The 144,179-nt window shown below is 42.9% G+C and overlaps 1 pseudogene; it reads right to left on the bottom strand.

Annotated features, from left to right (window-relative positions):
- Window positions 1-41,273: 41,273 nt before the first annotated feature.
- Window positions 41,274-122,766, bottom strand: LOC121583480 (annotated as a pseudogene).
- Between the last annotated feature and the right edge of the window lie 21,413 nt (window positions 122,767-144,179).

Raw genomic sequence — 144,179 nt, 5'->3', positions numbered from 1 at the left:
TTCCTCATGTTGTCACACCCCAATAACAACCTCCAAAGGCAATAGCAACGTCTAGAATCATTACTATTCATCAACAGCTCTCCTGCATTCACTAACGACACAAATGAATACACCTGCCTAACGACACACATCTGTGAAGCCAATTTAACAAATACTTGTAGTACCTTAAAATGGGTGGACCATGTACAAAAGGTGCTGTCATTTCTAAACGGTTCATCCGATATGTATGAAAATACCCTCAAATTAAAGCTGACAGTCTGCACTTCACGCTCATTGTCATTGTATCCTTTCAAACTCAAAGTGCTAGAGTACAGAACCAAAATAACAAAACAATGGTCACTGTCCAATGAATTATGGAGCTCACTGTATATATATGTATTCACTAACTGTAAGTCGCTCTGGATAAGAGCGTCTGCTAAATGACTAAAATGTAAATGTAATAAAGAGAGACTTAAGACAACAATACAGCATGGCAGAAACACATGACAACACAGCATGGTAGCAACACAACATGACAACAACACGGTAGCAACACATACAAATTGAAAATATGTAAAGTGGATGTTAAAAAACACTGAGAGAGAGAGAGATGTAGGCATCTGGACACATGTCACACATCAAGCTGAACAACCTCATCAAAACCTATTCTGATCTCACAGAACTGACCAGTCTCTAAAGGGTTCATCACTACAGAGATACCATACTGAAGACCCAAAAGAACAAAGAGTCTGTCTGGCAGCCTGAAGGATGGTGATGGTGAACAGCCCAGGGTCGTCTTCAAACAGACGGGTCAGCATGGAACGTTTTTAAAGGGATGAGAGGAACACGTGTTGTGGCTCCTGCCAGCATGGCTAATGCATGGGCCCATGTAGTTTACACTGTCTAGGGCTTCCCAAACTTTTTCACTCAGGCCCCCTTCCAGCATTGGGGAACATCCCGCCCCCCCTGGGCGTGCGCGTGCCATGTCTATTTCTATGGGCACAAGCACTGTTCATGACACATACTGTTCACACCCCTCTTGTTGGTGGAGAGAACATTTTGCAGGTTTAAACCTTATTTTCTGCAATTCTACACATTTTGTCATGGGGGGCAGGGAAAATTTAGCAGTTTTAAAGCACATTTTCTTGCAATTCTATGCATTTTGTCTTGTCTAATGTGTATTCATGTGATATTTGAGTGACTCGAACATTACTACAAAATCTATGGGCAAAAAACCTAGCTCAAAAACATTAGCTTACATGGGCTAGTTGATCTGGTATTTCTGACAAGTTATAAATAGCTCTCTAAGGTATGCAATGACTGACACAACAAGAGGAACTGATTATGCACTACCCAATTTCAAAATGGCACCTTGTGCATTCTACTATTACAACTTTCAAAGAGAGAGAGAGAGAGTCCAAACCTCAGTTAGCATGCATTAATAAAGCTATGTAAAAAGGTGATCACACTCCACACATAAAATATTTATGCTGCTTTTAGAATCAAAGCAACAACTCTCATTTAAAGGAAATCAACTAGCAGGGAGTTTAGGGGTGGGTGGGTGGGTGGAAGAAGGAGGGTCTACGTCCATATAGGTGGGTCTATGTCCCGATAACATAGCCTTACATCCTAACTTCAAAGTCCTTATCCTTACTGACCTGCAAACCACAAGCATGTTCCCCTTTCTCCTCAGTTTGAGCTGAAATAGGGCAGGTCAGGTACAGTATACCTACTGCACACACTCCAAGGAGAATAGAGTGTTGCACACTGCAGCTATAACTCCTGAAATACCTGCCCTACTTTCACCACACCCAAACAAACACAGGTGATACAGGCTGGACAGAGAGAGAATTGTTTATGTGCATTGATAATATCACAGCTTTGTTTGAAACAGCCATTCCCTTTGTATGAGCTGAAGTGTATATTTTCATTGTGTTCATTCTCCCACTTCAATTTCTCTTGGATCTCATAAACAAAACGTGTTTGTTCAAAATGCGAGTGGGATGTGTGTGTATGTGTGTGAGTGTGCATGCAACTTGTAGAGCCTACAATGTTCTCATGTGTGTCTTTTCTCTCAGCTCCCTGTCACAGTTCAGAGGTGAAGTTCAATTCCAAGGTAAACTGAGGAGACGCAGAGCTTTGCCAAAACAGGGAAACGTGACTTGGAGACACGACTGTACACACCTCAATACACACACCTGCTCCAAGACAGATCTTTCTCCTCTAGAACAGTACCTCTTAAGGTCAGTGCTGTGTGACCCATCTAATGCCTGTTGGTTGTCTCGTGACCCACCAAACTGATAGAACAACGAATTGACACACTCCTCGTCCACTCGACCACTTGACCACTCGATCACAGAGGAGAGAGGATGGAGGAGAGAGGACGGAGGACGGTATTTTGCCCTTGTATGGGGTGAAATAAGACTGGCACCTGGTTTTACCATCTTCATTCACTTTTGTGCAGCCTGGCTGTTTGGCTCAGGGTCGGTTAACTGGATTACACCGCTCCACTCCACACCCTTCTGCTTCACTATGTGTCAATGGAGTAGAAGAGGATGAGTGTGTGTGTGTGTGTGCTAATGTGTGATCCAGTGGGTGTGTGGTGAGTGTGTGAATAGTGTTTGTTTAAGATGGCGGTGTTCTAGGTCTGAGACATATTTTATTATTTTACAACATGATCGTTTGGTTATGTGTATTCAAGTAATTTCATATCGTAATCATAAAATCTAAACGGAAGTTTCACCTTTGCTCTCCATTTTGTTAATAACCCCTTGGTTTGTGGAGTGTGTAACGCGTGCGTGTGTGTGTGTGAGCTATGTGTGGTGTGTGTAGAGGGTGCTACTACAACCGTGTGCATGAGTGATGTGTGTTTTTAGCATGTGTGTGTTATGCTGACACTAGTGATCTGTTCTTTGTTCAATAGCTCTGCAGTCGTCTATGATCATACTGTCCACTCTGGACCTTTGATCAGAAACAGTCATGTGGGCCGCATGTACGGCTGATGCATTAAACAGTAGCCACTCACCATGAGAGACAGTCAGATGCTAGACAACAGTGTTTCTAAGAGAGTGCTGTGAAAGTGAATGGAAAGGCTGTGGCACTAGAGACAGAGGAACAGAGTGGTGTGAAGAGACAAGGATCTGAATAGAAGATGAGAATGTGCGCTGTCTCTACATTTAGTCACATAAATGAACAAGCTAATTGTGTTACAGTTTTCTAGGTGTTATGATGATCATGTCAGGTTATGCTGTAAATTACTGTGTGTGGATGAACTTACTTGGATTTTTCTTTAATTTGAACATAACAGGATTATGTACTCTGCTTGTTTTACCTGTATAGATGATATACATCACAACATGTGACCCCAGTATGGTCACTCACCCTGTGACCAGAGACACCTGTTTTTCTTAGCCTGCTTTAACCTGACAGTGACGAACTGTAGTTCATACCACATGTGGAAGTTCAAGGCAAACGGGTGCGTGGGTATGGTCATGTGTGTGTGCATGCATGTGAGAGTGTGTGTGTGTTCAACGTGTGGCCGTGGGAAGAGCTGATAAATTACCACTGGTCCCGCGGGGCGGCAGGCTGACCTTTCGGCAGTGAGTGGCCACTGTGTATGAACCAGGGGAGGGAAAATGTCAAGGAAACAGCTTGCTGAGATAGATTAACTGAGATCTGCACCAAGGCTGACTGGAACACATGTTCTCCTCTCCCACACACAGCACGCCTAATGACAGCTAACTGTCACTGTGTACAACAGGTGGCTGGCTGAATGGACATCCTATTTAAGGCATGTCAACAATACCCAGAGTAGCAATAGAAAAAGGCAATGGACTCAATAGGTTCAGTAGACCATGATATTATGTAAAACCAAGGGAGGCTCAGTGATGTGGATGAGGAAGTTTGCCCCTCAGCCCTCGCTCACTAAGTGGTTGTGTATTCTAGTATATACATGATACCAGGAACTGGTCCTCGGGGGCACCACAACCCTGCTGGTTATAGTTTCTCCCTGGAGATTCAGTCATCATTACATGTCATTGATTGGACAGATATTTTACGATTCCTGCTTACCCAAGAATAATTCAGTATCTGATTACAAAGCAAGAATAAAAATTAAAACAATTCTCAAGCTCCCCAACCTGTCCCAGCCCTACACACAACACACAACAATAGCCCGGTGAGTCTGTCGCTCAGTGACATAGCCAGGCCCCTCTGGTGAATTTGGTACAATACAACATTGATCTGAAAAGCGCCAATGGATCTTTAATAGAGCCCGGAGGACCAATAGTGAGTATCAGACTCATCCAACCTACTAGTCTGAGTCTCACAGTCTATTTCTGGTTCCGATCGATCAGGTTTGAAAGGCATGGATGGAGCTTCCACTGAGCTCATTAGGACTACTACTGCCCCTGCATTTATATTACCCTCTCAATATACAGCTGATACCTTTCAGCCACATGCACGCTCTATTTTCCCCAGCTCCCACTCTCTCTATTCAGGGCAAGCTATCTAACAATAGGGTGCCTGAGTTTGGAGTCCAGTTGTTGTATTTTAAGCCCAGTGTTGAGGGCTATTCTTACTGCTCCCTGAGAAAGAGAAGACTAGATGAATTGGTTCAATCCAAGCAGTCACGTTTTGACCAGAGGTTGTGTTTGGGTATTATAGTGGGCATGTGGTAAAGGAGAGTGTGTGACAAACACAGACACACAGTCTTGTACAGCTAACCTTGTGGGGACACACAATTCAGTCCCATTCAAAATCCTATTTTCCCTAACCCTAACCTTAACCCAAAAACCTAACCTTAACCCTAAACCTAACCCAGCTCCTAACCCTAAAACTAACCCTAACCCTTAACGTAATTTTAACCCTAACACTAATTCTAACCTTAACCCTAAACACTCTAGAAATAGCATTTGACCTCGTGGGGACTAACAAAATGTCCCTAGTTGGTCAAATGTTTCAATCAATCAATCAATCAATTTTATTTTATATAGCCCTTCTTACATCAGCTAATATCTCGAAGTGCTGTACAGAAACCCAGCCTAAAACCCCAAACAGCTAGTAATGCAGGTGTAGAAGCACGGTGGCTAGGAAAAACTCCCTAGAAAGGCGAAAACCTAGGAAGAAACCTAGAGAGGAACCAGGCTATGAGGGGTGGCCAGTCCTCTTCTGGCTGTGCCGGGTGAAGATTATAACAGAACCATGCCAAGATGTTCAAAAATGTTCATAAGTGACAAGCATGGTCAAATAATAATCAGGAATAAATCTCAGTTGGCTTTTCATAGCCGATCATTAAGAGTTGAAAACAGCAGGTCTGGGACAGGTAGGGGTTCCATAACCGCAGGCAGAACAGTTGAAACTGGAATAGCAGCAAGGCCAGGCGGACTGGGGACAGCAAGGAGTCACCACGGCCGGTAGTCCCGACGTATGGTCCTAGGTGCTCAGGTCTCTCAGTTGGCTTTTCATAGCCGATCATTAAGAGTTGAAAACAGCAGGTCTGGGACAGGTAGGGGTTTCGTAATCGCAGGCAGAACAGTTGAAACTGGAATAGCAGCAAGGCCAGGCGGACTGGGGACAGCAAGGTGTCATCATGCCCGGTAGTCCTGACGTATGGTCCTAGGGCTCAGGTTCTCAGAGAGAAAGAGAGAACGAGAGAATTAGAGAGAGCATACTTAAATTCACACAGGACACTGGATAAGACAGGAGAAGTATTCCAGGTATAACCAACTAACCCCAGCCCCCCGACACATAAACTACTGCAGCATAAATACTGGAGGCTGAGACAGGAGCGGTCCGGAGACACTGTGGCCCCATCCGAAGAAACCCCGGACAGGGCCAAACAGGAAGGATATAACCCCACCCACTCTGCCAAAGCACAGCCCCCGCACCACTAGAGGGATATCCTCAACCACCAACTTACAATTCTGAGACAAGGCCGAGTATAGCCCACAGAGGTCTCCACCACAGCACAAACCAAGGGGGGCGCCAACCCAGACAGGAAGATCACGTCAGTAACTCAACCCACTCAAGTGACGCACCCTCCCAGGGACGGCATGAAAGAGCACCAGCAAGCCAGTGACTCAGCCCCTGCAACAGGGTTAGAGGCAGAGAACCCCAGTGGAGAGGGGAACCGGCCCGGCAGAGACAGCAAGGGCTGTTCGTTGCTCCAGAGCCTTTCCGTTCACCTTCACACTCCTGGGCCAGACTACACTCAATCATATGACCTACTGAAGAGATAAGTCTTCAGTAAAGACTTAAAGGTTGAGACCGAGTCTGCGTCTCTCACATGGGTAGGCAGACTGTTCCATAAAAATGGAGATCTATAGGAGAAAGCCCTGCCTCCCGCTGTTTGCTTAGAAATTCTAGGGACAATTAGGAGGCCTCGTCTTGTGACCGTAGCGTACGTATTGGTATGTACGGCAGGACCAACTCGGAAAGATAGGTAGGAGCAAGCCCATGTAACGCTTTATAGGTTAACAGTAAAACCTTGAAATCAGCCCTTGCCTTAACAGGAAGCCAGTGTAGGGAAGCTAGCACTGGAGTAATATGATCAAATTTCTTGGTTCTAGTCAGGATTCTAGCAGCCGTATTTAGCACTAACTGAAGTTTATTTAGTGCTTTATCCGGGTAGCCGGAAAATAGAGCATTGCAGTAGTCTAACCTAGAAGTAACAAATGCATGGATTAATTTTTCTGCATCATTTTTGGACAGAACATTTCTGATTTTTGCAATGTTACGTAGATGGAAAAAAGCTGTCCTTGAAACAGTCTTGATATGTTCGGTCAAAAGAGAGATCAGGGTCAAGAGTAACGCCGAGGTCCTTCACAGTTTTATTTGAGACGACTTTACAACCATCAAGATGAATTGTCAGATTTAACAGAAGATCTCTTTGTTTCTTGGGACCTAGAACAAGCATCTCTGTTTTGTCCGAGTTTAAAAGTAAAACGTTTTCAGCCATCCACTTCCTTATGTCTGAAACACAGGCTTCTAGCGAGGGCAATTTTGGGGCTTCACCATGTTTCATTGAAATGTACAGCTGTGTGTCATCCGCATAGCAGTGAAAGTTAACATTATGTTTTCGAATAACATCCCCAAGAGGTAAAATATATAGTGAAAACAATAGTGGTCCTAAAACGGAACCTTGAGGAACACCGAAATGTACAGTTGATTTGTCGGAGGACAGACCATTCACAGAGACAAACTGATATCTTTCCGACAGGTAAGATCTAAACCAGGCCAGAACTTGTCCGTGTAGACCAATTTGGGTTTCCAGTCTCTCCAAAAGAATGTGGTGATCGATGGTGTCAAAGGCAGCACTAAGGTCTAGTAGCACGAGGACAGATGCAGAGCCTCGGTCTGACGCCATTAAAAGGTCATTTACCACCTTCACAAGTGCAGTCTCAGTGCTATGATGGGGTCTAAAACCAGACTGAAGCATTTCGTACACATTGTTTGTCTTCAGAAAGGCAGTGAGTTGCTGCGCAACAGCTTTTTTCTAAAATTTTTGAGAGGAATGGAAGATTCGATATAGGCCGATAGTTTTTTATATTTTCCGGGTCAAGGTTTGGCTTTTTCAAGAGAGGCTTTATCACTGCCACTTTTAGTGAGTTTGGTACACATCCGGTGGATAGAGAGCTGTTTATTATGTTCAACATAGGAGGGCCAAGCACAGGAAGCAGCTCCTTCAGCAGTTTAGTAGGAATAGGATCCAGTATGCAGCTTGAAGGTTTAGAGGCCATGATTATTTTCATCATTGTGTCAAGAGATATAGTACTAAAACACTTAAGTGTCTCTCCCGATCCCAGGCCCTCGCAGATCTGGCAGATCCAGGACAGCTAAGCCCTGGAGGAATACGCAGATTCAAAGAGGAGTCCGTAATTTGCTTTCTAATGGTCATGATCTTTTCCTCAAAGAAGTTCATGAATTTATTACTGCTGAAGTGAAAGCCATCCTCTCTTGGGGAATGCTGCTTTTTAGTTAGCTTTGCAACAGTATCAAAAAGAAATTTTGGATTATTCTTATTTTCCTCGATTAAGTTGGAAAAGTAGGATGATCGAGCAGCAGTGAGGGCTCTTCGGTACTGCACGGTACTGTCTTTCCAAGCTAGTCGGAAGACTTCCAGTTTGGTGTGGCGCCATTTCCGTTCCAATTTCCTGGAAGCTTGCTTCAAAGCTCGGGTATTTTCTGTATACCAGGGAGCTAGTTTCTTATGACAAATGTTTTTCATTTTTAGGGGTGCAACTGCATCTAGGGTATTGCGCAAGGTTAAATTGAGTTCCTCAGTTAAGTGGTTAACTGATTTTTGTCCTCTGACGTCCTTGGGTAGGCAGAAGGAGTCTGGAAGGGCATCAAGGAATTTTTGTGTTGTCTGAGAATTTATAGCACGACTTTTGATGCTCCTTGGTTGGGGTCTGAGCAGATTATTTGTTGCGATTGCAAACGTAATAAAATGGTGGTCCGATAGTCCAGGATTTTGTGGAAAAACATTAAGATCTACAACATTTATTCCATGGGACAAAACTAGGTCCAGAGTATGACTGTGGCAGTGAGTAGGTCCAGAGACATGTTGGACAAAACCCACTGAGTCGATGATGGCTCCGAAAGACTTTTGGAGTGGGTCTGTGGACTTCTCCATGTGAATATTAAAATCACCAAAAATTAGAATATGATCTGCTATGACTACAAGGTCTGATAGGAATTCAGGAAACTCAGAGAGGAACGCTGTATATGGCCCAGGAGGCCTGTAAACAGTAGCTATAAAAAGTGATTGAGTAGGCTGCATAGATTTCATGACTAGAAGCTCAAAAGATGAAAACGCCATTTTTTTTTTTGTAAATTGAAATTTTCTGTAAATTGTTTGTTTGTTTACTATTCTTGTGGGGACTTCTGGTCCGCACAAGAATAGTTAAACACGTCCACACACACACACACACACACACACACACACACACACACACACACACACACACACACACACACACACACAATCAGAATGAAAGGGGAGGGCATGTTTGGTAGATCCCGGAAGAGATGGCATATTATAGAGTTTACATCATCATCATCATCATCATCATCATCAGAGAGATCATTATTATCACCGTCGGCAACTGTCTCCCTCCGTAATAGAGTACAGGCAAGCCGTTTGGTGTTATCAATGGAACAGCCGATTTAATGTATTAAACTGTTAAAATAGACGCCCCAATTGGCGTCAGTTGGTATTTTTAAGGCCTGGCTATTCTAGTATTAAAGATGAGGGTGCAAACAAACACACTCTGCAGTCAGTGACTCATTCCAACAGTTTTACTAACCATTGACTTTCATCAGTCTCTTAGCAACAACGGCTTGATCCCCAAGCAGCCAAGGCACTGTATTTCTCTTTTCTTCTGATGTAAAATGTGAAAATAGGATTGAGTGACTGGTACTGTAACTGTTTTAAGCTCCCTGTTGGCTGGATTACAAGACCATAGTCACCATTACGGATTGGACTTCAACGTCTCACAGAAGAAAGTGACTTCCAGGTCGTACCAATCAAACTGCTGTGTTTTTGTTTACAAACTGCTCCCTATACATAAACGCTAATGGAGCGCATCCATATACAGTGGGGAGAACAAGTATTTGATACACTGCCAATTTTGCAGCTTTTCCTACTTACAAAGCATGTAGAGGTCTGTAATTTGTATCATAGGTACACTTCAACTGTGAGAGACGGAATCTAAAACAAAAATCCAGAAAATCACAATGTATGATTTTTAAGTAATTAATTTGCATTTTATTGCATGACAAGTCTTTGATACATCAGAAAAGCAGAACTTAATATTTGGTACAGAAACCTTTGTTTGCAATTACAGAGATCATACGTTTCCTGTAGGTCTTGACCAGGTTTGCACACACTGCAGCAGGGATTTTGGCCCACTCCTCCATACAGACCTTCTCCAGATGCTTCAGGTTTCGGGGCTGTCGCTGGGCAATACGGACTTTCAGCTCCCTCCAAAGACTTTCTATTGGGTTCAGGTCTGGAGACTGGCTAGGCCACTCCAGGACCTTGAGATGCTTCTTACGGAGCCACTCCTTAGTTGCCCTGGCTGTGTGTTTCGGGTCGTTGTCATGCTGGAAGACCCAGCCACGACCCATCTTCAATGCTCTTACTGAGGGAAGGAGGTTGTTGGCCAAGATCTCGCGATACATGGCCCCATCCATCCTCCCCTCAATACGGTGCAGTCATCCTGTCCCCTTTGCAGAAAAGCATCCCCAAATAATTATGTTTCCACCTCCATGCTTCACGGTTGGGATGGTGTTCTTGGGGTTGTACTCATCCTTCTTCTTCCTCCAAACACGGCGAGTGGAGTTTAGACCAAAAAGCTCTATTTTTGTCTCATCAGACCACATGACCTTCTCCCATTCCTCCTCTGGATCATCCAGATGGTCATTGGCAAACTTCAGGCGGGCCTGGACATGCGCTGGCTTGAGCAGGGGGACCTTGCGTGCGCTGCAGGATTTTAATCCATGACGGCGTAGTGTGTTACTAATGGTTTTCTTTGAGACTGTGGTCCCAGCTCTCTTCAGGTCATTGACCAGGTCCTGCCGTGTAGTTCTGGGCTGATCCCTCACCTTCCTCATGATCATTGATGCCCCACGAGGTGAGATCTTGCATGGAGCCCCAGACCGAGGGTGATTGACCGTCATCTTGAACTTCTTCCATTTTCTAATAATTGCGCCAACAGTTGTTGCCTTCTCACCAAGCTGCTTGCCTATTGTCCTGTAGCCCATCCCAGCCTTGTACAGGTCTACAATTTTATCGCTGATGTCCTTACACAGCTCTATGGTCTTAGCCATTGTGGAGAGGTTGGAGTCTGTTTGAGTGTGTGGACAGGTGTCTTTTATACAGGTAACGAGTTCAAACAGGTGCAGTTAATACAGGTAATGAGTGGAGAACAGGAGGGCTTCTTAAAGAAAAACTAACAGGTCTGTGAGAGCCGGAATTCTTACTGGTTGGTAGGTGATCAAATACTTAAGTCATGCAATAAAATGCAAATGAATTACTTAAAAATCATACAATGTGATTTTCTGGATTTTTGTTTTAGATTACGTCTCTCACAGTTGAAGTGTACCTATGATAACAATTACAGACCTCTACATGCTTTGTAAGTAGGAAAACCTGCAAAATCAGCAGTGTATCAAATACTTGTTCTCCCCACTGTACCTGTGAAGGGAATTTAACATTTTAATCGTAACCAAAACCACTCTGGAATTTGAAACTAGGGTTAGGTTTAGGGTCAGGGTAGGGTTGCAAAGGGAGGGTATATTACTGGTAACTTTCAAAGTTTACCAGTAAACTACTAGAATTGTGCTAAATTACATCTAGTGGCCTTTTTGGGGTACATCAGGTTATCACAGTTGTCTGTAATTATCTCTGGCTCTCTGTGTGGCCTTATCACATGTAAAATATATAAAATAATACAAAAAAACTCATATGAATGACAAAGCTTGAAAACATGATCCTAAATACACTATAAACCATCAACTTAGTGAATACCATTGGTGATTAACCCGTGCGGTTACATAAGACAGTACGTCTAGCAACCCAAAGGTTGCGTGTTCGAATCTCATCACGGACAACTTTAGCATTTTAGCTAATTAGCAACTTTGCAACTACTTAGCATGTTAGCTAACCCTTCCCCTAACCCTAACCTTAACCCTTTAACTTAACTCCTAACCTTAACCCTTTAACTTAACTCCTTACCTTAACCCTAACCTTAAATCAATACTGGCACATTTTGGACTTCTAACCCCTTTTAAACATTGTGTGTTTGAGCTACAGACTTATGGTTTGTACCATTGGATTCGTCCATTTCTTCTGCATCCGTATATATCAACCATTAGTCTGATTAACATGGGCTGAGCTATAGCGGTGTTTGTGAGACAAGCGGGGATCCCGAGGGGCCCGGGGCCGGCTCTTTTATAGAAAAACATCTGTAGAGTCCGAATGGTTTGAGCTACATACTATTAAAAGCTATCTATGAAAAGCTGAGACTTTCACGAACACGCACCTGTTTTGCCCTATGACGGTCACAGGCTACACAAGAGTTGTTAGAAGGTAAGGGGTTCTTCTACATAGAAGAAGTCCCAGGACATAGTGTCTACAATACTGTAATAAGCTCACATAGTTGTTGTTACAAATCCAAACTCCACACAGTTGTCACAGTTGGATATTCATTTCTCAGTGAGCAAACAATTTCTGTACTTACAGCATGCATTTTTATCAGATTTTGCTTTGGCAGACCTTATTTTTTTATTGACATTTGTCAATAAAACTCATGAATGCAACAGTTTATGTGAATCTTTTGTGTTATACTTGTAGCCCTGGTTGTCCTGAAAAGAAAATGGTCAAACACCTCATTGTGAAGCTAAATAAAAAGGTTGCAGATAAATGAAAGTCAGATAAATGAAAACATGCTTTTTGCTGGGATCTAGGAACTGATAGGGATAACCCTAACCTTAACCTTAATCCCTAACCCCTAGCCTAGCTAACATTAGGCATCTAGCTAACGTTAGCATTAGCCACATAGCCACCTAGCTAACAATAGCCACAACAAATTGGAATTCGTAACATTTACATTTTATTCATTTAGCAGACGCTCTTATCCAGAGCGTCTTACAGTTAGTGAGTGCATACATTTTCATACTGGCCCCCCGTGGGAAACCAACCCACAACCCTGGAGTTGCAAGCGCCAAGCTCTACCAACTGAGCTACAGGGGACCTATCATGTAACATATCATACGTATTACAAATTCGTAACATATTGTACAAATTGCAATTTGTAACATACCATACGAAATGGACAATGGACATCCACAAATTAATACATACCATACGAAATGTAACGTATCATACTAACTCGAGTGTCTTGGATTTTCGTTTTACTATGTTACATCTACCCCTGAGTCCAGGTTGCACCACTACCTATCAACCAGCATGTGCAATTTTAATTTTCTATTTTCACATGTACAAATTACCCTACTACAAAATGTGTTTCAAGTGACTGGGCTGTGCAATACGAAATGTGATTGTATTGAACTTGATATCTATTTGTTGGATTATGCATTTGTTTGAAATTGTTTGAAGTTCATGTGCTATATGGTCTGTTTTGCAATGGATTGCAGATTTGATGATGATGACACTTGCGATACAATTTAGGTGACCGTTATCTTGTACTGTACATACTGTGTGTTCCCTTCCAGCATTAGCACTGACTGTTTGGTTTGTGGTTTGTTCAGGATATTGGATCCAGCTGTGAGGGTATAGTATTGCGTTTGCTTATTCTCCTCCATTTGCCAGGGCCTGCTGCCTTCTCGAGCGGCCAGAATTACTTTAGTTTTATGGTCTCGCAGGGTAATTGATCATGTCAAAGGCACACTTGGAAATGAAATATACATTTAACTTGCCTAGATCATCAACATAAGGTTCAAATCACTAATACGCTCCCCTGCGCCTGACTGAGATTTTTATTTGCTGTGATTTTGAGTTTTGAAGCTACCATGCTTCCAATTCGGCACTCCCTCAACATTGTAAAACATATTTTGGAAGCTATTGAAATGCATTTATTAATGTCTACATTTGTTTTTGCCATGTGTATTCTATTACAGACACCTTAATGCATACTTTTAAATTATGTTATGCGACCTAAACATAATATATATATATATATATATATATATATATATATATATTTTATTTTTATTTATTTTTCCTTAAAGTTGCATTTTTTGAAAATTATAATGTTACTGTCCCCACTACAACAACAAGAAATACCTACATACAGTGAGGGAAAAAAGTATTTGATCCCCTGCTGATTTTGTACGTTTGCCCACTGACAAAGAAATGATCAGTCTATAATTTTAATGGTAGGTTTATTTGAACAGTGAGAGACAGAATAACAACAAAAATATCCAGAAAAACTCATGTCAAAAATGATATAAATTGATTTGCATTTTAATGAGGGAAATAAGTATTTGACCCCCTCTCAATCAGAAAGATTTCTGGCTCCCAGGTGTCTTTTATACAGGTAACGAGCTGAGATTAGGAGCACACTCTTAAAGGGAGTGCTCCTAATCTCAGCTTGTTACCTGTATAAAAGACACCTGTCCACAGAAGCAATCAATCAATCAGATTCCAAACTCTCCACCATGGCCAAGACCAAAGATCTCTCCAAGGATGTCAGCGACAAGATTGTAGACCTACACAAGGCTGGAATGGGCTACAAGACCATTGCCAAGCAGCTTGGTGAGAAGGTGACAACAGTTGGTGCGATTATTCGCAAATGGAAGAAACACAAAAGACCTGTCAATCTGGGGCTCCATGCAAGAACTCACCTCGTGGAGTTACAATGATCATGAGAACGGTGAGGAATCAGCCCAGAACTACACGGGAGGATCTTGTCAATGATCTCAAGGCAGCTGGGACCATAGTCACCAAGAAAACAATTAGTAACACACTACGCCGTGATGGACTGAAATCCTGCAGCGCCCGCAAGGTCCCCATGCTCAAGAAAGCACATGCAGGGCCGTCTGAAGTTTGCCAATGATCATCTGAATGATTCAGAGGAGAGCTGGGTGAAAGTGTTGTGGTCAAATGAGACCAAAATCAAGCTCTTTGGCATCAACTCAACTCGCCGTGTTTGGAGGAGGAGGAATGCTGCCTATGACCCCAAGAACACCATCCCCACCGTCAAACATGGAGGTGGAAACATTATGCTTTGGGGGTGTTTTTCTGCTAAGGGGACAGGACAACTTCACCGCATCAAAGGGATGATGGACGGGGCCATGTACCGTCAAATCTTGGGTGAGAACCTCCTTCCCTCAGCCAGGGCATTGAAAATGGGTCGTGGATGGGTATTCCAGCATGACAATGACCCAAAACACACGGCCAAGGCAACAAAGGAGTGGCTCAAGAAGAAGCACATTAAGGACCTGGAGTGGCCTAGCCAGTCTCTAGACCTTAATCCCATAGAAAATCTGTGGAGGGAGCTGAAGGTTCGAGTTGCCAAACGTCAGCCTCGAAACCTTAATGACTTGGAGAAGATCTGCAAAGAGGAGTGGGACAGAATCCCTCCTGAGATGTGTGCAAACCTGGTGGCCAACTACAAGAAACGTCTGACCTCTGTGATTGCCAACAAGGGTTTTGCCACCAAGTACTAAGTCATGTTTTGCAGAGGGGTCAAATACTTATTTCCCTCATTAAAATGCAAATCAATTTATAACATTTTTTACATGCGTTTTTCTGGATTTTTTTGTTGTTATTCTGTCTCTCACTGTTCAAATAAACCTACCATTAAAATTATATACTGATCATGTCTTTGTCAGTGGGCAAATGTACAAAATCAGCAGGGGATCAAATACTTTTTACCCTCACTGTACACTGTACACTGTACAATTTAAACATTTAATTGAAATACTGTAGAATTCCATTCATTCCTATGGAGGACTGCTCCTTCTGGTTAGTACCAGTATTGCCGACCTGTGGCTTTAAAGCCTCTCACTGGCCAATACACAGCATCAGCAATCCAGGTTTATATACGTCATTGGTAGTAACTCAACAGTGTATTGTGGTCTGTTTCTTGTTTCTCCTCAAAGGTTCTAGGGTTGCTAGGCTATTAGACATTTTCGGGAAAAATTAAATACACAGAGAGGGTTTTCCCCCTACTGGTTTCCCCCATAGTTATTTTGGTAGTGCACATGGCACTTGCATAAAGGCCTCTCTCTGGGCCTGAGCCAGTCAGAACGCCGTGACTCACCTGCTGTAACCGTCCAGACGTGGTTCTCTCACTCTTCCATGGCACACATTTTCAGAAGTGTGTTTTCATCTTCTTTTTTGACACAGAGAGGGAAAGGGAGAGGGAATGAGAATGAGAATGAGAACAAGAGGGAGATGAAAGACAGAGACAATCACTCTTTTAAACTGCTGCATGTATATTGTCAACAGAGTGTCAAAAACTGTTCTGCACGGCAGATGTATACAGCAAGACATTTATCATAAGAGTGATTGAGTGAATGCACGCTAGAAGCCCTTCACTCCAAAAGTTATTACAGTGTGACAGTGGATGACATTTGATTACACTGCCTCCTCACAGCACTCCTATGCACAGGGGAGAGTGTTGAGTTTTATGCATTTATGCAAAGCATCTTTGTAGCACTTTTTGAAGCTTTGAATTCATATTGAAAAGTATAACTTGATCGCCACAGACCCAGTTGAGGTATTCATGTTCAATAGACATTCTCACCTTTACCGTTAAAGCTGGCATCCTTAATTGGTGAAACTGCCATGTCTGTTTGAGATATTACAACAACAAAGTTACTGCAAACGACGAACACCATTTTCCCCCCTCATTGCATGCGCAAAAGAACAACAGAATATGTACTGCCCTAATGCAGATTCAATCTTTAAGGCGAGGCAGCAGGTTTTACCAAAAAAATACAATCTAGCATCTGGTACTCGGCAAACCATGACACATTTTGTACGTTACACACTGAGTGAAATGTAATGGAGTCTGTTGTACATGTTTGGAATGGTTGTTGTTCATACAACAATATGTGCATAGCTAGACAGAAACACCTTGTTGACCTGATAGCCAGTGAGGTGAGACAGGTAGTCTCACAAACAGCACACATCCATAAACATTCTTGTGTAAGAGAAAGTTGGTTTGATGTTGACACTAACCAGGTTTCCATCCAACCTTTTTATGCGAGTAAAGTACATGTCGGATAAAAAAAATGCCATGACAGGCCTGATGGAAACAGAAAAGGTGGGATCTTTTTGTGTCTGTAAAATTAATTATGCAAGAAATGTCTGTGGAAATGCTTTTATGCGCAAATATTGATATAATAACCATCATATCGAAGTAAACTTAGACATTACGAGACGATATGTTGTGTGACTCACTACGACTCGTCTGGGAAAGCATGCAGTTTATTAGGCTACAGATGAAATAAGTTATAATGAACTTCACAGGGTGGTGAAAGTGCAAGGTGTTAAGCTTAATGCTCCTTTCCAATAAATATCGAGGGTCTTATTCTGGTGACATGATTATCGTTGCTTAGCTGCCATTTTTATGTTCTATGAGCTACATGGTGACATTCAACCATACATGTTTCAACCGGAATATAGCTAAAAGGATTTGAAACAAAGAATTGGATTTAGCTAGAAGCTCAGCTACAGCCGATGCCAGCACCAATAAGGCAGATGACAAATACAAATACCGTGGCTAGCTTGTTGCAAGCCACCTAGCTTGTTAGCTATCTTTAGTTTATCTACTGAAACCCTTATATTGTGTATTGCTGGCAAACATACTACTGTGTTACAGTTGGGGCAGATCAAATAATTGTTCTGTTTGCTAACTTAGGTAGTTAGCTAGGTAGGTAGATAGCTAAGTTAGCTAAACAACGACAGGTAGCCATAACTATGACAGAAGATAGAAGAGGTTTTACAATCTGATATCTACACTGAGTTTACCAAACATTAGGACCCCCTCAGGACCCCCTCATTAGAACCCCCTCAGAACAGCCTCAATCTGTCGGGGTATGGACTCTACAAGGTGTCCAAAGTGTTCCACAGGGATGCTGGCCCATATTGACTACAATGCTTCCCACAGTTTTGTCAAGCTGGCTGGATGTCCTTTGGGAGGTGGACCATTCTTGATACACACAAGAAACTGTTAAGTGTGAAAAAACCACCAGGGTTGCAGTTCTTGACACAAACCGGTGTGCCTGGCACCTACTACCATACCTTGTTCAAAGGCTCTTCCATTTATTGTTTTGCCCATTCACCCTCTGAATGGCACACATACACAATCCATGTCTCAATTGTCTCAAGGCTTAAAAATCCTTCTTTAACCTGTCCCCTTCATCTACACTGATTTAAAGTGGATTTAACAAGTGACAGCAATAAGAGATCATAGTGTTCACCTTGATTCACCTGGTCAGTCTATGTCATGGAAAGAGCAATTTTTTTTAAAATTGTTTTGTATACTCAGTGTACTGTATCTCGATTGTAAAATCTCTTCTCTTTTTAGTTGTAGATATGGCTACTAAACAGCAAGCTAAAATGTTACAACCAGCCACCTAAAGCTAGGTTTACCAGCAAACATTAGCACATGACTGGAGTCGACTAGCTAGTTAGCCTGGCGCCTGCTAACTTGTTATGCGGCACGCCTCATGTTTGTAACTTCTTAGCAAACATGTGTAATATCAGCAATTGTAAATAATTTTACTAGATATGTAAAATAATTGATGAGGGTTGACATTGGTTATGATTATGACAGTGGATGCATTTCAATATCACAGAATTATAAGCATGACGCAAGATAGGATTCCAAACAATTATGGCTATCCACCTACCTAGCTAGCTAAGTTTTTACTAGCTAACAGTGAGGAGAAACAATAATACAGAAATGTACTGTTGTCAATATCAAACTGATAAGCTGGTTTTACTATATGTTATGCTGGCACATTTCAACTGTTGTTCAAACTGTACAATAGAGTATAATCTATATTTTCTTGTTTTATAGACAATACCGTGTGGTGCCTGATCTGTATCCCTCTTGATGGATTGGACATTATGCTGGATTTCAAACAGAAGATGACTAAAGGGGAGCTGAATGGCAGTTTGATCATGACAACACTCCTCCTACAGCTGTACAAGTATTTCCTGAACTGTACTACACTGATCCTACTGTATTTTTTTACTGTATGTTTCTTTGTGAATGACAATTTCATCATGACCACCTCTCCCATTATCTGCTGATCACCAGTTCTCTTAGCTACAGATTGTTACACCAGATAATGTGATTTAACTATAGAGTTTTGGTATCCAGTACTGTGAGTTACAGGATAGGTACTGTTTAGTGTCGCACAGAGAATGTTAGACCAACCTTAGCTTGGCAATTCTGTCTTCGTCCTCAATTTGTGGAAACAGGAGTCTCATAAAATGTCTGTGTCCAATTGCAGTTTGAATTTAGAAGATGCTCCGTTATTAAAATAAATACTATTTTTTGCTCCATGAAGTAATCCAACAATGTGTACGCTATTTCAAGTCTTCTCTCCTTGATCGAGACAGGTGTCTGTCATCATGACATGTGGCACTTTGGGGTGGACACCCACCTGTGAAAAAATATCAGAATTGGGCTGCCTGTGTAAACACTATTCTCTGTGTATATCAATGATGTCGCTCTTGCTGCTGGTGACGCTCGGATCCACCTCTATGCGGACGACACCATTTTGTATACATCTGGCCCTTCATTGGACACTGTGTTAACAAACCTCCAAACGAGCTTCAACGCTCTGGATAAGAGCGTCTGCTAAATTACGTAAATGTAAATGTAATACAACACTCCTTCCGTAGCCTCCAACTGCTCTTAAACACTAGTAAAACTAAATGCATGCTCTTCAACCGAACGCTGCTTGCACCCGCCCACCCGACTAGAATCACTACTCTCGGCGGGTCTGACCTAGAGTATGTGGACAACTACAAATACCTAGGTGTCTGGTTAGACTGTAAACTCTCCTTCCAGACTCACATTAAGCATCTCCAATCAAAAGTTAGATCTAGAATCGGCTTCCTATTTCGCAACAAAGCCTCCTTCACTCATGCTGCCAAACATCCCCTCGTCAAACTGACTATCCTACCAATCCTTGACTTCGGCGATGTCATTTACAAAATAGCCTCCAACAGTCTACTCAGCAAATTGGATGTAGTCTATCACAGTGCCATCCGTTTTGTCACCAAAGCCCCATATACTACTCACCATTGTGACCTGTATGCTCTTGTTGGCTGGCCCTCACTACATATTCGTCGCCAAACCCACTGGCTCCAGGTCATCTATAAATCACTGCTAGGCAAATCCCTGTCTTATCTTAGCTCACTGGTCACCATAGCAACACCCACCCGTAGTCTGCACTCCAGCAGGTATATCTCACTGGTTATCCCCAAAGCCAACACCTCCTTTGGCCGCCATTCCTTCCAGTTCTCTGCTGCTAATGACTGGAACGAACTGCAAAAATCTCTGAAGCTGGAGACTCTTATCTCCCTCACTAACTTTAAGCGTCAGTTGTCAGAGCAGCTTACCGATCACTACACCTGTACACAGCCTTTCTGAAATTAGCCCACCCAACTACCTCATCCCCGTATTGTTATTTATTTTGCTAATTTGCACCCCAGTATCTCTATTTGCACATCATCTTTTGCACATCTATCATTCCAGTGTTAATACGAAATTGTAACTATTTTGCACTATGGCCTATTTATTGCCTTACCTCCATAACTTACTACATTCGCACACACTGTATATATATTTTCTGTTGTATTTTTGACTTTATGTTTTGTTTACCCCATATGTAACTCTGTGTTGTTGTTTTTATCGCACTGCTTTGCTTTATCTTGGCCAGGTCGCAGTTGTACATGAGAACTTGTTCTCAACTGGCTTACCTGGTTAAATAAAGGTGAAATAAAAATAAAAATAAAACACAGCCGTAGTTCTTTATCTGGCTTCGGTACACCGGCAATGGTGTTTGGCATGGTGGGCTGTGGAAGCTGAGACTCTTTGTGCTTGTGGCGAATGGTCTTGTCCTGTCCGCGGTGTATGGCCAGTTGTAGAAGACTGCCGGAAGTGATGTAGGGCTTCTAGACCGTAGCCCATTCCTGCAGTCAAATGACCTAGTGGTCATGGGTGGAATGGTATAAATATTTTTCATAATTAATAAACATATATATTTTTTAAACAGCCAAAAATCCAGTGTTTCTATGTCAAATGGTTTTGTTATATTTCAGTCTTCTGTGATGAATATAAAGTGTAATATTGGGATGCAAACAAAAAATGTTATACATTTCAACTCTATATCTGACATGGTACAGGTGTCTTCTTTTTTCAAGCCCATAACCATGTGTGTGAAGTGTATACGTTTGTTTCAAAGTAGATTTGTTTAAGACTGCCAAGAAACATTCTGTGTGACCCTGATTTAGCCATTTGCTACAGCCTGTCAACTATGCCTCTGCCTATCCCTGTTCTCTCCTCTCTGCACAGGCTACACAAACGCACCACACCGCGTGGCTGCTGCCTCTCTAACCTGGTGGTCCCTGCACGCACCCCACACCTGGAGTTCCAGGTCTCAGGCAGCCTCTGGAACTGCCGTTCTGCTGCCAACAAAGCTGACTTCATCCCAGCCTATGCCAACCTCCAGTCCCTCGACTTCCTGGCGCTGACGGAAACATGGATTACCACTGAAAACACTGCTACTCCTACTATCTTTGGTCACCGTAAGCATAATTCTTGATAGCCGCAAGCCACTGGCAGCATCGGGGTAAATCTCTGGTAGGTAGAATGATGAAAGATAACTAATTTTCTAGCTTGTTTGTAATGAATACAGCCAGACACATAACACAACACGGGCATGATGACAAACGCTAGTGAATAACAAGCGTTTAAAAAATAATCTTGCCTAGAGAAGCATCCAAGTTTGTTGGCACTCCCCATCTACCTAGCGGGCGGTATCTGAATTCGCTATGAATGCTGGACTTTGTGGTTCACCATGTCGAAACTTCTAGATTCTACCAGTGAAATGAAAATGCGCTCATTCTAGCTTGTGGTTTGGATAATTTTTATGTGTATGACAAAAACATAATGTTGTTAATATAGTAACGACTATATGCCGTGGCAAAGCCAGGGTGAAATGTTCCTTTAAGTCCCACACACACACCACAACATCGGCTCTGACCTAAGGTATTGGCTCATGTGTGGGGGGGATTTCTTAAACTAGTTTGATTTCAATTATTATTAAAAGTGACAAGAAATCATTAGATGAAATTATCCCTGGGCTCAGTCTTCATATGGCTCAGCACGCAGCCTGTTTTTTTACACCTATGTAAAAAAAATCTGTCTGGTAACTGGTAACTTTATCTCATATAGTCGATCTCTCTCTCTGGAGAGGAGGCCTAATGTTTTCCAGATGACCACTAGAGTATTTATGAAGGGAGAGAGGCCAGTGTTAGGCTGTAATGTTCCATTGGGCATACATTATCTAACCGTGGCCAGGCTTGTGTGGCTTGGCCGGGAAGGATCTGTGTGTGTGGTGGGATATGTGGCGCGTGTGTATGTGTATGTGTGTGTGTGTGTGCGTGCGTGTGTGTGGAGGGTCTAAGGGGTTGATACTAGCTGCTATTTCAGGACTTTACCTGTTAATCTAAAACTAGGTGTCAGTGGATCTGTTGGGTATAAGACCACTTTTGACTGACTTCCCTACACTAAGGTCATATGGCTCTGATTAGGTACAGTATGTAAGTTAGGTATGTGAGTGACTGAGTAACTGAGTGAGTGTGTGTAGGCTATATGTGTGTGTGTGACACAGATCCTTGCCAATACTGCATCAGTGGAAATGTGACTGGTTTCAGGCTAAATTGTGGATTGGGTTGATTATTGACAACTATGAAGTGGTCAGAAATACAGAGTATTCTGGTCTCTCCAAGATTAGATACTTGAAAAGAAAAACACTGAGGGGACAATCCACCAGCTATGGAGGTGCAACCATTGGAATCATGAAATGTTGACACCAGAACAGGAGTCCTGTATTTACATTGTCCGTTCCCTAATACACCATAAGATGACTGATTAAAACCCTACACAGTTCATATAAAATACAACATCATCTGTGATATTCCAGAAGGATAACATTAACCATCCATTTGCTGATTCATATCCAAGCTAATAGGAGTGGACACATGTGTAGCATACCAAATTACCTATCGTTACCCTGTATCAACAGAGCTCTGGTGCGGATAGAATTCAGATGTTCCATACATACTTTCATATTTTACTTGAGCCTTGAAAATGGGAAAGGCGAGGGAATCGTAATGCACAGCTGTTATACATCCATCTACCGGGTGCAGTTTGATTTGTTAGGGAGAAGCGTAATAGGCTAAAAATAGAGCTGTTAATTCAACCAAGACCTCTGGTAGAGAGAGTCTCTTTGTTTCTCACAAACAAATGCATGTGTGACATTTGGGGGACTCAGTTGTGGCAAACAGATAAACGTCAGATGTGGGCAGTGTGTAATGCCATTGGCTTACCAAGTTTCCCTCTCTTTTGGATTATTGATATGCTTCACACTGGCGGTCCAAGTTTCAGCGCCAAGAAACACCAAGTGGAACAGTAACTGTGAGAACTGTTTCTGGGGAGGAATACATCAACAATTACTGAAAGACTTCCAAAATGTCCACCCCATGTGTTTATTATTACCCCTTCTACATATTTCCAGAATCAGACCTCCTCCAACAATAGTCCCACATCAGTAGCTCCAGCAGAATACTCTCGATTGATTTACAAGTTGCTGTGACAAGGCCAAAAATAACTCTTGACATTCTCTCTCCCTCTCTCATTTTCTCTCACACTTGTTTTTTCTCTCTCTTCTCTCCTCACACACATACAAACTTGCACAAAACTGCTTGACGCACAAAGAGTGTGAAAAAAGAGTGAGTAGCCCCCTTGCAAATGCTCTCCCATTACAATGCAATTAGTTAGGTGAGTATTATGCTGGTGGTAGTGCATGCTTTTGGCCTCAGGTAATTGAATTACTGTTTAGAGAAGGATGAACACCTCCACTCACCACCCACTGGGAAAAAACTGGTTGAATCAACGTTGTTTCCACGTCATAAAAAGATAGTCTATGTGATGAAGTTGAATCAATGTGGAAAACTGATTGGATTTGCAAAAAGTCATCAATGTAGAGGAATTTTGTATTTTTAACCTAAATTCAATGACGTGACATTTATTTCTGATTTCACGTTGAATGCACTTTAGTTGACAACTCAACTAAATGTAAATCAAAACTAGACATTGAAATTACGTCTGAGCCCAGTGAGCAGATTTTCTCCATCTCTCTCAGCAGGTTATTCCCTCTGAACCACCTGAGACGCTATTCTCCTGAATGGCTAATTCTCCTCCGGAAATGGAAAACAGATGCTACTGTTTCTATATTGAAATGTTAGGTTAGGTAGAGTATCTCCCATTGTTTTGGGATGTGTTCAAGAGCGATATTGGGTTGGAACTGAATGTGGTCCACAGGGTCCATTGAATGTACGTTTTATCTCTGGGGTTCATTAAAATTGTTCTTTGGCCTATATTCCGAGTGTTGTTTTAGAGAGAGTGAGAAAGAGAGAAAAAGAGCGAAAGCGGGAAGTTCGAGGTCAATTCCATGAGACTCCTGAAACTGTGGACAGTCTTTGCAGGTCAATTGACCCTGAGTCTGTCTCCCTCTGCGTGCCTCATCATGTGTCTCGTGAATGGACTGAGCAAGTGCCAGCCAGCCCTACTCCCTCCATGTCTTTTGTGCCTGAAATGGGTCATTGCGTTTTAATTGCTGCCACCAATGCGACCCCAGAAATCAGGCTGACCACACAAATCATACTTTCCTGTTTATTAATTTGGCCATATTATTTCATGGCTTTAAACAGGATGAGCTCACTAATTCAACAATGGAGAGTCTTCTAATTGCCCAAAAAAATTTATAATAATCAAAAGCTGTCCAGATTTGGAAGATGACTGGGTTCCATTTCCTTTAGAAAAAGTAAATAAAGGCTTACTCTTCCATTTGGGGTCCAGTGGTCCCTTGACTTGATCCAATGATTTAAGTGGAGTAGTGGAAAAAATATATTTTGGATTGTGTGATTTGTGGGAAAAAAAGGGCTCATAAAAAAGGGTAGTAGGAGCCCTTAACTGCATTCAACTTCCAAGCTCGGACAGAGCCAAAAAATGTATTTGATCCCACAAAATCTTGACAAGAAAAGCATCTGTGTTTTTCTTCAAATATAATGGTACATTCTGTTTACCAAGGCTACCTCGGTGAACGCTAGGCGTCACCTACTTGTTGGCATGTTGTTGTTGTTATTGAATAGAACCACACACGTTGAGCCAAAAGCAGACACTGCCAAGCGGTGACGAGGCATTTAAACTGAAATAACTGATCTGAGCTTGGTCTCACTGTCAGCTGGCTTTGATAAAGAAAGGGAAGTAAATATGTTTGTCATGCGTTTAGAATGCACAGGGTGTGTCATTAAGCAGCATTACAGACTGCAAGGGAAGGATCTATGGCATTAATCAAGTTAATTATCAAATGATTCCACTTCATACCACCAAGGCTGAGCCCCCACAAGGTAGAGTTGGGCTTCTCATTGACAAACCCATGCAGTGCTGCTACCCCTGTTGACGTGGACATACTGTATTGATCTGGTTCAGCTGGATGGTAAACATTGAGAGGCACACACACACACACACACACACACACACATACACCAGAGCATCAATTACACATAAAAAAGTATGGTAAGGGACTGATTAAAATTTACAGAATGGTTACCTGGAGGAAAATGGGGGAGGGTCATGCTTTTTCAATTTCAGTCAAGGGGAGGGTTTGGTATTGTTTTTATCTAGTCCAGGGCAGGGTCATGTAATTTGTAATTGATGAAAGTTCAATATTTCTCAGTGTTTTGAATTAGTTGCTTATTAGCCTATATATCGATGTGTGCCCTCATCTCTGATTCTCCGCTAGTCGCACAATATCAAGTGTGCCTATAAGCTATTTAGTGTGGTCTCAATCAAAAGATCCATAGCCTATAGGCTACGAAGTGCATGCTCGGAGAAGCACAGAGCAAAGTTATATTTCTAAGATAGCTGCTGGGATGGTGTAAATACAACTAGGCTGCATTACACACTGCAATGGATATTCCAATCCTGAGCCCCGGCCTGCTCTGCTCTTGCTGATCAAAACCTTTTTTGTGTGCTGACTGACCAATGGCTGTGCTGTGTAATCCTGAGGTGGCAGTTCAGGAGAGTCAAAGACTTCTTTCAAAAATAATTATTGATTAGATCTAGTCCAAAAAATGCACTATCTTGCGCTCAGACTAGCCTATAGTCTATGTTCTGTTCAGTTTGAGAAGGAGAGTGCGAAGATGAGAAGGAGGACCGGAGGACAACTTTGATAGCTTGCTACTACTATAATTTATTTTATTAAAAACAATATGTTTCTTGCCCATGATATATCTATCAGAGTTATTGACCTCACAATAAGCCAGATCCGAGTAAATTACATTGTGGTGCTGAAACTTGAAGCAGCAGCCGCTGCACAATCAATCGGAAATGAACAGCTCATGGTGCTGAAGGTAGGCAAATTCGACTAGGCATAATTCATTTCAAAAGTCTTTATTTTAATTAGACTTTACTAACAACAAGAGAGCTTTGTGTTGGAGCCTATTTATTCTTATTTAAGAAATAATAGGTAGGCCTACCTGTTTGACAGATGAAATTAGGCTACAGGCTGCTCTATCCATGGAGTTGTCTGTCAATTCCTCCACCCACCATGCACTCTTTAAATAACACCCCTTCACTGACACTGAGGTAGGCTAAGTTAAAACCAAGACTTGAGTTGAGGGGGTATGAGAGGGTATGCCATAGGCCTACCTTTTATTTTAAGAAAATGTCAAAAAGCACATGCCTACCCCTTGTTAGCTTAAGATTTTTAAGAAAATAAAACGGATCTGATTATATAAAGTGATCTATAACAGCACTTTGGTCCGCGATGCTTTATGCTAGAAACAAGCTGTAAAATACCCAGGAAAGACGTGACTCCAATGCATATGGGAAAATCATTGTTTCGTTTCTTTGACATTCAGAGGCTGAGCTAAAACCTTCTATAGCAGAGGAGACAAACAATAGACTTTGCTTGGGAAGTAATCACCTTCTGTACAATAGAAGATGTTTAAACCCAGACAGCTTTTAGGGAAACATTTGGGACCTCCTCTCGTTCGGTTAAGCCACGGAAGAAGAATAGCCAGCAGTTAAAGCTTACATTTTTCTGCGTCGGTAGACCCACTCTGTCTAGGTACGCCTACATTTTTTAAAGTACCATGCTCAGATTCCTAATGACATCTCAGATTTTATTATTTGCAAACCAGGACAGTTTCGTTGCAAACAAGACACACTGATTTGGCATTGGAGAAAAATGATAAGATGAACACATAGGCCTATCTCTCTGTCCATTCTAAGCCTGTCATTTTGGTAATTTGTGTGGTATTAAAAAATATTCTGCTAATATGTAAGATTACGTAGAATTGCATGACATTTTTATAAAAGGCAATTTTTTTCTCTGACCTGCAAATACGGTGATAGATTCAAGCAATGCTTTTACTATAGAGGAGATCTTTCCACCCCTACTCTTGTCTACGGTGGTCTGCGAACCCATAGCCCTATGCGCTATCAAAATTCCTGCATTGCCATGTAATGCTTACAGGACGAAGAACAGTTTCTTAAACTGCATATTGAAGGCTCTCGTCTGTCCACGAAGTGAGGGTAAAGGGTAGACATGTTTTTTTAAGCATTCAGGGAGGGTTTAGGTAAAATATATTTTGCTGAAGGGAAGGCCATCCATTTTCATTTCAGAGAGGTCCGATTTTCTCCATGTAACCCTTATTAAAATTACATTCACTCGCTAAGATTATTTGAGGTGAAAAATTAAGAAACTTCTGCAGTTGATGAAGGATTCATTTTTGACATACTGTATAATCATAATCAATATGAAACTATTTTCTCTACACTACAACTAGAAAGTTGTTGGACATTCCTGGCTTGAGCAGCCGTTTGGACCATCAGGGATGTTGGATTATTGGAGTGCATCACCTGCTCAAGCAAAGAGTTAATTACGCTCTTGTGATCAGCACGCCTCGTTGGCAGGAGTGTTGGAGAAAAGATAGCTTCAGTGACTGGACTCAAAGAAGACGAAAGAGAGTGAGAGGAGAAAAGAGAGAAAATAAGTGGGATTTAAAGATGGATCCGCAGTAGGGGAAACAGCGCCACTGGCCCCCCCACCACTGTTGTTATTGTTTTTGTTGCCGAGCTGAGGAGCGTCGCGCAGCATGGTAAAAACAATTGCAGTACATATTGTGTTCTTCTATCATGCTTGCAATGATGTCCGAGGGCAAAAAACGGTGTCGTTGTTTGCAGTAACGTCTTTGTAGTTGTAATATTGCAAACGGACGTGGCGGTTTCACCATTAAGGGTCCAGCTTTAAGAGATAGTGACGGGTGAGGGGGAGAGAGAGACAGTAGGAGAGAGTAAGAAAGGAAAAGTGAGTGAAGGAGAGGAATTGAAGAGACAGTGCTGAGTGAGGGAGAGCAAGAGAGAGAAATAAAGAGAGAGGGGTAGTGTTAATGCTGATGCAAGGCATTGGCCTGTGGAACGTATTATCTGGGGAGCAGCAGAGGGGATGTGCTTCGGTGCTCTTTGCAGACTATCAAAGGACATGAAAATATGCTACTTTACCTGATGAGCGACCACGGCTGTATTCTGCAGGTTAATGATCTAAAGTACTCAAACCACCCTCTCTTCTCACAGACGGAGCAGAGGGGACTAAAGGATGTGTGTATGTGTGTGATAGAAAGAAAGAAATAAATGTTATGTTTTTAAGTTCATAGTTGTGTTAGGCGGCAAAAGGCTGTGGGGAGGGAAATGTGTAGGGAGTGAGGTTTGTGTGTGTGTGGCTTATGGCGGGGGGGGGTTGTCAGCAGTTGTGAAAGAGGGTACATGCCGTGCAAACAGCGCTATCCCATTGGAGCTCTAATCTGGTGAGGGGTGAGGAGGAGATGGAGAGAAAGAGTGAGAGAGAGTGCGAGAGCGAGAAAAGGATATAACATCTGATGCCCGGTGCCCCCTGGGTCCCCAGCCAGACATCCTATACCCTCACACCACTTATACAACTGCACACACGCACACACACACTGGCATGCACGCACACATGCATCCCATTGACAGATGCCCAGACACAGACATCCCCTTTGTTCAAGTCCACCTCTGTTTTCTTTTGTCTGTTTGGATCCATCGTTGCATTTTTCTCTATTCACATCAGCAGTGTATGGAATTAAACCGCCTTCGCTTTGTATCACCAATGTTTGTCTTGGAAATAAGAAAGCAGCAGCCTTTCTTCGTGTTCTCTTACTTCGATCCTCTAAATCAATGACAAGTCCGCAGAAAACAACCCCCTACATTACTAGGGAAAGAAAGAGTACTTTTCAACTGATGTCCCAAAAGTTGGATTTGTTTGGTGAGGCCTCTCTATCAGAAGTGTGGCCAAGGCATACGATCGCAGACAGGCAAGATGGCTGCTTGCTGCAGATGTTTTGGAGCCTCACAGTGCTGGCGAGATGGGAACACTCACAGTGGACTCACAACAGCATCCAGAAACAAAGGGACAATGATACTTTACAGTCAGGGGTCGGCAACAGGTGGCCCACCAGCCAAAGCCATCCCCCAAGGGATTTTTTGGGGTCCCCCAAAGTTTTTAGTAAAGTATTATTATTTATATATTTTTGTTAACAAAGACTGTAAAATCAGGAGGAATTCAGCTGAAAATGAGTTTACTTTAGGAAATATGTTCCAATATATTCCCACAAAATACAAAACGAGACGTGATCATCTCTCAATGTGATCAAGATATGAAATGGTTGTTATTTTCAAATATAATCTCTTTTTGTGCTTAGATGTGGTCAACTTGCAGTATACAAATTGTAATAGTTATGTTCTGGCCCCCCGTCCATCCGCTCTGACAAAAATAGCCCGAGGCTGAATCTAGTTGCCTACCCTGTTCAGCATGCAGAACCACGTCTCTTGTACATGAATGAATACGTTTATATGGACAGGGGGGCCTGATCCTAGATCAGCAATCCTACACTGAGACGCTTTGTGACTATGGGCACAGTTTCAATTCAAACTCTCAGTTCTACTGGAAGTTGCAAGGAAATTGAGAGGGATGATCAAATATGACATGAAAATCTACAGCAGAGACACGGAACCAAGTGCACTGAGTCACTGTAGAGATGGATTCATGTGTTTACAATAACATATTTCCACAGGGGGAAGGATTTGCCCTTGGTTCTGTCATGGTGTTGGGAGATTACATCAAGATTTATGACATACAATACAGAAGGCTAAAGTGAGATGTGAATTTAAAAGTGAATTATAATTCTGCCATGGGGTGTAAAAAAAAATAAAAATCTCCATCTCTTCACGGTTCCTTCCGGGGTTCAAGCATTTCAAACAGGGCCCCTATAATGACTTTTTCACAGCCCAGCACCTTTGCGGTGTGTATGAATTCAGTGTCTCAGCACAAGCGAGGGACCTTTGCTCTCAACAGCAAAACCACAGCTCGTTGCCAAAGCAGTGCCAAATGAAATGGCCACTGGAGACTGGAATAGCCCATCGCATTCGACCTCGCTCTCGCATTCCTGAGACCCACCATGACATTCTGTCCCTCAGGCCCACTGGCGTGTAACCCACAGCGCTGTGGCAGAGTTATGTCTCATGGCCATACCGTTAGGATTGAGACTTATTCAGACCTTTATGGGGGGCTGTGAGTAAACAAACACCCCATGTGTTTCCTCCACCCCCCTCTTCCTCCTCCTTGCCCACTACGGTATATTTTGGACATTTAAGGTTGGCCCCAAAGCAGTGGCACAGGAGCGTGAAGATGGCGCCAGGGTGTAAGGTTGGCCGGCAAGTGCTGATTCGGGGACTGGAAATTCACTAGCTGAGGCTTAGCTTAGCAGCTGGGATGCTGGGCTAGAGAGGGCGCTGATGGGACTGGGCTGAAAGAGTGTCGTCTTGGTGGAAATACAGTACATCCTCTTCAGGATGATGTTCATCCTTATCAGTGGTGCCCTTTTGACGGACTCTCATCAGTCAAGAACATAATGTTTTATGAAAACGTACACCTGATTACATAAATGTGTTGAGAAACAACAGCAACCTGATTGTCTTCTGACTAATTTCTTTGTGTCTTCTGGAGGCTATTAATTTAAAAATAAAGTGTATTGTGGAAGACTGGACAGACTTACAGACTGTTTGCTGATGGTGTGAATATGTTTTGGTAACACTTTAAACTAAGGTCTAGTAATATTATCAATAAAGCACATTCTATTAATGATTTATTTATACATTTGTATTATACATGAAAACTATGCAAATAGCTTTTTTTATTGTAATTAACTGTGAATAATAATATAGTAAAAATATATGCCAAATAGCCAACGCTTTTATTCAAAGCGACTTATAGTCATGCGTGCATACATTTTACGTACGGGTGGTCCCGGGAATTGAACCCACTATCCTTGTGTTGCAAGTGCCATGCTCTACCAACTGAGTTACAAATGCAAAATGCTGGGGTAAGACAAAAAACTAGCAGTAGCAAAATCTGATTTGCAACATAACCTTTTGCTGTTTTCCTTTTCAATTTGGCAGTTTTCTGAAGAACGATATGAAACTCGTGGGAATTCGGACAAATCAATATATATATACACTGAATCTACAAAATATTAAGGACACCTTCCTAATATTGAGTTGCACCCCCCCTTTTGCCCCCAGAACAGCCTTCATTTGTTGGGGCATGGACTCTACAAGGTGTCAAGCTTTCCACAGGGATGCTGGCCCATGTTGACTCCAATGCTTCCCACAGTTTTTTCAAGTTGGCTGGATGTTCTTTGGGTGGTGGACCATTCTTGATACACACGGGTTACTGTTGAGTGTGAAAAACCCGGCAGCGTTGCAGTTCTTGACACAAACCGGTGCGCCTGGCACCTATCAAAGGCACTGAAATATTTTGTCTTGCCCATTCACCCTCTGAATGGCACACATACATAATCCATGTCTCAATTGTCTCAAGGCAATAAATCCTTATTTAACCTGACTGAAGTGGATTTAACAAGTGGTGTCAATAATGGATAATAGCTTTCACCTGGATTCACCTGGTCAGTCTAAGCCATGGAAAGAACAGGTGTCCTTAATTTTTTGTACACACAGTGTAAGTGATCATGTATAGCTATTGTTAATTTATAAGAGGGAATTCCTTTTCCCAGTTGTGCCAGGTATCATTGGAAGTGAAAGCATGACCACTACAAGTGCAGTACAGACCAGCCTTGTCTTGTTGGCAGGAATTGTTCCTGAAGTGTTTCCGAAGGTCAGAGTCAGACTGTGGTTGCTGAGTGGTTGAAGCATCACGTTCTCTGGGGCTTTTGTGTCAGGTGTGACTTTGGCTTGGCAGGATGTTACATCATAGGATGAGTCAGGCCTGTGTGTTTCTAGCCGTCTGGCCTGTCAAGAGTGCAGTGAATTTCCCATCTCACACACCAGCTGGGAGCATCGTCTTGTGTCACTGTCAGCTTCTATTCTCAGTGACTGTCTGTTTCCATTGCACACTGACTGACATGAACTGTTCTGTAGATACAATCAGAGCTCTTAGCACTACAAAAGGCATGCCACTTAATGCATTGAAGTGCCTGTACTCTCTAAGTCTTTGCATGTGTTATCCATTCCCCTTCTGGTACAGCAAGAAAGTGGTTGGGGGGATAATACCTAAAATATCTAAATAGAACGTACATAGAGTGCAAAGATGATTTAACACAATGTTGAAAGATTGTTTGAGTGAGTGTGTGTGTGTGCTTATGTACGAGAGAGAGAGTATGCAAGAAGGGAGAGTGAAAGAGAGGAGCTCTGTAGGGATTCAACTAATTATCTAATTTGCAGGTTATTCCGGGGACTTGATCTAACATTTGCTGTAAAATTGGGTGTCCTGAAATCAATACCCAAAGCACCGCTGACTGCAGCCTGTGGGACTGGGGAATCTAGGGTCATCTGGATGTCACTTCTTCACAAGGGTATGGTCTTACATAACTGCAAAACCAGGGCTCTGCCAAGTATCCCCCTGAGTACACACTCTAGCAAAGATGAAAAATAGGAATTGTGCCATTCTAAAAACATCTGCTGCCCACTCCTCACTCTTTATAGACGTCCATCCGCTGCTGCAATTAACTAGGCCACCGATAACACCCACTGAGTACCTTCAGAAGTGGTTTGAAGGAGATGTGGCTGAGAGTTTATTTGAGAGGTGATTTCCCGGTGCCTGATTCACTGTGGCCCCTGCTTCCTCTCTAAACAGGGTCAATCTATGACATGCTGATCAGGCTAGCTAATCATGAGTTAGCAAGCCACCAGACAGGCCCAAACAAAAATTAGCTATAGTCATTCAGATACATTAAGCTGCCTGTGTTCTTTTTGGCAACTCACAGGAAGTTTGTCAGCAGTCGGATGACTGAAATCGGTAAGACAAAAAGGGGGTTAAAGGATCCTTTGTATCCAGATGATCCCCATAAACAATAACACTCTTTGATACATCCTCCCTCTCTTCTCCCTCTCTTCTCTCCTTCATTTCCTGGGCCAGTAGTTAACTAGGGGTGAGTTGGATGCAGTATGAGAGATAAAGCATGTAAAATAGAGTGAAAAACAGAGATAAGCAACTGCCAATGAGGCAGTGGGTGTGAGAGACACAAAGGTCTCATTGTTACATTTGATACAAACATTGCCAACTGGGCCTGTACGTGCAGGCTGGACAGAGGGTTATGAAATCTGCCGCTATACCCGCCTTCTGGCATGAAGACAAGCTCCCAAACGTCACTTTCTGCAAGGAAAAAGGAATCATTGTTGTTAGGATCTGGATTGATATACTCAAACCAGAGGTGTGTTTTGGGGTCAGTACAGCAATAGGTCAGAGGTCAAGAAGACACAAATGTCTCTGAAGCCAGTGTGATTGAATATCTATCATCTGAAAGCTATTGCTAGAATTGAGAAAGAGAAGAGAGTAATTTGAAATGGCCGAACTACCCAAGGTGAATTTCAGGCTCCCATCCAACATTATTGTTTACTCAGAGAACTATATACAGTCTTCATCTCATCTCTCCAGGTCTAGGTCTACAATTATGTTTACAATGTTTGGGTTCTCTATTATGTAATATCTGCTCTATTCCCTTTGAACACGTTTGACCTTCACCAAGTCCTGTACAATCACCCTATTTTTCTGTCTGGGAGGTCCTTTAAATTCAAAGCCCACTGTCTGTATTATAGATCTATGATTGCGTTTGAATGATGTGTGAAGTACTGTACACCCTCCATCAGTGCTCAGTTATAACCCTCTGAGACGTTTTGTCAATACATTGAATTTAAATTATTAAGATTGATGGAATTTGTTATTTGTCAACATGTACTGCAATATGATTAAATTATTTATTAAAGGAATGTTGCTGGCCTAAATGATCTTGTAGGAACATATAGGGTGACCACATTTAAAATACCCAAACGCGGTACAACAGGATGCCAAACACACACACACAACAACGACAACAAAAAAACTCCCATTCATGGTGTAGTGCAAATGTTTTAGGTGCCGGAGAGCAATAAAAATGTAAATGACATCATCATTTCTCAACGTTTGTACCAACAGATGTAGCCTATTGAATATCATTATAGAATATGCATAAAATGCATCCTCCAACTGTAACGTCTGTCTATGCCCACACATAATGTCTCAATATTTCTATTTTATTTGTAATACCCTCAAGCACCAAGTTAGACATACCTCATTTCTAAATGGGCCATGGCATCATCATTTTCTCTGTGAAATGTCCTAACTGCATCTGCGTGCCAATAATTTGATCTCAATCAGTTTTATGAGAACATGCATTTAGATCTTCTTGAATTACTGTTTCTTGAGCAAATTAGAACAGATCATGTCAACAAACTAGGCTCTGTAGCCTTCCTGTTTTTGTTTCAATCAAAGCACATTCTGCTTAGTGGTGCACGCTGTTGAGTTTTGGCCACATGATACGTCATAATATCTAATAAGAAATTAGTTGGTGTTTTTGGTGTAACAGTAACGTTATATGCTTTTATATTTGGTTATGTTATGTAGAATACTAATGAATCATTATGTGATATTCCAAGACATTGATTCAGCTTTGATCTAACTTGACTAAATGAGCACCATTGTGAGAAGTGGAGGCTCAGGCAGCAATACACCCCTGCATTCCGTTGAACCCAACAAGCAATTCAAGCACACCTAGCCTACTCTTTTGCCTCGTGCAAAATTTGCTGATGCAGAAACGAGACCACATGTGGCTGTTTTATGAAAATCTCTGAATATTTGGCCAAGGAAACATTTCTGGTTGGTCTCAGGGAATGCAAAAAAGATGAGTTTGGATTGGTCTGCCATGTAGCATGCTTCTGTTTATAATGTGAGCTGCTCAGTATGTGTTGACAGTCCTTTCTACCGCACCGTTTTTGAAATATATAACGTTAGCCATCGGGAACTGCAAAAGTTTTGCTACTTTTCACAACAACATTGATGCCCTGAATTTAGCAGGCGCTGTCGACAGATCAGTTGGTCAGTGTGAACCGGAATGACTTGACATAACGCTGCCAAACTAGGATCTATGGAAAATATATTTAAGGAGACATTGTTTCTCTTACTGGAAATCATATTAGGACTGCACTGAATGGTAGATTAGATATAGAAAATTATTTCATTAAATAAGACACATACAGTATACTTCTGTGTTATAGTATGGCTTTAGGTCGATTGCAAACAGTGCAGAGTCGATCTGTGAGGCAGAAGAGAACATACCTTTTACTCACTTCGGGGAAACGCTTTCCATTCCTGGATATTATACACATATGACGCTCCTGTGGTTAATGTAATGTGCCCTGTAATGATACTAGGGCGCTAGAGAGGATATTGGATGGTCACATGGGCCGCTGTTGTGTCTTTGTGCTAAAGAGAGGAATGCGACCAGGCCGAAGCATATCTAAAAGTTATTTGCAGAACCAAAATGAAGGCTAGAATGAACTGTGATTTTCTCTAGTCTTCAGCAGCCTTACATAACCCCTGACGTGACGCAGACGCGTTCATTACAAAGTCGTAAATTCTGTGTCTCAGAGAGATATTATACAGTTGATGTAATATTGTATGTTCCTAGGGTGACCACATGTCCCAGAATGTTCGGGACAGTCCCGCATTTTGGAGGTTTGTCTCACGTCACACAACCAAACAATCATGTCCTGCATTTGATCAATGAATTCAAACACCGCTAATTTAGAAAAAATTGGTTTTTCCCATATTTCAGTCAGACATCCCAACCTGTCTCTTGAGGTCACGTTGCGCTATATACAGTATAATATATACAGTATATCATAAGGATGTGGTAGCCTAGTCTACTGGTGATGTTAAACACGTCTCCAATGTAGAATACTAATGAATCATTATGTGATATTCCAAGACATTGATTCAGCTTTGATCTAACTTGAGGCTCAGGCAGCAATACACCCCTGCATTCCGTTGAACCCAACAAGCAATTCAAGCACACCTAGCCTACTCTTTTGCCTCGTGCAAAATTGGTCCGTACCACAGCTGGTCTTTGTAGCTAGTAGCTAGCCAGCTACTCGTCGACCACCACCAACATGCAGCACCCACATGGGTAATGCCCTGGCAGCCGCTGGGGCACCGGAGAGCTCACCACACATTGGCAATAGTCTAAAGTAGCCTTGTAGTACTCCCCAGCATCTGCAAACATCCTCTGCCATCTCAGTTGTCCTCTCTTGGCTCTTTCTTCATGCTTCTCCGCTCAACCTCAACCTCAACCTCAACCTCGCATTCAAATAAAAAAAAATCCAGCTAGTCAGTTAGCTATCTAGGCAAACCAACCATCCATCCAACCAACTGACTTGCTTGACAGTTCTGAAACGCTGTGGTGGTTTCAGACAATTATAATAGTTTTGTTAATTCTTAAAACAAAATATAAAAAATAAAATAAAGAAACTACTAAATATGACTCATATTTGCACAATTTACAGAAGCGATTATGTAAAAACCAACACTCGATCCCACTGATGTCAACAACTACAGACCAGTATCCCTTCTTTCTTTTATTTCCAAAACTATTGAGCGTGCCGTCTTTAGCCAACTCTCTTGCTATCTCTCTCAGAATGACCTTCTTGATCCAAACCAGTCAGGTTTCAGGACTGGTCATTCAACTGAGACTGCTCTTCTCTGTGTCACGGAGGCTCTCCGCACTGCTAAAGCTAACTCTCTCTCTCTCCTCTCTCTGCTCTTGTCCTTCTAGACCTGTCTGCTGCCTTTGATACTGTGAACCATCAGATCCTCCTCTCCACCCTCTCCGAGCTGGGCATCTCCGGCGCGGCTCACTCCTGGATTGCGTCCTACCTGACCGGTCGCTCCTACCAAGTGGCGTGGCGAGAAGCTGTCTCCGCACCACGTGCTCTCACCACTGGTGTCCCCCAGGGCTCAGTTCTAGGCCCTCTCCTTTTCTCCCTATACACCAAGTCACTTGGCTCTGTCATATCCTCACATGGCCTCTCCTATCATTGCTACGCTGACGATACACAACTAATCTTCTCCTTTCCCCCTTCTGATAACCAGGTGGCGAATCGCATCTCTGCATGTCTGGCAGACATATCAGTATGGATGACGGATCACCACCTCAAGCTGAACCCTGGCAAGACGGAGCTGCTCTTCCTCCCGGGGAAGGACTGCCCGTTCCATGATCTCGCCATCACGGTTGACAACTCCATTGTGTCCTCCTCCCAGAGTGCAAAGAACCTTGGCGTGACCCTGGACAACACCCTGTCGTTCTCCGCTAACATGAAAGCGGTGACCCGATCCTGCAGGTTCATGCTCTACAACATTCGCAGAGTACGACCCTACCTTACGCAGAAAGCGGCACAGGTCCTAATCCAGGCACTTGTCATCTCCCGTCTGGATTACAGCAACTCGCTGTTGGCTGGGCTCCCTGGCTGTGCCATTAAACCCCTACAACTTATCCAGAAGGCTGCAGCCCATCTGGTGTTCAACCTTCACAAGTTCTCTCATGTCACCCCGCTCCTCCGCACACTCCACTGGCTTCCAGTTGAAGCTTGCATCTACTACAAAACCATGGTGCTTGCCTACGGAGGTGTGAGGGGAACGGTACCTCCTTACCTTCAGGCTCTGATCAGACCCTACACCCAAACGAGGGCATTACATTCATCCACCTCCGGCCTGCTGTCCCCCCTACCTCTACGGAAGCACAGTTCCCGCTCAGCCCATTCAAAACTATTCGCTGCTCTGGCACCCCAATGGTGAAACAAGCTCCCCCACGATGCCAGGGCAGCAGAGTCACTGACCACCTTCCGGAGACACTTGAAACCCTACCTCTTTAAGGAATACCTGGAATAGTATAAAAGTAATCCTTCTAGTGGCTCTGGATAAAAGCGTCTGCTAAATGAATATGAATAAAATCACACTGGTAATAGATAATTTGTTGTATTACTTGTGAGGCACAGCTAAGTGAGCATAATAATTTGCTTCTTAATTTTTTTTACTGGACTGATGGCCTGCATCTGATGGTCAGTCTGAGGGGAGGGAGCGAGCAGCGGTGAGAATGCCTCTCACCCGACTCACCCTCCCTCCCTCCAGTCTTCCAGCTGATCGCGAAACTCAAGTTGCACTGCATTATTTCTACCTCATGCACCAATTCATGTTGTTACTGCTATGACCAGAGAAAGTGAAATATTCCTAGATATTAAAAAAGTTACAAGCCGCTAATAATAACTATGCAAGCTTATTGGAAGGAACAGTTTGCTAAACTCATTCATTGCAGCTGCAGTGCTGGTGGATTATAAAGCATATATGGCTTATGAAGGTGTTGAACAAAGTGTTGACAGCGCTGAATAACAACTTAAACATGAACTTACACATAAAAACAGCAGCTCTTTGCTGTATTTGTTGAGTCTCAGGTCATGGTTTTAAAAGTGTTGAAATCTCACAGTAGCAACTTTTGCTGTGCATTCTAGGCTTCTTTTTACAGTCTATGGCTCGAGGAAACTGTGCAGACACGGTGATCTGAGCTATCTGATTGGCCAGTGGTAGGCCTATAGGTCATTTGCTCTCTGTACCTGCCGGGTAGGCGGATTTCTACCTTCAGACACATGAAATGGTTCAAAATGGGAACACCTTGCCTTCCCGGCGTTAGGGCTGCTGAATCAAGTGCACCTACCGCCAACAGCGTGAAACAAACAAAAAAAAAGTTAGGAACGCAAGGCTTTATCGTTGGGTTTTTTCCAGAAATTTTTGGTGATCGACTAGGAATGCCTTGGAGATCGACCAGTTGATCACGATTGACCGGTTGGTGACCACTGCTCTATGTTAACAGATTAGAGCCTGGCGCTAACGTTTGGCCGATAATCCCCTGTCTCTGGCGTCAGCAGGGAGGTTGGTTTTGGCTCTGTTTAGATTATGATGATGAATTATGGAGGATTTTACACACACAAGATAAAAGGGGGTGATGGCTCTAAATCCCTACATGTCTCTGTGTGTGTCTCTCTGTGTAAGTGTGTGTGTGTGTGTGTGTGCACGTTAGCTCGCAACTTTGCAGATATAATACAAGGGGATTAATAAAATAGAATGTATTTTCTCATGACTATGCATACCCTTGCCTTTGCATAAATATAGAATAATTAGTCAAGTTTAGTATGGCTTAGGGTTTTACCACAAACTATTTTTAATGTTAAGACAATGAAATACATAGTATTGTGCTGTATCATGATCAATCCATAAGAATCAAGAGGATAACACAGTTGTATCTCAATCGAAAACTAACCTACAACGTTAGCAAGGCTAATAAGGAAAAATACAGCCATTACCCTGAATGAAGAGCCGTGTGTCCAGGGATAACTAGATAATGATGACACAGAGCATCATCTGGCCACAGTCACCCAATTACTGATCTGATCCATTCGACCATTTCACACACATCACAAAGGTTGGTCACACTTTATTTGGATAGTCCGGATTGTCCATCTGTAGATGCTCTACAGATGATCATACTATCAACAAACTATCTGTTTATATGCAACTGCTTGCTAAGGTTACGGTTAAGGTTAGGTTTAGAATAAGGGTTAGGGTAAGGGTTAGGGTAAGAGTTAAGTTTAGGGTTAGGATAAGAGTTAATGTTAGGGTTAGGGTTAATAGATAGTTAGTTACTGATCATCTGTAGAGCATCTACAGATGGACTATCGAAATAAAATGTTACCCAAAGGTTTAATCACTCCCTTGGGAATATCAATTATGGAGGCATGCAATATGAAGTCATGATTGACATATGCTCTGACTATATAAAATAAACGGCTGCAGAAAAAACATTACAGTACAGCTATAAAAATTGGATTTAGAGACAATATGTTTATAAGTAGCAACATTATGATACAAAAAAATAATTGAGATGTTTCATCAACAGATATACATGACCACAGTTTTATACAATCGTTATATCCAAGATAACTATGTTTTATACCTCAATAAGTCAGATAATTGATTTCTGAAAATACCAGGTGCAGAAATTAATTCACATTGCTGTAGCATGTTAGTCAAGGCACACTGCACTTCTAAAGAACATGTGTTTGTTTCAGATATACCGTGCCATATGGAAAACAGGGATTTGTTATGCACAAACCGTGCACACACATGCAAGTGGAAGATATTATGGTATTGAGACGAACAAAGGATCCTCGAAGGGCTAGGAGAAATCAGAACGGACGAAGGAAATGAGCTCTGTCGTTTTTATTCCCTTGAGGGAAGTTTAAGGTGTCCCATTGTGACAACACAAAAGGCCACAATCAACCCTTATCCCTGAAACACCCTGGCCCCCGGCATGATGCTGTTTTCTTTTAGAAACATGCACAGCCGAGGGAAGAGGGCATGCATGGTTCGCTTTTGAAAGACTCTCTCTCCAATAACAATTCTTCCCTCTGAATCCACTGATTCAGTCACTCATCTGTAGAATGTTTTTGTAATTCCCCTGCATGCTTGCATTCAGTTCGTTCAGTTTCCCAAATATACAGTACATTTACATGACATTTTAGTCATTTAGCAGACGCTCTTATCCAGAGCGACTTACAGTCAGTGATTACATATCTTTTTTTTTTATACTGGCCCCCCGTGGGAATCGAACCCACAACCCTGGCGTTGCAAACGCCATGCTCTATTAACTGAGCTACATCCCTGCCGGCCATTCCCTCCCCTACCCTGGACGACGCTGGGCTAATTGTGCGCCGCCCATGAGTCTCCCGGTCGCGGCCGGCTGCGACAGAGCCTGGATTCGAACCAGGATCTCTAGTGGCACAGTTAGCACTGCGATGCAGTGCCTTAGACCACTGCGCCACTCAGGAGACGAGTACTGATCGGATTCAAGTCCGGGCTCTGGCTGGGCCACTCAGAGACTTGTCATGAAGCCACTCCTGCATTGTCTTGGCTCTGTGCTTAGGGTTGTTGTCCTATTGGAAGGTGAACCTTCTCCCCAGTTTGAGGTCCGTTCATCTTTGCCTCGATCCTGACTAGTCGCCCAGTCCCTGCTGCTGTACCTGCAAGGAGACACATTTTACTTTCATTACATGTCTCAGAGTTCTGTGCTCAGCTCTTTTGCTGCCAGTTGCTCTCGGTGTATCATACATGCGTCTATATGGCAGAGGGAGACACATTCATAACTAGAGTGCAGAGGCTTGCCCGCCGTCCCGCCATAGATGGAGCCCTATCTGTGCAAAACCCTAAGTCAATATAGCCACGCAGCACACTGAAAATCCCCTGTGCCGTTACGTGCTCTGGAATTGTGAGACAGAACAAAATGTCCTCGTGAATAGCATCCCCCGACATGTATAGCGAACAAAGTTAATGCATCGGCATCTCAGCCCTCACAGTTAACGTCCATTTGGAGAGCATAAGCTGGGGTGTTTTTGAGTCGTTCAGTCAGAGTTTCCTCTTGATTGCTAGCAATAGCATCAATTATTTGTTTAACAGTGTTATCTGACAAAGATATTGATGTGAGTTTATGTGCCTCTGCCTCCTCACACATTGCTTTCACCATATCAATTGGGGCCGGTAATATCAAAGTCTCTGCAATAGAGTGTGGTTTCATACCGTAGTGGGCCTAGCCATTCACGGTGGGAATGATTAAATTGAAATGGTCAAGTGCAGACTTCTCCCATGATGTAAGAGCACTATAAGTTTGAATTTTATCTTTTAGATTTGAATAATTTTCATTTAGATTTTTAAGGTTAACCACATTACAAAGATTTTGAGATACAAAGACAATATTATAATATATATACAGTACCAGTCAAAAGTTTGGACACACCTACTCATTCAAGGGTTTTTCTTTATTTTTACAATGTAGAATAATAGTGAAGACATTAAAACTATGAAATAACACACATGGAATCATGTAGTAACCAAAAAAGTGTTAAACAAATCAAAATATATTTTAGATTTTAGATTCTTCAAAGTAGCCACCCTTTGCCTTCATGACAGCTTTGCACATGCTTGGCATTCTCTCAACTAGCTTCACCTGGAATGCTTTTCCAACAGTCTTGAAGGAGTTCCCACATATAATGAGCACTTGTTGGCTGATTTTCCTTCACTCTGCGGTCCAACTCATTACAAACCATCTCAATTGGGTTGAAGTCGGGTGATTGTGGAGGCCAGGCCATCTGATGCAGCACTCCATCACTCTTCTTCTTGGTCAAATAGCCCTTACACAGCCTGGAGGTGTGTCTTGGGTCATTGTCCTATTGAAAAACAAATGATAGTCCCACAAGGCGCAAACCAGATGGGATGACGTATCGCTGCAGAATGCAGTGGTAGCCATGCTGGTTAAGTGTGCCTTGAATTCTAAATAAATAATTGACAGTGTCACCAGCAAAGCACCATCACACCTCCTCCTCCATGCTTCACGGTGTGAACCACACATGCGGAGATTATCCGTTCACCTACTCTGCGTCTCACAAAGACACGTCGGTTGGAACCAAAAATCTCAAATTTGGACTCATCAGACCAAAGGACAAATTTCCACCGGACTAATGTCCATTGCTTGTGTTTCTTGGCCCAAGAAAGTATCTTCTTCTTATTGGGGTCCTTTAGTAGTGGTTTCATGCAGCAATTTGACCATGAAGGCTTGATTCACACAGTATCCTCTGAACAGTTGATGTTGAGATGTGTCTGTTACTTGAACTCTGTGAATAATTTATTTGGGCTGCAATTTCTAAGGCTGGTAACTCTAATGAACTTATCCTCTGCAGCAGAGGAAACTCTGGGTCTTCCATTCCTGTGGTGGTCCTCATGAGAGCCAGTTTCATCATAGGGCTTGATGGTTTTTGCGACTGCACTTGAAGAAACTTTCAAAGTTCTTGAAATGTTCCGTATTGACTGACCTTCATAATGATGGAATGTCGTTTCTCTTTGCTTATTTGAGCTGTTCTTGACATAATATGGACTTGGTCTTTTTCCAAATAGGGCTATCTTCTGTATACCACCCCTACCTTGTCACAACACAACTGAATGGCTCAAACGCATTAAGAAGGAAAGAAATTCCACAAATTAACTTTTAAGAAGGCACTCCTGCTTGAAAATGCATTCAAGGTGACTATCTCATGAAGCTGGTTGAGAGAATGCCAAGAGTGTGCAAAGCTGTCATCAAGGCAAATGGTGGCTATTTGAAGAATCTCAAATATAAAATATATAAATACATTTATTTAAAACTTTTTTGGTTACTATATGATTCCATATGTGTTATTTCATACTTTTGATGTCTTCACTATTATTATACAATGTAGAAAATAGTAAAAATAAAGAAAAACCCTGTAATGAGTAGGTGTGTCCAAACTTTTGACTGGTACTGTATCTAGGGTGCCTTCGGAAAGTATTCAGACCCCTTGACTTTTTCCACATTTTGTTACGTTATTCTAAAATGTATTAAATTGTTTTTTTCCCCTCATCAATCTGCACACAATACCCCATAATGACGAAGCAAAAACAGGTGTTTAGAAATGTTTGCAAATGTATTACAAAAAACACCCGGAAATATCACATTTACATAAGTATTTAGACCCTTTTCTCAGTACTTTGTTGAAGCACCTTTGGCAGCGATTACAGCATCAAGTCTTCTTGGGTATGACGCTACAAGCTTGGCACACCTGTATTTTGGGAGTTTTTCCCATTCTTCTCTGCAGATACTCTCAAGCTCTGTCAGGTTACAATGGGGAGCGTTGCTGCACAGCTATTTTCAGGTCTCTCCAGAGATGTTCGATCGGATTCAAGTCCGGGCTCTGGCTGGGCCACTCAGAGACTTGTCATGAAGCCACTCCTGCATTGTCTTGGCTCTATGCTTAGGGTTGTTGTCCTATTGGAAGGTGAACCTTCTCCCCAGTTTGAGGTCCGTTCATCTTTGCCTCGATCCTGACTAGTCGCCCAGTCCCTGCTGCTGAAAAACATCCCCACAGCATGATGCTGCCACCACCATGTTTCATAGTAGGGATGATGCCAGGTTTCCTCCAAACGTGGCGCTTGGCATTCAGGTGCTTCTCATGGTTGAGAGTCTTTAGGTGCCTTTTGGCAAACTCCAAGCGGGCTGTTATGTGTCTTTTACTGAGGCTTGGATTCCGTCCAGCCACTCTACCACAAATGCCTGATTGATGGAGTGCTGCAGAGAGTGTTGTCCTTCTGCAAGTTTCTCCCATCTCCACAGAGGAACTCTAGAGCTCTGTCAGAGTGACCTTCAGGTTCTTGGTCACCTCCCTGACCAAGGCCCTTCTCCCCCGATTGCTCAGTTTGGCTGGGCCTGCCAGCTATAGGAAGAGTCTCGGTGGTTACGAACTTCTTCCATTTAAGAATGATGGAGGCCACTGTGTTCTTGGGGACCTTCAATGATGCAGACATTTTTTGGTACCCTTCCCCAGATCAGTGCCTCGACACAATCCTGTCTCAGAGCTCTACGGATAATTCCTTCGACCTCATGCCTTAGTTTTTGTTCTGACATGCACTTTCAACTGTAGGACCTTATTTAGACAGGTGTGTGCCTTTCCAAATCATGTCCAATCCATTGAATATACCACAGGTGGACTCCAATCAAGTTGTAGAAACAACTCAAGGATGATCAATGGAAACAGGATGCACCTAAGCTCAATTTAGAGTCTCATAGCAAAGGGTGTGAATACTTATGTAAATAAGGTATATCTGTTTTTAATACATTTTCAAAAATGTCAAAGAAACTGTTTTCGCTTTTTTATTTTATGTAATCCATTTTAGAATAAGGCTGTAATGTAACAAAATGTGGAAAAAGTCAAGGGGTCTGAATCCCTTCGGAAAGTATTCAGACCCCTTGACTTTTTCCGCATTTTGTTACGTTACAGCCTTATTCTAAAATGTATTAAATAAAATACAATTGCAGGAATCTATACACAATACCCCATAATGCCAAAGTGAAAACAGTTCTCCCGTGACCCCATTTTCATATCAAGCGAGCCACATGGGGTCGCAACCCCTAGTTTGAGAACCGCTGTAGATAGAACAGTGATGAATGCAGTCGTTCCAAAAATGTATTTTTAAACGATCATTTCAACAAGTTTTTTGCCTTCAAACTCTCTTATTGTAGTTGTAAATCTAATGATGTAACGATGGTTATAAAAATTAGAATCTGAAATGACCAAACAGTGTTGATATCGCTGATGTATCTCTGATGTTGCTAACCAAAACGTCAGACTATGTTTCCAAAAATCTTGTCCACCTCTTAGGTAATGTCCTTTTGCAGACATGGCTTCGTGCACTCTCTGATCGACCTGGATTAGGTTTTACTTTGAAAGAAACAAAAAGCTTGAAAAGACCTAGGGAAAAGTTATTTTTTTTATTTCATAAGAGAATTGAAGATTTAATTGAAAATTGCTCATTTCATCAATAGCAGCTGATAAAAGGATTTGCTTGCCTCATAGAACCACTACTGCATACTATCCTTAAATGGCAAAAAACTATTGAAGGAGTAGTGAAGAAAATGTTACATCATCGATATCCAAACATGAACTTTTGTTTTTACTTTTTACAACCTTTTATATTTAGGATGTCGGCTACCATGAGAATGTGGATTTGGCTTCATGCGAAAATATAACTCGGCATGCAATTCCCCAAGTCACCATTATGCAATCACACGTATGATGAAAAAATATGCTTACATATGTGCCTTAAAACCAGGCACGCAAGCAATATGGTTCAGTGGCAGGAGTTGGCCGGTATCTATACTTTTTCTTCCCTCTAGAAAAATCTCTTATGTAGACAGCTTAATAACCTGTTGGAACCATTTTCAGTGGGGAAAGAGGTTAATACATGAGATATGGCTTGCTCCAGGGAAGATTGCACTGTTACACCATGAGAAAACAAGGCCAAATGTGTTCATAGAGACGAAAATAAAATAGGAAATATTACTTAAAGGTAAAATTATGTTATCTCAATATCAAATCATTTCTGGGTAACAATTAAGTACCTTACTGTGACTGTTTTCAATAAAATTGCCAAAAATAAACTAGGACTGCCTGGGAGTGGTCTGAGTGGGGAGGGGAAAACTGAAAACTAGCTATTATTGACAGAGAGGTTTGGAACTCTCTTTCTTATTGGTCTATTTACTAATTTACCGCCTGGTGATGTCACCAGGCAGTCCAAAACTCCATCCCACCAAAACAGTCAAAATTTCAGGTGGTCTTTTCAAACAGCAAATACACTAAAAGGGCATTATCATAATGTTCACAATTTCACAGTATTATTCCAACCTCAGTGTGGAAATATATATAAAACACAGGAAAATCACATTCTTTGATTGCACTGGGCCTTTAAGGGGGAACATGGAGATAACAAGGAAGTAGACAGAAAAAGATCCACCATGATTGGGTATATAGTGATGAGGCTAGCCCATTATAAAAGTACAGTAGTCCTAGGCCAGCTGGCCTGGCCACATCCAAAACAGTCAGAATAAATCAATGTAATCGGTGGGGGGCCTGAGGTAAGGAAAATGTGTTATTACATCAGAATATGACACCCGCAGTCAAAGATTGCGAAATGGCCATCTTCACATGGCCAGAAAGGCTTCTGGGAAAAAAAGCACCACAGGGTGATTATCTCAAACCAGGTAAGCAAGGAGGTGTTGGATGAACCCTGGCACTGGGCAGCTAGCACTTTATAATCCATTTACAAAAACACAAGGCTTCTCAGAGGGATGGAAGCACTATCCCTCACTTTCCCCTTCTCTCTTCACCCCTCACTGTGTCCATTTCGGCTGCTGTGGGCATTAGGCCTCCTCTGTCTGCTGGGAGATAGGAAAGCACGAGGGCCAAGGAAATGGTATGAAAACGGCATGACCACTTGCATCATCAGAGGGACAGAATCTTCTACCTCATGAAGCTCAGTCTTCCAAACAGACGAAACAGAAGAAAGAAAATGGATGAGTGAATGGGATGATTAGGTTCCATTGACCAGTGTTCAGTCAAACGTGGTCAATAGTCTTTGCATCGTGATCGATGAAGCATTAAACCGAGTCTTCATCCTCGATAGCGGTCGTACGGCGTGGTCGACCATGTGTCCAAACAGTCCTATTAACGTGACTAATGAGGGATGAACATGCCTAATTTCAGGAGTAATCTAGACTAGCAGGTATGGTTAGCACTACAAGAGGTGTGTGGACCAGGTCTATGGCCTATCTCATATCCCTAAACTCACTTTACACTAGCCATACCAATGGAGACCTTCAGAGAGCTGAAGGAGTCACTTATGGTCCACATTGCAGTCATATCAAACATAATCTCTGAACCTCTAGGCCCCGTGTAGCTCAGTTGGTAGAGCATGGCGCTTGCAACGCCAGGGTTGTGGGTTCGATTCCCACAGGGGGCCAGTATGAAAAAATTAATAATGTAAGCACTCTGGATAAGAGCATCTGCTAAATGACTGAAAAAATAAATAAATAAACACTGGCCATATTATCGATGGCAGCTTAATGAAATAACAGGATGTATGGTTTTCCCAGCCATTTAAGATAATAATCATATTTTAGTCATTTAGCAGACGCTCTTATCCAGAGTGCATAATATTATACATTTTTTCATACTGGCCCCACGTGGGAATCGAACCCACAACTCTGGCGTTGCAAGCGCCATGCTCTACCAACTGAGCTACACGGGACCATATCCCTGCTGGATTGTAGCCGTACTGTAATACAGCTAATGGTCTGTAATTTGGGGGCTGTAGTGGGTCCTGGTGGTTCACTTTGTCCTTATGATCATGGCTGAGGTTATGTGTGATGAAAGACAATTTGACTACAGCTGCACTCTCCCCAAAACACCCTAAACACACGCCTCCCCCTCAACCTTGACCTCCGTGGCTGATTACCCATCACCCCCTGGGGCGCTGACAGCCAACTCATAACACTGTGGTTTCCTCGCGTCGACCCCTATGCTGTCTCCAAGACGACCAGTTATATACAGTAAACACTGAAGTGTCAAAACATGATTCACTGGGGCTCTGTGAAGAGCAGAGATACAAGGGGTCTGTAACTTCACTAATTGGACCACTTTTAGGTCTAACATGTTTATATATTTTTTTCTGTGGGGGCGTAAGGGAGATTAATCGAACTAGCAAGGGGGAAAGTTATAGCGGAGTAAAAACTGTTAGGATTGAGATGGCGGACTTCCAGTTGGTCGTCTGCCAACCTTCAAAAGTCGGGCTTTTCATTTATGTTTAATTTACGGACTGATTACTCACCGTCTCTCTTTCAACCTTCCATACATATATCTCTGAAAAGAACCCAGTTGGCAACAGTCCATGTATAGTCCTCCTTTACAGTATGGATGTGGATGCTGTTATGCTCTGTGCAACAAAAGCTAATAGCCATTCTTTCATGACAATAACGAGCTAATATGGCTGTAGAACATGAAGTCAAAAACAGAGGAGAGTTTGACTAATTCAAAAACAAGTGAAAGCCCTCTATGACACTGGAGCCATTTTCGAGCGATTGCGAAGCCTAGGTGGAATGCTAAAAATGAAATTCTGACAATTCACTCCAGAACACAATAGCTTATTCTCCAAAGGATGAAAGGCAATATTTTTTTTTAATGAAGCTCAGAACATGTAGGGCAATGCAGCTAACATTTTGGCATTACATGTCATATTGGGATTTTTAACCGACTTGCTTATTGTCTTTCTATAGGCTGGCCCATGACATTTAACTATGGCAGCTGGGGATATTTTTTGTGTGATTTAGGCAGTCTGACAATGTTTACCCCAATACCCTGTAATACTGTTTTTATTGCAAATACAGTGGTACTGCACAGGTACAAGCTAGTTAAATAAGTATAAGTGCAACCATATATATTGTTGATTAACACATTTCCTCTTTCTTTCTTTGCTTTCTTGACTGAACACCTGACTGGGCATTATGCAGGTATGCAACTTTATCTTGCCTCCTGGCCACAGCACTTTGTTGTGTTGTCACTGTGATGATTTCTGTTCTCTATGAACCCTCAACGTAGCCTAACCAGCCTGACCGAAGATGAAGTCATCCCTGACCCCTGTCTTGGCTGACACCACGAAACTAACCCCAAGAAGCCTTTCCAGGTCAGACAGAAACCTGCTTGCCCCTCCATCCGCATCCACATTCCTCAGGGTGTGTTAACTTCACATTCCTGACCAGCCCCTAGATGCCTTAGGAGACCTGCCCCACTGGCCCCCCACCTAGTCATCCCGACACCCGTCCTCTCCCCCTCGTCTCCCATCCGTCTTCTCTGGGCTTGTGGTTAGTGATCCTACATCAGTCTGGTTACATAACCAGCTGTATAAATATTGCAAGTGCTCCAGCTATATCCATATTGTTTTTTCTGGGCTATTAATACTTCAGGGACTGCATGGCTAGAGATGGAGAACAAGGGAAGAGAGGAACAGGGCTTTTATGGAAGACGAGAGTGTACATTGTAACTGTCAAGGAAGAAAAATCAGGGGCAGCTCAATCAAATCTTTCATGACAGCCAACTCAATCTCTGACATCTCATCAGACCCTTGTAGGTTTGTACTGGTAGCCTTATCATGAATGCTACATTTACCGATACTGAGTGCGTTGCATTTCTCTTGAAACCTCAGTGATAATGAAGTTACAGTAAACTTTACAGTTCACCGAGCAAACCACTTAATGCTGACCATATTTAATTGTGGTTAAATATTAACCCCAAGCTTTTGCGTGATCTTCTTTTGTTCACTAGTGCTAAACTTATGTTTTCTTCAAAAAGGAACTTGGTATTTTTATCACGTTTTGTTATCATCCATTTAATCACACACAGACAAATATTTTGAGTCACTGAATTACTGACGTCAGGTAATATTAATTTGGGGGGTGCTTATATTTGTCCTGTTCCACACCAAAAACGTTTTTGTTGCATATCCCAACTCCCTCTGAGACACCCACAGGGAGTGGGGTCACAGTCGCCATTGTACAGCGCCCCTGGAACAATTAGGCTTAAGTGCCTTGCTCAAGGGCACAGCGACAGATGTTTTTCCTTCACCTTGTCAGCTACAGTATTCAAACCAGCAACCTTTCGGTTACTGGCCCAACACTCTAACCTCGAGGCTACGTGTCACCCTGGTTCTAAAAATGTCATGTTTTGGTAATTTGAATCACTTAATAATTGACCAAATGTAGCTATAGTCTTAGGCTATACCCCTGCTAGTAACTCCAACAAGTGTTTTGTGAGTGTGTGCACCTGGACCTGCATGTGTGTTTTGTTGTCTGTATTAATTTGTTGTATTTATTTTTTATTTTTTATTTCCAATTGTACGTTTTATGTGTTTGTTTTTTTACATATACTGTAAGCTTTTTTGAAATGGAACTGTATGTGCTAGGTGTGTTTACCTGTTTGTGGAGTCTCATAACTGCAAGGTGCCATTTGTATGTTTTCTCATGTCTGGCACAAAAATAAAAGCATTGGAAAGAGCCCAATAATAATATTTTTTCTCTGTTGTCCAGACGCTAGATTGGACCAAGAGCAAATGAATAATTCCACTTATTCTCCAGCCTAAGGCTAGACTATATACAGTTCTGTCTGCAGATGATTAGTTATGCCGTTGGAGTGAAAACACACAAAAACCACCCATTTCCACCCACCAAGAAGAGAGAAAAAATAACAACATATTTTCCATTCACACATCAAGGGCTGGACAGCATACGGTGCATTCGGAAAGTATTCAGACCCCTTGACTTTTTCCACATTTTGTTTATTATAATTCTTATTTATTTTTATCCTCAGCAATCTGACAAAGCGAAAACAGGTTTTTAGAAAAAAGAAATACCTTATTTACATAAGTATTCAGACCCTTTGCTATGAGACTCGAAATTTAGCTCAGATGCATCCTGTTTCCATTGATCATCCTTGAGATGTTTCTACAACTTGATTGGAGTCCACCTGTGGTAAATTCAATTGATTGGACATGATTTAGAAAGGCACACACCTTGCACATATAAGGTCCCACAGTTGACATTACATGTCAGAGCAAAAAGCAAGCCATGAGGTCGAAGGAATTGTCCGTAGAGCTCCGAGACAGGATTGTGTCGAGGCACAGATCTGGGGAAGGGTACCAAAAATGTCTGCAGCATTGAAGGTCTCCAAGAACACAGTGGCCTCCATCATTCTTAAATGTAAGAAGTTTGGAACCACCAAAACTCTTCCTAGAGCTGGCCGCCCGGCCAAACTGAGCAATCGGGGGAGAAGGGCCTTGGTCAAGGAGGTGACCAAGAACCCGATGGTCACTCTGACAGAGCTCTAGAGTTCCTCTGTGAAGATGGGAGACATTTCCAGAAGGACAACCATCTATGCAACCCTCCACCAATGTGGCCTTTATGGTAGACTTGCCAGACAGAAGCCACTCCTCAGTAAAAGGCACATGACAGCCCACTTGGAGTTTGCCAAAAGGCACCTAAAGACTCTCAGAGCATGAGAAACAAGATTCTCTGGTCTGATGAAACCAAGATTGAACTCTTTGGCCTGAATGACAAGCGTCACGTCTAGAGGAAACCTGACACCATCCCTACAGTGAAGCGTGGTGGTGGCAGCGTCATGCTGTGGGAATGTTTTTCAGCGGCAAGGACTGGGAGACTAGTCAGGATCGAGGCAAAGATGAACGGAGCAAAGTACAGAGAGATCCTTGATGAAAACCTGCCTCAGAGCGCTCAGGACCGCAGACTTGGGCGAAGGTTCACCTTCCAATAGGACAATGACCCTAAGCACACAGCCAAGATAACGCAGGAGTGGCTTCGGGACAAGTCTCTGAATGTCCTTGAGTGGCCCAGCCAGAGCCCGGACTTGAACCCGATCGAACATCTCTGGAGAGACCTGAAAATAGCTGTGCAGCAACGCTCCCCATCCAACCTGACAGAGCTTGAGAGGATCTGCAGAGAATGGGAGAAACTCCCCAAATACAGGTGTGCCAAGCTTGTAGCGTCATACCCAAGAAGACTCAATGCTGTAATCGCTGCCAAAGGTGCTTCAACAAAGTACTGAGTAAAGGGTCTGAATACTTAAGTAAATGTGATATCTGTTTTTTATTTTTAATAAATTAGGAAACATTTCTGAAAACCTGTTTTTGCTTTGTCGTTATGTGTGTAGATTGATAAGGGAAAAACATCTATTTAATCAATTTTAGAATAAGGTTGTAACGTAACAAAATGTGGAAAAAGTCAACGGGTCTGAATACTTTCCGAAGCCTGAAAGCTACCATTTTTGGGTTTGTTTATTTTGTGGCACCTCTTTACTCAAAAAAAGACTGGGTTAAAAATAAGCCACTTTAAAAAAAAATATTAATCTAGAATCTGATAGAATGCACATATTTCATGTACCAAGGTTCATGTTTGTGTTATTTAAGCCATTGTGTAAAATAGGCCATTTTAACAAGTCAAACCCACCAATCTACATTTTGACAGCACAGGGCCTGAACCATTATGGCCTGTTGTTAGAGATGGAAAATTATTCTGCAAAGCATTCTATTTTCTTCTCCAAGAGCATATGAATGGTCATTTTCTTAGGATTTATCTTCGGCCATTTATGTAAAAAATATTTACTTGTGAAAAGCTCAAAATATGACGTCAATAAAATTCCATCCTGGCCTCCAGGATATGTCTAGAATGTGTCACTGCTTGGATAGTAATTTTATCTCTGCACTTTTTACTATCTTTGACAATTTCTTGGCAAATAATAACTTTTAAATCGATTGAATATGTGAGTCCTTAAACACATTCTCAGAAAATACCAAAATACTACATTAATTGTAAAAAAATAGGCATTTTCAGGAATTTTTAATAGTTAACGGCTTAGTTGTGGGACCTCTCCTTGTGTTGGCCTGGTGTTGGCCTATGGTCGCAGGTCTGTTTTTTCTGTCCTGCCAACTCCTATAGTCATTGTACCGCCATAGGAGTTGGCGAGACATCACAAACAGATCTGGGACCAGGCTAGGTGTTATCCTGCCGCCCCTCTCACATGACTATGGTGACACTATTTACCAGAATGCAGCAGCCACTACACTTAAACCTTTGGATGCAGTCTAGCATAGCGCCCTTCCCTTTATTACATTTGACAGTTTTAATACTTATCACTGCATCCTGTATCAGAAGGTCGGCTGGACCTCACTAAAGTCCCGTAGATCACTTCATTACTCCTTGTTTACAAAGTTCTGCTCCACAAGCTTCCATCTTACCTCACTTCTCTGTTGAAGTATACAAATATAAGAGACCAAACCCGTTCGCAGTGTTGGTTAACTCTTGAGGTCCCGCTTGTCTCCACAAAGGTTGGTAAATCCGCCTTTAGTTTTATTGCACCACAGTTATTGTCACGACTTCCGCCGAGGCTGCCTCCCCTCCTTGTTCGGGCAGGTTTCGGCGTTCGGCGTCACCGCCTTACTAGCTACTGCCGATCCATTTATCATCACTCCATTTGTCTTGTCTTCAATCACACACACCTTGTCCTTATTCCCTCATTAGTCATTGTATAAGTGTTCCTTCTGCTTCCTTGTCTGTGTGGGTGATTGTTTATTGTGGAGGTTAGTGAAGCTCGGTGGAGCTCGTGTATTTTGTATCGACGGGAGTATTTCCCGTGTGCCTTGTATTTTCCAGTGCGCCTGTTTCGTGCCCTGGAATGTGTTTGATGCATTTCTGCGTAAACCTGTATTTTGCGGATTAAAGCCTGTTATTCTGTGATTTACCCTCCTGCGCCTGACTCCTTTAACACCACCTCATCACAGAATCACCCACCCGCTATGGAGTCAGCGGGAGAGATGCGCATGCCTGGAGTCATGGAACGGGTCCAGGAGTATTCAACTATGCTAGCCAGCTTGGGTGAAGCGATGGATCGGGTTCTTCAGGTCGTCCAACGCCTGGAGAGGAGAGAGCCCGATCCGTCGAGACCAGCTGGCCAACCGGATCCCGCCACCTACACCCCAGCACCCGGAGGGATCCAGATATCCTGACCACGGGAGTTCGACGGGACAGCGGCGCTGTGCCAAGGATTCCTTCTCCAACTGGAGCTCTACTTCTCCAGCATCCGGCCGGTCCCATCGGAGCGGGAGAGGGTGTCCGCCCTCATCTCCTGCCTCTCGGGGAAAGCCCTGTAGTGGGCCAACGCGGTGTGGAATGAAGGAGGAGCCTGGAGAACTACGAGGGTCGAGAGGCGGGCGAGCGGCTGGTCCACCTGAGGCAGGGGACGAGGACTGCGCAGGACTTCGCATTGGAGTTTCAAACTCTGCCAGCTGGGTCCGGGTGGAACGAGCAGTCACTGATCGACCATTTCCGGTGCCATCTGCGAGAGGACGTCCGATGGGAGCTAGCCTGCCGTGACACCATGTTGTCCTTCTCGCAACTGGTGGACATGGCCATTGATTTGGACAACCTGCTGGCAACCAGACTCCTTCAACACCACCTAATCACAGTTATGGAGTACCTTACAAAACAAATTACACCTGGATTCCCTGGTGCCGAGAGGGCAGTTTAAAACTCTATTGTTAAATGAGTTCACAAAAGTGTGCAATTGTTTCAACTGATTATTATAACTTGTTGTAATAATCTGATGTAATGTCTTTAGACCTGTCTTGTAGTTTATATTTTTGTTGTTGCTGTATTGATGTAATTATTGTCCTCAGGGCACCATTGTAAATGAGACACTGGTCTCAATTGGGTTTCCCTGAATAAATAAAGTTAATAAAATAAAGTTAATAAAACAAAACAAATATTCCTTCACTAGAAGGCTAATCAGCCCAGCCATGCTGGTCAGTCCTGTTCCTTGAACCCAGGAGGAGGGAGGGATGGAGAGACCCCAGGAAGCCAAGGATGGATATATTCACCTGGGGAGAGAAGAGAACAACAAAGGATAGGATAAGGAAGAGGAAGGGAGAAGTGAAAGACATGGAGGAGAGAGAAAGGAAAGACTAGAGGATGGAGAAAAAGGAAAGAGGAGAAGGGGAATATCGAGAATGGAGATTGGAAGAGAAGAGAGAGGATGAAAAGATCATGAGTGCAGAGGAAATAGCTCAGAGATGGAAGAGAGAGAGAGAATGGCTTTATTTTAGCCTACCCAGACCCTCTTTGGTTAAGCCGACAGAGGATGACGCACAATATTCAAATTCAATTCCCCAATCAAGCTAGCGGGAAAAACATGAGAGGAGTCCCAGGGTAGTAGAGCGATCTGCAGGCCCTGTGCGAGGGATAACCTCAGGGGAAGGAGCATGAGCTTTCCATGTGTCTACTACATTATGCATGGTTCAGTGGTAGTTCAATTCAGTGGTAGTATGATTTCCTGTTAGCAGTCATTACTCTGTCTTGTTTCTCTGAGTTAAATGTGAAATACAGGGGGTCTTAACAGCATCTTTCATCTGTGAAGGCCTTATTGCTTAAATGGCCAGGCATTGGATTTCCTGTTTATTTCAGGGTCCACAAGGCTCTAGTGATAGCATTTATTAGGAAAATGAAAGCACTTTTCCATTCTCATGGGTATTCCCCCACCCTCCTCTATTCTTAAACCCTTGTATTCGTGACTCCCTTCTTAAGGAGACTTTATAGGAAGCATTAAGTGGAATCATTATCCTGGAATGTTTCTTAACTTTATTTCCTGGGGGAAACCATCTCAGGCCAGTGTTCTGACAAGCTTTTAGGGGGGTTTCATAACTTTCTGACAGATCATTGGTTGTTTTGTTCTAGCAGGGGATTTATCATATTTTTGTGTTTGGATAGATAACAATAAAAGGGCACTCTTCTCATTACAGTAGATCCCAGGCCATGTTGGCGTTGTCATGTAGGCACAGACCTTGGATCATCTTATCCTTTTCAAATCGTAACTTTCCCATTAGGGACTTTAAAAATATATATATATGATCAGTTTTATCTTCATCCTACCCGTCTAGATGTTTCCACGCAGTGCTGTGCAGAAACAAAATCAGTGCCATGCATAGTCAACACACTTCCCGCCTCTCTCTCCCCAGAGCCACACACACTATACTACACACTGCTGAGGTCTGATCCCCATTAACCCTCCATTAAGCCTTATGACCGCTAATGACACCTAATGACCTAATGAGACGCCTGGAATAGCACCAGGCTCCCTGGCTTCATACCCTCCATACCATACCATCACTATCCCACCACATGCCTGGGCTAGGGACCTGGGCTGGCCCCTGGTCCAGCTTACCTCTGGGTTGTGTATGCAGGCTAGGGGATAAAGCAAAGCCCCTCAGGACTGGAAATAGCCCCAGTTAGAGGAAACCCCCCCTCCCCGCTAGCCTTTGGGAAGCTAGCATGAATAACATACTGTAATTCACTGATGAGGAGCAGGCCTGTTTGGGGCATGGGGAGGGGAGAGATGGATTTGTGTTTGTAGGGAAGGGAGGTCAGGAGTCGGGCTATTTTGTAACTGGGTGTATAGGGGGATGGGATGGAGAGATGGAAGGAGAGAGCGAGTAAGTGGATGGATAAGGTCGACCCACTACAAATAGTGATCATTACATACAAAGATTATGTAATACTGGTGCTTGGCAACATGGGACAGTGACTGATGATTGACACTCACCCTGTGTCTATCCTGTGTAGACCCTGTCTGGACCAGAGTGCATACCGTTCACATTGCAGCATCATGCCTCTGTCTGATGGTTGTGATAATTAATTGACAGGTTGACAGTTGCACCAGACAAATCAACACTGACTCATCGGGGGGGTTGTGTGTGTGTGTGTGTGTGTGTGTGTGTGTGTGTGTGTGTGTGTGTGTGTGTGTGTGTGTGTGTGTGTGTGTGTGTGTGTGTGTGTGTGTGTGTGTGTGTGTGTGTGTGTGTGTGTGTGTGTGTGTGTGTGTGTGTGTGTGTGTGTGTGTGTGTGTGTGTGTGTGTGCATGTGGGAACGCAATTCTCAGATGGACCATAAAGGTTATTTGATTCCTATTTTTGGCAACATACGTCAAAGCATTACAACCCTGAACAGCTTCTACCCCCAAGCCATAAGACTGCTAAATAGTTAGTTAAATAGTTAACCAAATAGCTACCCAGACTATCTGCATTGACCATTTTTGCACTAACTTTTTTGACTCATCACATATGCTGCTGTTACTGTTTATTATCTATCCTGTTGCCTAGTCACTTTATTCCTAGTTATACTGTACGTACTGTATATATATACCTCAATTACCTCGTACTTCTGCACATCGACTCAGTACTGGTACCCCTTGTATATAGCCAAGTTATCGTGACTCATTGTGTATCTATTACTACTTTTATTATTATTATTTCTCTGTTTTCTTTCACTCTGCATTGTTGGAAAGGGCCTGTAAGTAAGCATTTCACTGTCAGTCCACACATGATGTTAACAAAGCATGTGACAAATACAATTCGATTTAAATTCGATTTGATTACAAGAGGGTGAATGAAATAGCATGTATTTTCTCATGGGTATGCGTAAAGAAGCACCTTTGCATCAATGTAGAAGGCTTAGTCAAGCTTAGTATGGCTTACTAATGTGTGTATGCGTGACTTAGTGCTTGTGTGCTTTTGTGTGTGTGCTTTTGTGTGTGTGTGCTGTTGTGTGTGTGTGTGTGCATCCTTTTGTGCATGCATGAGTACCTATTCTTTCCAACTTCTCAGCTGACTTCAGGTTTCCATCATCCTTTTATTAAATTTTTTAAGTTTTTTAAAGTTTTTCTATTTCACAAACAACACAAAAATAAATAAATAAATAAAAGCCCACGATAGAAAACATTCTCCAAGGTGTTCAGCGTACACTGATTGTACAAAACATTAGGAACACCTGTTCGCTCTTTCCATGACAGACTGACCAGGTGAATCCAGGTGAAAGCTGTGATCCCTTATTGATGTAACCTGTTAAATCCACTTCAATCAGTGTAGATGAAGGGGAGGAGACAGGTTAAAGCCTCGAGACAACCGAGACATGGATTGTGTATGTGTGCCATTCAGAGGGTGAATGGGCAAGACAAAACATTTAAGTGCCTTTGAATATGGTATTGTAGTAGGTGCCAGGCGCACTGGTTTGAGTGTGTCAAGAACTGTAACGCTGCTGGGTTTTTCACGCTCAACAGTTTCCTGTGTGTATCTAGAATGGACCACAACCCAAAGGACATCCAGCCAACGGCAGGCCAGTGGTTGAAAACGAGTCATTGATGAAATAGGACAAAGGAGGCTGACACGAATTGTACAGAGCAAAAGACGGGCTACAGTTAGTCAACTGACAGTCCAGTACAGACCCATAAAAGAATGCACAACTCGTTGTACCTTGACACGAATGGGGTATGGCAGATGATGACCTTACAGAGTTCCACTACTTTAAGCAACAAAATAAAATAAATTGCGGTTGCAGTGGGCTAAGGAACAGAAACACTAGACATTGGGAAAAAAATTGCCTGGTCTGATGAATCCTGGTTCCTGCTGATGGGAGGAATTATTCTGTACTTAAATCCGGACACTCCATTTAGTTTGATATGTTACGTTTCTTTGGGATTTATTCATTTGTGGATGTCCATCATCCATTTCGTATGATATATTATGAAATGCAATTCGTATATGTTATGAATTGCAAAACGGACAATATGTTATGAATTTGGGATGTCTGAAATGTTAAGAATTCCAATTTGTTGTGGCTAACATTAGCTAGCTGGCTAATGCTAATGTTAGCTAGCTGGCTAACGATAGCTAGGCTAGGGGTTAAGGTTAGGGTTAAGGTTAGGAGTTAGGTTAAAGGGTTAAAGGGTTAAGGTTAGGGTTAGGGGAAGGATTAGCTAACATGCTAAGTAGTTGCAAAGTAGCTAAAAAGTAGTAAGTAGTTGAAAAGTTGCTAAAATGCTCAAGTTGTCCATGATGAGATTCGAACACGCAACCTTTGGGTTGCTAGACGTTTGCGTTATACGTCCCCTCCCCCCAACCAACCACCCTCCTTTTGTTTTTGCCTTAAGTAACCTTCTGTCTTATGTAACCATACCAAATGTAACATATCATAGAGTACCACAGTATGAGTCATAATACCCGTAAAACCTTGTGGTCAAACAAGGATATGGTTCCAATCATTTTTCCACCATTCATATTTCCTATAGGGGATTTTAGAAACACTTAAAATAGGGGCTGTGTTTAGTGTAGGCTTACCCTGGCGTGACATTTTGATATTATTCGCCTGTATTTATCCCCCAAAAAATGTGCTGCTAATGTGGCTATCATAAAGAACTATAAATGCAATGATGATCTGGACTAGACTGACGAATCGAGGTAAAGGTAAGAATCTCTGGATTAATTTTGTAATGAATAAATTGGCTAAATTGATTCTAATTGACAATTCTGTGAACTTTGTTGTGCAAGTTTTAAATTGACACAATACCTGTTAGCAATGGTGTCAGCTAGAGATGACGTGCAGGAGCTTGCAGGGATTTGTAGTCTTGCACAATGTCTACGTTGATGCTAATTAGCGTTTTAGAATCTGAGAGTAAATACAGACGAATATATTGATAAAAGTCACCTTTTCCGAGAGAGATTTACATGGTTATCAAAACGTCATGCCAGGGTAAGCCTACACTCAACACAGCCCTTATTTTAAGTGTTTCTAAAATTCCGTTTGGGAAGAATTAATGGTGGAAAAACCATTGGAACCATTTCCCTGTTTGACTGTGGGGCTCTTGTAATTTCCGTGTCCCTGATTTACATTTACTATGTTACGTCTAGTCTATGAGACCAGGCTGGGTATGGTGAAAACCACATGAATACATGCATCCATCATGCCACATGTCAACATTGCAGGCTGGTGGTGATGGTGAAGGGTGTGTTTTCATGGCACATATTTGGCCCCTTCATCAAAGTAGAGCAATGTTTGAATGCCACAGATATCTGAACATCATTGCCAATCAGGTGCAGCCATTCATGGCAGCAGTGTATCCATCTGCAAACAGATTTTTTCAGCAGGATAATGCCCCATATCATAAGGCTAGGATTGTCCAGGAATGGTTCCACGAACATGACAGTGAATTCAGCTTACTGCAGTGGCCTGCCCAGTCACCAGATCTCAATCCATTTGAGCATCTGTGGGATGAGATGGAATGAGTTATTCGGAGGAGAGATTCACTACCAGCCAACTTGACACAACTGTGGGAAGCATTGGAGTTAACATGGGCCAGCATCCCTGTGGAACGCTTTCGACACCTTGTAGAGTCCAAGCCCCAAAGAATTGTTTCCTAATTTATTAAAAATAAAAAACAGATATCACATTTACTTAAGTATTCAGACCCTTTACTCAGTACTTTGTTGAAGCACCTTTGGCAGCGATAACAGCATCGAATCTTCTTGGGTATGACGCTACAAGCTTGGCACACCTGTATTTGGGGAGTTTCTCACATTCTTCTCTGCAGATCCTCTCAAGCTCTGTCAGGTTGGATTGGGAGTGTCGCTGCACAGCTATTTTCAGGTCTCTCCAGAGATGTTCGATCGGGTTCAAGTCCGGGTTCTGCCTGGGCCACTCAAGGACATTCAGAGACTTGTTCCGAAGCCACTCCTGCGTTCGCCCCAGTCTGCGGTCCTGAGCGCTCTGGAGCAGGTTTTCATCAAGGATCTCTCTGTACTTTGCTCCGTTCATGTTTCCCTCAATCCTGACCAGTCTCCCAGTCCCTGCCACTGAAAAACATCCCCACAGCACGATGCTGCCACCACCATGCTTCACCGTAGGGATGGTGCCAGGTTTCCTCCAGACGTGACGCTTGGCATTCAGGACAGAACATCTTGTTTCCCATGGTCTGAGAGTCCTTTAGGTGCCTTTTCGCAAACTCCAATTTGGTTGTCATGTGCCTTTTACTGAGGAGTGGCTTATGTCTGGCCACTCTACCATAAAAGCCTGATTGGTGGAGTGCTGCAGAGATGGTTGTCTTTCTGGAAGGTTCTCCCATCTTCACAGAGGAACTCTAGAGCTCTGTCAGAGTGACCATCGGGTTCTTGGTCACCTCCCTGACCAAGGCCCTTCTCCCCCAAGAGTCTTGGTTGTTCCGAACTTCTTCCATTTAAGAATGATGAAGGCCACTGTGTTCTTGGAGACCTTCAATGCTGCAGACATTTTTTGGTACCCTTCCCCAGATCTGTGCCTCCACACAATCCTGTCTCGGAGCTCTATGGACAATTCCTTCGATCTCATGGGACCTTATATACAGTAGATATATAGATAGTTGTGTGCCTTTCCAGATCATGTCCAATCAATTGAATTTACCACAGGTGGACTCCAATCAAGTTGTAGAAACATCTCAAGGATGATCAATGGAAACAGGATGCACCTGAGCTCAATTTCGAGTTTCATAGCAAAGGGTCTTAATACTTATGTAAATAAGGTATTTCTGTTTCTGTTTTTTTATAAATGTGCAAAAATGTCTAAAAACCTGTTTTTGCTTTGTCATTATGGGGAATTGTGTGTAGATTGATGAGGACAACAATTATTTTAATCAATTTTAGAATAAGGCTGTAACGTAACAAAATGTGGGAAAAGTCAAGGGGTCTGAATACTTTCCGAATGCACTGTACATTATCCCAGAATGGTGTCAGTTTGTCACAGGACCACAGCATATGTAATAGCGTTCCTTTGTGCTTTTTTCTTTTTAGCAGCTTCTTTCAGTATTTTTTAGGTTCATCCAGATTCTGTTGAAGTGATTAAATAACATTTCTGAGTTGTAAAAACAGAAAGATATCAGCCTTGGATAATCCAAATGTTTCTTGTAATTGATTGAATAACGGTAAAGAGCCATCATAGCATACATGTTCAAAATCATCAAAACATTTCCAATAGGAAACTAATAAACATAGAATAAAAGTGAATTTGGATCATGGGTTGCCCAGGGTAAACTGGACTGGTGACTGGTCATTTCTAGTTAGTTTCTACCATGAAATTGGACATTGGCATGAAGCTGGTTCTGGGTCATTGATCACCATGCTCTCCTAGGGCCGTGAATTTTATATGACCTGCTCTTTTCTCCCCTTGTTTTCCCTCTATTTCTTACATGAACTGAATAGCCTCTGTGACATATTTACTAAATTGGCGGACTTTGAGATGAAAAGGGTAGGAATATTAATATTTACTACCACGTGAAAGGGGCTTTTCAGGATAACATCACTGCGTAAAAGGCCTACGAGGACTGTTTCTTTCTAGCATCAGTACAGTAGTAGTTTGACTTTATTTTCCTCAACAGACAACATTAACCTCTCTGATACATTGGCACTGAAAAAGCGGTTGGCACTGAAAATGCGGTGGGACAGATTTATTTTTCCTATTTATCCTCAAGTCGTCATGACAACACTGCAATACATTGGTTTATTTATCTGTTTGTTTTGGAAGATAAGTAAATCATATTTCAAAACCACTTTTACTCTTATGAATTACTGTTCCTGTCCATAGAAGTGCATCTCTTTCTCAGCCACAGCCCCTGCCTCCATCAGCAAAAAGGGAGGGATGGAGATGGAGAGAGGTAGAGAGAGAAAGGGGAAGTAGATAAGGAGGAGAGAGAGAGGAGGGAAAGAGAAGGGAGAAAGTGGATGGCGAAAGGGAGGGAAGAGGAGATAGGACACAGAAACAGAGGTGAGAGAGAAATGGAGAAGAAAAAAGAAAAAAGAGGATAGAGAGAAAGGAAAAAGAAGGACAGATGGGAGAGAAAGGGGAAAAGATAGCGAGCGAATCAGACAGGGGAAAGGACAAAAGGAATGAGAGTGAGAGAAAAACAGCGTGAAAAAGAGGATGGAGGAAATATTGAGCTCCTCAGAGAGCATTCAATCCAAAGTAAATTAGAACACTGTGTACCCACATGGCCCTCCACCCTCCCCTGCATCCCCACGACTTCAGACCCTGACCAAGCTCTGCAGGTCTCTCCTCATTCAACGTCCCAAAATAAATCATTCTCTTCATTCTATTAAAGGCCCAGTGCAGCCAAAAACTTGATTTTCCTGTGTTTGATATACACTATATGACCAAAAGTATGTGGACACCTGCTCTTCGAACGTCTCATTCCAAAATCATGGGCATTAATATGGAGTTGGTCCCCCCTTTGCTTATATAACAGACTCCACTCTTCTGGGAAGGCTTTCCACTAGATGTTGGAACATTGCTGCGGGGACTTGCTTCCATTCAGCCACAAGAGCATTAGTGAGATCGGGCACTGATGTTGGGTGATTAGGCCTGGCTCGAAGTCGGAGTTCCAATTCATCCCAAAGGTGTTCGATGGAGTTGAGGTCAGGGCTTTGTGCAGGCCGGTCAAGTTTTTCCACACCGATCTCGATAAACCATTTCTGTATGGACTTCGCTTTGTGCACGGGGGCATTGTCATGCTGAAACAAGAAAGGGCCTTCCTAAAAGTTGGAAGCACAGAACCGTCTAGAATGTCATTGTATGCTGTAGCGTTAAGATTTCCCTTCACTGGAACTAAGGGGCCTAGCCCGAAACATGAAAATCAGGCTCAGACCATTATTCCAAATAGCCAAAATACCAGCAACAGTGTGTGAAAACCTTGTGAAGACTTACAGAAAACGTTTGACCTGTGTCATTGCCAACAAAGGGTATATAACAAAGTATTGAGAAACTTTTGTTATTGACCAAATACTTATTTTCCACCATAATTTGCAAATAAATTCATAAAAAATCCTACAATGTGATTTTCTGGATTTTTTTTCTCAATTTGTCTGTCATAGTTGACGTGTACCTATGATGAAAATTACAGGCCTCTCTCTTCTTTTTAAGTGGGAGAACTTGCACAATTGGTGGCTGACTAAATACTTTTTTCCCCCAATGTATATACAGTGGGGAGAACAAGTTTTCGATACACTGCCGATTTTGCAGGTTTTCCTACTTACAAAGCATGTAGAGGTCTGTAATTTTTATCATAGGTACACTTCAACTGTGAGAGACCGAATCTAAAACAAAAATCCAGAAAATCACATTGTATGATTTTTAAGTAATTAATTTGCATTTTATTGCATGACATAAGTATTTGATACATCAGAAAAGCAGAACTTAATATTTGGTACAGAAACCTTTGTTTGTAATTACAGAGATCATACGTTTCCTGTAGGTCTTGACCAGATTTGCACACACTGCAGCAGGGATTTTGGCCCACTCCTCCATACAGACCTTCTCCAGATCCTTCAGGTTTCGGGGCTGTCGCTGGGCAATACGGACTTTCAGCTCCCTCCAAAGATTTTCTATTGGGTTCAGGTCGGGAGACTGGCTAGGCCACTCCAGGACCTTGAGATGCTTCTTAAGGAGCCACTCCTTAGTTACACTGGCTGTGTGTTTCGGGTCGTTGTCATGCTGAAAGACCCAGCCACGACCCATCTTCAATGCTCTTACTGAGGGAAGGAGGTTGTTGGGCAAGATCTCGCGATACATGGCCCCATCCTTCCTCCCCTCAATACAGTGCAGTCATCCTGTCCCCTTTGCAGAAAAGCATCCCCAACGAATGATGTTTCCACCTCCATGCTTCATGGTTGGGATGGTGTTCTTGGGGTTGTACTCATCCTTCTTCTTCCTCCAAACACGGCGAGTGGAGTTTAGACCAAAAAGCTCTATTTTTGTCTCATCAGACCACATGACCTTGTCCCATTCCTCCTCTGGATCATCCAGATGGTCATTGGCAAACTTCAGACGGGCCTGGACATGCGCTGGCTTGAGCAGGGGGACCTTGCGTGCGCTGCAGGATTTTAATCCATGACGGCGTAGTGTGTTACTAATGGTTTTCTTTGAGACTGTGGTCCCAGCTCTCTTCAGGTCATTGACCAGGTCCTGCCGTGTAGTTCTGGGCTGATCCCTCACCTTCCTCATGATCATTGATGCCCCACGAGGTGAGATCTTGCATGGAGCCCCAGACCGAGGGTGATTGACCGTCATCTTGAACTTCTTCCATTTTCTAATAATTGTGCTAACAGTTGTTGCCTTCTCACCAAGCTGCTTGCCTATTGTCCTGTAGCCCATCCCAGCCTTGTGCAGGTCTACAATTTTATACCTGATGTCCTTACACAGCTCTCTGGTCTTGGCCATTGTGGAGAGGTTGGAGTCTGTTTGATTGAGGTTGTGGACAGGTGTCTTTTATACAGGTAACGAGTTCAAACAGGTGCAGTTAATACAGGTAATGAGTGGAGAACAGGAGGGCTTCTTAAAGAAAAACTAACAGGTCTGTGAGGGCCGGAATTCTTACTGGTTGGTAGGTGATCAAATACTTATGTCATGCAATAAAATGCAAATTAATTACTTAAAAATCATTCAAAGTGATTTTCTGGATTTTTGTTTTAGATTCCGTCTCTCACAGTTGAAGTGTACATATGATAAAAATTGCAGACCGCTACATGCTTTGTAAGTAGGAAAACCTGCAAAATCGGCAGTGTATCAAATACTTGTTCTCCCCACTGTACACTGCTCAAAAAAATAAAGGGAACACTTAAACAACACAATGTAACTCCAAGTAAATCACACTTCTGTGAAATCAAACTGTCCACTTAGGAAGCAACACTGATTGACAATACATGCAATTTCACATGCTGTTGTGCAAATGGAATAGACAACAGGTGGAAATTATAGGCAATTAGCAAGACACCCCCAATAAAGAAGTGGTTCTGCAGGTGGTGACCACAGACCACTTCTCAGTTCCTATGCTTCCTGGCTGATGTTTTGGTCACTTTTGAATGCTGGCGGTGCTTTCACTCTAGTGGTAGCATGAGACAGAGTCTACAACCCACACAAGTGGCTCAGGTAGTGCAGCTCATCCAGGATGGCACATCAATGTGAGCTGTGGCAAGAAGGTTTGCTGTGTCTGTCAGCGTAGTGTCCAGAGCATGGAGGCGCTACCAGGAGACAGGCCAGTACATCAGGAGACGTGGAGGAGGCCGTAGGAGGGCAACAACCCAGCAGCAGGACTGCTACCTCCGCCTTTGTGCAAGGAGGAGCAGGAGGAGCACTGCCAGAGCCCTGCAAAATGACCTCCAGCAGGCCACAAATGTGCATGTGTCTGCTCAAATGGTCAGAAACAGACTCCGTGAGGGTGGTATGAGGGCCTGATGTCCACAGGTGGGGGTTGTGCTTACAGCCCAACACCGTGCAGGACGTTTGGCATTTGCCAGAGAACACCAAGATTCGCCACTGGCGCCCTGTGCTCTTCACAGATGAAAGCAGGTTCACACTGAGCACAGCACGTGACAGACGTGACAGAGTCTGGAGACGCCGTGGAGAATGTTCTGCTGCCTGCAACATCCTCCAGCATGACCGGTTTGGCGGTGGGTCAGTCATGGTGTGGGGTGGCATTTCTTTGGGGGGCCGCACTGCCCTCCATGTGCTCGCCAGAGGTAGCCTGACTGCCATTAGGTACCGAGATGAGATCCTCAGACCCCTTGTGAGACCATATGCTGGTGCGGTTGGCCCTGGGTTCCTCCTAATGCAAGACAATGCTAGACCTCATGTGGCTGGAGTGTGTCAGCAGTTCCTGCAAGAGGAAGGCATTGATGCTATGGACTGGCCCGCCCATTCCCCAGACCTGAATCCAATTGAGCACATCTGGGACATCATGTCTCGCTCCATCCACCAACGCCACGTTGCACCACAGACTGTCCAGGAGTTGGCGGATGCTTTAGTCCAGGTCTGGGAGGAGATCCCTCAGGAGACCATCCGCCACCTCATCAGGAGCATGCCCAGGCGTTGTAGGGAGGTCATACAGGCACGTGGAGGCCACACACACTACTGAGCCTTATTTTGACTTGTTTTAAGGACATTACATCAAAGTTGGATCAGCCTGTAGTGTGGTTTTCCACTTTAATTTTGAGGGAGACTCCAAATCCAGACCTCCATAGGTTGATAAATTTGATGTCCATTGATAATTTTTGTGTGATTTTGTTGTCAGCACATTCAACTATGTAAAGACAAAAGTATTTAATAAGATTATTTCATTCATTCAGATCTAGGATGTGTTGTTTAAGTGTTCCCTTAATATATATTCATTCAAGGGTTTTTCTTTTTCCCAAACCATTTCAATGTGGTTGAGGTCGGGGGATTGTGGAGGCCAGGTCATCTGATGCAGCCCTCCATCACTCTCCTTCCTGGTAAAATAGTCCTTACATAGCCTGGAGGTGTGTTGGGTCCTTGTCCTGTTGAAAAACAAAAGATAGTCCCACTAAGCCCAAAGCAGATGGGATGGCGTATCGCTGCAGAATGCTGTGGTGTGCCTTGAATACCAAATAGACAGTGTCACCAGCAAAGCACCCCTACACCATAACACCTCCTCCTCCATGCTTTATGGTGGGAAAATACACATGTGGAGATCATCCGTTTACCCACACCGCATCTCACAAAGGCGGTTGGAACCAAAAATCTCACATTTGGACTCCAGACCAAAGGACAAATTTCCACTGGTCTAATGTCCATTGCTCATGTTTCTTGGCCCAAGCAAGTCTTTTCTTCTTATTGGTGTCCTTTAGTAGTGGTTTCTTTGCAGCAATTCGACCATGAAGGCTGATTCACACAGGCTCCTCTGAACAGTTGATGTTGAGATGTGTCTGTTACTTGTAACTCTAATGAACTTCTCCTCTGCAGCAGAGGTAACTCTGGGTCTTCCTTTCCTGTGACGGTCCTCATGAGAGCCAGTTTCTTCATAACGCTTGATGGTTTTTGCGACTGCACTTGAAGAAACGTTCAAAGTTCTGGAAATGTTCCGTATTGACTGACCTTCATGTCTTAAAGTAATGATGGACAGTTGTTTCTCTTTGCTTATATGAGCTGTTCTTGCCATAATATGGACTTGGTCTTTTACCAAATAGGGCTATCTTCTGTATACCACCCCGACCTTGTCACAACACAACTGATTGGCTCAAATACATTAAGAAGGAAAGAAATTCCACAAATTAATTTTTGAGAAGGTACACCTATTAATTGAAATGCATTCCAGGTGACTACCTCATGAAGCTGGTTGAGAGCATGCCAAGAGTGTGCAACGCTGTCATCAAGGCAAAGGGTGGCTATTTGAAGAATCTCAAATGTAAAATATATTTTGATTTGTTTAACACTTTTTTGGTTACTCATGATTCCATATGTGTTATTTCATTGTTTTGATGTCTTCACAGTTATTCTACAATGTAGAAGATTGTAAAAAATTAACAAAAACCCTGAACGTGTAGGTGTGTCCAAACCTTTGACTGGTACTGTATATATATATTTTATATATTTTTTATATATATTTTTTCCTTTTATTATTTTTGCCTAACCCTACCACCCCTCCTCTAATTGGAGTAAACTAATAGACAGCAACACTTAGGCTTCTACTTCCATCTTATACATACTATATACATTTTACGGACACAGTGTATTTTACAATAGTTCTATTTTGTTTGTTTTTAATCCCATCCTTCAGCTACCCTCAACCCCTCTCATCTATCTCTGAAGACCACCCAGTTTTGATTTCTAATTTACCATATATTTTTCAACTGTGCTGTGATGTTTCTCAAAAGTTCTGAACCTTTGTATTCTCATAGTTTCTACGGATAGTAAATTAAAGATAGATATTTTTGCTTAAAGTATCATTATATTATGATTGGATTGACTATGACTTTTCAAATCACCCAGCAGTGCTATTTGCAGTGTTAGCTCCAGGTAAATGTTGCAATTCTTCAGCCATTCTTGAACCTGCGACCAAAAACAAGCTACATATGAACAGTACCAAAACAAATGATATACTGATTCTGTCTCTTCGCAGCAAAATCTGCAGAGCTAATATGGTTGTATCCCCCATATACATAACATTCGATTGGTTGCAAGAATTTTGTATAATAATTTAAATAGAAAAATTATACGTTTTGAATCCGGCGTCGTTTGGTGTATCAGTTCATAATCCACGTGTCATGGAATCGGTACATCAAAAATCTCTTCCCAACTATTTTGCAATCACAGCTGTTAAGAAATTACTAAGAAGCTATTTTTGTTGATATTTTTAATTTTTTATTGAAAACAATCACAGTACGGTACTTCATTGTTACCCAGAAATCATTTGATATTGAGATCAAAATGGCTGCATTGGACCTTTAAGCTTTGTACCTTCCTCTGGCCTTCATATTGTATTTGACTTTAGCTGGTACTCAGAGAGAAAATGCTGAGAGAAAGAGAGAAAGGGAGCGGGGGTGGGGTGGGGTGAGGGGGGCAATGTATGAGATCAATGCTGTTGTGTCCATATAAATATATATGAAGGCTTGATGTTAACATGAGAGTCCTACTGGAGACAAGAGAGAGGAATGTTCTGAAGGGTCCTGATAATGTGCAGACTTTTGGTCGGTCGGAGGAGACCTACATTAAAAGGACATTAAAGAAGGGAAGATGAATGGTACACAACCTTGTAATTAGGTGTGGGAGCCAGAGTGATGAGTGCGGGGAGTGAGGGAACAGGGAAGTGAGGGAACAGGGGAGTAAGGGAACAGGGGAGTGAGGGAACAGTGGAGTGAGGGAACAGTGGAGTGAGGGAACAGTGGAGCGAGGGAGGGGGAGAAAGGAGAAGAGGAGTGCCTCTTTATTATTCTTGTGGCTGCTCCTTGGTCCAGCAGAACCATATTGATTTTTGCTGCTGTTAGTAGGCATTCTTGGTTTTCTTCAAATGGATCGGGGCTATTTTTGCTCTCTTTCCATTACCGATCGGATTCACATCGCTCCCTCTGATGTAATCAGTGCCGAGACCAATCTTCAGAGAGTGAATTTACAGTTTAACTGCTCTTGACTGTCTCAGTCTTCATATACAAAGACAATGTATGGATAGTTGAAATATAGAACATGTTTAAATAGTATCTATATGAACACAGTAGTATGGCTGATTTAGATTTAGATCAATCTGATCCATTTAATTCAATTAGAAACGGGTGTGACTGGACCTGTCTCTGTCTTATATTTCCCATTCCAATTCTCATTGTCCTAAGAGCATTGACATCACTTTGTCCATTCTAAACAGGAGAGCATATTTACATTTACATTTACATCATTTAGCAGACGCTCTTATCCAGAGCGACTTACAAATTGGTGCATTCAACTTATGATAGCCAGTGGGACAACCACTTTTTTCCCAATGGAGTTGTCAACCGTGATGGCGAGATCATGGAGCAGGCAGTCCTTTCCCGGGAGTAAGAGCAGCTCCGTCTTGCCGAGGTTCAGCTTGAGGTGGTGATCCGACATCCACACTGATATGTCTGCCAGACATGCTGAGATGCGATTCACCACCTGGTTATCAGAAGGGGGAAAGGAGAAAATGAATTGTGTGTCATCTGCGTAGCAATGATAGGTGTTGTGTCAATTCCTGACTACAAGCTACAAGCCTAAATCCACCCAGGGTGCTCAAAGCACTCCCAACCTGCAGGGGGCAACCATGCAACCGGAGCTGTTGAAACCAACCACCAGGAAGTGCTCTGGGGACCATATTAACGTGCGCACCCACAAGCAGTGCATGTGCATGGCATCGAAATGTTTGGTAAAAGCTTACTTGGCTCTCACTCATTCCTGAGAAGAGATACCAATGACCACAGCTCCTGATCATCCAAAGACGCAACTGGTAGGACAGAATGTGTTGTGAATTCATGCTTCTATATGCCCTTTTGGTTTGGTTGTAACATACAATACAATTATTAATTAAATTAAATAGTAAGACTTCATTATGTGAACGTAGAACTTGACAGTAACGTTACTATAATCATGTGTATTGTTAAATGTTTAATTAGGATATTGATATTTAATTATTAACTTGCAATGATCCTAGGTTAATCTAAATGATGAAATGATTGTTTGGTTAGGTTGAGGATTCAGTAACATTAGTTTATGCTTATTTTTGAGAAAGTGGAATTGAGAGTTATTTGTAACTAATCCATGGGTTTTGTTTGTGTGTTTTGAAGGTTATCAACCTATTCTGTTCCATCTTTATGACAATAAAAAATCATAAAGTGAACAGTTTTGAGTTGTCCTTTGCGTTCATCAAGGATAAAGCCGTTTTCAAGTTTGGGCAGAGCTGTGGTCAGCCAGAAATCACGCAGAACTTGACAGTTGATAACCAGCGCGGCAGTGAGGACGAGGATCAAAGGCCTGAAGTCAAGCTGTCGACGCAAAGGAAGAATTGCCTGTGAAACTCTACACCATGGCCAAGGAAACTTTTGGGAAAACAGTCAAGCAACTGAAGCAAGAGCGGACCTTAGCCAAATCTGCTTTCACCAGACAAGCGAACTACCTGAGTAAAGCTGCAGCTGGTATGATTAAGCATGAACTACAAGAGGAGTTCAGCAAGCTCAGTTCCCTGGCTAGAAGTGTCGGTGATTCAAATGATGACTACGCGGCTGGCCTACTGGCTGAAGCGGGAACTAAGGGAGATGAAGAGGTCAAGCTCGACAAGGACCAGCATGCTGATCTTGAAAGGACGATTGAAGAGTGCGACATGAAATTGGAGGAAATCCGAGAGGCAGTCCAATTCAACCTCTGGCCAAGATACGGTAAAGAGGAGGTAGACTTTGCAATCCAAGAAGCGGAGAAAGCCTGTGACAGAGCCAAAGAAACCCCCGTCACTGCTATTAACAGGGACGGCTATGAACTACAGCTGGAAAGAGCGAGGAAGCTAATCCATGATGCAAGTGAAAGCCTGAAAGACTGGGAAAAATGGGTCCCACACGATGAGACTGCAGATCTGAAAGGCAGAGTAAAAGATCTGAGAATATTCGGCAGTAACCTCGAGGCCAAAAGAACAGAATTCCTCATCGCACAGAGAATTGCAGAAGAGGACAGAAGACCTACAGAGCTTCAACCAGGAGCAGTCCCACAACCAGTGGTGAGAATAAAACCAACCAGTCTACCTAAATTCACTGGGCTTAGGAGGAATTTCCACAGATGGAGGAAAGACTGGGAGAGCCTGCAAAAGCAGGGAGAGCCGACTGGTTCAGTGGAGGTGAAGAAGTTTCAACTTCTTGACAGTGTGGACGAGAGAATATGTAGAGACCTGCGCCTGTCATCATATAACAGTGCTGAAGACATGTTTAGAGTACTCCAAAACCGGTATGGAAACAAGCCAACAATCGCTTTGGAGATAATTGAGGACCTGGAGAGGGTCCCTCCTTTAAAGTCACACCAACCAAGGAAGGTTATTGACCTGATTCAAGCTGTGGAAAAGGCCCTGAATGACCTCACGGAGCTCGAAAGCAGTGGAGCCATAAAGAATCCCCTTGTCATCAGATCCATAGAGAGCAAGCTGCCGGATAACATGAAGAGGGACTGGCTGACATTCATGGTCAACCCAAGAAATGGAGTCACACCTGACAATCACTTCGACAGCCTTCTAAGATTTTTAAAGACACAAGAGGACATACTGGAGAAACTAGACCAGTTGGGTGTAAGTGAAAACCCTGAAAAGAAAGCTACGTACCCGGAGAAGCGGTATGCTTCCACAAGGTCCACGAGAAAGGGAGGATGCGTTGTGTGTGGAGATGAAAAGCACCGTGAGAAGATTTTCTTTTGTAAGCAGTTCAAAGAACTAAAGCCTAGTGAGAAGCTGAATGCTGTCGAAAGACTGGGAGCATGCAGAAGATGCCTCAGATGTCATGGAGAGGATGAGGAATGTACGGACACTTACCTTTGCAGAAACAGAGACTGCAAAAGAGGAAGCTCCTCGGATCACCATTTCTTTCTCTGCCTTAAAGGAGGGGCTAAGAGGAAAGAATACGTGAAGGTGGAAAAACCCCAGCACCAGGAGGCAAACATTCACAGAGGAGCAAGAGAGATTAATACGTGAGCTCACCCCGAACATGGCAGAAAAATTCAGGAATGCTTTCACCAACATGGCAAAATCACACTGCACTGGAGGAAGCCTTCCTGGGGTAATGGACTCAAGCACACGTGAATTACCAGTTATTCTTATGCTTCTCGAAGTAACTACTAACGCAGGGCAGAAAATTGGAACTCTCATTGACTTAGCATCAGACACCAACTACATCACTCACACAGCCGCCAGGAGACTGAAGCTTCAAGTGAAAGGATCACACTAGTCGTCCATGGAGTTGGAGGCATGGCCATGAAGGTGAAGACCAAAAGATACTTACTCAAGGTGAGAGTCAAGACACCAAGAGGCACGGAGAAAGCTCATGAGCTGATCTGTTATGGGTTGGATGAAATTGCAAAAGTTCACAGAGCAATCAAAGCACAACACCTCAAGAAATTCTTCCCCGATACCAACCTGGAAGACCTTCACAGACCAGAACATGTTGAGCTTCTCATAAGCCACCGGGAAGGAAGACTTGCTCCACAGAGAGTAAAGGTAGTAGGAGATCTTGTCCTGTGGGAGAGCCCTTTAGGAAAGACCATTGGAGGAGCACATCCAGACCTCTGTGAAGTAGTGGACATGGCCCTGCACAATTCTGAAACTCATTTTGCACGATCTATGAGAATCACAGCAGTAAAGTATCAAGAAATTGCTGAGATGCAAGAATCTAGAGCTGAAACTAAAACCACTGTTATTGGCAAAGAGTTCTTGGACTGGTGGAAGTGGGACAGCATTGGGGCGGCCTGTGAACCCATGTGTGGAGGATGTCGTTGTGGTAACTGTCAACCAGGAGGCAAAGACATGACTCTTAGTGAAGAAAGAGAGCTTGAGATAATCAGGCAAGGTCTCAGTTACGTGGAGTCAGATGTGCATAGTCAGGAGCCTCACTGGGACACAAAATACCCTTGGATTGAAGATCCAAGTTCCCTGCCCAACAACAGAAGCGCAGTGGAAGCCACGTTTCTGAGGACGGAGAAACAACTCAAGAGAGAACCAGATTGGCGTGCAGCATACACAACTCAAGTTCATGAGATGGTGGAAAGGAAGGCAGCAAAGAAACTCACTAGAAAGACCATTGCCGACTGGAAAGGTCCAGTATGGTACGTCAGTCACTTGATAGCACCAAACCCACACTCTATAACTACACCTGTCCGACTGGTATGGAACAGCAGCCAGAGGTTTAGAGGAAGCAGCATGAATGACCTTCTTCTGAAAGGGCCTGATGTACTTAATCCTATTCGAGCGGTACTGCTAAGGTTCAGGAGAGGAATCCATGCTGCTCTCGCGACATCAAAAAGATGTACAATTCTGTGTGGCTCGAAGACCTGGAGATGCACCTCCATAGATTCCTCTGGAGAGACGGTGATGATGGGGACATTGAGGAATATGCCATCACCAGGGTCAACATGGGCGATCGACCAGCAGGGTGTATCGCACAACTAGCCATGAGAGAAACAGCGAAGTTGCCCATGTTCACACATCTGAAAGAGGAACGGAGGGTCCTTGAAGAGGATTCCTACGTAGATGACATCCTGACATCCCATAATGACCTGGAAAAGCTAGACGGAACCACCAAAAAAGTCGAAGAAATCCTAAAGGCAGGTGGATTCTTCCTCAAGCCGTGGGTCCGATCAGGCCAAAGTGGGAGGCAAACATCTACATCAGAACATCCAACATCATCAGATGAAGTCTTCATCCTCCCCAACCAAGTGAGAGAAGGAGACAACAGAGCCCTTGGAGTTGGTTATTTAGTCGAATCAGACAAACTGTACCTCATGACCTCGATAAACTTCTCAAAGAGACAAAAGAAGATGAGGATCAGTCAAGATCTCGTTGGAGAGGAAGTGAGAATGAAAACTCCAAACCCACTGACCAGAAGGCAACTGCTTAGCCAAGTAGCTAGTTTGTATGACCCAATAGGCCTTGCAACACCTGCCAAACAGAAAGGAGCCATTTTAGTCAGAAAAGCATTCCAAGAAACTGGAGGCAAAGCTCTAACAAGAGACACATGGGACACACCTCTGTCTGAGAAACTTAGAGGAGAAGCAATCCGCCTGTTTGAGGAATACAGACACCTCAACCAAATTACCTTCCATAGAAGCCTGACTCCAGTCAAAGGGATTGGAGAACCCTGGGGAATAACATTCTCAGATGGGAGCGACCAGAGTTATGGAGCAGTGGCATTCTTCAGGTGGGAGACCGAGCAAGGCATCCTGGTCCGTCTTGTTGAGTCCAAAGCCAAGCTTACACCACTTGACCAAAAGGGAGAACCAGTGAAGGCTGAAGTCTGTGGTGCTGTGTTCGCTGCAAGACTCAGGAAATACATTGAAAAGCACAGTCGGATGCAAGTAGGACGTTGGATCCATCTGGTAGATAGTCAAACTGTGCTGGGTGCAATCCAAAGGGACAGTTATGGGTACCAGACCTTTTTTGCAAACAGAGTGGGAGAGATCCAGAAGTCCACATCAGTTGAGGACTGGAGATGGATTCCAGGTGAGCAAAACATTGCTGACCTCATGACAAGAGGAGCAACCCCAGAGGACCTCAAAGAGAACTCTGTGTGGCAGAACGGCCCAGAGTTTCTGAAACTACCTGTAGAGGATTGGCCGACAAAATCAGCCAAAGAAGTCGCTGCAGATGCCAAAGAAGGCATAAACAAGCTCCAAAGGAAATGTTTTACAGCAGCACTGACCCGAGCGCAGGTGGGGGAAAAAATCCAACATACTCCACGTATACCAATATCTCCAACCTCTGACAAAGGTAAAGACCTGCAAAGCAGCCCTAATGGAAGAGGGCACCAAATCCAAGTCCAAAGACCACCTTCTGGTTATTCAGTGGGGAATATCCTTAACATCAGCAAGTTCAGCAGTTTAACCAGGTTGACAAGAGTCATTGCCTGGGTGTGGAGAGCTGCCACAAGGTGGAAAGAAATGCTAGCCAAGACCACCACCACAAGCAAGCCAAAGAAAAAGGAAATTCCTTCAGCTCTTGAGATCAAGTCCAGAATCAAGAAAGCTACACTTACCATCATGGAGTGTGAAGATGCACTCAGGGATCTCTTCCTTGCAGCCCAAAAGGATGTAACCTGGCCAGACACCACACTCAGCAGGCTTGCTGTGGTCAAAGAGGAAAACACTGGACTCTTGCTCTGTGGAGGAAGATTCCAAATCTTTAATGAAGAAAAAACTGCAGTACCAATCTTGCCCTGCACGTCATGGGTATCCTCCCTTCTAGCTCAAGAAGCCCACAAGACAAATCATGAAGACATCGCAGGCACACTCCTCCGGATGAGAAGGAAAGCGTGGGTGGTAAGAGGCCGGAAACTAGCTCAAAAGATCGTTGATAACTGTGTGACATGCAGGAAACTTAAGGCCCGGAGATGCCAACAGATCATGAGTGACCTTCCATCGGAGAGAATAACACCAGCCAATCCTTTTGAGTACACTACAGTGGACTTATTTGGACCTTATGAAGTGAAGGATGAGGTGAGAAAGAAGGTGAAACTTAAGGTGTGGGGAATTGTCTTTTGCTGCATGGTGTCAAGAGCTATGCACACAGACCTTGTCAGCGACCAGTCAGCTGAAGGCTTCCTGTTAGCCTACCAAAGATTTACGGCACTGAGAGGGCATCCAAGGAAATTGTGGTCGGATCCTGGAAAAAACTTTGTCGGAGCCAGACCTGCCCTCAAAGAACTCTACATGTTTCTGGACCGGCTGGAGAAGTCGAAGCTTGAAAACGACGTTTCCAAGCATGGCACAGAATGGAGCTGGAGGATCCATCCAGCAGACTCACCTCACAGAAACGGAGCTGCTGAAGCCGCTGTCCGAACTGTGAAGCGGGCTTTACACAATCTGGGAGGTAATGGAGTCCTCACATGGGGTGAATTTCAGACTTTCCTTTATATGGCTTCCAACCTTGCCAATGAGCGGCCTATTGATGCCAGGACTCAGAGCAGAGAGGACTGTGTAGAATACATTAGCCCAAATTCACTTCTACTCGGACGAACCGGACCCAGAGGAGATCCAGGGACCTTTGACTTTGAAGGTTACTCCTACAAGAGATTAAGAACCATCCAAACAGAAGTTGACCGATTCTGGAGGAAATGGAGTCAGTTAGCCGGACCAAACCTGTTTGTCCGGACCAAGTGGCACACCGCTCACAGGAATGTGGCAATTGGAGATGTCGTCTGGCTGGCCGACCAGAACGCCTTGAGAGGTCAGTACAGGCTTGCCAGAGTTATTGACGTTAACACGGACAAGAAGGGAATTGTGAGGGATGTATATCTCCGATCCTTCCCCAGCTACCCAGTCGCAACTGTGAAGCCCACTAAAAAGATGGAAAAACATTCAATCAAGATACCAGCAACAGTTCTTCACAGGGATGTCAGACGGATAGTTGTCTTGCTTCCAGTTGAAGAGCAGCAGCAACAGGATCAAAAATAGAGTAACTGAATCCAACACATCACAGTTCTGTGTGACCTCCTTGGGTTGAAGAACCAGGAGGTCAAGTGGGAGGTGTTGTGTCAATTCCTGACTACAAGCTACAAGCCTAAATCCACCCAGGGTGCTCAAAGCACTCCCAACCTGCAGGGGGCAACCATGCAACCGGAGCTGTTGAAACCAACCACCAGGAAGTGCTCTGGGGACCATATTAACGTGCGCACCCACAAGCAGTGCATGTGCATGGCATCGAAATGTTTGGTAAAAGCTTACTTGGCTCTCACTCATTCCTGAGAAGAGATACCAATGACCACAGCTCCTGATCATCCAAAGACGCAACTGGTAGGACAGAATGTGTTGTGAATTCATGCTTCTATATGCCCTTTTGGTTTGGTTGTAACATACAATACAATTATTAATTAAATTAAATAGTAAGACTTCATTATGTGAACGTAGAACTTGACAGTAACGTTACTATAATCATGTGTATTGTTAAATGTTTAATTAGGATATTGATATTTAATTATTAACTTGCAATGATCCTAGGTTAATCTAAATGATGAAATGATTGTTTGGTTAGGTTGAGGATTCAGTAACATTAGTTTATGCTTATTTTTGAGAAAGTGGAATTGAGAGTTATTTGTAACTAATCCATGGGTTTTGTTTGTGTGTTTTGAAGGTTATCAACCTATTCTGTTCCATCTTTATGACAATAAAAAATCATAAAGTGAACAGTTTTGAGTTGTCCTTTGCGTTCATCAAGGATAAAGCCGTTTTCAAGTTTGGGCAGAGCTGTGGTCAGCCAGAAATCACGCAGAACTTGACAATAGGAGAGACCATGTGAGGATATGACAGAGCCAAGTGACTTGGTGTATAGAGAGAATAGGAGAGGGCCTAGAACTGAGCCCTGGGGGACACCAGTGGTGAGAGCACGTGGTGCGGAGACAGATTCTCGCCATGCCAACCGGTAGGAGCGACCTGTCAGATAGGACACAATCCAAGAGTGAGCAGCGCCGGAGATGCCCAACTTGGAGAGGGTGGAGAGGAGGATCTGATGGTTCACAGTATCAAAGGCAGCGGATAGGTCTAGAAGGATAAGAGCAGAGGAGAGAGAGTTAGCTTTAGCAGTGCGGAGAGCCTCAGTGACACAGAGAAGAGCAGTCTCAGTTGAATGACTAGTCTTGAAACTTGACTGGTTTGGATTAAGAAGGTCATTCTGAGAGAGATAGCAGGAGAGTTGGCTAGAGACGGCACGCTCAAGAGTTTTGGAGAGAATAGAAAGAAGGGATACTGGTCTGTAGTTGCTGACATCGGAGGGATCAAGTGTAGGTTTTTTGAGGAGAGGTGCAACTCTCGCTCTCTTGAAGACGGAAGGGACATGGCCAGCGGTCAACGATGAGTTGATGAGCGAGGTGAGGTAAGGGAGAAGGTCTCCGGAAATGGTCTGGAGAAAAGAGGAGGGGATAGGGTCAAGCAGGCAGGTTGTTGGGCGGCCGGCCGTCACAAGTCGCAAGATTTCATCTGGAGAGAGAGGGGAGAAAGAAGTCAAAGCATAGGGTAGGGCAGTGTGAGCAGGACCAGCGGTGTCATTTGACTTAATAAATGAGGATCGGATGTCGTCAACCTTCTTTTCAAAATGGTTGACGAAGTCATCCACAGAGTGGGAGGAGGGAGGGGGAGGAGGAGGAGGAGGAGGAGGAGGATTCAGCAGGGAGGAGAAGATGGCAAAGAGCTTCCTAGGGTTAGAGGCAGAGGCTTGAAATTTAGAGTGGTAGAAAGTGGTATTAGCAGCGGAAACAGAGGAAGAGAATGTAGAGAGGAGGGAGTGAAAAGATGACAGGTCTGCAGGGAGTCTAGTTTTCCTCCATTTCCGCTCGGCTGCCCGGAGCCCTCTTCTGTGAGCTCACAATGAGTCGTCAAGCCACGGAGCAGGAGGGGAGGACCGAGCCGGCCGGGAGGATAGGGGATAATAGAGAGTCAAAAGATGCAGAAAGGGAGGTCAAAGGGTGAGGTCAAAAGAGGAATGGAGTGGAAAGAAGGAGGCAGAGAGAAATGAGTCAAAGGCAGACGTAGGGAGGTTAAAGTCACCCAGAACTGTGAGGGGTGAGCCTTCCTCAGGAAAGGAACTTGTCAAGCTCATTGATGAACTCTCCAAGGGAACCTGGAGGGCGATAAATGACAAGGATGTTAAGCTTGAATGGGCTAGTGACTGTGACAGCATGGAATTCAAATGAGGAGATAGACAGACGGGTCAGGGGGAAAAGAGAGAATGTCCACTTGGGAGAGATGAGGATTCCTGTGCCACCGCCGCGCTGACCAGATGCTCTCATGGTATGCGAGAACACATGGTCAGACGAGGAAAGAGCAGTAGGAGTAGCAGTGTTTTCTGTGGTAATCCATGTTTCCGTCAGCGCCAAGAAGTCGAGGGACTGGAGGGTAGCATAGGCTGAGATGAACTCTGCCTTGTTGGCCGCAGAACGGCAGTTCCAGAGGCTGCCGGAGACCTGGAACTCCACGTGGGTCGTGCGCGCAGGGACCACCAGATTAGAGTGGCAGCAGCCACGCGGTGTGAAGCGTTTGTATGGCCTGTGCAGAGAGGAGAGAACAGGGATAGATAGACATATAGTTGACAGGCTACAGAAAAAGGCTACAATAATGCAAAGGACATCGGAATGAAATGAACTAAACATCTCGGAAAGCGAGAGAGCGGGGCCTCCCTCACTTACATTTCACTGAAACACTCAAATATAACTCTCCAAACTTCCACTTTAGAAATAATAATTGTTGTAAACTACAGCGGTTCAATGTTTTCTAGGAATAGACTCTAACTTAGTTTATTCAGCTAGCTAATTTGGTACAGTATTCTTCCGTGAAAACCGTCCAGGGCACCGAATCCTATGACACTATAGCCAACTAGCATGCCAGCCTCCAATAACACGGTTTAGCACCAATACTCGGTTACAACAAACCACCAGTGTGTTAACACGACAAACAGATCATTCGTGTCCGTGTCTAACGTTGTGTAATGTTTTGGGTTAGTTTTGACAGTTTGAGTGAGTACGTCGTCAACTTATTCAGCCAGTTAGTTAGCTAGAATAGTTAGCATACTAGCTAGCCATTGCTCTCTGCCACTTGAATCAGTCAGGAGGATTGGAGGATTGATTGGGCCCAGTTTAAGGCCCTGGAAAATGCATTGTGTTCGTAGCCAGAGGTTTAAAGCTTTATCCCCTTAGTGAGCAAACAAACACAGGAGTCAGAGAAAAACTTCAGATGGCCAGAAATTCACTTTCTTTGGATGAAGATTTTAATAATTCCTCAAGAGCTTGTTGCTATTGACTCCACTGTTTCCCAAGTAACCTGAAGACGAATCACTTGTTTTCAATTAGCCAAATCAGCCTCAATTGCCTCATTGTTTGTTTTCAATGAGTAAATAAAGATCAAAGGGCATAATTGACTAAATAAAATAAAGTCTTAAATTGATTGATAGGTAGTCCAAGTATCTAATGATGCTGGAAACATAATTATTAGGAGGTCTACACATTGCTAAATTGTGAGAACAATGTCTAAAGATACTTGACACACAGAGCAAATCACCAAGACATTCTATTCTCCTTTTGTTTGCAACATAACTAAATCGATTCATGGTGTTGCCTGCTCTCTCTCTTGCTTTCACCCTCTCTCCCACTTTTTGCCACAGAATGTGTGCCAACCACTTTCAACATCTGCACTGTACTTAGTTACATAATAGAGATATTTCATTTTATCTCTGTATATTTAGATATTCAGTACGGCAAATGAAACAGACAATAACTTTGTTGGCACTATTGTCAACATGGCTATTTTGGAATTTAGCAAAGTGGGAATTCATGTGCAATAGAATGCACTCTTTGGCATGTTATTTGTCCCTATGAGAACATTACCCAGCTACTTTGGTTTGGGAGGAGAACAACTTCTCAGAATGACATACAGATGTAGGATCTTCATTTGATCATTCTTTTGTTGCTGAGACTTTTCCTGCACAGCAGGAAATGCAAATATGTAGTGTATTCAAGGTTTAAAAAGGCTTCTAAAGTTTGTAATTTCCACTATCAAATGTCAGACTTGATTTGGCCTAACGGAAAATGTATCATCCCCTATAAAAAAATGCCATTAATTATAATCCACATAATAATTAACACATCAATTTGCTGCAGGATTATTTTCCTGCTGTCGCAAACTGTCTGAAATTAAGATCCTACATCTGTAGACATGTTTAAAGTCGCTGTATCTCAATTCTCTCTCTCTCTCTCTCTCTCTGATTCTCTCTCTCCATCTCTCCCTCTGTCTCGCTCTCCCTTTGTCTCTATGTCTCATTGGGGGAGGGGGGTGCCCCTTTTATAGCCATGATGATGAGTTCTCCAAACGTTGCATCACCACTTTAAAATGTTTTTGTCCTTGGACTCCTGAGATTGTTCCTCTCATTGTTCCTCTCACTGTCGGGGCTAATGAGCTTCCAATAATAGTTCAGTCATTTGGAAGATGTCAGTGTTCAGGTTACAGCTTCCTGTCTGCTAAACCTCACCGGACCGTATTCCTGATGGATCAGCGCTCTAATTTGCTTTACCTGATGATGAGCATCCCCTTTCCAATCTATAAATCCTCTAACTTTCGTCAGGGGTTCCTCTTGACCCAGAAAACCACAACGAATACAACACACCAGGGTAGTCACATTAGCATTTCCCCTCTTGTTTGTACAGTGAGTGGGATTCAAGTATGAGGTCAATGAATAATGAATCTATTAAGTAGGACACTGTGACGGTTGAGCTCTACAGTGGGGAAAAAAAGTATTTAGTCAGCCACCAATTGTGCAAGTTCTCCCACTTAAAAAGATGAGAGAGGCCTGTAATTTTCATCATAGGTACACGTCAACTATGACAGACAAAATGAGAAAAAAAAATCCAGAAAATCACATTGTAGGATTTTTTATGAATTGATTTGCAAATTATGGTGGAAAATAAGTATTTGGTCAATAACAAAAGTTTCTCAATACTTTGTTATATACCCTTTGTTGGCAATGACACAGGTCAAACGTTTTCTGTAAGTCTTCACAAGGTTTTCACAAACTGTTGCTAGTATTTTTGGCCCATTCCTCCATGCAGATCTCCTCTAGAGCAGTGATGTTTTGGGGCTGTCGCTGGGCAACACGGACTTTCAACTCCCTCCAAAGATTTTCTATGGGGTTGAGATCTGGAGACTGGCTAGGCCACTCCAGGACCTTTAAATGCTTCTTACGAAGCCACTCCTTCGTTGCCCGGGCGGTGTGTTTGGGATCATTGTCATGCTGAAAGACCCAGCCACGTTTCATCTTCAATGCCCTTGCTGATGGAAGGAGGTTTTCACTCAAAATCTCACGATACATGGCCCGATTCATTCTTTCCTTTACACGGATCAGTCGTCCTGGTCCCTTTGCAGAAAAACAGCCCCAAAGAATGATGTTTCCACCCCCATGCTTCACAGTAGGTATGGTGTTCTTTGGATGCAACTCAGCATTCCTTGTCCTCCAAACACGACGAGTTGAGTTTTTACCAAAAAGTTCTATTTTGGTTTCATCTGACCATATGACATTCTCCCAATCCTCTTCTGGATCATCCAAATGCACTCTAGCAAACTTCAGACGGGCCTGGACATGTACTGGCTTAAGCAGGGGGACACGTCTGGCACTGCAGGATTTGAGTCCCTGGCGGCGTAGTGTGTTACTGATGGTAGGCTTTGTTACTTTGGTCCCAGCTCTCTGCAGGTCATTCACTAGGTCCCCCGTGTGGTTCTGGGATTTTTGCTCACCGTTCTTGTGATCATTTTGACCCCACGGGGTGAGATCTTGCGTGGAGCCCCAGATCGAGGGGAGATTATCAGTGGTCTTGTATGTCTTCCATTTCCTAATAATTGCTCCCACAGTTGGTTTCTTCAAACCAAGCTGCTTACCTATTGCAGATTCAGTCTTCCCAGCCTGGTGCAGGTCTACAATTTTGTTTCTGGTGTCCTTTGACAGCTATTTGGTCTTGGCCATAGTGGAGTTTGGAGTGTGACTGTTTGAGGTTGTGGACAGGTGTCTTTTATACTGATAACAAGTTCAAACAGGTGCCATTAATACAGGTAACGAGTGGAGGACAGAGGAGCCTCTTAAAGAAGAAGTTACAGGTCTGTGAGAGCCAGAAATCTTGCTTGTTTGTAGGTGACCAAATACTTATTTTCCACCATAATTTGCAAGTAAATTCATTAAAAATCCTACAATGTGATTTTCTAGATTTTTTTTCCTCAATTTGTCTGTCATAGTTGACGTGTACCTATGATGAAAATTACAGGCCTCTCTCATCTTTTTAAGTGGTAGAACTTGCACAATTGGTGGCTGACTAAATACATTTTTTCCCCACTGTATATCTTAAAGAAGCGATTTGAATGGAAAGAGACTTGGAGGATCACTAGTACCTGTGATAATGGCCATACAACTCTATGGACGCACTGAATGTGGATTGTCATAATGCAAGCAGTGGTGTACAGTACTTAAGTAGTACTTCAAAGTATTTTTACTTAAGAGTGTTTTGGGGTATCTGTACTTTACTTTACGATTTATATTTTTGACAACTTTTACTTCACTACATTCCTAAAGAAAATAATGTACTTTTTACTCCATACATTTTTCCTGACACCTAAAAGTACTTGTTACATTTTGAATGCTTAGCAGGACAGGAAAATGGTCCAATTCACACACTTATCAAGAGAACATCCCTGGTCATCCCTACTGCCTCTGATCTGGCGGACTCACTACACACACATGCTTCGTTTGTAAATTATGTCTGAGTGTTGGGGTGCCCCTGGCCATCCGTAAATTTAAAAAACAAGAAAATGGTTCAGTCTGGTTTGCTTAATATAAGGAATTTGAAATTATTTATACTTTTACATTTACTTTTGATATTAAGTATATTTAAAATGAAATACTTTTTGATTTTTACTCAAATAGTATGATACTGGGTGTCTTTCACTTTTACTTCAGTATTATTCTATTAAGTTATCTTTACTTTTACTCAAGTATGACAATTGGGTACTTTTTCCATCACTAAATTAAAGTGATTCATGTCTGAAACCTCAAGTCATCGCAAGGACATGTACTGTGAGACTGATGATAATCATCAATTTGTGTAACAGGAAACGGGGTCAGATTGAGATCTGTTTGTTTGTGATGGATATACTGTATATTGAATGAGAAGATAAAGTCATAGTTTGTACTATCATAAGTGGTACACTATACAAAATGTACAAGGTTAGAAAGAGAGAAAAACATTCTTTAGTAGCATTGAATGAAATGATGTAGTATAGAGAACACCATTTTATCTCTTTATGGTGAAATCAATGTGATGAAGGGATTAAAGAAAGAAGGATTGACAGCTGCACAACTTATAAGGCAGGTCGAGTAAGGTAAATCCATACTATCTTTTCCCAGATCCTCCCAAATCCTACTGTAGATGAACAACCTATTCTTTCCATTTAATAACTGTATATTTTACGCAGTGCATACAGTATGACGTGCTACATACAGTATGATATAATCCTACTTACAAAATCTACAGTACAAGGTAAGTGCATGTGGTAGAGGTAAAACCAAGGACACATCCTTGGAGGATCAACTAAAGGTAGACCTTCAACTATCTCCACAATACCCTTGCTCAACACACACACACACACATAACCACCCAACCACCCACACACACACACGTGGACACGTACACGCCCAGGCACACAGACACAAATGTGTGCATACACACACACACACACTACATACATGCACAGGTTCATTTAGGCCAGACATTATCCTGCCTCCACATAGAAAGGATGTCAGAAATGACCCTGAAGGTGAAAGATCAACCGAACAGAAGCATGCAGTATGGTCCACTGCAAATACTCCAAGCAATGGAACAATACACTGATAAACAGCTTAAGGTTCCTCAAAAGAGAATGATGATCTCAGAAGATCTACCCTGTTTAATTCCCTTTAATCCTACCTTAACATTCTTTCTCTTCAATCACTCCCATTGTCTTGTATCCCCTTGACTCTGCCTCTGTTTAAAGTGCCAGGGTCTTTTCTTTGAGCCCTCATATAGAATGAACAGATTGTTCTTAGTGAATATCTGAGTGATCCCAGAAGAGGTCTCTCTCTAGGCACTCTTACACAAGCCAGACACTGCTGTGTAAAGACACTCTTGTTTCTCAAATAACTAAGCCACATCTTTCATTAGTTCTTCATTTTATCCCTTTAAGGCCCTAACCCATATATCCAGGCGCCGCCTGCCTGCCTCCTCGCACCACTTTAGCCTTCCATGAATGGAGCATTTTGGAAAAACTCAGATTCTGAATGGATTTGGGGCTGGAATGTTGTAACCAAACTCGTTTCCCTCCAGTTAGTGTTCCCACTGCCCTGGTTCTAAGGGGTATAAATGTGGCCTAAATATGTGGTGGGAGTTGTTTTGGTTGTTGTTGTTTTTTGCTGGGTTTTACTCTTTTTCTCAAGAAGTTTTGGCTGCATTCAGAGTTGAGGAGGGCGACTGTGTACATGCACCTCTCTCCAAATTAACACTGTTGTCAAGAATTTATCAGTCTTACCTAAGCTCTCTTTTTCTCCACCGTGGGGGTTGTTCAACTTGGACTGTGCCAGATAGTATTGCTTGCCGAGTTTTGGGATAAGATGTTCTCCAAAATGTTCTCTTTTTAAGCATTTCTCGCCAAGTTTACGTAATGCACAGTGAAAAGACTGTCTAGTAATGCAGTCCACTTTGAATCACATTGATGAAATAACTTTGAGTCTTAGTGCATACTGAGCACTCCAAATCATCAAGATGATGTATCCAAAAAGGTCTTAGTCAGGCAGTTTTTCACTATGCACCATAAGCACCTGAATACCGTGAACTGAGATGCTTTTATGCAATAAGCTACTGTAGCCAGTGGTCCATTTGTTGCGCAATAATCAATTTACTGAAGGTCTGCATAAAATTCTTGCTTTGCATTCAATTCAGCCTTGCGGTGTGTAGTGCATAGTGTAATGCCAAATTACTTATGAATCATAGGGTTGTTATGTATCCTTCCAAGACATTTCAAAGCATGTCGATGCTTGGAATACTGTACCAATATGATGAGCAAACAAGCTTACACAAGTGAACAAGAGCTGGAATTATGCTTTGAGGTTAATATGACTCATTCTCAAAGACAGAGGCCCTATTTGATTATTCAATATGTTCTATGAAAACAACATTCAGGAATAGATTAAATGATTGCATATGATTAACTATTCTAATAATGGTATCATGCATATTATGGGATTTTCAAATACATTACCCGCTCAAAAGCATACAATATCACTGACTGTATCATATGTGCTTGGAGGAATAGTGCTCTGAGTAAAGTGCACGGAATAGAATGCCGTAAATGAAGAGCGTGGAGGCAGACTCAAGCCACTGTAGCTTATCACCCCCCCTACTGGATAGAATGGAGCACTGCAAGATGAACATCACTTCACTTATACACAAAAGCCTACTAATTTATTTTTGATAAATCAACCATTGATATGAAACGCAATACAACCTTCCAAACACTTCCACATTGGGTGCTTTTTATGTGTATTGTATCAGTTTGTTCATTCAGTATTGCTTTTCTGTGCTTCACTGTGTACCTACAATCACTGCTTCACTGCCTCAATCTCCTCTGCTCATCAGACACCAGTCACATTCCTTCATTTGCCCTTTTGTCCTATTTCCCTCCTACTGTATGTGGAACTCACAAAGGGAAACACTCACACACTCAGAGGCGCCTGGCAGGCCTTCCAGCTTCCGTTCAATGCCATCCCTGCTCCCCCACTGCCGCCGCTCGTTTGGGGCCAAACCCGCCCCCTCTCCACCCCGGCCTGGTTTCCCATGTGTTCCGGCTGCCAAAGGCGACCACGGAGACTCCTGTATCTGTCCAGATTCCTGTTCGACCTGGCAGCTAATCGCTGGCAGCCTAGGACTGTGTCCCTGTGTGACTCAGGCTGTTCCTGTGAATGAGATAGAGACAGAAAGACTGTTACAGACCCAAATCCCCCACAAACAACCCACACAAACTCTTTTTGGCCATGACCCAGACACAGAGGGAGGGAGTTGACTGAATGACTGACTGGAGTGAGTGAATGACTGATTTGTCTTTTTTTTGTCCATTGTGTGATGGTTCAACTCTTTCTATTACAATTGAGCTTGGGCTGAATATCAAGTGTTTATTTTTTGCCTCAACACAGAGAGATGCCACTCTCTTGATATCCCTGTCCGTCCGTCTGTCCGCCCATCTATCTATCTTTGTCCTAAGTGTATGTGCTCTGTGCATGCTTCAGTTCCAGCCTTCCCCAGGTGTGTGTATTCTAATGTTTGGTCATCTCCAGGTCTTCCTGCATCCTCCTCGGAGTGGCTGCAGCCTGCAGCAGGCCTGGGGCTATTTCACATCCAGGTGCTGGGGAAATGGCAGGTGTGCTTCACATGCCTCTGTGCCCGTCTGTGTGTGCTCTGCTAGCCCGTCTGTGTGTGCACAGTAAGCTCTCCAGGCCCACGCGGATAAAGGCCCCTCTCTCTCGGTCTCTGTTCGTGTCTCTGGGACCTAGGATCAATGGCTGGCTCTGGTAGGAGATGGGAATAACTGAAGGAGGTGATGAATGAGGAAAAGCAGTGCCAAAAAAATTCACTCTCACTCTTCTAATTCAGTGTATCCTTTTTTTCTCTTGTGGTCTTTTTCTCCCACCTCGTTTACCTAGTGTCTGTCTCGTGTCTGTCTCGCGCTTGATTTTTATTCTCTCTTTTATCCCTATCTTATTTGTCTATATTTTATTGTCACCAATGTTTGTCATTCAATCGTTCTGTACAACTCTTTGGTTTTCTTCTTTGACTTTATTTTAAATGTATTTTTTTACATTTTTCAAAGAACACTGAACCTGCTTGATTTACACCAAACTCGAACCAACAGTTACTCCTATTTCCAGACAAGGTCTGAGCGAATATGTAGGCTATGAGAACCACATTTTTGCTGAGACATGGCCGTAAGGAATTTGAAGCAGCAGTCTTTGCTCAACTCCATGATCTCAGTATAATTCATTTGCCTTTGCTTTATTTGAATTGACCTCATACCACCACCACACCACAGCAACCGCATGCTTCAATTACTGCTATTTTAGAGCCTGACATTACAGTTCTTTATTTCTGGAGTGTCTGGGCTAAAATAAACGCAGACAGCATCCAGGGACGGTGGATTTAGCTGACTAACATGACTGAGTGTAAAAAAATATCAACAACACCTTTCTAACCCCCCCTCCCCCCTTTTGCCCTCAGAGAAGCCTCAATTCGTCAGGGCATGGACTCTACAAGGTGTCGAAACTTCGTCGGGGCATGGACTCTACAAGGTGTTCCACAGGGATGTTGGCCCATGTTGACTCCAATGCTTCCCAGAGTTGTGTCAAGTTCACAGGGCAAAAACCCTGTGCTCTCCTGGAGCACAAGTACAGGACATTACAAGGCTGCTTCCTACCGTTCTACGACAGCTGCCGGAGGCTGACGCTGTCGTAGTCCAGGGTCAAACAACATTAGGAGGGCTAGCTCGGAACTGCTGAAGATTAATTTTAAAGAATTGATTCTAGCTCTGAAAGATTCCAAAAAGCGGCAATTATTTCAGGCCCGGTACCATCGCTGGGCTGCGGCTGTGAAAGATTCAGCAGGCTACTGGCATTACACATTTGGCTAAAAGACTACTGTAGCTCTGTTGGCATAACTTTCACAAATAACTTTGACACCTTTTGGAAACAGAAGATGCTCTACAGGAATGACAGAGTCCATCCAAATCATCTTGGCTCCTGGACCCTGTCAACTCATTCCAAGGCTGCATTGAGACAATTACTTATCAGTGACCCAAGCCCTGCTCAGATAATCCCTACCATTGTGTCGCTGAGTTGTCATAGTGCTGCTGCAAATGTACATTGTCCCAGGGCTATGGCAGTCATAATGTAAGTAACCTAATTTATGTCCCTGTAACTCCCCTGAATGCCTCTGTCAATCCAACAGCTATTGTATGCAGTACATGCGCCTATGAACCTGAGTTATACTGTTAGCACTGAGGCGGTTTGCCCTAGTAGGAAGTCCACCCTGCACTATCAGCTCAAACATAAATATCACTGTCATGTCTACCTCTGATAAGCCTCCCAGTAAAGCAATAAAAACAATCAAGCAAATTAGCCCACATTAACATATGTAGCCTAAGAAACAAGGTTCTTGAAATCGATAACTTGCTAGTAACAGATAACATTCATATACAGACTATCTTTGAAACTCACTTAGATAATACATTTGATGATACAGTGGTAGCAATACATGGTTTCAACATCTTCAGAAGAGACAGGAATGCCAATGCTGGAGGTGTTGCTGTGTATGTTCAGAGTCATATTCCTGTAAAACTTAGAGAGGATCTCATGTCAAATGCTGTTGAAGAAATATGGCTACAGGTTCACCTGCCTCACCTAAAGCCCATTCTTGTGGGAAGCTGCTATAAACCACCAAGTGCTAACAGTCAGTATCTGGATAATATGTGTGAAATGCTTGATAATGCATGTGATTTCAACAGAGAGGTACATTTTCTGGGTGACCTAAATATTGACTGACTTTCATCAGGTTGCCCACTCAAGAAAAAGCTTCAAACTGTAACCAGAGCCAGCAACCTGGTTAATGTTATCAGTCAACCTATCAGGGTATTTATAAAAAGTACAGGATGAAATCCTCCACGTGTTGAACACATCTTTACTAATGTGCAGAAATCTGTTCTAAAGCAGTATCCAAATCGAAAGGATGTAGTGATCATAATATAGTAGCCATATCTAGGAAAACCAAAGTACCAAAAACTGGTCCTAATTTAGTGTAGAGGTCATACAATAAGTTTTGTAGTGCTTCCTATGTTTAAGCTGTACATAATATTTGCTGGTCTGTGGTGTGTAATGAGGAGCAACCAGACGCTGCACTTGACACATTTATGAAATAGCATTTTCCAGTTACTAAAAAGCATGCATCCATTAAGAAAATTACTGTAAAAACTGTTAAATCCCAGTGGATTGATGAGGAATTTAAAAAGTGTATGGTTGAGAGGGATGAGGCAAAATAAATGGCAAATAAGTCTGGCTGCACAATGGATTGGAATATGTACTGTAAATTGAGAAATCATGTGACTAAACTGAACAAAAATAAGAAGAAACTGTACTATGAAAAAAAGATACATTATATAAATCATTATTTAGTCATTTAGCAGACGCTCTTATCCAGAGTGACTTACAGTTAGTGAATGCATACATGTTTGGATTATTATTATTATAATTTTTTCATACTGGCCCCCCGTGGGAAACGAACCCACATCCCTGCCGGCCAAACCCTCCCCTACCTTGAATGACGCTGGACCAATTGTGCGCCGCCCATGGGTCTCCCGGTCGCGGCCAGCTGCGACAGAGCCTGGACTCGAACCAGGATCTCTAGTGGCACAGCTAGCACTGCGATGCAGTGCCTTAGACCACTGCGTCACTCGGGAGTCAAAGTTGTATTTTTTAGTGACCCAATTTTACAGTTTAGTCATTTAGCAGAAGCTCTTATCCAGAGCAACTTCCAATTAGTGAGTGCATACATTTTTCATACTGCCCCCCCGTGGGAATCGAACCCACAAACCTTGCATTGCAAGTGCCATGCTCTACCACCTGAGCTACAGGAGGGCTGATAGTAAAAAGCTTTGGAGCACCTTAAATGGAATTTTGGGCAAAAAGGCAAACTCGGCTCCATCATTCATTGAATCAGATGGCTCATTCATCACAAAACCTACTGATATTGCCAACAAATTCTGAACCTACACAACCATGAATAACTGACCAAATTATGAAAGATAAGCATTGTAATTTTGAATTCCATAAAGTGAGTGTGGAAGAGGTGAAAAAATTATTGGTGTCTATCAACAATTACAAGCCACCTGGGTCTGACAACTTGGATGGAAATTGATGATAGTGGACGATATTGACACTCCTATTTGCTCCTATTTGCCATCTCTTCAATCTAAGCCTACAGGAAAGTGTTTGCCCTCAGGCCTTGAGGGAAGAAAAAGTCATTATGCTACCCAAGAATAGCAAAGCACCCTTTACTGGCTCAAACAGCCAACCAATCAGTCTGTTACCAACCCTTAGTAATCTTTTGGAAAACATTGTGTTTGACCAGATACAATGCTATTTCACAGTAAACAAATTAACAACAGATTTTCAGCACACTTATAGGGAAGGGCATTCAAGGGCATTCAAGTGTGAAATCACTTACAAAAAATGACTGAGGATTGGCTGAGAGAAATTAATAATAAAAATATTGTGGGAGTTTTGTTAGACTTCAGTGCAGTTTTTAACATTATCGATCATAATCGGCTGCTGGAAAAACGTATGTATTATGGCTTTACATCCCCTGCTATATTGTGAATCAAGAGTTACCCCTCTAACAGAACACAGAGGGTGTTCTTTAATGGAAGCCTCTCCAACATAATCCAGGTAGAGTCATGCATTCCCCAGGGCAGCTGTCTAGGCCCCTTACTGTTTTCCATCTTTACTAATTACCTGCCACTGGCTATGAGTAAAGCCTGTGTGTCTATATATGCTGATGACTCAACACTATACATGTCAGCTACCACAGCAAGTGAAATCACTGCAACATTTAACAAAGAGCTGAATTCAGTTTCAGAATGGCAACTAAAAGCATTGTATTTGGGACAAATCATTCACTAAACCCTAAACCTCAACTAAATCTTGTAATGAATAATGTGGAAATTGAGCAAGTTGAGGAGACTAAACTGCTTGGAGTAACCCTGGATTGTAAACTGTCATGGTCAAAACACATTGATGCAACAGTGGCTAAGATGGGGAGAGGTCTGTCCATAATAAAGGACTGCTCTGCCTTCTTAACAACTCTATCAACAAGGCAGGTCCTACAGGCCCTAGTTTTGTCGCACCTGGACTACTGCCCAGTTGTGTGGTAAGGTGCCACAAAGAGGCTGGCCCTTAAATGTACACGGAGAGCTTGCATTAACAATATGTATGTCAATCTCTCCTGGCTCAAAGTAGAGGAGAGATTGACTTAATCACTACTTGTATTTGTGAGAGGTACTGACATGTTGACATGCATACCCCACCAGACATGCCACCAGACGTCTCTTCACAGTCCCCAAATGCAGAACAGACTATGGGAGGTGCACAGCACTACAAAAAGCCATGACTCCATGGAACTCTATTGCACATCAAGTAACTCATGCAAGCAGTAAAATTAGATTTAAAAAACAGATACAAATACACGTTATGGAACAGCGGGGACTTTGAAGAGACACAAACACAGGCACAGACACATGCATACACACACATATGATAACATACGCACTATACACATGTACACATGGATTTTGTGTTGTAGAAATGCGGTAAGAGTAGCGGCCTGATGGCACACACTTAATGTGTTGTGAAATCTGTTGTGAAATGTATTGTAATGTTTTTAAAATGGTTTACCTGCTTCAAACCGGGGCAAACTGAGTACAGGAAGGCTGTTCATATAACGCATGGAGGTCCCCAAACGTTTAGCCGAGGCCAAAGTCATGAGCAGCAAGATTTTGTAGGAGAGGATCTTCAGATCCACCGACTCCAGAGGCTCAAAGAGGACCGCACACAGTGCCACCAAAACCAGCGCCAAGTCCCATGTGGATGCAATAGGTTTAGAAATCGGCCTGAGACGATGTACACCTTTCAGGAACCGCACCACCAGGGGTTTAGCCCCCGGTGAGGTTCCATCAATTCCCACATGACACGCTGAGACAGCGGCAATCTACAAGTGGAGAAAGCTTGAAAAGCTCCTGTTGGAACATAAGAATGTCCTTCACAGAGCAGTGAAAAGGAACAAGTCCTTTATCTTGGCACCAGAGCTCAAATGCTTGTCACTTATACGCATACAGCCCTCTTGTGGAGGGCACCCTTGCAGAGTGAATGGTAGCAATAACATTCAGAGGTAAACCTCTAGCCATCAGATTGGACCTCTTAGGGTCCAGGCCCATAGGAACCAATTATCTGGCCTCGCTTGCCAAACCTGCCCGTGTGAAAGGAGTGTCTGAGGCCACTGGTGCGCCAGAGCGTCCATTCCCAACGGGGCACTCGGATCCCTCATCGATAAAAATAGACGACACTCTTTGTTTTCTCGTGAAGCGTAAAGATCTACGTCGGCCATGCCGAAAATGTCCCATACCTGAGAGAGCCTCCACTCCTGAGAGAGAGGGTCCCACTTGGATAAAAGATCTGCACCTGAGTTGAAGCAACAGGGGACATGTGTCAACCCAAAGCAAAAGCATGTGCACACTGCTCCCCAGCAATAGGGAGCAAGTCAAGGTTAGGAGGGAGAGAGACAGAGTCTCTCCCCATCTGATGATGGCTTCCACCATTGACATATTGTCGGTTCTGACCAGCACAAGCCGGCCCGACAAAAGTGCCTGAGTGCCAGATACTCCAGTTAATTGACATGCATTGCGCTCCACACCAATGTCCATACCCTCCGAATCTAGTTGCCTTCATACAGCTTACCCCACCCTCGGGGGGATGTGTCTGTCGTGATCACCTTGCAGGATTCAACACCCTGACAATAGCAGAGGGTCCCACCACTGGGCCATGGCCCGTAGGCCTGACCGGGACACCCAAAGCGACTGGCTTAGGCTGCGGGATGCGTCTAGGTGAGTGGCTAGCACTCAGTGCTGGAAGGGCCGTATCAACAATAGCCCCACGGGAACGACTTCCATCACAGAAGCCATCATCCCCAGTAGGCATAGGCACTGGTGAAAACGCACTGTGTGACCCAGATAAAATTTGGCTAAGCAGAGCCGGAACCCGGACACCCTCTGTGGGGAAATCTTTGGCAGTGGAGTGCAGAAGGTCATGCAAACAAACACTTTATTGCACCCTGCAATGAGCTTGTTATGACAAGCACACGCTAGCTGTTCATTACGACAATGTTTTCTTACAGAAACCATAATCTAAATTACACTGTTATTCAATACAAAATATATTGGCTATATATTTTAACTGCAGATGGCATGCACTGATGACTGAAAACGTTCATGCAGGGAAATGCTTGCCGCACTGGTTTAATCTCGAGACCCAGAAACGGAATGCACTGAGATTGGAGTCAGACAGCTCTTTTTCTGGTTTCTTATGAAGCTTAAAGACTGAATACGGGACAGTAGCATGGATGTGTGTAACACTGCTTGCCCCCTCGACTCCGCCGCCACCAGCCAATCGCTGTAATTGCCAGCGGCTTGTAAGGATTCTGAGTTTGTAGACTCTGATGTGCTTGCTGAGGGCACTTAGGTCTAGAATGGGACGCAAAGTCCCGTCCCTCTTTGTAACCAGGAATACCGTCTGTACCAGCAGTCCCGGAACTTCGACATAGGAACCACTCGGATTGCCTGCTTCTGGAGACGGGAGGATATTTCCTCCCTCAAAACGGGAACTGAGGCTTCAGGAACAGTCGACGTGTTGACACTGCATTAGCATGGGGGATGCACAACAAATTGTAGCCTGTACCCTGACATCATTGTTCACATGATTCAAGAATTCTGTGAAGTGCCACCTGAAGGGCGGGTCGCCATCTAGTGGACTGGGAGAGATTGGTTCTTCTTCCATTTCCACCACTCTTGACAACCATGTGTCTGAACATGGAGAAGGAACACTTTTCATCAAACTCACATACGGGAGACAACACTTTTAACACCAGTGAACACCGGTTGTCAAAAATGTTGTTTATGTGCCATGGTTTGCCTAAAGCCCGGCACACTCTGGGTACATGGGTTCCGGCGATCAGTGACGTACCCCAATTGGCCCTGCCACTTGGGGGTACTGTTGTCACAACGAGCCTCACTCGATTTAGTCGGTAAGATGCGTTCCGGTAACTGGCCGGCACCCAGCGCTGGACCGCATGCATTAAATATAGACACAGGGAAAAACATTATCATGGAGGTTACGCTACTGACCAGTCATAGGTACTGGCAACAAAGTGCCTTGTAACCCAGCTGGGAATGGAACAGACAGTTCTGAAAAACGGACCCCTTCTGTTGTAACAGACAGGGCTGATTTGTAATTGAATCTAATTCCCAGGAATGAAAAGTGTTGAGCTGGTTTTGAGTGTGAGATAATAGCATGGTCGTGTCCAACCCTGCTCGTTCCCTCAACTCCGCTACCAACAACTAATTGCCTATAAAGCCCATAACATGTATCACTAGACAACTCATAGGGACTAGTGATCTACAGGCAGGAATCAGCAATGAATCCCAGTAATGAGCAATCTATGGGGGAGGAGCGTCTCCTTGTGGACAGTGACCCAACTTGTCACTCTCACCCCTTGAACCCTGTGAACACCGTGGAACATGGGGTAACAGAGGGGGCAGCATTAAACATGGACAAGTTTCCAACACATGTTGTGCTTCAGTGAGACTTAATAGCCTGCATGAAGCCTGGCAATGGCTGACATAGTACTATGTTTGCCAAACGTGGGGTCACTGTTGTCACAGTAATGTTTTTGCAGAGGGGCGCACTAGTCACTCAGACCCGTGCCAAGGCCCCTCACTCCAGGGGTTACCCAAGCCAAGTGCTAGGGGGGCTGCTTCTTCATCGGAGGTGAATGCAAACCCCATTTCCTTCACTCCCTCCAACTCCAGGAGCTGAAAATAGGAATGGGGCTGCCATAATGCCGGGGCAAAGCTAGTAAGTTTCATTCGCCAGAAGTTAAGCATGCTAGCCAACGTTAGCCAGGAGGCTTTTTAGCATAAGCTAGGCTAGCTAGCCTCTTTGACCACAGCATGGTCCGTTTAGAATAACCAAGCGACTTAACGCTACATATACTAAATAAGAGAGCTACCCCAGCAACTCCACGTGGGAAGTCAGTAATAGCTAGTCATTGTTGGCTAGCATGCTATGAAGCGCTCGTTCAGCTAGCCCAGTCTCAAAAGTCCACTGGACCCTTCATCAACAAGTCTGGGAAGAGAGGCAAGCAGTGCTCCGAGGCAGACACAGGCGGCGGGGGTTACCCACCAAATTTGGCTGCCCTCTCGCTTCACGTAGCCTCCGTAACCGGCGACAGAGCGCACAGGAGCCAGGTTGGGCGCACTCAGCCACCTGCATACCCCATGCCCAGGCAGACAAGACATTTGCTCCGAACACCCAATTTATTTCCGCTTCCTGCAACTCGGTCCCAGCCGAGGTACCGGCATCCGGGAAAGGAAAGTCGCCATTGGTAATTCCAAACTTTCTCAAGAATGCTACATGTCTTTCCAGGGAGTTTGTATGCGGTACGTGGCAATGCACACATTTTTGGTTCGAGCAAGGGCCGTCTGAGCATGCTCCAAACCGAGACAAAGACATAGATCGTGAGTATCTTTCAGAGAAATGCTATGATCTCGACCCCGAACCCAGCTTAGCCATTGTCGTATCAGTCGTTTTCTTAGCCATCTTACTCATTGCACTAGCAAATTGAAGAATAACTGATTGTTTGTGATTAGAAAATGTATGAGAACAAGTACAACCTTCAGCTCACAACGTCCAGGGGGTGAGCACGCTCTACCACTATGGGACAGTTTAGTTGGCGCAATGTAAGACAGTCTTGTTTTCCAATGGTTTGTTTTAGTAGCGTGACTCGTTCCTGTTCACATCGAGGTGAAGAGTGGAATAATTGAAGGAATTAATTTGAGACTCACGCTTATCACCTGTGGAAGGTGGGGCTTCTAGCGAGGCGCGGATTTCATTGACCTTGACAGGCATGATTGTAGATCCTTCAATCTGAAGTTACAAGAGTGCGACTCCCCATAGTATGTTGTACCGAAGTTCACTGACTGAAAGGGAACTTTACAGCTGACGGACGTGTGTGTGTGTGTGTGTGTGCGCCTCTGGCTCTTTCAGGGTCATATGCTTTCCCTTTTCACAGTTCTGCACTGTGCATTTAGCATTATTAAGGACTAGGGGCTGGTCACATGATGCAAAAGCATGAATGGGCGAATCAATCCATTTCCTCAAAAGTAGCTCCAAAAGGATTGGGACAGTGATATTTTTGTTTTTTGTTTTGGCTCTGTACTCCAGCACTTTGATACAGTGACTGTGAGGTTAAAGCGTAGACTGCCCATATTGGGCAAACCGTTTAGAAGTTACAGTACCTTTTGTACATAGTCCCCATTTTAGGGGACCAAAAGTATTGGGACAAATTCACCAGTCAAAGGTTTAGTATTTGGTCCCATATTGCTAGCATGCAATGATTACATAAAGCTTGTCACTCTACAAACTTGTTGGATGCGTTTGCTGTTTGTTTTGGTTGTGTTTCAGATTATTTTGTGCTCAATAAAATGAATGGCAAATAATATATTGTGTCATTTTGTAGTCACTATTATTGTAAATAAGAATATAATATACACTTCTACATGAATGTGGATGCTACCATGATTAATGAGAATTCTGAATGAAACATGAATAATGATGAGTGAGAAAGTTAGAGGCATAAATATCACCCCCCCAGAAAATGCTATCTCACTAATCATTATTCACGATTCATTCGGGACTATCTGTAATCATGGTAGCATCCACATTTATGTAGAAGTGTTTAAAACAAATTTTGTATTTACAATAAAAGTGACTCCAAAATGAAACAATACATTATTTACCATTAATTTATATTGGGAAAAAAGTATCTAAAACACAACCAAAACAAACAGCAAATGCATCCAACAAGTTTGTAGAGTTTGATGTAATCATTGCATGCGATGGGACCAAATACTAAACTTTTGACTATAACACAGATAAGTGAATTTGTCCAATTATTTTGGTTCCCTAAAATGGGGGGACTACGGACAAAAAACGCTGTATTTTCTAAAAGGTTCACCCGATATGGCTGAGAATACCCTCAAATTAAAGCTGTCAGTCTGCACTTTAACCTCATTGCATCATTTCAAATCCAAAGTGCTGGAGTACAGAGCCAAAACAACAAAAACTGTGTCACTGTCCCAAGACTTTTGGAGCTCACTGTACACCTTTTTAAACTGTGGAATGGTCAAAGAACATGTGAGTGTCTGTTTCGTGTGTGAAAAAATAAATTTTAAAAAAGGATAAAAAGTATATAAACATATGTAAAAAGTATGTATGTAAAGAATTACACTATCTTAAGTGTTACACTATATGTAAATGGTCTTCAAGTGGGTATATCAAGGTCACACTTCTCTCTTAAATTTCTAAAACCCATACCTCTGGAATACCTCATACCTCTGGAATGTAATAAGAGAATTTCATGGTACACCAGGAGTTTTAGAACGATGATGTGTCTAAAAATGGCAGTGGGTCTCTCTCTCCCCTCTCTCTCTCCCCCAACCATGAAACAGGCTCAGGAAATCTCTTTCATAGTGGTAGAATAAGCTTGTACTGGTTTCATCAAAGAATGGTGCTCTGACGAAATTACACTGCAAGACACAAGCTCAGTGTAGGAAGAGGATGAAAGGATAAATGGAATGATGGATGCCTCAAAGGGAGAGGGGGAGGTGAGAAGGGGAGGACAGGTGTGGTTGGGGGTGTAATACCTGGTACTGTTTTCCTGATCTTTGTGACAAGAACACGTAATGGGCTTTAAATGTCCCTGTCAACCTGTTCCAGTGGAAGAGCTTCCCTGTGGAGCTACTGTAGAAACAGAGCAGTGAAGCACCGTCACTATCTCTCAACTGGGTTATGAGATGCACAGACAGACTTGTGTGTGTGTCAGGGGGATGAGAGAGAGAGGGGAGACACTGGAGGAAGTGCTAATATTGACTCTGCAAATAGGAAATGGAACGGTGGAAGGCTTCCGCTCGTCTCTCTGCAAACGTGTACTCTCCAAGGCCGCAGCAGAGTGTTTGAAGAGTGGTGTGTGTGTGTGCATCTGCTTGTAACTATGTGCTCAACAAATCAAAATCAAAATCAAATCAAATGTTTACAGCAGGTATAAAAGGTGCAGCAAAATGCTTATGTGCTAGCTCCCTCAACAATTCAGTACATTCATCAATAATCAATAATAACAATGAAAAGAGTTGAGTCAAAAATAACAAGTAGTAGAAGTAATAGAATAAGTAGTCTCTAAATAGATATAGTCTCTAAGTTGCAGGTCTGTGCAGGGAGACAACTAGGTTTAGCTTTTCATCAGTCTGATGGCCTGCTGGTAGAAGCTGTCTCAGCCTGTTGTTCCAAGACCAAAAACTCTTATAACGCTTGCCAGGTGGTAACGGAGTGAACAGTCCGTGGCTCGGGTGACTGGAGCCCTTGGTTCTTTCGGGCCTTCCTCAGACACTGCCTGTTGTAGATGTCCTGGAAGGCAGGGAGCACGCCCCCAGTGATGTATTGGGCCGTCCGCACTAGAGCCTGACCGATAAATCGGTTAACAGATATTGTCTGCCGATATTAGCCTTTCACAGAAATATTTGTATTGTTCTTTATTTAACAGAGAAAGCGCCAATGTTATATACCTAAAATGAACAAATACGTCTGCTCATTTGAATGGTTACCTGAAGAGGGCGCTCTACGAGCTGATCATTGAACATCATTCAGCCCTAAGTACAACATGAGAGCGAGTACGCATGGTGGTTTGATGTTGAGTAGCTTGCCACAGCCAGCGACAGCATATTTGAATAAGTAAATAATCAAAAGTACACTTCACCATGCAAGCAGCCCTGTCCTCATCACATTCTCAATTAGTTAACGTTAGTTGGCTAGCTAGCCAGCAATGTAGTTAGGCTCGATCTAGCCAGCAAGGTAGTTAGCCTAGCTAAATTAGAACGGGTGTTACTAAAACCAGTGCGGCAAGCATTTTCCTGCATGAATGTTTTCAGTAATCAGTGCATGCCATTTGCAGTTGAAATATATAGCCAATACATTTTGTATTGAAAAACAGTGTAATTTACATTATGGTTTCAGTAAGAAAACATTGTCATAATGAACAGCTAGCGTGTGCTTGTCATAACAAGCTCATTGCAGGTTACCATAACGTGTTTGTTTGCATAACCTTCTGCACTCCACTGCCATAGATATACAAATCTTTAAGTTGTACCTAAGAAGGTAAACTGAAGAAGTGTTTTGTATTTACTTTCATATTTGTAGAGGATATAGTAGCCCAATAATGGTCTAAAGTAGCCTAACATTACTCCTTATAGTCCAAGGACCCTACATGTTCTGTTTAGAGGCAAATTGGCTCTGGCAGCCAAAACAGCCAACAACTCCATCTAAACGTGAATGGATTGTAAATTGCGGTACGGTTCTAGAAACATAAAGCCCTATACTTTCATATCACATCAAAATAATTTCACAAATGCTAAATATACACATTACCTTGTACTGTTTTAACCGGTTTTAACACAGTTGCAGCCAACAGTATTTTTCAGTGACAACACGTTTGTAGAGTCAGTCTTCCATTTACAAACAGGTGTTCGGAGACACAGATAGCTAATTAGTCCAGGTAGTCGACTCTGTCTTCCGTCTGTTTTCCGTAAAACAAGCATTGTAACATGGAAATATGGCAGTGTGGGAACTCTAACCCTATAAAAGGTGTGTAGTAGTTTAACGTTTTTTGATTTATTATTATTTCTCACTGATATGAAAGATACGTTCCTTATGTTTATAAAAACGTACCGCAAGCGATGCGTATTAACGTTTAGAGCAAGCGTCGAGGCACTAAAGGTAGTTAGCATCTATGAATGTGTTAGAGGATATACAGTGCCTTCATTACATTTACATTTACATTTTCATCATTTAGCAGACACTCTTATCCAGAGCGACTTACAAATTGGTGCATTCACCTTATGATAGCCAGTGGGACAACCACTTTACAATTTATTTATTTTTTTTTCTTTGGCGTGGGGTAAGGGGGGGTAGAAGGATTACTTTATCCTATCCCAGGTATTCCTTAAAGAGGTGGGGTTTCAAGTGTCTCCGGAAGGTGGTGAGTGACTCCGCTGTCCTGGCGTCGTGAGGGAGCTTGTTCCACCATTGGGGTGCCAGAGTGGCGAACAGTTTTGACTGGGCTGAGAGGGAACTGTGCTTCTGCAGAGGTAGGGGGGCCAGCAGGCCAGAGGTGGATGAACGCAATGCCCTCGTGTGGGTGTAGGGACTGATCAGAGCCTGAAGGTACGGAGGTGACGTTCCCCTCACAGCTCCGTAGGCAAGCACCATGGTCTTGTAGCAGATGCGAGCTTCAACTGGAAGCCAGTGGAGTGTGCGGAGGAGCGGGGTGATGTGAGAGAACTTGGGAAGGTTGAACACCAGACGGGCTGCGGTGTTCTGGATGAGTTGTAGGGGTTTAATGGCACAGGCAGGGAGCCCAGCCAACAGAAAGTTGCAGTAATCCAGACGGGAGATGACAAGTGCCTGGATTAGGACCTGTGCCGCTTCCTGTGTAAGGCAGGGTCGTACTCTGCGAATGTTGTAGAGCATGAACCTACAGGATCGGGTCACCGCCTTGATGTTAGCGGAGAACGACAGGGTATTGTCCAGGGTCACGTCAAGGCTCTTTGCACTCTGGGAGGAGGACACAACGGAGTTGTCAACCGTGATGGCGAGATCATGGAACGGGCAGTCCTTCCCCGGGAGGAAGAGCAGCTCCGTCTTGCCGAGGTTCAGCTTGAGGTGGTGATCCGTCATCCACACTGATATGTCTGCCAGACATGCAGAGATGCGATTCGCCACCTGGTTATCAGAAGGGGGAAAGGAGAAGATTAATTGTGTGTTGTCTGCGTAGCAATGATAGGAGAGGCCATGTGAGGATATGACAGAGCCAAGTGACTTGGTGTATAGCGAGAATAGGAGAGGGCCTAGAACTGAGCCCTGGGGGACACCAGTGGTGAGAGCACGTGGTGCGGAGACAGATTCTCGCCACGCCACCTGGTAGGAGCGACCTGTCAGGTAGTACGCAATCCAAGAGTGAGCCTCCTTCAGAAAGTATTCATACCCCGTGACTTATTCCACATTTTGTTGTGTTACAGTCTGAATTTTTACACACCCATCTACACACAATACCCCATAATGACAAAATGAAAACTGGTTTTTAGACATTTGTGCTAATTTATTGAAAATGAAATAATTAAAGATCTAATTTACATAAATATTCACACCCCTGAGTCAATGCATGTTAGAATCACTTTGGCAGTGATTACAGTCTCTCAGAGCTTTGCACACCTGGATTGTACAATACTTGCACATTCTTCTTTTTTAAATTCTCCAAGCTCTGTCAAGTTGGTTGTTGATCATTGCTAGACAGCCATTTTCCAGTCTTGCCATAGATTTTCAAGCTGATTTAAGTCAAAACTGTAACTAGGCCCCTTACAAACATGCAATGTCGTCTTGTGTATATTTGGCCTTGTGATTTAGGTTATTGTCCTGCTGAAAGGTGAATTTGTCTCCCAGTGTCTGTTGGAAAGCAGACTGAACCAGGTATTCCTCTAGGACTTTGCTTGTGCTTAGCTCTATTCCGTTTATTTTTATCCTAAAAAACTCATTTTTCCTTGCCGATGGCAAGCATACCCATAACATGGGTATGCAGCCACCACCATGCTTGAAAATATGAAGAGTGGTATTCAGTGATGTGTTGTGTTGGATTTGCCCCAAACATAACGTTTCGTATTCAAGTTAATTTCTTTGCCACATTTGTTGCAGTTTTACTTTATTGCAAACAGGATGCATGTTTTGGAATATTTGTATTCTGTACAGGCTTCCTTCTTTTCACTCTGTTATTTCGGTTAATATTGTAGAGTAACTGCAATGTTGTTGATCCATCCTCAGTTTTCTCCTATCACAGCCATTAAACTCTGTAACTGATATAAAGGCACCATTGGTCTCATGGTAAAATCCCTGAGTGATTTCCTTTCTCTCCGGCAACTGAGTTAGGAAGGCCGCCTGTATCTTTGTGGTGACTGGGTGTATTGATACATCATCCAAAGTGTAATTAATAAATTCACCATGCTCAAAGGAATATTAAATGTCTGCTTTTCTTTCATTTTTACCAATCTACCAATAGGTGTCCTTCTTTGTGAGGCATTGTAAAACCTCCCTGGTCTTTGTGGTTTAATCTGTGTTTGAAATTCACTGCTCAACTGCGGGACCTTACAGATACTTGTACATGTAGGGTACAGAGATGAGGAAGTCATTAAAATTAATGTTAAACACTATTATTGTCCATTAAACGTATTATGTGAATTGTTAAGCACATTTTTACTCCTGAGCTTATTTAGGCTTGCCATAACAAAGGAGTTAATTTGTCAAAATTAAAAACGTAATTCCACTTTGACATGAAGGGATATTGTGTGTACGCCAGTGACACAAAATCTCAATTTTATCAATTTTAAATTTAGGCTCCAACGCTACAAAATGTGGAAAAATTCAAAGGGTGAAGGCACTGTAGTTGCTTTTTGGTGGTTATCATTTAAACCACAAGTAAAATGTTCTTAATGATAATTATTTGTTTAGTTAATAAATCATCATTAAGAGTATCTGTTATTCCTTTGGAGCACCATTTTTGTAAAAAAAAAAAAAAAAAAGGGATGTTTTTCATTCCACCTCTAAAAAACAATATATTGGCGGATATATCGGTAATCGGTGACTTTTGCTTCCCTAAAATCGATATCATATCGGACCCAAAAATCTAATATCGGTCGGGCTCTAGTCCGCACCCCCCATATGTGTGAGTGGATAAGTAGTTGCTGGACTTAGTACATCGCTACAATGATAACAACACAAACTGCCCAGGGAGAAGTGCATCATGGATGCTTTTCTTTGAAAATCTCATGACAAACTCACGGTGCAACACAAAGTACTGTATCTCTAATCTCTAATCTCTTACAGCTAAATGAAGTCTGGTGAGCAGAAAGTAACATTTGTCAAGGCTGACCTTTGCTATCCAACTCACACAGCGGCGTGTCCACCATCTTATAATAATAATAATATAATATAATATGCCATTTAGCAGACGCTTTTATCCAAAGCGACTTAAAGTCATGTGTGCATACATTTTTACGTATGGGTGGTCCCGGGGATCGAACCCACTACCCTGGCATTACAAGCGCCATGCTCTACCAATTGAGCTACAGAGGACCTCTTCCCTGAGGGCCCTTGTTTTGCAGACATAAACACCAAAGAGATAAAAGCACCAACTTGCTCTCATTTTGTCAAATAAAATTGTATTGGTTGAGTACACAAACTTTCCAGAAGTTATTGCAGGTGCAGAGAAATGCTTGTGTTTCTATCTCCAACAGGACAGTAATACCAAACAATACAAAACAGTACACAAAAATTCAAAAAATAAAAAGATACTGTAGGAGTTAAGAAATATCAGGACGAGCAATGTCAGAGTCCGGAATATAAATATATACACTGCATGACCAAAAGTATGTGGACACCTGCTTGTCGAACATCTCCTTCCAAAATCATGGGCATTAATATGGAGTTGGTCCCCTCTTTGCTGCTATAACAGCCTTCACTTTTCTGGGAAGGCTTTCCACTAGATGTTGGAACATTTTGCGAGGACTTGCTTCCATTCAGCAACAAGAGCATTGGTGAGGTTGGACACTGATGTTGGGCGATTAGGCCTGGCTCGCAGTCAGCGTTCCAATTCATCCCAAAGGTGTTCGATGGGGTTGAGGTCAGGGCTCTGTGCAGGCCAGTCAAGTTCTTCCACACCGATCTTGACAAACCATTTCTGTATGGACCTCGCTTTCTGAACGAGGGCATTGTCATGCTGAAACAGCAAAGGGCCTTCCCCAAACTGTTGCCTCAAAATTGGAAGCACAGAACCGTCTAGAATGTAATTGTATGCTGTAGCATTAAGATTTCCCTTCACTGGAACTAAAAGGCCTAGCCCAAACCATGAAAAACAGCCCCAGACCATTATTCCTCCTCCACCAAACTTTACAGTTGGCACCATGCATTGGGGCAGGTAGCGTTCTCCTGGCATCCGCCAAACCCAGATTCGTCCATCGGACTGCCAGATGGTGAAGCGTGATTCATCACTCCAGAGAATGCGTTTCCACTTCTCCAGTCCATTGGCGGTGAGCTCTGCGCCACTCCAGCCCATGCTTGGCATTGCGCATGGTGATCTTAAGCTTGTGTGTGGCTGCTCGGCCATGGAAACCCATTTCGTGAAGCTCCCGATGAACAGTTATTGTACTGACGTTGTTGCAACCGAGGACAGACGATGTTTACGCGATACACTCTTCACCACTCGGTGGTCCCGTTCTGTGAGCTTGTGTGGCCTACCACTCCGCGGCTGAGCCGTTGTTGCTCCTAGACTTTTCGACTTCACAATAACAGCACTTACAGTTGACCAGGGCAGCTCTAGCAGGGCAGAAATTTGATAAACTGAATTGTTGGAAAGGTGGCACCCTATGACGGTGCCACGTTGAAAGTCATTGAGATCTTCAGTAAGGACATTTTACTGCCAATGTTTGTCTATGGAGATTGCATGGCTGTGTGCTCGATTTTATACACCTGTCAGCAACGGTTGTAGCTGAAATAGCTGAATCCACTAATTTGAAGGGGTGTCCACATACTTTTGTATATATAGTGTATGTACAGTGGGGAAAAAAGTATTTAGTCAGCCACCAATTGGGCAAGTTCTCCCACTTAGAAAGATGAGAGAGGCCTGTAATTTTCATCATAGGTACACGTCAACTACGACAGACAAATTGAGAAAAAAAATCCAGAAAATCACATTGTAGGATTTATTATGAATTTATTTGCAAATTATGGTGGAAAATAAGTATTTGGTCACCTACAAACAAGCAAGATTTCTGGCTCTCACAGACCTGTAACTTCTTCTTTAAGAGGCTCCTCTGTCCTCCACTCGTTACCTGTATTAATGGCACCTGTTTGAACTTGTTATCAGTATAAAAGACACCTGTCCACAACCTCAAACAGTCACACTCCAAACTCCACTATGGCCAAGACCAAAGAGCTGTCAAAGGACACCAGAAACAAAATTGTAGACCTGCACCAGGCTGGGAAGACTGAATCTGCAATAGGTAAGCAGCTTGGTTTGAAGAAATCAACTGTGAGAGCAATTATTAGGAAATGGAAGACATACAAGACCACTGATAATCTCCCTCGATCTGGGGCTCCACGCAAGATCTCACCCCGTGGGATCAAAATGATCACAAGAACGGTGAGCAAAAATCCCAGAACCACACGGGGGGACCTAGTGAATGACCTGCAGAGAGCTGGGACCAAAGTAACAAAGCCTACCATCAGTAACACACTACGCCGCCAGGGACTCAAATCCTGCAGTGCCAGACGTGTCCCCCTGCTTAAGCCAGTACATGTCCAGGCCCGTCTGAAGTTTGCTAGAGTGCATTTGGATGATCCAGAAGAGGATTGGGAGAATGTCATATGGTCAGATGAAACCAAAATATAATTGTCGTGTTTGGAGGACAAAGAATGCTGAGTTGCATCCAAAGAACACCATACCTACTGTGAAGCATGGGGGTGGAAACATCATGCTTTGGGGCTGTTTTTCTGCAAAGGGACCAGGACGACTGATCCGTGTAAAGGAAAGAATGAATGGGGCCATGTATCGTGAGATTTTGAGTGAAAACCTCCTTCCATCAGCAAGGGCATTGAAGATGAAACGTGGCTGGGTCTTTCAGCATGACTGATCCCAAACACACCGCCCGGGCAATGAAGGAGTGGCTTCGTAAGAAGCATTTCAAGGTCCTGGAGTGGCCTAGCCAGTCTCCAGATCTCAACCCCATAGAAAATCTTTGGAGGAAGTTGAAAGTCCGTGGTGCCCAGCGACAGCCCCAAAACATCACTGCTCTAGAGGAGATCTGCATGGAGGAATGGGCCAAAATACCAGCAACAGTGTGTGAAAACCTTGTGAAGACTTACAGAAAACGTTTGACCTGTGTCATTGCCAACAAAGGGTATATAACAAAGTATTGAGAAACTTTTGTTATTGACCAAATACTTATTTTCCACCATAATTTGCAAATAAATTCATAAAAAATTCTACAATGTGATTTTCTGGATTTTTTTTCTCATTTTGTCTGTCATAGTTGACGTGTACCTATGATGAAAATTACAGGCCTCTCTCATCTTTGTAAGTGGGAGAACTTGCACAATTGGTGGCTGACTAAATACTTTTTTTCCCCACTGTATATGATAGTGTGTATAGACATTATGGACACGGCCGGCCCACTCAATAGGCAGGATTAGGCGGTGTCCTATGGCAGCAGATTGACGAGGGCGGCATTTTCTGAGCTAAACTGACTAAGATGCACCTCCAACAACAACACATAAAACCTCACATAATTCTGCCCAAAAACAATGACAATTTCTCTCAACCAGTGGCACATGGACTTTTTAGGTGAGCGCTGATGCCGCCCTGTTATAAGCAGTGGCCACTTTGTCAAAGGCAGGGGCGCAAAATATTTTGCTTGTCCATTCCCAGCGCACTTCTCCACGGTGCTGTTGGAGAGAAGCATCGCTGCGGTGCTCCACCAACGTTCCATCAAAAAAATAATCAAACAGAAATCATGTAGCAGATACAGGATATGGTAGAAAGAGTATGTGGCCTTTTGTGTAGCATACAGGCTGCATATAAAATGCATTGAGCCTGACACTTTTTACATCATGCAGGTTTCTCCGATCAAATAGCCTAACCTAAATGGCGCCCAATCAAACATAAAATGCGCTGTCACGATAATAAACATATCCTAAAAACAGGAGAAAAAAAATTTGACAACATGGAACGGACAATCACAACTGTTGTCCAGGAGTTTCACCCCATTGTCATGATCAGTGGTTTCAAGTTTGTATTCGTACATTTTTGACAAGCTGATCATAGCATTTCCTGCTGTGTAAATACATTGCAGATAGGCTCACGATAACTCTTAAACAGTTGGGTAGCTGATATTCAGAGCTTAAATAGCCAAATTGATTAGTCACAGGAATCAGGACTAATAAAGCCAATGAAAAAGCCTGTTTTACAAATGGTGGGTCTACCACATGGATGGGCATTCATAAAATTCCATTGCTGGCCGACATGGTAGCCTACACCCAAGTAAGAATGGGCCGATGCGTTTTGGACGTCTTTTTTTGGTGCAGTCCGGACTGGCCTTGCTTTCCACATCCACTGACATTGGTTTTTGCTCTGGTCCGGACCAAATCTGAACCAATCATAGACGTCTATGTTTGGTTCGAATTTGGTCCAGGACCGAAAATGAACCTGATTTCAACGTCCGTAAAATACATATTTTTCAACGTCTTTGACGCCTTTTCAACATCCTAGAAAATAAGTATTTTAAACATCTGGAAAATACCTATTTTCACCTTTCATTCAGAACCTAAATTGAACCTAACTTCAATGCCTGGAAAATATGTATTTTCAACGTCATTTTGCTTACTGGGACTATTCTAGTTTTGCGGGGCCATTTTTTGGTCTCGCCTAGGGTGGCAAAAAGGCAAGGACCGGCCCTGATTTGGACAGTATATGAATAGAAAACGTGTGTACAGCAGTAGTTATATAGGATGAGCCTTCCCTAGAATACTGTATATACAGTGAGGTAAAAAAGTATTTGATCCCCTGCTGATTTTGTACGTTTTCCCACTGACAAAGACATGATCAGTCTATCATTTTAATGGTAGGTTAATTTGAACAGTGAGAGACAGAATAACAACAAAAACATCCAGAAAAATGCATGTCAAAAATGTTATAAATGGATTTGCATTTTAATGAGGGAAATAAGTATTTGACCCCTCTGCAAAACATGACTTAATACTTGGTGGCAAAACCCTTGTTGGCAATCACAGAGGTCAGACGTTTCTTGTAGTTGGCCACCAGGTTTGCACACATCTCAGGAGGGATTTTGTCCCACTCCTCTTTGCAGATCTTCTCCAAGTCATTAAGCTTTCGAGGCTGACGTTTGGCAACTCGAACCTTCAGCTCCCTCCACAGATTTTCTATGGGATTAAGGTCTGGAGACTGGCTAGGCCACTCCAGGACCTTAATGTGCATCTTCTTGAGCCACTCTTTTGTTGCCTTGGCCGTGTGTTTTGGGTCATTGTCATGCTGGAATACCCATCCACGACCCATTTTCAATGCCCTGGCTGAGGGAAGGAGGTTCTCACCCAAGATTTGACGGTACATGGCCCCGTCCATCGTCCCTTTGATGCGGTGAAGTTGTCCTGTCCCCTTAGCAGAAAAACACCCCCAAAGCATAATGTTTCCACCTCCATGTTTGACGGTGGGGATGGTGTTCTTGGGGTCATAGGCAGCATTCCTCCTCCTCCAAACACGGCGAGTTGAGTTGATGGCAAAGAGCTCCATTTTGGTCTTATCTGACCACAACACTTTCACCCAGTTCTCCTCTGAATCATTCAGATGTTCATTGGCAAACTTCAGACAGCCCTGTATATGTGCTTTCTTAAGCAGGGGGACCTTGCAGGCGCTGCAGGATTTCAGTCCTTCACGGCGTAGTGTGTTACCAATTGTTTTCTTGGTGACTATGGTCCCAGCTGCCTTGAGATCATTGACAAGATCCTCCCGTGTAGTTCTGGGCTGATTCCTCACCGTTCTCATGATCATTACAACTCCACAAGGTGAGATCTTGCATGGAGCCCCAGGCCGAGGGAGATTGACAGTTATTTTGTGTTTCTTCCATTTGCAAATAATCGCACCAACTGTTGTCACCTTCTCACCAAGCTGCTTGGCGATGGTCTTGTAGCCCATTCCAGCCTTGTGTAGGTCTACAATCTTGTCCCTGACATCCTTGGAGAGCTATTTGGTCTTGGCCATGGTGGAGAGTTTGGAATCTGATTGATTGATTGCTTCTGTGGACAGGTGTCTTTTATACAGGTAACAAACTGAGATTAGGAGCACTCCCTTTAAGAGTGTGCTCCTAATCTCAGCTCGTTCCCTGTATAAAAGACACCTGGGAGCCAGAAATCTTTCTGATTGAGAGGGGGTCAAATACTTATTTCCCTCATTAAAATGCAAATCAATTTATAACATTTTTTACATGCGTTCTTCTGGATTTTTTTGTTGTTATTCTGTCTCTCACTGTTCAAATAAACCTACCATGAAAATTATAGACTGATCATGTCTTTGTCAGTGGGCAAACGTACAAAATCAGCAGGGGATCAAATACTTTTTTCCCTCACTGTACATATGAAGTGGGTAAAACCGTAGGTAAACATGATTCAAGTGAACAGTGTTCAATGACTATGTACATACGGCAGCCGTCTCTAAGGTGCAGGGTTGAGTACCGGTTGGTAGCCGACTAGTAACAGTGACTTACAGTTGAAATCGGAAGTTTACATACACCTTAGCCAAATACATTTAAACTCTGTTTTTCACAATTCCTGACATTTAATCCTAGTAAAAATGCCCTGTCTTAGGTCAGTTAGGATCACCACTTTATTTTAAGAATGTGAAATGTCAGAATAATAGTAGAGAGAATTATTTCTTTCAGCTATTATTTCTTTAATCACATTCCCAGTGGGTCAGAAGTTTACATACACTCAATTAGTATTTGGTAGCATTGCCTTTAAATTCTTTAACTTGGGTCAAACATTTCGGGTAACTGAGTCAGGTTTGTAGGCCTCCTTGCTCGCACACACTTTTTCAGTTCTGCCCACAAATTTTCTATAGGATTGAGATCAGGGCTTTGTGATGGCCACTCCAATAACTTGACTTTGTTGTCCTTAAGCCATTTTGCCACAACTTTGGAAGTATGCTTGGGGTCATTGTCCATTTAGAAGACCCATTTGCGACCAAGCTTTAACTTCCTGACTGATGTCCTGAGATGTGTTTTGCTTCCTCATGATGCCATCTATTTTGTGAAGTGCCCCAGTCCCTCCTGCAGCAAAGCACCCCCACAGCATGAGGCTGCCACCCCGTGCTTCACGGTTGGGATGTTGTTCTTCGGCTTGCAAGCTATCCCCTTTTTCCTCCAAACGTAACGATGGTCATTATGGCCATGCTGTTGTTCTAGGGTTGATTTGCACTTTTAGCACCAAGGTACATTCATCTCTAGGAGACAGAACGCGTCTCCTTCCTGAGCGGTATGACGGCTGCGTGGTCCCATGGTGTTTATACTTGCGTACTATTGTTTGTACAGATGAACGTGGTAACTTCAGGCATTTGGAAATTGCTCCCAAAGATGAACCAGACTTGTGGAGGTCTACAATTCTTTTTCTGAGGTCTTGGCTGATTTCTTTTGATTTTCCCATGATGTCAAGCAAAGAGGCATTGAGGTTGAAGGTAGGCCTTGAAATACATCCACAGGTACACCTCCAATTCACTCAAATTATGTTAATTAGCCTATCAGAAGCTTCTAAAGCCATGACATCATTTTCTGGAATTTTCCAAGCTGTTTAAAGGCACAGTCAACTTAGTGTATGTAAACTTCTGACCCACTGGAATTGTGACACAGTGAATTATAAGTGAAATAATCTGTCTGTAAACAATTGTTGGAAAAATTACTTGTGTCATGCACAAAGTAGATGTCCTAACCGACTTGCCAAAACTATAGTTTGTTAACAAGAAATTTGTGGAGTGGTTGAAAAACGATTTTTAATGACTCCAACCTAAGTGTATGTAAACTTCCGGCTTCAACTGTATGTTCAGGGTGGCTGAGGTCCTTGATGATCTTCTTGGCCTTCCTGTGACACCGGGTGCTGTAGATGTCCTGGAGGGCAGGCAGTGTGCTCCCGGTGATACGTTAGGCTGACCACACCACCCTCTGGAGAACCCTGCAGTTGCGGACCGTGCAATCACCGTACCAGGCGGTGATAAAGTCTGACAGAATGCGCTCAATGGTGCATCTGTAGAAGTTTGTGAGGGTCTTAGGGGCCAAGCCAAATTTCGTCAGCCTCCTGAGGTTGAAGAGGCGCTGTTGTACCTTCTTCACCACACTGTCTGTGTGGATGGACCAATTCACGTTGTCAGTGATGTGCACACCAAGGAACTTGAAGCTTTTCACCCTCTCCACTGCGGCCCAGTCAATGTGGATGCGGGCGTGCTCTCTCTGCTGTCTCCTGAAGTCCACTATCAGCGCTTTTGTTTTGTTGACGTTGAGGGAGAGGTTATTTTCCTGGCACCACTCCGCAGGGCCCTCACCTCCTCCCTGTAGGCTGTCTCATCGTTAATGGTAATCAGGCCTACCACTGCAAACTTGATCATTGAGTTGGAGGGCTCGCAGTCATGGGTGAACAAGGAGTACAGGAGGGGGCTGAGCACCCACCCTTGTGGGGCCCCCGTGTTGAGGATCAGCGTAGCAGAGGTGTTGCATACCTTCACCACCTGGGGTTGGCCCATCAGGAAGTCCAGGACCCAGTTGCACATTGTGGGATTCAGACCCAGGGCACGAGTTATTGATTAGCTTGGAGGGCACTATGGTGTTGAAAGCTGAGCTGTAGTTGATGAACAGCATTCTTACATAGGTATTCCTGTTGTCCAGATGGGATAGGGCAGTGTGCAGTGCGATGGCAATTGTGTAATCCTTGGCTCTGTTGGGGCGGTATGCAAATTGTAGTGGGTCTAGAGTGTTGGGTAAGGTGGAGGTGAAATTATCCTTAACTAGCCTCTCAAAGCACTTTATGATGACAGAAGTGAGTGCCACGGGGCGATAGTCATTTAGTTCGGTTACCTTTACTTTCTTGGGTAAGTGGGGACAACAGACTGGAATAGGGAGAGATTGAATATGTCCGTAAACACTCCAGCCAGCTGGTCTGCACATGCACTGAGGACGCGGCTTGGGATGCCGTCTGGACCGGTAGCCTTGCGAGGGTTAAGATGCTTAATGTCTTACTCACGTCGGACATGGAGAACGAGAGCTCACAGTCCTCGTGAGCGGTGGTGTTTTCCTCGAAGCAGGCGAAGAAGGTGTTTAGCTTGTCCGGGAGCAAGGCATCGGTGTCCGCGATGTGGCTGGTTTTCCCTTTATAATCCGTGATTGTCTGGAGTGTCTTGTCTGAGCCATTGAATTGCGACTCCATTTTGTCTCTGTACTGACGTTTTGCCTGTTTGATTGCCTTACAGAGGGCATAGCTGGACTGTTTATACTTGTCCACGTTCCAAGTCACCTTGCCATGGTTAAATGCGGTGGTTCTCGCTTTCAGTTTTGCGCAAATTCTGCCATCTAGCCATGGTTTGGATAAGTTCTAATTGTCACAGTGGGAACAACATCCTCTATGTACTTCCTTATGAACTCAGTCACCGAGTCAGTGTATACATCAATGCTATTCTCAGAGGCAACCCGGAACATATCCCAGTCTACGTGATCAAAACATTCTTGAATCATAGATTCCAATTGGTCAGACCAACGTTGATCAGTTCTTACCACGGATACTTCCTGTTTAAGTTTCTGCCTATTGGAGGGGAGGAGCAGAATGGAGGCGTGATCTGATTTGCTTATGGGAAGGCAGGGGAGACCTTGTAGCCGTCCCGGAAGGGGGGGAGAACAAAAGGACTTGAGTTCCTATACGTTACCACAATCACACAATTAATCATGAAACATACACCTCTGCCTTTCTTTTTCCCGGAGAGTTCTTTCTTCCTGTCCATGCGATGCACGGAGAACCCCTCTGGCTGTATGGACAGGGACAGTATATCTGGAGAGAGACATGATTCCATGAAACAGAGTATGTTATGGTCCTTGATGTCTCTCTGGAAGGAGATCCTCGCCCTGAGCTCGTCTACTTTATTGTCCACAGACTGAACATTAGCGAGTAATATACTCGGAAGCGGTGGATGGTATGCACGCCTCCTGAGTCGGACTGAAAGCCCACTCCGAAATCCTTTTCTCCGTTGACGGCTTCTTGTGGCAGGCCATGGGATCAGTGGAATTGCCTCGGAAGGTACGAACAAAGGATCCTATAGACAAAACAAGATGTTCTGTTGAAGATGTAGTAGACAAGGCCTTAAGACAAGTACCTGGCACCGACGAGGATGGCGGCCTCGTGACTAGCTCTTGGGAAACTTTGCGGTATTTTGTTTCTTTATATATTATATTTTACATTATTAGCTCAGAAAGTGTTTTGTATCATTACATACAGCCGGGAAAAACTATTGGATATCAGAGCGGCGGTAACTCACCAGCATTACGACCAGGAATACGACTTTCCCGAAGCATATCCTTTGTTTGCTCTCCCCATGGCAATGGAACTGATTCCAGCGGCTGACCCAAAACATCGCCGGCGGAGGAGAGGCACTCGGAGCGGCCTGCTGGTTCGACTTTGGAGGTGCACACACCACCCACCGCTTCCAAGTATACTACTCGCTAATGTTCAGTCTCTGGTTAACAAGCTCAACGAGCTCTGGGCAAGGATTTCTTTCCAGAGAGACACCAAGGCCTGTAAAATACTTTGGCTCTCTGGGGACATTCTGTCAAAATCGGTCAAAAATATCTCTCCGGGAAGCAGAAGGGCAGAGGTGTGTGTTTCATGATTAACGACTCATGGTGTAATTGTAGTAACATACAGGAACTCAAGTCCTTCTGTTCACCCGACCTAGAATACCTCACCATCAAATGCCGACCGTATTATCTCCCAAGAGAATTTTCTTTGGTTATAGTCATGGCCGTGTATATCCCCCCTCAAGCCGATACCACGACATCCCTCAAAGAACTTCACTGGACTTTATGTAAACTGCAAACCACATATCCTGAGGCTGCATTTATTGTAGCCAGGGATTTTAACAAAGCAAATTTGAGGACTAGGCTGCCGAAGTTCTATCAACATATCGACTGTTTTACTCGCACTGCTAAAATCCTCGACCATTGCTATTAGAACTTCTGGGATGGTTATAAGGCCCTCCCCCGCCCTCCTTTCGGCAAATCTGACCACGACTCCATTTTGCTCCTCCCTTCCTATAGGCAGAAACTCAAACAGGAAGTACCCGTGCTAAGGACTATACCACGCTGGTCTGATCAATCGGAATCCACACTTCAAGATTGTTTTGATCACGTGGACTGGGATATGTTCCGGGTAGCTTGCGAAAATAATTTAGACGAATACACTGAAACGGTGACTGAGTTTATCAGGAAGTGTATAGGTGATGTTGTGCCAACTGTGACTATTAAACCTACTCTAACCAGAAACCGTGGATAGATGGCAGCATTCGCGCAAAACTGAAAGCGCAAACCACCGCATTTAACCATGGCAAGGTGACTAGGAATATGGCAGAATACAAACAGTGTAGCTACTCACTCCGCAAGGCAATTAAACTGGCAAAACATCAGTATAGAGACAAAGTGGAGTCGCAATTCAACGGCTCAGACACGAGACGAATGTGGCAGGGTCTCCAGACAATCACGGACTACAAAAGGAAAACCAGCCACATCGCCGACACCGATGTTTCGCTTCCAGACAAGCTAAACACCTTCTTCGCCCGCTTTGAAGATAACACAGTTCCACCGACGAGGCCCACTACCAAGGACTGTGGCCTCTCCTTCTCTGTGGCCGATGTTAGTAAGATATTTAAGCATGTACACCACTGCAAGGCTGCCGGCCCAGACGGTATCCCTAGCCGCGTCCTCAGAGCATGCGCAGACCAGCTGGCTGGTGTGTTTACGGACGTATTCAATCTCTCCCTTTCCCAGTCTTCTGTTCCCACATGCTTCAAGATGGCCACCATTGTTCCTGTACCCAAGAAAGCAAAGGTAACTGAACTAAATGACTATCGCCCCGTAGCCCTCACCTCTGTCATCATGAAGTGCTTTGAGAGACTAGTCAAGTATCATATCACCTCTGCCTTACCTGTCACCCTAGACCCACTTCAATTTGCTTACCGCACCAATAGATCCACAGACGATGCAACCACCATCACACTGCACACTACCCTATCCCTTCTGGACAAGAGGAATACCTATGTAAGAATTCTGTTCATTGACTATAGCTCAGCATAGTACCATAGTACCCTCCAAGCTCATCATTAAGCTTGAGGCCCTTGGTCTAAACCCCGCCCTGTGCAACTTGGTCCTGGTCTTCCTGACGGGCCGCCCCAGGTGGTGAAGGTAGGAAACAACATCTCCACTTCGCTGATCCTCAACACTGGGGCCCCACAAGGGTGTGTGCTCAGCCCCCTCCTGTACTCCCTGTTCACCCATGACTGCGTGGCCAAGCACACCTCCAACTCAATCATCAAGTTTGCAGACGATACAACAGTAGTAGGCTTGATTACCAACAATGATGAGACAGCCTACAGGGAGGAGGTGAGGGCTCTGGGAGTGTGGTGCCAGGAAAATAACCTCTCACTCAACGTCAACAAAATAAAGGAGATGATCGTGGACTTCAGGGAACAGCAGAGGGTGCACCCCCCTATCCACATCGTCGGGACCGCAATGGAGAAGGTGGAAAGCTTCAAGTTCCTTGGCGTACACATCACTGACAAACTGAAACTTACTTAACTTTTTTTTGTAACTGCATTGTTGGTTAAGGGCTTGTAAGTAAGCATTTCACTGTAAGGTCTACACCTGTTGTATTCGGCACATGTGGCAAATACAATTTGATTTGATTTGATTTGTACTGTGTTGTGGTGTCAACAAATTACATACACTATATACACAAAAGTATGTGGACACCCCTTCAAATTAGTGGATTCGGCTATTTCAGCCACACCAGTTGCTGACAGGTGTATAAAATCGAGCACACAGCCATGCGATCTCCATAGACAAACATTGGCAGTAGAATGGCCTTACTGAAGAGCTCAGTGACTTTCAACGTAGCACCGTCATAGGATGCCACCTTTCCAACAAGTCAAATTTCTGCCCTGCTAGAGCTGCCCCGGTCAACTCTAAGTGCTGTTATTGTGAAGTGGAAAGGTCTGCCTCTGGAAGCAACGTCAGCACAAGAACTGTTGGTCGGAACCTTCATGAAATGGGTTTCCATGGTCGAGCAGCCGCACACAAGCCTATGATCACCATGCGCAATGCCAAGAGAAGGCTGGAGTGGAGTAAAGCTTGCCGCCATTGGACTCTGCAGCAGTGGAAATGCATGCTCTGGAGTGATGAATCACGCTTCACCATCTGGCAGTCCGACGGATGAATCTGGGTTTGGCAGATGCCAGGAGAACGCTACCTGCCTCAATGCATAGTGCCAACTGTAAAGTTTGGTGAAGGAGGAATAATGTTCTGAGGCTGTTTTTCATGGTTCGGGCTAGGCCCCTTTGTTCCAGTGAAGGGAACTCTTAATGCTACAGTATACAATTAAATTATAGATGATTCTGTGCTTCCAATTTTGTGGCAACAGTTTGGGGAAGGCCCTTTCCTGTTTCAGCATGACAATACCCCGGTGCACAAAGCGAGGTCCATACAGAAATTGTTTTTCGAGATTGGTGTGGAAGAACTTGACTGGCCTGCACAGAGCCCTGACCTCAACCCCATCGAACACCTTTGGGATGAATTGAAACGCTGACTGCAAGACAGGCCTAATCGCCCAACATCAGTGCCCGACCTCACTAACGCTCTTGGCTGAATGGAAGCAAGTCCCCGCAGCAATGTTCCAACATCTAGTGGAAAGCCTGCCCAGAAGAATGGAGGTTGTTATAGCAGCAAAGGGGGGACAAACTCCATATTAATGCCCATGATTTTAGAATGAGATGTTCGATAAGCAGACGTCCACATAATTTTGGTCATGTAGTGTATCTGCTTACACTGGACATCTTCATATGTTCATAGGCTTCATAGGCTCTCGGAACGTTCAGACAGAAACTGCATTGGCCCAACTCTCTATATATATGACTCTGAGGTAGACTGACAAAAATAGGTATATGGAGAGGAGGCGTTAATAACCCATGACCCCTTTACATCTCCACATGACCAGCATTAAACACGAGCAGTTACTCCTTAAAGGAGAATAATATTAGTAGAAAACGTTGTTAAGTTAAAGCAAATAGAAAATAAATGCAGAGGCATTTAGATAAAACTGCCTATCTACATGATATGCTGACTCATGTATAACTATTTCAAACACAGTAGACTCTTCGCTCCAGGCATAACTACAAAACCAGCTTCACACATACTTTCATTCAGTCACATATCAGCGACATGTGACTTGCGTCTGTCGATCACAACCGTCTGATTTTCTCCTCAGACTGGACAATTATTTGTGAATGGTTATTTGTGGAGGGAATGAGCTATGAAAAGAATGAGTTGATAGAGGTTTAGAATCTTAATTTGACCAGTTTTGACAGCAGGAAAATAATCCTGTAGCAACAGGCAATGTGAATTATTGTGTGGATTATAATTAATGGACATTTTTGTAGGGGTTTATACATTTTTTGTTAGGGCAAATCAAGTCTGACATTTTTAAGTGGAAATTAACAACTTTAGAAGCCTTTTTAAACATTGAATACACTATACGTTTGCATTTCCTGCTGAGATCCTACATCTGTACATGCAGGCTTTAGTTTGTCAATGGGACCAGGTGGCCAGTCAATACAGATCTTCACTAAGCCTCTGGTCCATTCTCCCGGGATGTATTGGAAAGAGAGAGACACATGCACAATAGCTTTCATAGCATGGAAATAATCAGCTCCACGCTATCCAGATAGGAAAACACATAACAAGGATTTAACATCTGACACACATTTGTATTAGTGACTTTTATCAAACATGACAGAGATTCTCATTGTTGGTCCGAGAATGTGTGTGCTCGACTCCAACCAATCACATTTTGTTGTCATGATGTCATATTATTATTGTGAATCCTTGTACTGATAAACCAAACATCAGCAGGACTGGCCAGTGTACGGACATTAATTGCAGCCAGATAAACGAGAACACAAGAAAGTGCCAAAACTTTCAGGAGATAAAGGTTCTCAAAGTTGCCATATTTTGCATAACCCTCCCTACCATGAGACATCCATGTCTCACTCGAAAAGATGCATGGTTGAGTTTGATATAATTTAAAAGCTGACAAACAGGGTTGTCAAACTATTTTATAATTTCTTGAAAAATGTTTTCTTTATGCCATTTAACAAACATAAATTATCTAAAAACTGTAACCTCCGATTGTTTCCATATTTGCATATGTTGTAGTTTAGACCCTACTTTACATAATCTGAGGTTTTTGTGTTGTACCTGCCATCGGCTGAGACACATACATGCTCTTGAATACAGGGTGGGTGTAATTTCAATCACAGAAATAGAATTCATAGAATGGACCTATCCCTTCAGACAACTCCAATTTGGCTGGTACACCATTGATATTTTAACTGAATTGAAATTGTATCTTCTAATTACTACCACAAAGATGGCTGCCTGTCCACACAGTGTTGAATGTCAATTTAAATTGTCGTGTCTATTTTATTATATATGTTTCTATGATTTCAATAGGTTTCCTATGGAGGATTCACAGTATAATTTAAAACTACAGATATTCCCATTCAAGTCAACATTCTCTAATGTGTGAACCTCAAACTATCTTTGTGGTACCATTTGAAAGTAGACATTTCTATTTTAGTCCCAAAAACCTCAGATATTGTAAAATAGGGTCTACGCTACAACATTTGCGAATATGAAAGAAATCGTAGTTTACAAATTTTTTTGATAATTTATGTTTTTTTTCAAGGAATTATGTAATAGTTTGACAACTACTGTATGTTTGTAAGCTTTAAATGATATCAATCTGAACCATTTATCTTTTCCAGTGATGAAGACATGGATGTCTCATGGTATGGTGTGGTATGCAAAATAGGTCAACTTTGAGCACCTTTATCTCTTAAATGTTTTGGCATTCAGGTCTACAATGGCAAATACTGTATGTATGGAAGGTTTTGTTCAAATCAAAAGGGGTGCTGTCAAAAAGTGATTGAATTCGAATGGATTTACCCCATAAATAGATTGCGTTCAGTACATGTAATGTCCCAGTAGTTGCTATCCGATATCATTGATACAATCCTATTTCCTGATGTCCAATCCTATCCCAAGGGAGTTTTAATTCACACTGCAGTCTGTTCATGTGTAATAGGTTTAGATATTTTCCAGGAAAGGCTTCTTTTTTCCCTAACACTCATCTATCTATGCTCAGTACTGTCCAGGAATGTTTTATTGATAGTGTTGTCTTGTTGGCTGAGTCTCAAAAAGAATAGATAGATACTGGTGTGATCACAACATGACATACAGACTATAGCGATAACACAATTACCCAGGATTATGTTTTAGTCATGTATTGCTCAGCGTGCAGTTGCACAAGCTACTTATCCAATGTTTTCCCATTTCCAATCAAAGATAATCCTGGCCTTGGGAAGACAGGAAATGAGATGGAGCATTTTCGGAAATTCACTGGATCCGGATTTCTAGTGTTAATCCCTTATGTGTACCCTATTCCCAAACATCTACATCCTGATCTACAAACACTCCCTGTACTTCTAGGCAAAATGAGTCGGGTGATCTTTAAACACGTATTGCCTAAAAGCCTTTGGACAAATATTGAACTTGTAACAGCTGTGTGTAATTCTGGGTTGCTACCATAACATCATCAATCTTACTAAAGGCTGATCTAGCTCAGTTGGTAGAGCATGGCGCTTGCAACGCCAGGGTTGTGGGTTCGTTTCCCACGGGGGGCCAGTATGAAAAAATGTATGCACTCACTAACTGTAAGTCGCTCTGGATAAGAGCGTTTTCTAAATGACTAAAATGTCAAATGTAAATCTAGGACCAGATTATACATTTGAGACATTTTCATAATCAAAGTCAAAGGATAAGAAACCTTATCACAGTTTAAGAGAACACCCAGTCCAAGAATATGGCCTATATAGTTTTTAAGATGAGAGAGAGAGTGAGATTTAGGAAATAATGTAATTCAGATTCCAACTCATGTAGTTTACAACCCACATCAGCCCCTTCTAAACTCTTGAAGACTCTGTTGAACCATATGCCTTGCGTGTGGCCCGGGAGACAACAGGTCTGATTTTCATACTGATGGACTTAAGAGAGTAATAATAACCTTTCCAATGTATCCAGATAAGACAGGCCCCCAGTGTCCAGTCTAGAGCGTGAAGTCATAAGCTCTGCTGGCCGGCTACTGCGTAGCAAACCTAGCGGTACCAAAAGCCCTGGTCTGCCCTAGAAAGCCTATGTAAATTACGATCACCAGAACGGCCAAACCCCAAAAATGTAGACGTCCGTTTGGGCTCTAAAATTTCTTTATTATGATCAATTTCGATCCCCATGGATCATTATTTTAAAGTTCGCTACAAATCGAGATTTTTAATCAAATAGTGATCCATTCTAACAACTACATTTGTCGTCACACAGGACCACGTGCTGACACAAACCAATTACGGGCCGGAAAGCAACGATGAAGCTCGCACCCTCATGTCATAGACATTAAGGCTCTCTCATGCAGGATGAAAACAACTACATCGACCATGATCCTTTTCTAGTCAAGGTTACTTTCACCATGATCCTTAGCAATTTTTTGGTGCCATTTAGCCCAATTCAGCAATATGGAGCGCTTCAAATTCAAATACTTCTGGCTTCATGTGCCATCGGGAGTTTTCCCTAGGAATACATGGATGATGTCAGCGCTATCACTGTCTACTGGTTTTAATTTCTATGGATAACACTGATACCATAGTATGTGTTATGTCCACTACCCATACATACACCCCATTGGGATTTGTAGTCTGGTATTCATTAAACCAGAACCCCCCCCCCTATATATTTTCTTGCACAGTTCCCACAATAATTGTCCTGATCTTTGTCGAAGGTTGAGAATTTATGTCTATTTTGATGGGCCATCAACGTGTCTCCTCTCCTCCATTGGTGAAACCGCTGATGTGTAGTGTGTACCCAAAGGACTCTGGGCCAATGGAGAAAGATGAGTACTTGGCATGGACCTGGGAAACAGCAAAGTCTTCCATGTCCACCGTCAGTTCATACCTCTTCCTCAGGTTGAGATGGAAGCTGTTGTCCAGTCCCAGCCAGTACTCTCTTTCTGCATTCCCAAACCCTCTCTTGTAGTGACTCCAGGGTCTGTAGAAGTTCACTGTGGTGTCCATCCTCTGGAACACGGTCCACTTCCCCCCATCAGTGATCATGTCACAGTACACCTGCACAGCTGAAGTCGGTCCGATGGGGTAGATGGTGTAGACGCCACTGGGTTGCAGGCACGTGCACAAATAGGGCTCTTTTGTTTTGTATACATTTTTTGTCATTGTTGTTCGGAACCCACTGCCCGCAAGTCATTGTCAAGTTCACCACCCCCAACCTGTCCGTATTATTTGCACCCAGGTTGTGCCCGTTGATCTGCTCTGTAAAGTGCTCGCCTGCACCTGGTTGTGACTTCTGCCCAGTCTGTCCTGTATGGAGATTGCGAACGCCCGGTATCCAAACATGCATGGGTTGAGAGATGCAGTCGCCGGTTGAGTGTGTGAAGATAGCTAGCTATCTAGTTTAAATTTCAACAATACTGCCACAGCAGCATAACTTTTGATTAACACTTGATAACACTTGATTTAGCCTACATCATCATCAATATTCAGTCTGGTTGGCTGATATGCGCAGCAGAGAGAGGCAGAAAGACAGAGGTAAATCACACTCAGTGAAAGAAATGGAGCTAGCTAACTAGCATATTTACATAAATCATCAACATCAATGATCAGCTGATAGCACATCCTCTTTAGGAGGCACTGTAACTAGCCAGCTAACCTAAAAATATTTCAAGGGGGAGAGGTGCCCTTTAAAATAAAAAATATTGCACCTGCCCCCTGAAAGGTCTGTGCACGGCCATGCTGGGTTGGCCTAGGAGGTCACATGTGTCTGGATGTGTAACTGCAGCTGTCCTTTGCAGCTGTTTAAATGATTGTTACAGTAAAAAAAAGAAAAAAGGGGAAAAGGATCCGGATACGTATGAAACATAATCAAGGGGCCTCTCTCTCATTTCCTCTGGGGGGATATGATCCACTGCCCTTCCTCCTCCCACTCATAAACCACCCACTCCCACCGCCCCGACTACTTCTAGCACCCACTCCCTTCCTCCTGAACCTGTGGAATTATCTGGTGACATCATCATCATCCACGGGTTCCCGGGGAATGTGAGAATAGGATGAAGGGGATGGGAGGGAGGGGGGGGGAGAGGGGAAGGAAGGAAGCTGGCAGTATGGTGAATTATTTATTTTACAACAAATACACTATCTTTGTGTTGCCTCTGTTATGACAGTAAGAGACAGAGAGACATACTGTAGCACTAATTCTCAGGGACTGTTGACTGTTATCCTATTAATTGCTGTCCTGTAGGCTACTTCTAGTGTCTTGCTGTTACAAAATTAAATGTTTCATCATCACTCTGATCACTAAAACAAATGTTTTGCTTCCCAACACAAAACTATATCAAAAGTCAGACTATACATGCATTAACTCAACATGATGTTATATGTCTTCAAATACAGTACTTCAAATATCGGTTTTCCTCTAATCTATACTTTGCTGTGCTTTTTGTGTGTTTTTTTCTCTACGATTTATTCACTTAGCTTAAAAAAAGGAAAAGCTTTCAAAACTACGACATCTTCAAAAATGTATTCTTAGAGAAGAACTAGCCATTTTCAATGTTTGTAGAGTGGAACAGGGAGAAGAAATGAGCAAAGGCAGATGATTTCAAGACACTGCCAAAGACAGAAACAGTGACATGCAGTAACTTGAAGGACACTTTTCAATTGGACGGAAAGTTATTGACAAGGGCATAATTTAGGCCATTTTAATAAGGACCAGAACGAGAACTGGCATGTCTTCAGAGAAAATAGAGCTCTGAAAAGCAACAGAGCTGCCATCATTTATTCTGAGTCCCTCACTGATATGGCCCAGAAATGACGGATAACTTATCTCCTTGAAGCCCACATTATTAAACTTCCCCGAACCCAACGAAGGTGAGCAACAGGCCTTGTGGAGGCACACTGTCTGCATTGAATCTGCACGGAAGAGAATTTCAATGATAGAGAATGAAGCGAGACAAAGAGGAGAAAGGAGGGGTGTGTGCACACTTGCACAGATACACATGATCATTATTTTCTGCAAAAGGCACAGTATGAAACTAAAAACAAAAATGTGTTGCATGGATGAACAAGACTTTCATCAATAGAGAAACAGAGAAGAGTTTGACATGTGACAGGAAGGCAAAAGTTTGTCTCCTCAGCCTCCACTCGTGTTGATCATAGCAGATGTATCTGCTCTGACTTTCTCATCTCACTCGGAGTTGTCAGAGCCTACTTATCCACAGTGTCCTGATGCTCACGTTTCCTCTGGCCTCTGGCCTCCAGGGCTCAGCGACAGTCCTCTGAGGAGCCCATCACAGCCTTCAACACCTGATTAAGACACCTCCGCTCCCCACAAGGACCTGACAGCACCCTGTTGATCAGACAAGGCGTGACATACAGGGCGACTTTGTTCCTAGAACACACACACACACACGCACAGGCAAACACACACACAGAGGATTAATTAAATACCAGAGAATGCAGTCACGGTGTGATGGTGTGATGGTTCAGGACAGGTTGAGTGTGTTGTGGTGTCACATGGAAAAGACCAGGAGGAAATTGAAAATGAAACCTGTTCTTTATGAAACTGTAAATTGCAAACGGAAGACACTGGTCAATTTTAGGTAAAGCAAGTGTCTACATGCAGAGTGCTCATATGCCAGATAATTGAAGTGTCAGGCAACTGTCTTAGGGTTCCAAGAATTATAGAAATGCATTACAAGCTACGTGTTGTAAAATTATAGTGTGTGATTTATCAGTATGTGAAAGTAAAGATGATGTATGTTCTTACTCTTTCAAATTCCTCTGTATGGTCTGACACATTGACAAAATGTACAGGTAGTTCAGCGATTAAACAAAATACATCCAATGCCTGCGATCTGGTTGCATCTCACTGAAGAACAGTGGAAAGTGAGAAACACTGAAATGTAATTCACACCCTTCATCCATAGAAAATTAAAGTCCTGTAAATCAGCCGACTGAGCTCTTTTTCAGCACGTTTCGCATGGATAGCATTATTTTCCTTTGTTAGCTTTCACCTTGGGGGTTGGAGAGGTATTTTTAGATGGCCATTTGGGAAAACAAGGCCTGGCTGGAAGGTAGCTTGGATAGCCCTACAAAAAGGTTTAGATGGCTGACATTTAGGAAAGAGCTGAGGGGAATGGCCCTGCTTCAGCTATCTGACTCCATCCTGGCTGATTATAGAGCCATAGTGCTAGATGGGAGCTTCACTGAAGTCCATTTATTTTGTGGTATTTTGAGAGAATCTAGCAAAGTGCACAGACAGCTGGTTTAGAGTGCATTATGTGGTTTAAACAACTGAGGTAATGGCAGCTGATTACCGCTATCTGTGTGTTATTTAGTGGCTGAAAGGTTTCTGAGCAAAAAGTTTGTTCATAGTTTGAGGAATGTGCCCAGAGAGAAAATGAAAATCTAGACTGTATTACCACAATAGTTTAAAAATAAACAAACTGATTTTTCTAAAGTTTTTGAATGTGTGTATTCATTATGTGTGTGGTTTCTAACACTTGAAGAGTTTTGTGTATTGAATTACCTAATATTTTTTAGATAAAACCTCCGACTGATATGGATGAAATCCATACCCATCTGTCACAACACCTAATACTAATGTGCACGCGGCCACAACTTCCTCATTTCCACTAATCTCTCAAAGATGTGTACATTTTATTCTATTGGCTATTGGAGCAATTCTTAGCAGAGGGGCCTCCATTTCAAATTAAACGGACAAAGCTGAATTTTGAGCCAAATGCAGACTCCAGTAATTAAAGATATCATAACATAACTCATCCATTTTGCACCTCCAAAAATATGCCCAACTTTTTCTGTTTGAAAGTGTATTCCAATCTCCATAGCAATGATAACTCTCCATATGTTTTGGCTTGGATGCTAAGAAAACAGACAACCTACTCGTAATCCCTGGTGGTGGTTAATATGTAGCCGTAAATTCACAGACAATGATTGTCCCCCTCTTACTAAGACTAGGGAATGGGGGCGGATGAGGTCATAGGAAGTCTCTGGTCTAATTGGGATAGCAGTGAGGGAATAGGCTATTCTACTACTGCTGACATGGTTCTGTTTCATCCTGGCCTTGAACACACAACCACAGTATGAAACAGTAACTTTGAGGTTCAATTGAAAAGGGAGAGAGGTTTTCATCATATCCACCCCGCCCATGGAGGGGTGGATGATGTCAGGTTGGGTTTCTGTGGTATTGTTTAAAATGCTCACCACCAGGGTCAATAAACGGGATTGGGAGGCAGACAAAACAATTCATTCCAAAACAGGAAGACTGGGACTAACAGGAAATGCCATTTTTTTCATGTGTGATTTTTTGGACTGTTGAGTTATCAAGGGCTAAAATGACCTTATTTGGTGGTTACAGTACCACCAGTGGTAGAGGAGCTGTATCTTCCGCATTGTGTCCACAGTGTGATATCAGGGAGTTACCGTAAGGATCCGAGCAAATTCTTTACTTGAATGCAGGCCCTGCATGTAATAGTTCATACATGAAAAACTAAGTACATGATACATGCAACTGCATAAAAGTACAGCATGGTTTAACCTTGATCCTAGAGATCCTCTGTAGCTCAATTGGTAGAGCATGGTGCTTGCAACGGCAGGTTAGTGGGCTCGATTCCCGGGACCACCTGTATGTAAAATGTATGCACACATACCTGTCGCTTTGGATAAAAGAGTCTGCTAAATGGCATATGTTATTATATTAGAACAACCACTGTTTCTGAAATGGGGCACTACATCAAAGCTTGGCAGGCTGTCTCTTTTGAATAGATCTGAGCATTGGAGAGGATTTTATTTGAACTGCTAGCCATCTGATCTGAAAAGACCCATCCAGCAGCACAGTGAGGGAGCCATATCTGGTCTATTCAGGAGACCCTAAATGGTCTTTCCCATTGTCACAAAGAAGATAAAATATAAAATTATTCTTGACCATTACCCCATAAATTGTCATTGATTTAGCTGTTGGTCTCTCCACTAAGCTTTTCAGGCAGTTTACAATGTTCTGAAAAATGTGGCTGTGAAGCAGACAGTGGGAGAGATGCTCTTTTCTGACAGTAAGTTGAACCTAAATGTCTTCTTGGAAACAGGGACGTGTGTAGCTAGAGGACCACCGTAGCCACTATAGCCTTTCTAGATGTACTGTATAAACACATTGGTGAATGATTTTTGACATCAAATCAAATTTTATTGGCCACATGCGCCGAATACAACAGGTGCAGACATTACAGTGAAATGCTTACTTACAGCCCTTAACCAACAGTGCATTTATTTTTAATAAAAAAGTAAAATAAAACAACAACAAAAAAAGTGTTGAGAAAAAAAGAGCAGAAGTAAAATAAAATAACAGTAGGGAGGCTATATATACAGGGGGGTACCGGTGCAGAGTCAATGTGCGGGGGCACCGGCTAGTTGAGGTAGTTGAAGTAATATGTACATGTGGGTAGGGTTAAAGTGACTATGCATAAATAATTAACAGAGTAGCAGCAGCGTAAAAAGATGGGGTGGGGGGGGCAGTGCAAATAGTCCGGGTAGACATGATTAGCTGTTGAGAAGTCTTTTGGACCTAGACTTGGCACTCCGGTACCGCTTGCCGTGCGGTAGCAGAGAGAACAGTCTATGACTAGGGTGGCTGGAGTCTTTGACAATTTTGAGGGCCTTCCTCTGACACCGCCTGGTATAGAGGTCCTGGATGGCAGGAAGCTTGGCCCCAGTGATGTACTGGGCTGTACGCACTACCCTCTGTAGTGACTTGCGGTCGGAGGCCAAGCAGTTGCCATACCAGGCGGTGATGCAACCAGTCAGGATGCTCTCGATGGTGCAGCTGTATAATTTTTTGAGGATCTGAGGACCCATGCCGAATCTTTTCAGTCTCCTGAGGGGGAATAGGCTTTGTCGTGCCCTCTTCACGACTGTCTTGGTGTGTTTGGACCATGATAGTTCGTTGGTGATGTGGACACCAAGGAACTTGAAGCTCTCAACCTGTTCCACTACAGCCCCGTCGATGAGAATGGGGGCATGCTCAGTCCTCTTTTTTTTCCTGTAGTCCACAATCGTCTCCTTTGTCTTGGGCACGTTGAGGGAGAGGTTGTTATCCTGGCACCACACGGCCAGGTCTCTGACCTCCTCCCTATAGGCTGTCTCATCGTTGTCGGTGATTAGGCCTACCACTGTTGTGTCGTCGGCAAACTTAATGATGGTGTTGGAGTCGTGCCTGGCCATGCAGTCATGGGTGAACAGGGGGTACAGGAGGGGACTGAGCACGCACCCCTGAGGGGCCCCCGTGTTGAGGATCAGTGTGGCAGATGTGTTGTTACCTACCCTTACCACCTGGTGGCGGCCCGTCAGGAAGTCCAGGATCCAGTTGCAGAGGGAGGTGTTTAGTCCCAGGATCCTTAGCTTAGTGATGAGCTTTGGAGTGGGTCTAGGGTTTCTGGGATAATGGTGTTGATGTGAGCCATGACCAGCCTTTCAAAGCACTTCATGGCTACAGACGTCAGTGCTACGGGTCGGTAGTCATTTAGGCAGGTTATCTTAGTGTCCTTGGGCACGGGGACTATGGTGGTCTGCTTGAAACATGTTGGTATTACAGACTCAGTCAGGGACATGTTGAAAATGTCAGTGAAGACACTTGCCAGTTGGTCAGAACATGCTCGGAGTACACGTCCTGGTAATCCGTCTGGCCCTGCAGCCTTGTGAATGTTGACCTGCTTGAAAGTCTTACTCACATCGGCTATGGAGAGCGTGATCACATAGTCATCCGGAACAGCTGGTGCTCTCATGCATGCTTCAGTGATGCTTGCCTCGAAGCGAGCATAGAAGTGGTTTAGCTCGTCTGGTAGGCTTGTGTCACTGGGAAGCTCGCGGCTGTGCTTCCCTTTGTAGTCTGTAATAGTTTTCAAGCCCTGCCACATCCGACGAGCGTCAGAGCCGGTGTAGTACGATTCAATCTTAGTCCTGTATTGACTCTTTGCCTGTTTGATGGTTCGTCGGAGGGCATAGCGGGATTTCTTATAAGTGTCCGGGTTACTTCAGGTCCTGTCTGTCCATAACAAAGTGCATTAAAAACCAAACCTTGGCACATCAATCATTCAATATTCAAGGGATAACCATAGAGAATGATAGAGGACTCTAGTGCCCAAAAGCCTGTTTTAGCATGGGCAGCGCCATTGAGGACTTTTACAATTTTTAAGTAGTCAACTTGGTTGGACTTTCTATAGGTTAAGGAAGAATCACATAATTCCATTCAGGTCATCAGAAGGGATCAGCCAATGAATTATACTTTTGAGCAAACATTCCATAACTACAAGTGGCAGTAAATTACAAACCTAGGCTTTATACCTGTTCGAACAACACACACCAGGTGGAAGTATGCACCCTTTCAGTTTGTTTACCAAGTCATAAACGCAGTAGAAGAATAAAAATATAGATGGCCTCAATGGCGCTGCCCATGCGATTACAGACGACATAATGGGACAGATAAAAATAAAAGTCATCTATCATTATCGGCTGACAGCCGAATCAGCTCATTCATAGTTTCCAGCTTTCCATTCACAATTAACATATAGGAATTACGTCATTTTAATGGGGTGTTTTACACAAACCATGGTGGTAAACACGCCCTCTGTGGCCCTGGGGTGACATGGCAGTAACAGTGGAGGAAGAGGACACCACCCTTTGTCTGTCTGGCTGTCCCTGCTCTCCCTCACACTGTCTGAGTTTAGGCGTCAGGGAGGTCATAAGACAGTAGTGGGAGGACAACAATCATAAATGTGACATAATATAGACCCAGTAAACTTGATGTTGTGCAGTGTTAGGATGTTGATTTTAGGTTGCGGTTGTACTTTGGTGGTAACAGAATTACTATATAACTGTGACACGATACTACATGTCTAATTCTAGACCATTCATGACTGCAATTAACTCTAGAAAGTGCAGTACTGTCATAAAAAATATGTTGTATCACTGTGGGAATACTATATTTACATTTAGCCTCAATATCCTGTGTTTGTCCTAAACGTTTACAAAGACATAAAAAAGGGAGGACAGTAACACTGGCAACGACCATGTCATTCTCTTTTCGTTCTGTTGCATTATCTTTTTTTATTTATATATATATATATATATATATATATATATATATATATATATATACATATACAGTGGAGAGAACAAGTATTTAATACACTGCCAATTTTGCAGGTTTTCCTACTTACAAAGCATGTAGAGTTCTGTAATTTTTATCATAGGTACACTTCAACTGTGAGAGACGGAATCTAAAACAAAAATCCAGAAAATCACATTGTATGATTTTTAAGTAATTAATTTGCATTTTATTGCATGACATAAGTATTTGATCACCTACCAACCAGTAAGAATTCCGGCTCTCACAGACCTGTTCTCCACTCATTACCTGTATTAACTGCACCTGTTTGAACTCGTTACCTGTATAAAAGACACCTGTCCACACACTCAATCAAACAGACTCCAACCTCTCCACATACATATACATATACACACATACACATACACACCCACATACAGTGGGGAAAAAAAGTATTTAGTCAGCCACCAATTGTGCAAGTTCTCCCACTTAAAAAGATGAGAGAGGCCTGTAATTTTCATCATAGGTACACGTCAACTATGACAGACAAATTGAGGGAAAAAAATCCAGAAAATCACATTGTAGGATTTTTAATGAATTTATTTGCAAATTATGGTGGAAAATAAGTATTTGGTCACCTACAAACAAGCAAGATTTCTGGCTCTCACAGACCTGTAACTTCTTCTTTAAGAGGCTCCTCTGTCCTCCACTCGTTACCTGTATTAATGGCACCTGTTTGAACTTGTTATCAGTATAAAAGACACCTGTCCACAACCTCAAACAGTCACACTCCAAACTCCACTATGGCCAAGACCAAAGAGCTGTCAAAGGACACCAGAAACAACATTGTAGACCTGCACCAGGCTGGGAAGACTGAATCTGCAATAGGTAAGCAGCTTGGTTTGAAGAAATCAACTGTGGGAGCAATTATTAGGAAATGGAAGACATACAAGACCACTGATAATCTCCCTCGATCTGGGGCTCCACGCAAGATCTCACCCCGTGGGGTCAAAATGATCACAAAAACGGTGAGCAAAAATCCCAGAACCACACGGGGGGACCTAGTGAATGACCTGCAGAGAGCTGGGACCAAAGTAACAAAGCCTACCATCAGTAACACACTACGCCGCCAGGGACTCAAATCCTGCAGTGCCAGACGTGTCCCCCTGCTTAAGCCAGTACATGTCCAGGCCCGTCTGAAGTTTGCTAGAGTGCATTTGGATGATCCAGAAGAGGATTGGGAGAATGTCATATGGTCAGATGAAACCAAAATAGAACTTTTTGGTAAAAAACTCAACTCGTCGTGTTTGGAGGACAAAGAATGCTGAGTTGCATCCAAAGAACACCATACCTACTGTGAAGCATGGGGGTGGAAACATCATGCTTTGGGGATGTTTTTTCTGCAAAGGGACCAGGACGACTGATCCGTGTAAAGGAAAGAATGAATGGGGCCATGTATCGTGAGATTTTGAGTGAACACCTCCTTCCATCAGCAAGGGCATTGAAGATGAAACGTGGCTGGGTCTTTCAGCATGACAATGATCCCAAACACACCGCCCGGGCAACGAAGGAGTGGCTTCGTAAGAAGCATTTCAAGGTCCTGGAGTGGCCTAGCCAGTCTCCAGATCTCAACCCCATAGAAAATCTTTGGAGGGAGTTGAAAGTCCGTGTTGCCCAGCGACAGCCCCAAAACATCACTGCTCTAGAGGAGATCTGCATGGAGGAATGGGCCAAAATACCAGCAACAGTGTGTGAAAACCTTGTGAAGACTTACAGAAAACGTTTGACCTGTGTCATTGCCAACAAAGGGTATATAACAAAGTATTGAGAAACTTTTGTTATTGACCAAATACTTATTTTCCACCATAATTTGCAAATAAATTCATTAAAAATCCTACAATGTGATTTTCTGGATTTTTTTTCCTCATTTTGTCTGTCATAGTTGACGTGTACCTATGATGAAAATGACAGGCCTCTCTCATCTTTTTAAGTGGGAGAACTTGCACAATTGGTGGCTTACTAAATACTTTTTTTCCCCACTGTACATACATACATACATGCACATACATATCCTTTAAAAATATATATATATTCCCCTTTATTACTTTCCAACCCCGCCACCCTTTCCCCACTTGGAGTAAACTAGTGAACTACAACGCCTAGGCCTCTACTTCCAGCCCATACCCACTATCTACATTTTATGGACACAATCAATTTTACAGTAATTACATTTCGTTTGTTTTTTCTCCTGAACTTCTTCTACTCTCAACCTCTCAGATCATTTTCATGATGTCCATCCGGTTTGCTTCTATATGCCATAACTTTCTAACTGTGCTCCTTCACAAAAGCTCCCAACCTACAACCCATACACTTATTATGGACACAGCGTGCCTACATTATTAGTTATCTTGTTATTGTTTGTTGTTAGTTGTTATTAGTCCCATCCTTCAATTCCATTCAACACCTCCCGTCTATCTTTTAACACCATCCATATAGGATTTCTATTTGCCATATATATTTCCACTGTGATGTCTTACAAAAGTTCTGAACCTTTCTATTCTCATTGTTTCTACAGATTGTGAATTGAAAATAAACATTTTTGCTAATAGTATTATTATGTTATTGATCGATTGACTATGACTTTTCAGATCACCCAGTAGTGCTATCTGCAGGGTTAGCTCCAGGTAAATATTGCAATCCTTTAGCCATTCCTGGACCTGTGTCCAAAAACAAGCTACAAATGGACAGTACCAAAACAAATGATCTAATGATTCTGTCTCTTCGCAGCAAAATCTGCAGAGCTGGGAAGATTGTATCCCCCATATAAATAACATTCTATTGGTAGCAAGAATTTTATATAATAATTTAAATTGAAAGATTCTAAGTTTTGAATCCGATGTCGTTTTGCGTATCAGTTCATAAACACTATGCCATGGGATCGTACGTCAAAAATCTCTTCCCAACTATTTTGCAATCTATATGGGACGGCTGTCAATCCTTTGGTCCTTAAATGAAACTGATATACTTTTTTATTTATCACAGTTTTCCTTAACCAATTATGTTCTTTAATGCAAGGCCGACAGACAAGTTCCTTACTTTCTCCTCCTTCCACTTTCCTCCTCCATTTTTGCGGTAAGGCTGCAATTATTTGGTTGTAATTTTGGGTAGAGCAGACATTTCCATATGTTTTTGTTAGCTGCATGTGCGACATAACTCCACCAGTCCTACCGATGATATCATTTACAAAGATTATACCTTTTTTAAACATTTTGTCAAAAAAAAAGGGGTTTTGTCAATTACTATATTTGAGTTTAACCACAATATTTGTTGCATTATTTGTTCTGTCGTTTCTGGAGGATTAAATTGAAATTGCAACCAACTTTCTATGGCTTGTTTTAGAAATAGTGATATCTGGGAGATGATTTCCTTTTCAAATAACTGAAAGTGAGTGGTTGTAATCTGAATAAAGGGGAAAAGGCCATTCTTGAACATTGGGTGAGACAATCTTACTAATTTGCTTGAGAACCAGTTCGGATTTAAGTATAACTTTTGTATGACTGAAGCTTTTAGTGATAGGTCTAATGCTTTAATATTTAATAATTTATGTCCTCCGAATTCATATTCATTATATAAATAGGCCCGTTTAATTTTGTCTGGCTTGCCGTTCCAAATAAAATGGAATATTTTTTTCTCATATAATTTAAAAAACTGTTTGCTAGGCGTAGGCAAGACCATAAGCAAATAGGTGAACTGGGATAATACTAAAGAGTTAATCAGGGTGATTTTTCCACAAATTGACAGGCACCCACTTTTCCTTGGTAGCAAGATCTTATCTATTTTTGCTAACTTTCTATTATAATTTATTGAAGTGAGATCATTTATTTCCTTTCGGATATGTATTCCGAGTATATCCACATCACCATCAGACCATTTAATTGGTAAACTACATGGCAATGTACATTTTTTATTTTTATTGATCCAATACATGATATAGTACATTTGTCAAAATGTTGTTGTAATCCAGAGAGGTTAGAAAATGTATCTAGATCCTCTATGAGGCTGTGGAGTGATTCTAGTTGTGGATTTAAAAGAAAACATGAATCATCAGCGTACAATGACACCTTTGTTTTTAAGCCCTGGATTTCTAATCCCCTGATATTATTGCTGGATCTGATCTTAATAGCTAACATCTTGATGGCCACAATAAATAGATATGCCAATAGTGGACAACCTTGTTTCACACCTCTTGACAGTTTAAAACTTTCTGAGAAATAGCCATTATTTATTATTTTACACCTAGGGTTACTATACATGATTTTGACCCAAAATTGAAATGCTCCAGGCATTTATATATAAACCCCAGTCGTACTTTATCAAATGCCTTTTCGAAGTCTACTATGAATAGCAGGCCTGGTTTCTCCGATTTTCCATAATGCATTATCTTTATGTACAGTGCTTTCGGAAAGTATTCAGACCCCTTGACTTTTTCCACATTTTGTTACATTCCAGCCTTATTCTAAAATGAATTAAATATGTTTTCTTCCTAATCAATCTACACACAGTACCCCGTAATGACAAAGCAAAAACAGGTTTTAATAAATGTTTGCAAATTTATTAAAACGAAAAAACTGAAGTATTCAGACCCTTTACTATGAGACTCGACATTGAGCTCAGGTGCATCCTGTTTCCATTGATCATCCTTAAGATGTTTCTACAACTTGATTGGAGTCCACATGTGGTCAATTCAATTGATTGGACATGATTTGGAAAGGCACACACCTGTCTATATAAGTTGACAGTGCATGGCAGAGCAAAAACCAAGCACTGAGATCGAAGGAATTGTCCGTAGAGCGCCGAGACAAGATTGTGTTGAGGCACAGATCTGGGAAGGGTAACAAAAACATTCTGCAGCATTGGAGGTCCTCAAGAACACAGTGGCCTCCACCATTCTTAAATGGAAGTTTGGAACCACCAAGACTCTTCCTAGAGCTGGCCGCCCAGCCAAACTGCGCAATCAGGGGAGAAGAGCCTTGGTCAGGGAGGTGACCAAGAACCCGATGGTCACTCTGAAAGAGCTCCAGAATTCCTCTGTGGAGATGGAACAACCTTCCAGAAGGATAACCATCTCTGCAGATCTCCACCAATCAGGCCTTTATGGTAGTGGCCAGACGGAAGCCACTCCTCAGTAAAAGGCACATGACAGCCCGCTTGGAGTTGCCAAAAGGCACCTAAAGGACTCTCAAACCATGAGAAACAAGATTCTCTGGTGTGATGAAACCAAGATTGAACTCTTTGGCCTGAATGCCAGGCATCACATCTGGAGGACGAAGCATGGTGGTGGCAGCATCATGCTGTGGGGATGTTTTTCAGCAGCAGGGACTGGGAGACTAGGCAGGATCGAGGCAAAGATGAACATAATAAATAGAAATTCCTTGATGAAAATCTGCTCCAGAGCACTCAGAACCTCAGACTGGGGCGAAGGTTCACCTTCCAACAGGACAACGACCCTAAGCACAAAGCCAAGACAACGCAGGAGTGGCTTCGGGACAAGTCTCTGAATGTCCTTGAGTGGCCCAGCCAGAGCCCGGACTTGAACCCGATCAAACATCTCTGGAGAGACCTGAAAATAGCTGTGCAGCGACACTCCCCGGGACCACCCATACGTAAAAATGTATGCACACATGACTGTAAGTCGCTTAGGATAAAAGTGTCTGCTAAATGGCATATTATTATATTATTATTACTCCCCATCCAACCTGACAGAGCTTGAGAGGATCTGCAGAGAAGAATGGGAGAAACTCCTCAAATACAGGTGTACCAAGCTTGTAGCGTCATACCCAATGTGATATTTCTTTTTTATATATATATACAGTACCAGTCAAAGGTTTGGACTCACCTACTCATTCAAGGGTATTTCTTTATTTTTATTATTTTTTACAATGTAGAATAATAGTGAATACATCAAAACTATGAAATAACACATATAGAATCATGTAGTAACCACAAAAGTGTTAAACAAATCAAAATATATTTTATACTTGAGATTCTTCAAATATCCACCATTTGCCTTGATGACAGCTTTGCACACTCTTGGCATTCTCTCAACCACCTTCACCTGGAATGCTTTTTCCAACAGTCTTGAAGGAGTTCCCATATATGCTGAGCACTTGTTGGCTGCTTTTCCTTCACTCCATCGTCCGAATCACCCCAAACCATCTCAATTGGGATGAGGTTGGGGGATTGTGGAGGCCAGGTCATCTGCTGCAGCACTCCATCACTCTTATTATTGGTAAAATAGCCCTTGCACCGCCTGGAGGTGTGTTGGGTCATTGTCCTGTTGAAAAACAAATGATAGTGCCACTAAGCCCAAACCAGATGGGATGGCGTATCGCTGCAGAATGCAGTGGTAGCCATGCTGGTTAAGTGTGCCTTGAATTCTAAATAAATCACAGACAGTGTCACCAGCAAAGCACCCCCACACCATAACACCTCCTCCTCCATGCTTTACGGTGGGAACAACACATGCGGAGATCATCCGTTCACCAACACCGCGTCTCACAAAGACACCAGACCAAAGGACACATTTCCACCGGTCTAATGTCCATTGCTCGTGTTTCTTGGCCCAAGCAGGTCTCTTCTTATTATTGGCGTCCTTTAGTAGTGGTCTCTTTGCAGCAATTCGACCATGAAGGCCTGATTCACACAGTCCCCTCTGAACAGTTGATGTTGAGATGTGTCTGTGACTTGAACTCTGTGAAGCATTTATTTGGGCTGCAACTATATTTTATTTTTGGACAGTCTGAGAACTCTGCCAAGAAGGTCAGCATCCCGGAGTTGCCTCTTCACTGTTGACATTTAGACTGGTGTTTTGCGGGTACTATTTAATGAAGCTGCCAGTTGAGGACATGTGAGGCGTCTGTTTCTCAAACTAGATACTCTAATGTATTTGTCCTCTTGCTCAGTTGTGCACTGGGGCCTCCCACTCCTCTTTCTATTCTGATTAGAGCCCGTTTGAACTGTTCTGTGAAGGGAGTAGTACACAGCGTTGTACGAGATCTTCAGTTTCTTGGCAATTTCTCACATGGAATAGCCTTCATTTCTCAGAACAAGAATGGTTTTGCTTTTGTCATTATGGGGTATTGTGTGTAGATTGATGAGTAAAAAAACACTATTTAATCAATTTTAGAATAAGGCTGTAACGTAACAAAATGTGGAAAGAGTCAAGGGGTCTGAATACTTTCTGAAGGCATTCTAGTCATGGCTCATCCTATATAACTACTGCTGTACACACTGTCCATACTGTCTATATATTTATTACATTATTTATATATTTATATTCCGGTCTCTGACATTGCTCGTTCTGATATTTCTGATATTTTATTTCTCATTTTATTTTTCTGGATTATGTGTGTATAGTTAGTTTTGTATTATTTCTAGGTATTACTGCACTGTTGGAGCTAGAAACACAAGCATTTCACTGCACCTGCGATAACATTATGCAAATATGTGTACGCGAACAAACTTTGATTTGATTAGATTTAAGGAGTCCCGGGAATAATGATATAATCAAACACAGGCTTGTATCAAACAGAAGAGAGTGTGAGATGACAACAAAGAGATAAAACGAGAGGTAACCCACTCAGGCTGCAGCTTTATGGGACTTCACATGGATTTCTTCAGTTATCACAGCAGAGCTCCAGGCTTTTGATGAGAGAGCTGATACGAGTAGCTGGACATTTTATGGTTTGCTGCTCTCTGCTGGGCAAAGACGATACTAGCTCAGCTGGATTGACTTTCTACAGAACTAGGGCCAAGTTGTCAGCTCTGAGGCCTTAAGATTAATTCCCCACCATTTACACTAGCATTACATTATGATTTTTCACTGTCAAGCCATTGACATGCTTTCATAGGTTTTGATGTAATCATTTCAATATTACAGCCGATGAATTATGAAATCATAGCTGACACTCAGCACTGTGCTGTGATTTGTAATGAGCAATTCAAAGCATGTCAGCCGTAGGAATCTGCCATGACCATATGGAAACGTGACTGTGTGTGTGTTGATGCACTCCTATTTCAGAACATGACATCCTTGGGTTTCTGGATTTTACTTACAGGATTTGAACAACCCTAGTCTACAACAGATAACATGACAGAAGTATGAAGTTCTTACCTCAAAATGATTCTGGAGGTGATGCCTTCTTAGACAGAGATACTCATTTGATGTCCTCTTCACATCCTGGAAAAATACAAGACATGCAGAGCCATTTCAGACACTGTATTGATTGCCTATGTATTATATTTTATATGACTGTATGTTATTGACCCTAACTGTCAAGGCTACTGAAGCCAAATACATGCATGGCTACATTTACATTTCCCCCCATTGTAGTACATTTATCAGCCAAAACATGACACCCACCCTGTATTCAAGAGCATGTTGTGTCTCAACTGACGCCGGGCACAACACAAAAACCTTACATGATGTAAAATAGGGTCTACGTGGTTTTAGATAATAGATGTTAAAGGGGCAATCTGATGTTGCTACATCCATTTGTGGACTAATACATTTACGATATGTACTCATTCATTCTTGAAGAATATAACTTAGAAATGCCTCATGAGCTTAGTTCAACTGTCGTAGTCGTACCCCATCAGGACCCAAAATATAAGCTTGTTTAACTCCAATGTTTCTAAACAAAGTAAATGTATACAAACACTATATAACCTCCAAACATGGTTTACACTATAATTTTGAGATCATGGATGTTCAGTCCTTGCATCCCTAGTTTACAAGTTTTTAGATAATTGACGTTAAAGGTAAAAAATATATAATTTTTTATTTAAAACATTTTTTTTTGGGAAATTCTAAAATAGTTTGACTAGCTGAGTGTTGCACATTAGTAGGGCTAACTAGCTAATACAGTAGCAGAAGCAGAGAGATGTTTCTAGTTAGGACCCTGAGCACGGCTGCCAGTTTCTTCTATTTACATTTACATTTACGTCATTTAGCAGACGCTCTTCTCCAAAGCGACTTACAAATTGGTGCATTCACCCTATAGCCAGTGGGATAACCACTTTACAATATCTTTATTTATTTTTTTATTTTTTTATTTTTTAGGGGGGGGGGGGGTAGAAGGATTACTTTATCCTATCCCAGGTATTCCTTAAAGAGGTGGGGTTTCAAATGTCTCCGGAAGGTGGTGAGTGACTCCGCTGTCCTGGCGTCGTGAGGGAGCTTGTTCCACCATTGGGGTGCCAGAGCAGCGAACAGTTTTGACTGGGATCTATCTTGTCATGCTACATAGGACAGAGGTACGTTTAACCCTAACTTTAAACCGACACGGTTCTTATACTATAATGCTACAAACATTTAAATATATGTTGTTCTTGAAGAAAAGTTCAAGATTTCAAGTACATTTTTCTCCTCCGCCACTAAATGCCTGGTGGGCAAATATCATCATGAATCAATCTAATGTTCTTTTCAGCATAATGTCACAGCAGGTATAATTCTCAGTCAATCACCTGCATTCTTATGCCACAAATATCATATCAGGCAAACCATTTGGAACATTAAGATGGTTTAAAGGGAATACTGTAGAAATGTCTTTTCATCCCATTAATTGTTGCAATTTGACCCAATCTACCCATACAATGCAGACTTGTTTGTTGAATTTTGGGGAAGCAGTCCTGATCGCAGTGAGGTAGTCAAGTCCCTAAACCTCGAGTCCGACTCCGTCCCAAGTCCTTAGTGTTCGAGTCCCGAGTCTGAGTCCTAGAGATAGAGTACCAAGTCGAGTCGTGAGTCCCTTAACAGGCTAAAGCTGCGGTTCAACAATCTTTGAAGCTTAATTTCATAATGTTGAAAGCTAGCTGACTTACAGCGTTGCACATTAGTAGGGCTAACTAGCTAATACAGTAGCTACTGTTAAGCAAGGGAGAGATTTTCTGACAAAATCACTACTAGTCCGAGTGACAACTGGTCGAGTCAGAATCGAGTCACGGAAATCGTGAATTCAATCTGAGTCAAATCTAAGTCCTGGAGTGTATTCAATAGATCAAGACCGTAGCAAACCGTTACAAACAGTTGCAAAGAGGTTTGCAACGGAAACCGTTTACTACAAAAATAGTTTATATTGGACAAATTCAGGTAGGTCCCTCCCCATTTCGTTTTGTTTGCTTCTGCTGGCTTCCGTTTGGTTTGTTTGGTTCCTAGTGAATACACCCCTGTGGTGCGTTCAGTTTGGTTCAATGTTTGCTATGTTGCGTGACGGTTTGTACTGAACAACACAATTCCCCAAAATGGTCCACACTGTTATACAACAGCCTTTGAAGTATGTTTGCTCGGCATGGGTGGGTGTGGCGAGGTGTGGCCTGATCAATATGGGTTGAAATTGTCAAACTAGTGAGGCACACCATACACCATCGCCCTCTGGGTCATCATTATCACGCCGTTCTTCAACTGGTCTTCACTACGGTTTCTGTTGAATTAAACATTGAATACCGTTCTGACGTACTGAACGCACCCCAGGGGTGTATTCACTAGGAACCAAACGGAAGCCAACAGAATGAAACAGGGAGGGATGTAGATACATTTGTATAGATAGAATAGAAACTCTCGTTTTCGTTGCAAAAGTTTTCAGTTTGGAGTAAACGTTTTCCTTTGCAATACGTTTTGCAACTGTTTGCTACGGTGTTTGTCTGAATGAATACACCCCTGGACTCGAGTAGGCCTACAACACTGATTGGAGTATTTGGTCAAATTAAGCAAATTGTTTGGACGATTTACTTATAGGCTAGAGCTGGTTTCCCAGACACAGATTAGGCCTAGTCCTGGACTAAAAAGCGCTAGCTTTGGAGTACCTCCATTGAGAATGCTTTTGAGTCCAGAACTATTTGTGTCTAGGAAACTGTACCATAGTGTATTAGAATTAGGGCTGGGAATTGCCAGGGACCTCATGATATGATAGTATCACGATACTTAGATGCGATTTTCATGATTCTCACGATTCTGATTCTCTACAGTATGTATTGCAATTTGATGTTCCAAACATATTGCTCACTATATGTCTGCTGCAAAGAGACAAGAGAGAGCATGAGAAAACAGGTTTTGATCAGTCAGGGAAATAAAAGGGCTGAAAACATGTTAGCTCACTATTTAAAAAGAAGACGGATAACACTTTTATTGTAAATAAGAATATAATATGTTATTAAACACTTCTACATTAATGTGGATACTACCATGATTACGGATAATCCTGAATGAATTGTGAATAATGATGAGTGAGAAAGTTACAGAGGGTCAAAGATCATACCCCCAAGACAGATATCCTCCCCTGTTATTGGTAGCGGGTGTAGCATTTCGCTAGACCCGCTATAACATCTGCTAAACACGTGTATGTGACAAATACAATTGGATTTGATTTGATTTGGTGAAAGGTTAACATGTTTTAGGGTTATGATCTTTGACCCTCCAACTTTCTTACTCCTCATTCATTATTCACAATTCATTCAGGACTATCCGTAATCATGGTAGCATCCACATGCATATAGAAGTGTTTAGAAACATTCTATTCTTATTTATAATAAAAGTGACTCCAAAATGACAAAATACATTATTTACCATTAATTTCTATTAGGCACAAAATAATCTGAAACAACCAAAACAAACTGCAAATGCATCTAACAAGTTTGTACTCACAAGCTTGATGTAGTCATTGCATTCTAGGAATATGTGACCAAATACAAAACTTTTGACTACTTTATTTATAAGAATCTTTAGGGGTGTCAATCATTTTGAACCGTACCCTTTTGAGAAAAAAGTATTACTTGTTAAACAAAATATATTTCTATTTTTCTCTGAGCAATTGTATTAGTAGAGAAATTATATAATTTCAACAACAACAAAAACTACCATACAATATAGCTCAGTATTTGAATTATTTATTTGATACAGCCATTATTGCTCCTCTTTATCAAGGGTGTCAATCATTTCAGACCCCACTGTATAGGCTCCCCCATATTCAACTGGCGGACCGCAGACCGGATCGGTCGGGTTCGACCCCTGGTCCAATATAAACACACATAAGACATGGAAGAATGCATAGAATTGCAGGGAATTGGCTTTAAAACAGCAAAACAAATCTCTGCCCCATGCAAAATGTGTAGAATTGTGGGAAATTTGCTTTTAAACTGCAACATTTTCTCTCCGCCAACAAGAGGGTTGTGAACAGTTTGGGGTCGCATGGGTTAATAATTGAGTTAATAAAGCTGCATACAAACATGGTCTCTTTTTTGCTTTCTTTAGTAAAATGCATGTGCTTTCTGTGGTGGTGGTGGGGCAGCCAGCGGAAAATACGGAGCGTAGGGGTTGGTAATGTTCTCTAGTTGCGCCATGATTGGTTCAGTATTCTGTCACTCATGGGGACGCTAGTCATCGCAAAATGTACAGGGAGAGCTCGAAAATTCAAGCTCCTTGGGTGCTGCCATATATGTACATTAGAAGTGCCCATCCAAGAAGGCTCAAGGTCATTGGCCACAGATAAAATGATGTAAAATCACGTTATATCTACCGTAGCTTTGATTGGACTGATCATGTAAACATCATACTTTCAAAAGCTTAGCTAGCAAGATAGCAGTCATCATCATGAATCAAGTCGACAATCTACTGGCAAATCCTTTTCAATCCTTGTCATTTGAAGAGAAATTATAGTATCGGTTCTCATCCGCCATTGGACATAAACATTACACAACAAGTTGGAAATCGCAAATACAACGAGTGGATTGGAAGGAATCAATGTCTAACTGCAAGCGTTGCAAAGCAATCACTAGCCTGCTATTCAGTGGAGTGGGTATGTGGTCCAAGTCTGGGTTTAAGGGTATCTTTTCCAAGCTTAAAAGGATAAACATTCACAGACAACACCATGGGCCAGAAAAGGTTGAATAAATTGGCCATGCTGTCAATCCAGCATGACTTCTGCCACGTTCAAAACAACTGGAAACTCAGAACTGGGAAATCTCAGACTTCATTGAGTTCAAGACAACTGGGGGCTCCGACTGGGAAAATAAGTTTTGAACGGTCATCCAACTCGGAATTCCAAGTCGGGAACTCTGTCCTCTTTATAGAGCTCCGACCTGAAGATCACTGGCGTCATGATTCGACCTTGTTTTTTTCAGAGTTCTCAGTTGTCTTGAAAGCACCATAAATCCAGAGAACGCCACACTTGATGATGAAGTTTGATGACAACATTTGCCCAAAAGAAGGACCGCCGCGCCACCTTCCTGTTCAAGTGAGCACAGAACAACAAGGTGAGTCCAAAAATGTATTGTATGCTGCTGCATAATGATGTAATATGCCAGGGAGATATGTATACTGTAGCTAAGAAAGTAATACTAAGTGTATGTTGTGTATTAAGCTGTTAGTAGCCCATGTGCCTCACCCTAATAATTTGTTCCCTTT

Source organism: Coregonus clupeaformis, chromosome 15 (assembly GCF_020615455.1).
Source record: "Coregonus clupeaformis isolate EN_2021a chromosome 15, ASM2061545v1, whole genome shotgun sequence".
NCBI classification, from domain to species: domain Eukaryota; kingdom Metazoa; phylum Chordata; class Actinopteri; order Salmoniformes; family Salmonidae; genus Coregonus; species Coregonus clupeaformis.
Note: the sequence above shows the minus strand (reverse complement) of the source record. Positions and strands in the feature narration are given on the sequence as shown.